General features: G+C 35.1%; 6 protein-coding genes and 2 long non-coding RNA genes across 13 annotated transcripts; 7 read left to right on the top strand and 1 right to left on the bottom strand.

Annotated features, from left to right (window-relative positions):
- Positions 1-144: 144 nt before the first annotated feature.
- LOC142605881 (uncharacterized) lies at positions 145-1,967 on the bottom strand. Its single transcript, XM_075777307.1, has 2 exons — positions 1,948-1,967; positions 145-1,582 (listed from the first exon to the last, which is right to left on the bottom strand). The coding sequence occupies exons 1-2, from the start codon at positions 1,965-1,967 to the stop codon at positions 145-147; spliced, it is 1,458 nt and encodes a 485-aa protein (XP_075633422.1).
- An 11,315-nt stretch (positions 1,968-13,282) lies between these two features.
- On the top strand, positions 13,283-16,302 carry LOC142605880 (uncharacterized). Its single transcript, XM_075777306.1, has 6 exons — positions 13,283-13,589; positions 13,749-13,899; positions 14,004-14,125; positions 14,780-14,979; positions 15,427-15,503; positions 16,011-16,302. The coding sequence occupies exons 1-6, from the start codon at positions 13,283-13,285 to the stop codon at positions 16,300-16,302; spliced, it is 1,149 nt and encodes a 382-aa protein (XP_075633421.1).
- Positions 16,303-34,692: 18,390 nt separating this feature from the next.
- LOC142607768 (uncharacterized) lies at positions 34,693-58,603 on the top strand. Its single transcript, XM_075779390.1, has 3 exons — positions 34,693-35,043; positions 49,716-49,985; positions 58,319-58,603. The coding sequence occupies exons 1-3, from the start codon at positions 34,821-34,823 to the stop codon at positions 58,372-58,374; spliced, it is 549 nt and encodes a 182-aa protein (XP_075635505.1). The 5' UTR covers positions 34,693-34,820; the 3' UTR covers positions 58,375-58,603.
- Positions 58,604-59,737: 1,134 nt separating this feature from the next.
- Positions 59,738-68,907, top strand: LOC142607087 (uncharacterized). 6 transcript variants are annotated; one of them, XR_012839235.1, is made up of 7 exons: positions 59,738-59,982; positions 60,098-60,159; positions 61,315-61,396; positions 62,297-62,368; positions 65,328-65,403; positions 67,886-67,951; positions 68,779-68,907. It is a non-coding gene; the product is annotated as an uncharacterized LOC142607087 (long non-coding RNA). The 6 variants fall into 6 exon arrangements; XR_012839234.1 differs by lacking the exons at positions 67,886-67,951; positions 68,779-68,907 and adding an exon at positions 66,389-66,539 and having other exon boundaries at positions 59,739-59,982; XR_012839237.1 differs by lacking the exons at positions 65,328-65,403; positions 67,886-67,951; positions 68,779-68,907 and adding an exon at positions 66,389-66,539 and having other exon boundaries at positions 59,743-59,982.
- Positions 68,908-71,712: 2,805 nt separating this feature from the next.
- Positions 71,713-79,049, top strand: LOC142605879 (uncharacterized). The gene is made up of 3 exons (XM_075777305.1): positions 71,713-71,851; positions 77,875-78,425; positions 78,510-79,049. The coding sequence occupies exons 1-3, from the start codon at positions 71,713-71,715 to the stop codon at positions 79,047-79,049; spliced, it is 1,230 nt and encodes a 409-aa protein (XP_075633420.1).
- Positions 79,050-79,220: 171 nt separating this feature from the next.
- LOC142605877 (uncharacterized) lies at positions 79,221-81,063 on the top strand. Its single transcript, XM_075777304.1, has 4 exons — positions 79,221-79,377; positions 79,459-79,590; positions 79,675-80,315; positions 80,896-81,063. The coding sequence occupies exons 1-4, from the start codon at positions 79,221-79,223 to the stop codon at positions 81,061-81,063; spliced, it is 1,098 nt and encodes a 365-aa protein (XP_075633419.1).
- A 1,611-nt stretch (positions 81,064-82,674) lies between these two features.
- LOC142607301 (uncharacterized) lies at positions 82,675-83,347 on the top strand. The gene is made up of 3 exons (XR_012839290.1): positions 82,675-82,911; positions 83,029-83,125; positions 83,228-83,347. It is a non-coding gene; the product is annotated as an uncharacterized LOC142607301 (long non-coding RNA).
- Positions 83,348-83,756: 409 nt separating this feature from the next.
- LOC142606855 (uncharacterized) lies at positions 83,757-85,373 on the top strand. The gene is made up of 4 exons (XM_075778213.1): positions 83,757-84,033; positions 84,118-84,238; positions 84,716-84,886; positions 85,094-85,373. Exons 2-4 carry the CDS (start codon positions 84,227-84,229, stop codon positions 85,316-85,318), a joined length of 408 nt encoding a protein of 135 aa, XP_075634328.1. The 5' UTR covers positions 83,757-84,033; positions 84,118-84,226; the 3' UTR covers positions 85,319-85,373.
- The last annotated feature ends 58,806 nt before the right edge of the window (positions 85,374-144,179 follow it).

Genomic DNA, 144,179 nt, shown 5'->3' with positions numbered 1-144,179 from the left:
AGGTTCACTTAAGCACAGTCATCATCCTTATGTGGTTGTTTAGCCACATGAAATATGTTTAGCTCCAAAATCATGGAACCAAAAGTGAGTTGCATCCTTCCATTCCCGCAATTAATTAAAGCATTAGTTGTGACAAGAAAAGGTCTACCCAAAATAATAGGGATATGAATTAGGATGTAAAACAAGTTGGTAATCTAGAACAATAAAATCAACAGGATAATAAAATTGTTCAATTTTCACCAACACATCCTCAACAATGCCTCTCGGCTCCCTTACAAAGCGAGTAGCCAACTGTAAAGTTATTGAAGTAGGTTTCAACTCACCAAGTCCAAGTTTTTGATATACACTGAAAGGGATCAAATTAACACTTGCCCCAAGATCAAGCAATGCATGCTCCATGATGTAATCTCCAATAATACAAGAGATTGTTGGACAACTTGGATCCTTATACTTTGGTGGGGTCTTATGTTGGATAATTGTACTTACCTGTTCTGTTAGGAATGCGGTCTTCTTCACATGATGCTTTCTCTTGATGGTGCATAAGTCCTTAATTACCTTGGCATATGCAGGCACTTGCTTGATAACATGCAATAATGACAAATTTATCTTGATTTGATGCAAATGCTCTAATATCTCAGATGTGGTGTCCAATTTCTTAGGTAATTTTAAGGCTTGTGGAAATGGTGGAGGGATTAGGCATTTTTCAATGTCATCAAGCCCAAGTGACTCAGTTTCATCCTTCTCTTCTTCAACTGGGGTCTCCTTAGATTTCTTAGTTATTAAAGGAGCAATTTTATTAATCTCTTTACCACTCCTCAAAATGGTCACAGCTTTTACTTCCTCATGTTTATCCTTAGAGCCAATTTTTAGATTTTGATTGATGGGATTGGGTTGAGTTTGGGAAGGAAGCTTCCCTCTCTCTATCCCACTCAATGAATTTGTAAGCCTAGTTATATGACTCTTGGTCTCTCTTACCTCTTCATCTAGCCTAGTGAGTATGGATTCAAACTTTTGATTTTGCTCACTTTGCCTTTGAATGAAAGTAATAAGTGCATCCTCCAAGGAAGGTCTAGATGATGATGATGCATGTGGTGAATTAAAATTCCTTGGAGCAGGAGGATTCAACACATTGTCCCTCTTATAACTCAAATACGGATGGTTTCGCATATTTGGGTTATAATTGTTAGAATATGAAGAATTATTTGGCCAATATGAATTAAATGCATGTACTTGTTCTTCTGGCACATTTAAGAATGATGAAAGTGATGCACATTCATTTGTTACATGGTTTATCACATGACAAATTTTACACACCTCCATTGGGTCCTCTTTGAAGGTAGCACTAATACACTTACTTCCTTTCATTTTGAGTGCCTCAATTTCTTTATTTAACATGCTGAATTCTGCACTCATGTTATCATCTTCCCTCAACTTGAAAACACTTCCACTAGAAGTGGTAGTGTTAGTTCTAGTCCTATCAGTGGAGTCCATAGGGCTAGGTCCAGTCCATGTGTTTGAGTTTTCAGCTATCTCATCAAGATAATCAATTGCATCTTCAGGTTCTTTTTGTAAAAAGTCCCCTCTGCATGAGAGTTGAACAAACTGTCAGTCCCTAGGTGTAAGTCCTTCATAAAAATAGCTAACCAACCTCCAATTTTCATACCCATGAGATTTGTAGAAATTGAAAAGATCTTTGTACCTTTCCTAAACTTGGTATAAGGTCTCATTTTCTCCTTGGACAAAACTAGCTATCCTTCTTTATACTTGCTAGACTTTGTGGGGAGGAAAATGTTTCTTAAAAAACTCTTGGGCCATCTCCCCCCAACTACCTATAGACCTAGGTTTCAAGGTGTAAAGCCAACTTCTTGTCTTATCCTTAAGTGAAAAAGGAAAGAAACGTAACTTAGCAGTCTCAATAACATTTTGTGCATAGAAACTACTAATTACCTCTTCAAAAGCTCTAACATGGACATAAGGATTTTCATTTTCTTGTCCCCTAAAGTCAAGAAGTATTGCTAATAAAACTTGTTTCAATTCTACATGTGGTGCATTAGGTGGAAACATGATGCGTGAAGGAACAGAATTTTATGTGGGATGCAACAATTCATACATAGTTCTTCTATTCTCGTCATGATTATTACGTGTTTCATCACTTATGATTGATGAAGAAGGTGAAGGCAAAGGTGTGTCAAAAAGATTACTAAAGTAAGTTTCAAAATCTTCTAATCTACCTCTCTCGTTTCTAACCCAAATAATCATGCAACAATGAATATACAATCAAATAAAATAAAATAAAAACAAACAGAAAAAATAAAAACAGAATAAGGGGAAAAAATGGAACAAAGTTACCAATAGAAGAATTTTCACCAGTTGTGCATTGCACCCCAAAATTGCCTCTGAACAAGTAGCAGCTCCCCGGTAACAGCGCCAAAATTGCTTACTCACTCCCAAGTGCAGGAGATCGTAACAATATAATTCTCAGAGTACCGAGGTCGAACCACAAGGAGCAAGGTAAATTCAAATACAATATATTAAACAACAATTTGGGTGAAGAAGAAAAGTACTTTTGCTTGGTGATTGTTAACAAAAATAATAATAATAATTGATTTAAATCAATAATGTATATACTAGGGCATCGGGATGTTTCCCTATATCGATACGAGATTCTTTGTGATCTAAGAAAATATATATTTCATAATTGATTGTTCAAATATAATTAAAAACTTATGATTCGGTTGAACTGAAACAATTCAAGAACGCATGGTAACCTCGATTAATAATGCGGTTAAAAAAGTTTTCAGAAAAACCCATTCACTTTAAAATCTGATTTCTACTTGAAACTCTTAGACATTCATCTAAACAATAAGAAAAACATGATTGAACTTATTGAAAGTATGGAAGAACTAATACATCAAAAGAAATCTAATTCAACAATCAAATATGTCGTTGATAAAATCCTAGAAAGAATCACATTGAATATTCATACCGTATAGAAGAAACATAAACCCTAGCCCTAGCAAAGAGTTTAGGCTGCCATTAGAGAAAGAAAAATACAAGGTTTTCTCTACCAAAATTTGTTCTACAAAGCCTCCCTTCAAAACCCTAATGTAAAAGTGTCCAAAGAAAATAAAACTTTTACTATTTTAATTTTCGTTCAAGTTTACAGCAATAACCTGTGAGTTAATTTTGGCTTTCAAAAATTGAGAATTTCGAAAAACTCAAAACTGAAAAATTGTAGATATTTAAGTTACAGTTCCAACCCATATAGCCTTGTGTCAATTAGATTTTTGAGGAGATAGATACGCCCAAAATACTGATCCATGCTCAGATCAGATTTTTCCTTTTTAGATTCTGTCTCTTTGATTTCTTTCCTTATTTGAAGCTTCCAATCATGGTAGATGATCTAAGCACTCTAGCTGCACCTCCTTACACATTTAAGCCTGGTCCTTTAGCTCCACTTAATTCTAGTTTGGCTTCCCTTCTCTCACAAATTCCTGTAAACTCATATTTCTTACATGATTTCTTGAAAGTAGAACGTTACACACAATGAATGGCATCTTATTTATATATAATAGGGACTAATGCAAATCATGACTTAATTATACAAATTAAGCATAGTAATAAGGAGATAAGGCCTACATAAATATATAACAAATATATATTTTAAGGCGTTATCAATGCTAAGATATAGCACTTGGCCATTTCATTAGATTTCTGCCAACGATCGTATTGCTGTTTTTCCTCAAAAGGAGCATCTAATGATGGAAAGTTAGAACAAGGTTGACTAAGCACATACTTATGCTCTTCAACAATTAGAACAATGTTCAAATTTCTTTTTCAGTCAACATAGTTGAATCCAGTCAGTTTGTTTTGATTAAGAATAGCAACAAGTGGGCTAAAAATGCCATGATTTAAATCTAAAAATAACAAACATGAATATGATAAGTAAAATGGACATTATCAATTTAGCATATAAACATATAGTATGGAACCTTAATAAAACTATAATATAAAATATGTAACGACAACCCAATGTCATGTCTATAATTCCTTGGTAGCAAGTATATTATAAATACTATGATTGATTGAGAACTATTCTCATTATTAGTGCCATCATGATAACTCTTATCAAATACTAATAATATGTCGTATTAACTTTGGACTCTAAGTACATAATGACATAGCTCCTTTGGGAGGTTAATATTACACTTAGTCTAGTATACACCATTATCTAGAATCATGTGTAGCCACATTTCATCTCCAATATAGTGTTTAAACTTGTAGTACCATGAAACAAAACACCCTCCTTTGGGATCGTGAGGCATATACGCCAAGACAAGGTGCTTGTTCACACTATTTTAACCGGGTAAGTTCAATCTTGTAGTACTATAAAGTAAATACCCTCTTTTGGGATTGCAAGGCATATACGCCAAGACGAGGTGCTTACCCACACTACTATGAACCAATAATAGAGGCCATGAGATCCAACCCTTGTATCTCTCTCCCACTAGACATTTGAAAATAAAGGTTTTTAATTAGAAATCATGTGTAATCCCATCACACATAGCCTTGCACTTTTAGAAATCATGAGATCCAACCCTTGTATCTTTCTCCCACTAGTATTAGTTATATTTAATACCACTATATAAATATAATTGTACTCTAGGCCTTATTAATAAATTATATCCCAAGACATTATTATATATGCAACCCCTTCGTAAAATATTCATAGTAATACAAAGTCATGAATGTACACTACCACTTTGAAGATTACTACATCTTAATTCTTGAGTACTCGGTTTAATCCTTTAAGTTATTCATCATATATTTATGAAATCCAATTTCATAAATATTTACTTTAGTAACTCTTTACTAAAGTGGTTAGGCCTAACATTTTGAATAACCAAACCCATTAAATTTATCTCAAGGGAATATTTTATATCTCCGTTAAAAGATTATGAATTCCATCTTGAGAATATATGTCCCATCAACACTAAATGCAGTTGTCCAACATACTAAGATTTTGATCGTGACTTTAGATCTCACTCCTGATATATCAAAGTAACCTACACTTCATGATCAGGTCCATTATTCTCTCAGGATTAAGAGTTGATGTAAATTGAAGTTGTGAAATTTATTATTCATTTAACAGTCATTAGGAGAATAATAAATCTCACAGCGGTCCAGTTCAATATGTCTTAACTCTTGTAACATATCAACATATAAACTAGAAGTCTCCACTTTCATAATCAAAACAAATCATCTTAGTTAATATATTATAGTATTCGCAGATGAAATGCCCAATTTCATCACCAAATACGAACTAATATTCTGAATTTATAAAGAACTTGTGATTTATATCTTCTGTGTCTAAATCACATACTATGCATCTCATGGACTATATGATAATGTCCAAGTACTTATGTTACCATTATTTTAGATAATAAAAAAAATTATTAATCACAAAATTAAGTCATACATAATGTCATACATAGCATCATACAATAAGATTTAAAGGGCACATATCCTAACATCTTGTCCTTAGAAGATCTGTTTTTTGGTCATGGCCCTGGGGTGGTATATTGTGGCCCTGATCTTGTCCTTGTGGGGGCTGATTTTCATTCTCAGTTCAGGGACCTCCCTGACTATAACCAGAGGAGTTTTGTCCTCCTCTTACAACTATTTGTTGCAACATACACATCACTTCTAACATTTGCTCTTTCAAAAGAGTAATTTCCTGAGCATTTTCCTCGTGGGGAGAAGTACCACTAGTAGACATCTCTCTTGCGTGATACCTAGTGACGATTAGATTACGATGTGGTGGTAGCTTAGACTGTTTCCTTTTAGCAATCTTTTGACCCTTGGAAAGAATAGGAGATGAAAGAAATGGAGTGCATTTGACAATGTGGAAATACAACACCAAAATCAAGTTTGTTTATGCCTTTACTATTTAACATGCATCTACCATTTTCAGAAAAATTTGGCTTTGCACCCTTGATTGGTTATTTATCATGGTGAGTTTCTACTATGATGCAAAATTAATGCACGAGATTGGCAAGTAACCGAAACTTTCATGACATGTTGGACAATGCGGGAAGGACCCTTCTTTTGATTACATGCTTGTACAAGATTTGCTTTTTCAATGTTGGGTTCATCGGCTCCAATAGTGGGCCTTTTACAATACAAGGAAATGCAATTGTGAGGAAAAGTTCGACTTCTGACAATGTGGACTTCTCGGGGAAGCTCTTGGACACTTGGATCTCTTGGTAACTTGGACAGCATAGATCTCTTGGACCTTTGGATCTCTTGAAAAGGCCCTTGGACTCTTGACATCTTGGCAGTTTGGATCTCCTAGCAGTTTGGGTCTCTTTAATGATTAGGATCTCTCTTGGGAGAATTCCTGAGCTCATGATGTCTTAGGATTCTTGATAGTTTTTCGGCAACATTTCCTTCTAAACGAAGTTTCGGTTACTTGCCACAAATTTTATCTTTGCACAATTAGGTGACGGAACAATTTAGTGTATGCACGAGTGCCCTTGTAGGATTGTAAACCCTTAGGGATGGGGTATGATCTAGCACGTAGAAGCAACGGGGTTGCTTTCCCTAGGGGTTTAATCATAGATGATGTGCAAGCAGGATAGAAAGAACCTAGGGTAGAGCACAATTTCTTTAGCGCAAGCAGAAAGGGCGTACCTGTTACAAAACACTTTCCCTTGACCTCTAGTCCTACAAGGGTGTCCTTCCCTAAGCTTGGATGTTCGCTCTTTTGGGCTTTCCCTAGTTCTCATAGGCTCTAGGCTTGATCTAGTCCTCACAAGTTTAACATAACTAGGCCAACTATATGCAAAGGCTTTAACTGGTGGGTTGTTCCTAGCCTAGTGGGACTCAATCGCCATACCTCTCCCTTTATGGAAGTTATGGGGCAAGAAGGATCGAGAGGGCCTTTTTAGCTACTCCTGTCTACTTATGGACCCAGAAGTGCCTATAAAGTCAGCCCCAGATCTAACTATGGGTAACACTGTTGATGTTTGTGTCTGGGCATTTGCAGATGGGGTGATGAAATTCCCAAAGAGATGTGACTATGCCAGCAGTGCGGAGCTCAGGTTCGGCTCAAAAGGGGTGTATTTGTCATGCAATCCTTAATGAAGGGGAAAGACTTTTTCCAAACACAGCAGATAGCAAATAAATGGGTAGCGGAAATTAAATTTTGCTACCCTATGTTTGCATGTGAAGGAAAGTTGTAAAGCATGTGAGGAAAGCAGTAAAGCATGTGAGGAAAGCGGTAAAACCCCATGTGAAAATACCTCAAAGCCACCCTTTTTAGGAAAAGGATTTTGGAAAAAGATTTTTTTGCTCTTTTGAAAAAAGTCTACAAGGACATAGTAGAAGCCCTTTTTCAAAAGGAAAGCCCCAAAGGCTAATGCCAATTTCTGTGTTTTTGAAAGCCAATGTCCAAAGATCATGGTTTTATCGAAAGCTCTAAGGCTAAACTCCCATGTATCCCTAGCAGAATCGTCAGTTTGTCGATGCCTAGCCTCAAATGACTGGAAAACCTGTTATCGGGCCTTCGTCCGACCACTCGCTATGGCGACGATCCCACACGATCAGGGCCTGTTGAAGGCCCCTCTCGATAGTTGTGTGGTTCGCATAGAGCTTCGGGCGCTCTCTCTCTCTCTCGGTGGAGAAAAGGTATTTGTCTACCTTCGGAGGTGTGGCAGGAATCTTGGCCAAATTTTACGGTAATTACCAAAGGTAAGTGAAATCGCCACCAATCATTGGGTTTTTCTAAGGTGTGATTGGTCACCTGTTTCTAGTTGATTTTATTACCAATCCTATGCTAAGAAAAATGTCATTTTTCCTATTCTAATATGGATGGAAAAAAAATTTTGATTCTTGAGTTTGGAAGTTTGGTTACATGTGGGGAATGTATTAGGCACCCCACAACGCCTGTCTAAGGACAGTCCTTTGTTTTTTATAAAACCTTAATTTTCGGAGATTGGCAGTAAAAAACATGATTTTGGCATTGGCTTTCGGGGCTTTGCATGCATAGGGGGCTTTGAGGTTTGGCTTTTGAATGGGTATGGTCCCAATCTATGCTTTCCTAAGGCATCTGGATAGAGTGCTAGATTTCCATGGCGAAAATCTGGCAACGTGTCACCTTACTTTCGCGACGAAAATTAGGCATTGCTTTGCCTTAGGTGACATGGACTATGACAATCACACCGGAAGGGGTGAGTAGGTATATATATACATACATCATTCACAATGCTAGCACACAAAGCGGGAAAGTAAATGCCTACATCCCTAGAGCCTAGCCCAAAATATAGGTGCAGGAAAGTAGACTAGGGTCACTATACTTTAGAGATAAGGACGAATGGAAGGAATAGATGCATAGATAATGCGCAATGGGAATAAAGCAAACAAGCATACAAGCGAAGCAAGCATAGCATGTGGCAGGAGGCATGATAAGCAACAAGGTAAGCAAATGAACTAAAAGGCAAAACAAGTAAGGAAGCAAATAAAAAGGTGGTGTCCGTGAGGAAAAAATGTTGGTTTGGATCGAATGTCCATAACTTTATTGGGTTGAAGCATGGACGACACATTAGCAAGTAAGACTCATGCATGGAAATGTAAGCAAGCGTGTAAAGATGCATAGAAAGCTAACGAGTGGCACAAACAAGCATGGTAAACATAGCATCATGCGGAGCAAAAAAGGGAAGGGTATGCATGGAGCAACCTGGCATCCGGAGATGTCTCCCAAATGGTTACATACGAACAAGGCCTCATGGGCATCGGATGTAACCAAACAAGAACAAGCCCGCATAGGGTGTCAAGCATTGCAAAGCCTAGAACAAGAGAGTCTAGCACAAGCAAAAAGCATAGAAGCAAGCAAGCATAGACATGCAAATAAAATTATCCAAGCCCTTCAATATGGGCCTTGGTGTATGGATGATGACAAAGACCATAGGGTCCAGATCGGGTCTTAACCATTAGACCAAAACATAAGAAAATGTGATAAAAGGAACAAAATGGCTACAATAGCACATGGCATGACAAACAAGGTCTAGGCCTAAGCACATAAGCATGGCGTGAAGCACACAAGCACATAAAGGATGGCATAAAGCATATAGAGAACATCAATCTACGCATGAAAACACATTGATCTACACGTATAAGCATGGAAAAGCGCGTGAAGGCATATGAATATACATCTAAGCATGTGGATGTAAGCATAAAAGCATGGAAGAACACCAAATCCAAGCATACAAGCATGTGAAAACATGGATCTAGACATATAGGCATAGAAACATGCATGTAAACATGTAGATCTAAGCAAGACATAGCCAAAGTCATGACATCAAGCATATGAGCATGTAACCCCAACATCAACATAGAACAAAAAGAGGAACAAAGCATGGGAAAACATGGCATAAAGAATAAAACATGTAGATCAAGACAAATAACATATAAACAAGCAAGGAAGAACATGGATCTAAACTAAGAACATGCTAGGAGCAAGATAAAGCAAGAAACATGCTAAGGAAAGTAATAAATCATATTACAAAGGCAAAAAGAGCAAGATAAATGCTAGAAAAAGATTTAGAGGGTTATGGGTGTGGATGTAGCTTTAGTAACTAAAAAGCTACATCCACTCCCCTAAACCCCAAATCCGAAGTGTAGAAGCAAGGAGAAGAAGATTGGGTATAAGAACAATACCTTGTGTTTTTGGTGAAAAAGGAAGAACTAAGAGGTTTTGATGTGGCTTTTGTATGTTTTTTGTGTGCCTTTTGTGTTTGGAAGAAAGGAAAAACATGTAAACAGTGTGCGAGCAGAGATTAAAACTCAGAAAATCTCTCCTTTTTGGTCTGGGGTGCTTAGGGCCTTTTATAGCCCTAGTGCATTTTTTGAGGTCGCGGCCCTTGAAATAGATTCTAATCAGGGTTGATCTTGACTTTCTGTTTCTAAAAAGGTATGGAACTTGAAAATCCAATGATTGGATTAGAAGTTATGGCTCCTGGAAGTTAGCGATGCATCAATCGGTGCGTTAGCCCGGTTTTCCTGATATCTCGGCCATTCTAACTTCGATTTCAACCCATAAATAGTCGTTGGACTGAGAATTTAATAATCTTCGCAATGGCATTGGTTTCAGCCCGTTCTAACGGCCAAATCAACATTGGGGTTTCTAGGCCTACTAGGGGTCAACTCCAGGTCAAACTTGGTCAAAGTTGCTGAAAATCTCCAAGAAGCTCGGGTTTGATGTAAAACCATGAAAATGTTGTTTTGTGGGGATTTTGGCTTTGTTTGACTTTCAGTCAGCCCTTAAAAAAAAAGGGTCAGATTTTTGGAGTTCACACGTGCCTCCCAACTACCCCACCTACCCCACTTCCCACAACTCATTTTTTCAATTATCTCTTACTCTCTTTAACCGGCTCACCTCTCCTTCTATTTTCTTTATTTTCTTCTTTTTCATTTTTGGTAGAACAAACACACTCACTCCCTCAAGCTCTCCCGCCAGTACCTCCAAACCACACCATCTCACCATCATTTTTCTAGCAAGATCACCGGAAAAATACTTAGGAACCCCCCTAAGCATCTTCATCCTTTTATTTGAGGTAAAATTTTCTAATCTTTTTTGTGCGTTTTACACTTTTGCTTGAGGTTATTTTTATCTAAGCTTGAATAATAATACCCATGTGATTTATGAGCATTGGAAGTGATATTTATGTGTTTTTATGTATGGGTTTTGTATTGGTGGAATTATTTGATGAGTGGGTATATAATTTGTGCTAAAAAAGGCTACTTAAGGTTTATGTATGGTGAAAAATTTAGGAGTTTTAAGTTATAATGTGTGATGGTTGGTAAATTTAATTTTTCCATTGCCATTGGGTTATTTGGAGTTAGTTGAAGTTTTAAATTTCTTGTCTTGAAGGATATTTTGATTTTGCTTTCATGGGTCTCTTAATGATGTAGTGTAAATTTATGGAAGCTAGTCATAATGTTGGAGATGATATTGAATGGGTTAACTTTATAAATTGGAGTCTATGCCTTGTGAATTCATTTGTTGAGAAACTTTGGAAGAGGAATATGTTATTGATGAGGTTAAATATTAGGCTTGCCTAATTAAGTGCTTATTTGGAAATTCCTAAATTGTAGCTAAATACAATTTTAAGCTTTATGCTTATTGTGTTAGGTTTGCTTGATATTGTTGAGATTCTAGCTAATCTCCTTTGGAGCTTGGAAAATTAGGTTTTTTGCGGGTTGCGAGGTAAGTAGCTTCTTAATGGGATATTTTTAGAAAATAACCATGTTTCATAAATGATGTTTTCGGGTCAAACACATTTTGGAAAATTATATATGGATATATGTTTTATTAAAAGTGTTGTGTTGTGACCCTATTATATATTATTATATATGAAAATGCATCATATTTGGTATTGCATTTGAGGAAATGCATGAATTGTTGACATGAAAAATATGAGCATCTTTTATTTAATCTTTGATAAGGAAATTATGGATTCTATGGTTTATTAGAAAATCAAAAGATGCTTATCTTGTCTTGTTATTGGGAAATTGATATAAAATCTTTTTGACAAGAATGAAGTTGAAAACCTTACAAACCTTGTGGAAGTTAGATTTTTTAAGGTTTTCCTGAAATTACCTAGATATAAACTATGTATTTCAATGTAATGTAACCTGTGAGCTTTATGTGGTTTTAACACCATGCAATGTGTGATTTCCTGATGATCACTCGATTTGGTTTTCGTAGTCTTTGTGACAACGGAATCAAATCCAGGTCAATGCCCTTTCACTTTGGATGACGCGATCTCCCCTACTGCCAATGGGGGAAGCGGTTCCTTGATTGTGTGTGGGTGAGGCCGCTGTCCATGGGGCCAAGAGACCACATGCAAGAGAGGTCCTATTTGACGCGCGCTCTCTGCTGCCCATGGGGAAAGAGAAAAACCTTAAGGGTATAGGTGAGGCCGCTATCCATGGGGCCAAGAGTCTGCATACCAGAGAGAACAATATCATGTCAGTTGTGAATGGGTGGATCCCCTGACCAGTCTATGTGGTAGTGTGGTATATTTGTGATAATTTACCGTATGTTAGATTTTATGGCTTTGAAAATTATATTGTTAGTGCTCACAGATTGTAGATTATGGTATATAGTTTCAAGGTATTTACTTTGAGAAACTTTGTGTTTCATTACTTAATCATTCTTGTCATATTATTATATTGAAGATGAAACTTGCATTTCCCCCACCCCCATTAATTATGCTACTTACTAAGCTTTAGCTCATCCCACCCTCTTACAGTTTTTCAGAGTAATTAGCTATACCTTGGATATGAAGCTTACTTTGTTGGTGATGATAGAAGTGTTATGTTAAATTTGGAGACTTTTGCTGTAAATGGTTGGTGACTCGATTTTGCTATGTTCAACGAGACCTTAATTAATTTTATTGGAGATGGGTCACTTGAGGTTTGTTAGCCTTTGGCGTGGTAGGCCTAGACTCGATGTTAAGGTCCTTATTCTTGATAAGATTGTGACTTTGTGTAATTTAATCAGAGTATTATGATATATTCATGTATTATGTGGAGGCACATGATTTTAGTTATTATTCGTAAATGTATTATAGAGCTTTGACTTGTAATGTGGAGATTTATTGTTATATATTCTTATCATGTGCAAATGAAAGGAAAATAAAAATCTCCTATAGTTTGGTTTTCCAAAAAAGGAAAAATCTATAGGTACCTTTGAGATGTTTCTCATGTTTGGCCCCTTTTGGGTTCGGGGCATGACAGATATGGTATCAGAGCATAGGTTATGATTCTGTAGACTTTTGGAAATAGGTATTGATTTTGATCTAAGTCAGAGCATTAGGGGTTGATGAATCCTTTATTCTTTTCATTTGTTTCAGCTTCCACCTGCTTTTCCTTCATTCTTATCTATCTTTTCTATGCTAACCTTCTATGTTGCCTTGTGATTTACTTGCTTGTTTCTTGGGTATGGGTATAAGTACCTTTGTACACTATACCTCCTAAAAAGAAAGCACATAAAGTAAGGCATGTAGATGAGGTTGCAGCTCTAGAGCATGGCCTTAGGCAATGCCAAGAGCGTGAGAGATTTGTCATTCCTGTTGGTGGTGAGATTGATGAGGTGGCAGACATGATCTATGCTAGGATTGCTAGATCAGTCTAGGGTGGTGAGTGTAGGTAGGAGGGTTGTTCTTTTGGGGAGTTCCATAAGCAAAATCCTCAAACTTTTAATGGTGAACCTGAACCAATGGCAGCAGAGAATTGGTTGCTAAAGATAGAAAAGTTATCGAGCGCCCTGAACAACTTGATTTTGGAATTATTGGTTTCTACCCCTGTTAGTGATACTTTAATGACTAATCTTGTGCTTAAGTATCGTATTCTTTGTATTGAGAGTAGAGAGTTATTGGCTGATTTGGTGTTGTTAGATATGCATGATTTTCATGTCATTTTGGGCATGGATTGGTTGGCTTCTTACCATGCTAGTGTGCATTGTTTTGAGATAGAGGTGATGTTTAGGCCTCCAGGTGAATCAGAATTTCTGTTCAAGGCCTCATGTTTGCCTTTTATGCCTCGTGTGATATCTTGCATACAAGCAAACTGCTTGCTTCGAAAAGGATGCCAAGGATTCCTTGCTAGTGTAGTGGATTTACAAAGCTAAGAATTGGAGATAGGAGACATTCCCATTGTGAGGGAATTTCTGGATGTTTTTCTAGGTGATCTACCTGGGTTGCCCTCAGATCATGAGATCGAGTTCTCTATTGACCTCCTTCCTGGTACTGCATATATTTCTAAGGCACCATGTAGGATGGCACCCACAGAGTCAAAGGAACTTAAAGAGCAATTGGAAGAATCGCTAGACAAGAGGTTTATTTGCCCTAGTGCCTCGCTTTGGGGAGCTTCAGTTTTATTTGTTTTGAGAAAAAGGATGGGTCTATGAGGTTATGTATTGATTATCGTGAGCTTAATAGAGTCACCATTAAGAATAAATATCTTTTGCCTCGTATTGATGACCTATTTGATCAGTTGCAAGGAGCACAAGTCTTTTCTAAGATTGATCTTCGTTCTGGTTACCACCAGTTGAAGATTAAGGGTGAGGATATACCAAAGACGGCCTTTCGGACTAGATATGGTCATTATGAATTTTTTTGATGATGTCGTTTGGATTAACTAATGCCCCTGCTACTTTCATGGATTTTATGAATAAGGTATTTCATGAGTACTTGGATCGATTTTTCAGTGTGTTCATTGATGATTTTTTGATTTATTCTAAGAGTTAAGAAGAGCATGAAGAACACTTGAGGGTTTTTTTATAGATCCTAAGGGAAAGGAAGAATGTGAGAAAAGCTTCCAAGAGCTAAAGTGGGGATTGGTCACAGCTCCAGCATTAACTATCCCTTCAGGTACGGGGGGTTTTGTCATTTATAATGATGCTTCTCATAAGAGACTTGGTTGTGTGTTGAAGCAAAATGGGGATGTTGTGGCTTATGCCTCTTGTCAACTGAAAAAAAAAATTATGAGAAAAATTACCCCACTCATGACTTGGAGTTAGCTGCAGTTGTTTTTGCTCTGAAAATTTGGAGACATTATTTGTATGGGGAAAGATGCGAGATTTTCACCGATCATAAAAGTTTAAAGTATTTCTTTACCCAAAAGGAGTTAAATATAAGGCATTGGAGATGGTTAGAATTAGTTAAGGATTATGATTGCTCTATTAACTATTATCCTAATAAGGCTAATGTTGTAGCTGATGCCTTTAGTAGAAAGCCTTCTGCTTTGCTAACCACTCAAAAGGAAATTATTCTTAATCTTGAAAGGATGGAGATTGAGGTTGTTATAGGCCATTCTGAGGCCTACCTGGCTAGTTTGAGCATTCAACCAACTTTGGTAGAAAGAATTAAATTGTCACAGGCCAATGACTCGCATTTAAAGAAAATCATGGATGAGGTGTGTAGTGGAAAGAAATATAAATTTTTATTTTTGAGGATGGTGTTTTGAGATTTGGGAGTAGACTTTGTGTTCCAAATGATCTATTGATCAAAAAAAGGAGATTCTAGAGGAGGCTCCCTATTCCCCATATACAATACATCTAGGTAGTACAAAGATATACCATGATCTTCATGAAAACTTTTGATGGAATAATATGAAAAGGGAGATTGCCCACTTTGTAGAGCAATGTTTGACTTGTCAATAGGTTAAGGTGTTGCACCAACGACCCTCAGGTTTGTTGCAACCACTTCCTATTCTCCAATGGAAGTGGGAGAAAATTTCTATGGATTTCTTTCAGGAATGCCGAGATCTCCAAAGGGTCATAATGCTATTTGGGTGATTGTTGATAGAATGACAAAATCAGCTCATTTTCTCCCTATTTGGATGAACTACTCCCTTAATCAGTTAGCTCAGCTCTATGTTGATGAGATTGTGAGACTTCATGGAGTACCTACTTCTATTGTTTCAGATAGAGATCCAAGGTTTACTTCTCATTTTTGGGGTGGTGTGCAAAAGGCCTTGGGTACTAGATTTGATTTTAGCACAGCTTTCCACCCTTAAACAGATGGACAGTTTGAAAGGACTATTCAAACTTTAGAAAATATGTTGAGAGCATGTGTTTGGGATTTTAAAGGGAGTTGGGCTAGTCACTTACCTTTGGTGGAGTTTGCTTACAATAATAGTTACCATTCAAGTATTAGAGCAACACCTTATGAGGCTTTGTATGGGAAAAAGTGTAGATCCCAATTTGTTAGGATGATGTTGGAGAATGAAAAATCTTGGGGCCAAAGATTATTCAGAGGACTTGTGAAAAGGTGAATATGATTCGTGATCGACTACGAGAAGCCCAAAGTAGACAAAAGAGCTATTATGACATTAAAAGGAAGGCTTTGGAACTTGAAGCTGGAGATAAAGTTTTCCTACGGGTTACACCTATGAAAGGAGTAATGAGATTTGGTAAAATGGTAAGTTAAGCTCTAGGTTTGTAGGGCCTTTGAGGTCTTGGAAAGAGTGGACGAAGTTGCATATAGAATTGCACTACCACCGGCCTTGTCAGGAATTCATAATGTTTTTCATGAGTCTATGTTGAGGAAATACATTCCTGACCCTTCACATGTTTTGAGCTATAAGCCGATTCAGATTAGAGATGACTTGTCATATGAAGAATTTCTAGTAGAGATTTTGGACCGTAAGGAGCAAGTGTTACGCAATAGAACAATATCATGGGTAAAGGTGCTTTGGAAGAATCACTCAGTGAAAGAGGCATCTTGGGAGCGTTAAGATGATATGTTCTCAAGATACCTAAGCCTTTTTTAGGATCAAGGTACGTAAATTTTCGAGGACAAAATTTTTATAAGAGGGGAAGAATGTAACGTCCCAGTCAGCCCCTAAAAAAAAAAAACAAAAAAGGGGTTAGATTTTTTGAGTTCACACGTGCCTCCCAACTAACCCACCTACGCCACTTCCCACCACTCATTTTTTCACTTATCTCTTACTCTCTTTTACCGGCTCACCTCTCATTCTCTTTTCTTTCTTTTCTTCTTTTTCATTTTCAGTAGACCACACACACTCACTCCCTCAAGCTTTCTTGTCAGTACCTCCAAACCACACCATCTCACCATCATTTTTTCGGCAAGATCATTGGAAAAATACTTAGGAATCCCCCCTAAGCATCTTCATCCTTTTATTTGAGGTAAAAGTTTCTCATATTTTTGGTGGGTTTTACACTTTTGCTTGAGGTCATTTTTATCTAAGCTTGAATAATGATATCCATGTGATTTATGAGCATTGGAAGTGATATTTATGTGTTTTTATGTATGGGTTTTGTATTGGTGGAATTATTTGATGAGTGGGTATATAATTTATGCTAAAAAATGGCTACTTAAGGTTTATGTATGGTGAAAAATTTAGGGGTTTTAAGTTATAATGTGTGATGGTTGGTAAATTTAATTTTTCCATTGCCATTGAGTTATTTGGAGTTAGTTGAAATTTTAAATTTCTTGTCTTGGAGGATATTTTGATTTTGCTTTCATAGGTCTCTTAATGATGTAGTGTAAATTTATGGAAGCTAGTCATAATGTTGGAGACGATATTGAATGGGTTAACTTTATAAATTGGAGTCTATGCCTTGTGAATTCATTTGTTGAGAAACTTTGGAAGAGGAATATGTTGTTGATGAGGTTAAATATTAGGCTTGCCTAATTAAGTGCTTATTTGGCAATTCCTAAATTGTAGCTAAATACAATTTTAAGCTTTATGCTTATTGTGTTAGGTTTGCTTGATATTGTTGAGGTTTTAGCTAATCTCCATTGGAGCTTGGAGAATTAGGCTTTTTGCGGGTTACGAGGTAAGTAGCTTCTTAATGGGATATTTTTGGAAAATAACCATGTTTCATAAATGATATTTTTGGGTCAAACACATTTTGGAAAATTATATATGGATATATGTTTTATTAAAAGTGTTGTGTTGTGACCCTATTATATATTATTATATATGAAAATGCATCATATTTGGTATTGCATTTGGGGAAATGCATGAATTGTTGACATGAAAAATATGAGCATCTTTTATTTAATCTTTGATAAGGAAATTATGGATTCTATGGTTTATTAGAAAATCAAAAGATGCTTATCTTGTCTTGTTATTGGGAAATTGATATAAAATCTTTTTGACAAGAACGAAGTTGAAAACCTTACAAACCTTGTGGAAGTTAGATTATTTAAGGTTTTCCTGAAATTACCTAGATATAAACTATGTATTTCAAAGTAATGTAACCTGTGAGCTTTATATAGTTTTAACACCATGCCATGTGTGATTTCCCGGTGATCACTCGATTTGGTTTCCGTAGTCTTTGTGACAACGGAATCAAATCTAGGTCAGTACCCTTTCACTTTGGATGACGCGTTCTTCCCTGCTGCCCATGAGGGGAAGAGGTTCCTTGATTGTGTGTGGGTAGGGCTGCTGTCCATAGGGCCAAGAGACCACATGCAAAAGATGTCCTATCTGACGCGCTCTCTCTGCTACCCATGGGGAGAGAGAAAAACTTTAAGGGTATGGGTGAAGCTGCTATCCATGGGGCCAAGAGTCTGCATACCAGAGAGGACAATATCATGCCAGTTGTGAAAGGATGGATCCCCTGACCGGTCTATGTGGTAGTGTGGTATATTTGTGATAATTTACCGTATGTTAGATTTTATGGCTTTGAAAATTATATTGTTAGTGCTCACAGATTGTAGATTATGGTATATAGTTTCAAGGTATTTACTTTGAGAAACTTTGTGTTTCATTACTTAATGATTCTTTTCATATTATTATTATTGAAGATGAAACTTGCATTTCCCCCACCCCCCATTAATTATGCTACTTACTGGGTTTTAGCTCATCCCACCCTCAAATAGTTTTTCAGAGTAATTAGCTATACCTTGGATATGAAGCTTACTTCATTGGTGATGATAGAAGTGCTATGTTAAATTTGGAGACTTTTGCTGTAAATGGTTGGTGACTCAATTTTGATATGTTCAACGAGACCTTAATTAATTCTATTGGAAATAGGTCGCTCGAGGTTTGTTAGCCTTTGGCGTGGTAGGCCTAGACTCGATGTTAAGGTCCTTATTCTTGATAAGATTGTGACTTTGTGTTATTTAATCAGAGTTTTCTGAAATATTCATGTATTATGTGAAGGCACATGATTTTAGTTATTGTTCGTAAATGTGTTATAGAGCTCTGACTTGTAATGTGGAGATTTATGGTTAGATATTCTTAACCTGTGCAAATGAAAGGAAAATAAAAATCTCCTATAGCTTGGTTTTCCAAAAAGGGAAAAATCTATAGGTACCTTTGAGATGTTTCTCAGGTTTGGCTCCTTTTGGGTTCGGGGCATGACAGTTGACTAGGGGCATTTTGGTCATTTTAGTTGAAAAGGCATTTTATGTGCTTCGGTGTTCGAAAGGATTGCATCATGTCATTCTGGATGTTCACGCAGCCCCATGGAGAGAAAATGACATTTTCAGGTTTTTCGAGGTCTAACACGCAAATCGAGGGCGGACAAAATATGGTATCAACACACGACAAGTTAGATTTCACGAGTCACTCGCAACTTAGGCCATGTCGCGAGTGATCCACGAAACTCACTACTTGATTGCTTTTTGAGTGTGACTTTTCTCATTCTTTTCCAGTACTATACAAACCCTTATTACCCATGAAATGTAAGAAGAAGAAGGAGTCTTTACAAGAAACATTTGAGAAAGAAAGCCCTAACCAAACATGTGAGAGTTAGAAATTGTTTGCTCACAATATTCTACATCATTTCTCTAGAGTTTCCATTTACTCCTACCTCTCCATCTACACATCTTTGAGAGGTTCTTAACCCAAACACTAACCTCACATATTCTGAATGTTGAGAGAAGTTTTGGTGCTTATAGGAAGTATTGGAAGAAGTCATTGAGTGGCAAATGCAATCGGGCAGAATTGCGGGATCCGGATAACTAGTAAAGACAAGACTCCGAGAAGTTTGTTGGTGGCAAGTGTTGGGGTTTATGCCCTAAAACCCAATTTATTGGCATGTATATAATAATTAAATTGTTTAATTATATGAGACTATCTATAAATGAACTAAGACATTATCATAGTCCATGAGATGCATTGTATGTGATTTATGTGAAAAGTCACAGAAGATATAAATCACAAGTTCTTTGTAAACTCAGAAGTTTAGTTCATAGTCAGTGATGAAATTGGGTGTTTTATCTGCGAAAACTATAACATATCAACTAAGATGATTTGTCTTGATTATGGAAGTGGAGACTTCTAGTTGGTATGTTGATATGTTTTAAGAGTTAAGACATATTGAATTGGACCGCTGTGAGATTTATTATTCTCCTAACGACTGTCAAATGAATAATAAATCTCACGACTTCTATTTACGTCAACTCTAAATCTTGAGAGAATAATGGACCTGATTATGAGATGTATGTTGCTTTGATATATCAGGAGTGAGATCTATTAGTTACGGTCAAAACCTCAGTATGTTGGGCATCCGCATTTAGTGTTGATGGAACATATATTCTCAAGATGGAATTCATAGTCTCTTAATGAAGATACAAAATATTCCCTTGAGATAAGTTTAATGGATTTAGTTATTCAGAGTGTTGGGCCCAACCACTTTAGTAAGGAGTTACTAAAGTATATATTTATGAAATTGGATTTCATAAATATATGACGAATAACATAAAGGATTAAACCGGGTACTCAAGGATTAAGATGTAGTAATCTTCAAAGTGGCAGTCTATATTCATGACTTTGGATTAATACGAATATTTAAATGAATGGGTTGCATGCATAATAAAGTCTTGGGATATAATTTATTAATAAGGCCTAGAGTGTAATTATATTTATATAGTGGTATTAAATATAATTAATGGTAACTTTGGGCTTGTCAAGAGTTGACGGAAAAGCCCAAAGCCCATTGGAGCTAGTGTCTTATTGGTCCCTTTTGGTCCCACTCCAAGCCACACACTAAAGCCCAATTGGAAAGGCCTAATAGGCCAGCCCAATTAGATAATCAGTTACTAATAAAGGGAAAAACATACAGAATTTTTATTAGTGAAAAATAAGAAACGGTGTGTGAGAGAGTGTGAGACACACTTTCATTCTCCCTTTGAAAACTGATTGAGAGACCACACATCTTGGGCATAAAGTGGAATTGGAGTGAAGATTAAAAGTGTTCCCAAGTGCTTCTAATATTTGTTTTGAATTTCTCCACACCAAGGTACGCTATCTTGTTCTTAAATTCTGAAATTTACATAGTGCATGTTATCAATCATGAATGAAATAGATCCTTGTTTGTTGCTTCCGCTTTGGGTTTTGCATGAGATGCAAAACCAGAATTTTTTCCTTCACACGAGTCACTCGCAACTTAGGCCATGTCGCGAGTGATCCACGAAACTCACTACTTGATTGCTTTTTGAGTGTGACTTTTCTCATTCTTTTCCCGTACTATACAAACCCTTATTACCCATGAAATGTAAGAAGAAGAAGGAGTATTTACAAGAAACATTTGAGAAAGAAAGCCCTAACCAAACATGTGAGAGTTAGAAATTGTTTGCTCACAATATTCTATATCATTTTTCTAGAGTTTCCATTTACTCCTACCTCTCCATCTACGCATCTTTGAGAGGTTCTTAACCCAAACACTAACCTCACCTATTCTAAATGTTGAGAGAAGTTTTGGTGCTTATAGGAAGTATTGGAAGAAGTCATTGAGTGGCAAATGCAATCGGGCAGAATTGCGGGATCCAGATAACTAGTGAAGACAAGACTCCGAGAAGTTTGTTGATGGCAAGTGTTGGGGTTTATGCTCTAAAACCCAATTTATTGGCATGTATATAATAATTAAATTGTTTAATTATATGAGACTATCTATAAATGAACTAAGACATTATCATAGTCCATGAGATGCATTATATGTGATTTATGTGAAAAGTCACAGAAGATATAAATCACAAGTTCTTTGTAAACTCAGAAGTTTAGTTCGTAGTCGGTGATGAAATTAGGCGTTTCATCTGCGAAGACTACAACATATCAACTAAGATGATTTGTCTTGATCTTGGAAGTGGAGACTTCTAGTTGGTATGTTGATATGTTTTAAGAGTTAAGACATATTGAACTGGACCGCTGTGAGATTTATTATTCTCCTAACAACTGTCAAATGAATAATAAATCTCACGACTTCTATTTACATCAATTCTAAATTCTGAGAGAATAATGGACCTGATCATGAGATGTAGGTTATTTTGATATATCAGGAGTGAGATCTATTAGTTATGGTCAAAACCTCAGTATGTTGGGCATCCGTATTTAGTGTTGATGGAACATATATTCTCAAGATGGAATTCATAGTCTCTTAACGGAGATAGAAAATATTCCCTTGAGATAAGTTTAATAGGTTTAGGTATTCAGAGTGTTGGGCCCAACTACTTTAGTAAGGAGTTACTAAAGTATATATTTATGAAATTGGATTTCATAAATATATGATGAATAACATAAAAAATTAAACCGGGTACTCAAGGATTAAGATGTAGTAATCTTCAAATTGGCAGTCTATATTCATGACTTTGGATTACTACGAATATTTTAATGAAGGGGTTGCATGCATAATAAAGTCTGAGGATATAATTTATTAATAAGGCCTAGAGTGCAATTATATTTATATAGTGGTATTAAATATAATTAATGGTAACTTTGGACTTGTTAAGAGCTGACGGAAAAGCCCAAGGCCCATTGGAGCTAGTGTCTTATTGGTCCCTTTTGGTCACACTCCAAGCCACACACTAAAGCTCAATTGGAAAGGCCTAATAGGCCAACCCAATTTCAGTTACTTATAAAGGGAAAAACATACAGAATTTTTATTAGTGAAATAAGAAACGGTGTGTAAGAGAGTGTGAGACACACTTTCATTCTCCCTTTGAAAACTGATTGAGAGACCACACATCTTGGGCATAAAGTGGAATTGGAGTGAAGATTAAAAGTGTTCCCAAGTGCTTCTAATATTTGTTTTGAATTTCTCCACACCAAGGTACGCTATCTTGTTCTGAAATTCTGAAATTTACATAGTGCATGTTATTAATCATGAATGAAATAGATCCTTGTTTGTTGCTTCCGCTGTGGGTTTTGCATGAGATGGAAAACCAGAATTTTTCCTTCAATCGGTATCAGAGCCAGGTTTTCATATCATGATTGTATAGCGTGTGATTGAATTTTAGAATTTGAGAAAATCATTATCTTTGTGTTTTCAATTTACTGCATAAAGTTATTGTTACCAATGATATATTGTTATTTAATTGGTATTGAAATAACTGTCATGTTTCATATTACTATTCAAAGATAATGGTGCCGACTTGCAATGTTAATATGGGATTGAATATAACTATTGCATTTAAATGTCCTGTGCTTGTATGATGCTAAGAAGATCAAGTGAATAGTGACGTGGTTTTATGGTTGCATAGATACAGTTATTATTTAATGAAGTAACTGTTTTGTAACCGTTAAATGTATGCACTATTTGGACTTTTTCTTGTACCGTTTGGCATTTATTGCATGACTTGGAATTTAATTGCATGGTTTGAATGTTCTTTCACGGCTTGGACTTAATGCATTGCTTGAGTTTGTTGCACTACTTGGTTTAGAATAAGACAGAATGGTGGCCCACGGTTGAATTGATTTTTGTCCAAATGCATTGGTTTTGTATGCAAATGCTTTATGGCCATGAATAAATAGAATTCGTATATGGAGAATTCCACCATCTGATAGCACTATATATAATATAATATAATTATCATATATTATATATTGTACTTGGAATTGATGCATGGCTTCATCATTTGTCTTGCATGGATATAGTCCACTTGCATGCATATAGATTTAGGATTCTATTTGCTTATAGAATCCATACATTGTTGTTCTTGATGGCCATAAATTATATATATATATATATATATATATATATAATGTAATAAATATATATTACATATATTAATTTGTATATTATATTATATATAATATAATATGGATTTTTATATGTAATAAAGGTTTTTATTACGTTATATATATTTATATACGTTAATGCTAGTTTAATGAAATTTATTCCTAATGAAATTAGGATTATATTTTTCACGTGTCTAGCATTATTATGGTTCTTGATCTGTAAATCTTCGTTGATAAAATCAAAAAGTGTTTTTGATGGGAGAACAATGAAGATGCCAAAAACGGTTACCTGAAAATTCTGAAAAAAATTCAGTTTTGCGAGTCTCAATCGATCGAGAATTCCTTTCGACCGATCGAAGGCACTGAATTTTGAATTTTCACTTGTTTTTGACTAAGTGTTAAAACTTTAATAAAAGCAAGGCTATGTGATTAATTTTATAGTCCTTAAAAGTTAAGGATATTTATTAATCATTATCTAACTAAAAGATCTAATGAGATCAAAGATGTTAATTAAATAGAACTCTTAGTCCTAAATTGTTTTATGATTAAAAGTCCTTAATTTATTTTAATTAGAGAGTTTTAATGAGATTAAAATTCTAATTAAAAACTTATATAGTTTCTAATGAGATTAGAATCTTTTATTTAGTAAATTAAGGAGAGAGTTCTATATAACTAATTTTTGATTCATTAGTGTTTAAGGAATCCTCAATAGTTTAGGACTTCCATTTTAGTTAGTGATTCTAATGAGATTAGAGTCTTGAACAAGTGCAAGGTTATTAGTTGTGATGGGATCACAATTATTTAAGAAAAACCCAAATAACGAGTGGGAGTGCTTAAATAACCCTTTTGTTAAGTTTATTGTAATGTGAATAAATACCTTATCTTGACTTCGAGTCTTGCATTCCATGCGGAGGGTATTTACTTCACGGATTACAAGATTAAACTTCTTTGTGATTAAGCGAATGTTCGTTACACTAAAGTGACGTGACTTAGTAACATCACATCGAATTTAAACAATTAAACACATTTGATGTGTAGGGTTAAATTTGTGATTAGATCACAATGTTTTTAGGACAATCCACTTGTTTTAAAATTTCTAGTGGGAGAGAGATACAAGGGTTGGATCTCACAGCCTCCATTGTTAGTTCATAGTAGTGTGAAATATATACTTTGTCTTTGCTTCGAGCTTAGCATTCCATGTGGAGAGTATTTATTTCATGGTACTACAGGATTGAATTTCTTGGTTTATAGTAGTTTGATCAAACACCTTGTCTTAGCCTCGAGCTTTGCATTCCATGCGGATGGTGTTTTGTATCATGGCACTACATAATAAACCTGTTTAAGGGGATGAAATGTGGCTACACATGATTCTAGGAAATGGTGTACACTAGACTAAGTTTGATAGTATCCTCTATGCTAAGTTCTTGCTATTATCACTTAGAGGCCAAAGAAATAGCGGCAAATTATTTTGTTTGGTAAGAGTTACCATGATAGCATTAATAATGAGAGTAATTCTCGCCTGATCGTAGTGGTTGGTATTCACTCTATGCTGAGGAATATTAATTGCGGGATTAGGTTGTCGTTGCACCTAGTATAGTATGTTTTTCGGGTTTTATACTATATAGTTATGGATGCAAAATATAATATCCCTGTAATTATGCTCATAATCTCGAATTGAAGTTGCCATAAATTTTTGTTCTCTAACTATTTTTTTTTATTGAATCACATTAATTAAGATATAATTTTGGACATGGTGCTTAAGGAGCTGAAGTACATATATATGTTTCAATTCAGCATTATCATAATTTCCTATGCATGATGCATTGATGGAAGATGGCTTATGATATGATCATAATCTCCATTGAAATGCAAATATGTTACATTGGCTTTTAGTACTAGACTTAGACTTTGTATTAAGTCTAAATGAGATGTTTGGTATGAAATATCGTGCTACTAGACGATATTTAATATAAGTCATATTGAGTGCCAAGAAAAGCTTAAGTAGTTCCAATTCTATATCTTTTTATGAAAATATTTTTATTTTAAAATGAATTGGAATTCTTGGATGTAGAGATTAAATGTTAATCTCATATGGATATGATCCATAAGTCCAAATCATTTGACCAATTCAGATTGTTTTGAAAATAAATTTCTTTTATATTATCTGAATTGATGAGTGAGTTCTACACAACGGAAGACATCCTAAAAGCTAAGGCTATGATCAATATGATTTAATTCAAATTCTTAGCCTAGACCGAAAGGAAAAGGTGGTAAGAAGAGGAATTAAAATACCAAACAGTTGGGCAAGCTATTTGCCCTAGTAGTTGCCAAAAGGAAATTAGACTCAAAAGTATGACCAAAAGGAAAGTGTTTCCGTTTTGGTAAAACTAAGTTTTGTCCATGATTGTTTTCTAGATGGAGATTTACATGTTTTACTTTTAAAAGAGAAAGTTTTCATCCTTTGGTATTGTATGTTTTGGCACTTATGTCTAGATCTTATTAATCTAAATGATATTCAAGATTGGTGAAAGATGGGCTTTTAGAACCATTATTTGTTGAATTTTAAATCTATGAATTCTATTTAGAAGATAATATGATCTAGGGTTCCTTTATTGTAAAGGAATATAATATCAATGACTTCTTTAAGTCAGTGCATACATAAAGGAGGAATAAGACTCTTTTAGAAATAGTAAAGTACATGATAAGTATTTCCATTTCCTTATTTCTTTTGAAGATATACTCTATGTATTACTATACATTTTCTAAAATTGATTTCAAAAGTTTGTTCTTAAGACATTTGTCAAATTGTGGATTAGGTAAAAACCTAGTATATGATACTTCCACTTTTGGGGATGTCCAGCACTTGTGCTAGAAAGGAAGTCTAATAAAATGAAATCAAAAGGTAGAAAAATGTGTGTTTATGTTGGGTATCCAAAAGGAATTTCAAAAGATTGTTTTGGTAGTCATAAAGAAGATAAGATGTTTGTAAAGTACAAATACAAAGTTCTTGATGATGACTATGTGAATAATCTTAAAGCTATACATAGAATCGTTCTAGAAGAAAAATGTCAGAATTTGTTGTAAGACAACTATGAAATACATTTAGAAATGAGATGGTTGTATTAGATACATCACAAGGAATTATTCTAGATATATAGCTAATACACCAATACAATTTCGTAGTGGGAGGATTATCAATTATCAAATAAATTCATACTTTTGGAATAAACTTTTGAAGTCATTCTACAAGGATATGAATTTGATCATCGGTTCTACGTTGAGGCAATAGATGATATAAATATGGATTACTGGATCAAGGTTATGTAAATAGAATTAGATTCTATTTAAAGTCTAGAACTTGTAGAGGAGCCTAATGGCATTGAGCCTAATGGCATTAAGCCTATTGTTCTCAAATAGGTCTACAAGAAAAATTGAGATTGATAGATTTGAAGGTGCAAACCTTCAAAGTCAAGACTAATGGTGAAAATATTTATTCAGAACGAAATGGTTCGACTATGAAAAGATTTTTTCACCAACAGTCAAGTTTGACTTTATCTAGATTCTCTTATCCATTATATTTCATTTGGATGAAATATGATAATGGATATCAAGAAAGCTTCTTTTAGTAGTAATCTTGAGGAAGACATCTATATGATGTAACTAGACTTGTACATAGCAAAGAAACGGTAGTATTTAAATTGCAAGTTCCTTAAATGGAATTTAAGGATTAAAGCAAACATCTAAATCATAAAATATTATCTTTGATCAAGAAATCAAATTGTTTGATTTTGATCAAATATTAAAAGGCCTTATGTGTGTATAGCTATATAGAATAATAAATTTCTTAATGTATGTTGATGACATTCTAATCATTTAGAATGATGTTGATTTATTGTCATCAATGTGTTTTTGGTTGTCTAGTCCTGTTTGATATAAAGTACTTGGGAAAGACTGGTCACATTCTAAGAATTAAACTTTGTTATAATTCAGAAATTTGGATATTGGGTCTATCTCAAACTGCTTAAATAGATTAGATTCTAGCCAAGTATAGCATATAATACTTCAAGAAAGGATTCTTTCCTTTTAAGTTTGAAGTTCCTTTATATAGGATTGTGGTCCTAAGACATATAAAAGGAAGAGCATATTAAGACGGTTCCTTATATCAAATAGATAGGAAGTCTTTATGCTATGCTACATGCTAGGCTAAATATCTATTTTACGGTGGGCATAATAAACAAATATCAATTGAATCAAAGATCACTTAAGTTAGTGGGAGTAAAGCATATACTCAAATATCTTATGGGAATGAGGTGTTATATGCTTGTCCACAGAAGTGAAGTTTTGATTATTACTGGATGTGCAAATACTGATTTGTAGTTTGATTGTGATTCATGAAGTTGGACTTCAAGATATGTGTTCATCCTTGGTGGTGAAGATACACATTATGAAATTGAACTTCAAAATATGTGTTCACTCTAGGTGGTGAAGATACACATTAAGTGTAAATGATATCTTCTCATTAGAGAGATATGAGTACATGAGAAATAGTAGTAGTAGAAAAGATAATTTATGCAATAAATTTGGCTGTAACTTATTTCCAAGCCTTGCCTTAGAGTGATTATGAATTACTCTAAAGGGAAATAAGTGTCAGATATATGATAAATTGTCTTTGAGGGCAAGTGGGAGATTGTTGGGGTTTATGCCCTAAAACCCAATTTATTGGCATGTATATAATAATTAAATTGTTTAATTATATGAGACTATCTATAAATAAACTAAGACATTATCATAGTCCATGAGATGCATTGTATGTGATTTATGTGAAAAGTCACAGAAGATATAAATCACAAGTTCTTTGTAAACTCAGAAGTTTAGTTCGTAGTCGGTGATGAAATTAGGCGTTTCATCTGCGAAGACTACAACATATCAACTAAGAAGATTTGTCTTGGTCATGGAAGTGGAGACTTTTAGTTGGTATGTTGATATGTTTTAAAAGTTAAGACATATTGAACTGGACCGCTGTGAGATTTATTATTCTCCTAACGATTGTCAAATGAATAATAAATCTCACGACTTCTATTTACATCAATTCTAAATCCTGAGAGAATAATGGACCTGATCATGAGATGTAGGTTGTTTTGATATATCAGGAGTGAGATCTATTAGTTACGGTCAAAACCTCAGTATGTTGGGCATCCGCATTTAGTGTTGATAGAACATATATTCTCAAGATGGAATTCATAGTCTCTTAACGGAGATAGAAAATATTCCCTTGAGATAAATTTAATAGGTATAGTTATTCAGAGTGTTAGGCTCAACCACTTTAGTAAGGAGTTACTAAAGTATATATTTATGAAATTGGATTTCATAAATATATGATGAATAACATAAAGGATTAAACCGGGTACTCAAGGATTAAGATGTAGTAATCTTCAAAGTGGCAGTCTATATTCATGACTTTGGATTACTACGAATATTTTAATGAAGGGGTTGCATGCATAATAAAGTCTTGGGATATAATTTATTAATAAGGCCTAGAGTGCAATTATATTTATATAGTGGTATTAAATATAATTAATGGTAACTTTGGACTTGTCAAGAGTTGACAGAAAAGCCCAAGGCCCATTGGAGCTAATGTCTTATTGGTCCCTTTTGGTCCCACTCCAAACCACACACTAAAACCCAATTGGAAAGGCCTAATAGGCCAGCCCAATTAGATAATCAATTACTTATAAAGGGAAAACCATACAGAATTTTTATTAGTAAAATAAGAAACGGTGTGTGAGAGAGTGTGAGACACACTTTCATTCTCCCTTTGAAGACTGATTGAGAGACCACACATCTTGGACATAAAGTGGAATTGGAGTGAAGATTAAAAGTGTTCCCAAGTGCTTCTAATATTTGTTTTGAATCTCTCCACACTAAGGTACGCTATCTTGTTCTTAAATTCTGAAATTTACATAGTACATGTTATCAATCATGAATGAAATAGATCCTTGTTCGTTACTTCCGCTGTGGGTTTTGCATGAGATGCAAAACCAGAATTTTTCCTTCAGCAAGGGCTCAAGTACATTGAGTCAATTAGGCTTGGATAAAATTTAATTACAAAAACATGTGCGTAGAGTATTATATATATGGATAGCATGTGGATATTAGCTACTATAAGTAAACAAACTACAACACAGAAAAGAAAGAAATAGAAAAAGAGAGGGTTGGAAGAGTACTACCTTGTTGTCAACCACAATTTTCTCATTTTATCATGCAAAAAAGATGACAAATGAAACTTATTAGTGCCAAGAAATGATAGGGACAATGTAAGCCTATAGGGTGTTCAAAAACTCAAGAGAAGTGAGTCATGAACACAAATCCGTAACTACAACTATTCTAAGAAAAAACTTAAAATTTAAAAATATGAAGAAAATTACAACATCAACTTTTATTAGTTTAGAAAAGGAAATTTTTTAGAAAAGATTTTATTGGATAGTTTTGAGAAAAGCATTTTTTTAAAAGACCCTTATTTATTTTTTTTAAAGAAATCCAACGTGGTAAAAGAACCATCATTATTTTTTTAGAACACAATTTTCAGATTTACAAAAAAGATGATTTTTGAAACATTTCCTTTACAAACATTTTTTTTAATGTGGTAAAAACACTTTTTCTTTGAAAGATTATTTTTTTGGATTTTTAAAAGGAAGGGAGAAAGCATTTATTTGAAGGGAAATTTGACATGGTAAAACACTTTTTTTTTTTTTTCTAAAAGCATAGATTTTTTTTTTTTTGAAGAAACATTCTTTTGAAATATTTTTTTTTGGTATGTAGGAAAGATGTTTTTGAATTTTATTTTTTTTGGAAACATAACAATTTCTGATTTCCCTTTTTTTAAAAAGAATTTTTTTTTGAAAACTCCTTAAAAATAAAGCCTTTTTTTTTTTTTAGAAAAGCATTTTAAGAAAAACTCCCTTTTTGATTTGAAAGACTTCATTTTTTAAGAAAGAGGTTGAAAAAGATTTTGAAAAGTATTTCCTTAGAATAGTGTGTAGAGGAGTTGTTTTACCCAAGCATATTTATTTTATGAGTTTTTCATCATAAAGAAATGGGAGTTCTAGGCCATCATTCATTCTTATGAGACATACCCATATCATGCTTTATTCGAGGATTAAAAACCATTTAAGAAGGAAGAAATAGAAAATCTTTTTTTTATTTAGGTGTCTAGGTATAGTATAGTATAGTGTGTACATACATACATACATACATACATACATATATATATATATATAAGTGCAATAAAGTAAAGGGGGAGAGGGATTGTGCCAGAAATTAAAGGGATGACATAAATTAAAAGGGGAGAGGGATTGCTTGGAAAATATAATGGATGACATAAATTAAAAGGGGGAAGGGGATTGTTTGGAAAATATAAGGGATGACATAAATTAAAAGGGGAAGGGGATTGCTTGGAAAGTAAAAAAGGATGACATAAATTAAAAGCAAGAATAGTAAAAATCTCTAGATCCCTAAGTGGGATGAGATTTCTTCCCCCTAAGGGTACTTCCCATACAAGTCCTAGGTGATGGTCCAATACGCATCTAGGGAAACAAGCACAATAACACAAACAAACAACAATAATATGAACATAAAGATAAAGAGAGAAATACATACATAAAAGCATAGGAATATAAAGAACTATGAACAATAAACAAGATAAAGAGAATGATTTTATATATGGAAAAGATGTTTACAAGATAATAAGAGAGGATGGGATGGGTGTAGTTTTTTAAGAACTTACCCATCCCTACAAGCTTACCACAAAAATAAACAACAATGGATGAGATTTTGTTTTTTGCGTGGGTTTCCTAGAGGGAGAGAGAGAGAATTTTTTTATTATTTTTTTTATAGAATTTCTTGGACTATTTTTCTAAAATTTTCTTACTTTTTTCTGACTTTCCTCACTTTTTCTCCCTATTTCTCTATTTTTCATTCAGAAAAAGTTCATATTTTTTTACAAAAAATAAGGGGGTATTTATAGGGGATTGAGTAAATGGGAGGCTAGGGCGGCTAACTCAGGTGTAACATGTTACACCTAAGCTAGCCTCCCATTTTTGCCACCTCATCAGCCTATTTTGTCTTTTTCTAATTTTTGGCCTGTTCTTTGCATAGCTATTTGGAGGCCTTTATGAGCTTTGTTTTCTTCAAACTCTATATGCTTGGAAAGGTCTAAATGTCTAGTTTCCAATGGTCTTGGTCTTGCTTGATTTGAAACTATGGTCTTTGAGATATCATGCTCGAAAGGAAGGTGACACAGTGTAGAAAAATTCTGTGACGTTTTTTCCTTAAAAAAAATAATATCTTCTAATCCAGAACAGTTGGGTAAAAAACTGTTAGTTCTTCATTAAAAAAGAAGAAGAGGATTTTATTAGGGTTTTTAGTGTTTTAGTGATATCTTAGCTATTTTAACTCCAATTTTGGCCCGTAAACTATTGTTTCGAAAGGAAAAATATGTCTTACAAGATAATCCAAAATTCAACACGTTTTTATGGTCAAATTAAAAGGTCAACTTTTTGACCATACTTGGTTAGGGTTTTGGTCTTAATTGCTGTAAAAAAGGTTTTCAAATATAGTGACCTTTTGTGATTTTTCACATTTTTTTGTCTTTTTTTATTTTTTGGTCTTTGCTTTGACGTGTGAATCAAGGCTAGACAAAATACAGATTGACAGGGTCAAAAAGGGCGGGTTTGGGTTGGGTCAGGTCATCAAATTTTTGCCTATTTTGCCATGTCTAATTACACCTTGTTGGGTTGGACCTTCTAGCCTTTTTGGTCTATTTTCTTCTTCTTCATTGGATTCTGTTGGGCACCATTAGTTGGGCTTTATCTTATTCCTTCATTTTGGGGCTTTTTTAGGACCCATTTTACTCCTTAAGAAGGGCCATTTTATTATGGCTACTTCCTGTGCATCACCCTTCTCTTAAAGAGGGCTTGTGGGCCCACTTTGGGCTATATTTTCTATTTTCGAGAGATACTTTTCCTTTTGGGCCCATTGCTTGGGCCATGTTTGTGTGTTTGCTTCCTTTTTAGGCTCTTGAAGTACGACCCAATTGCCTTTTCTTTAACCATGACTTAACTCATTTCTTGGTCGACTTGGGCTTTTTTCCTCATTAGGCCCTTGGGCATGGGTTAGCAAAAATGGGCATCAACAAAGGGTAAAATATAGTTTACACTCTTAAGGTTTGGACTAATGCTATCCAGGTCCAAAATTTTTCAAAATTGATCAATTTGGCCCATAAATCCAACTCGGCCAGTAAAGTTAGTCAGTTTTGAAAAGTGTTTTTTTTTTATAAAAGTTTTGAAAAATCTTAAACCCCAACTAACTTACTTCTATACTATTATTTAAGGGGCTTCTCCTGTTTGGACCGGATTTTTTTATATTCTAAAATACCCCTACACCCCTAGGTTTAAGTAGAGACAGAACTAAATGATAGTTTGGTAAAAATATATGTCTAACTTGCACTAAAATATTGCCTACAAAATAGCAACACTCTTCCACTAACCCACTTCTTCAAAGCAACTATACGTTTTTTTATTTATTTTTTTAAATAGGAAAATAAGTTAAACACCTCACGTTTATCCAAAAATAAATCTAAATTTATATAAAAAAAAAATTAAAGGACAATCCCGATTTTTTTTTTGTTCTAAAATACCCTTACATTCCTATGTTTAAGTTAGAGGTGTGCAACATATCCGCTTAACCTGCCCGACCTGCACCCGACCCGCCCGCCCCGTGTGGGTCATTAAGTTAGGCAGTTTGGGTTGGGCGGGTTAGACCCCCAAAATTGCAGATTGGATTGGGTTATGGATTAAAAAATTGGCAACCCGCTACAACTCGACCCGCCCGCTTAATTATACATGCATAAAAAAAATATTAGTTTAGATTGTTAAGTATTTAAAGTTAATCAATTCATCTAATAAATTTTTACAACTAATCAATAATCAATTCCCTAAACAGAACTAGCCTTCAAAAAATTCTTTAAACAAAATCTAAAAAGTCAACATTGAAACCCTAAACACCTCTACCTACCACCCATCCCATTTACTTCAGCCGTATGTACAGTATACACTTTGTGGCTTTAGGTCTCACTTTTTCTTCTCGCCTTTCACTTTTGGCTTTCACCTTCAGCCATTGTCTTTCCCTTCATCTTTCTTCTTTAACCTTTTTGTAGCCTATTTCTTATCATTTCAATTTTTCACCGACAATCACAAAGGTACGTAATTGTGTTATTGTTTTCTACTGTTTAAATATTTTTTGTCTTTTTTTTAAATTTCGGTTTATGTCATTTGATCCGTTTATATATTATAAAATGTGATATAATATTACAAGTAAAGCCATTCTGGCAAGCAGGTTCATTGTATATGCAAGTAGTTAATTGTATATTCAAGTTAAATATGTTATATATTACATAAGAATACAGTTCATCTAATTCTTTATCTTTGTCTTTTTTTTTTTAATCATTGATGTGACTTTGGAAATGTTAAAACTTTGAGTTTGTTCATTTAATTTTTCTAAGTTGTAAGGCAAAGCCTATTGTTTTTAATTTCCTAAGTTGTAAGGCAGAGCCTACTTTACTAGAGATGATATATCTCTTTTTCATTGACACTATGTTTATGTTAGAATTGAGATTATTCAATGAAATCTACCTTTAGTTTTTTTTGTGCATTAGTTATATTTTGAGATTATTCAATAAAAAATTGTAGTTTGTGATAATTTTAAAAAAAATGTTGTTAATGCCAACCCACCGAGTTGAAACCATCAATATTTGTAACAAATCTACCGAATTTAAATTTTGGTGGGTTAGTAGCGGATTGAAATTTTCTCAATCCGCTAGTAGCGGATTGGATAGAAATATTAGCGTTTACTCGCCTAATTCGACCTACGTACACTCCTAATTTAAGTAGAGATAAAATTAAAGGACAATCTGGTAAAAATACAACCCTAACTTCCAGTAAAATATTGCTTAAAAAATAAGATCACTTTCCTATTGATTTTCAAATTTATTTATCTACTTATAAATTAAATTCTTAAAATAAAAATTATATATATAATCAAAAACATAATTTTTTTCCTACTATTAATAAAAAAAATAAAAAAAATTCACACGAACCCCATGTGATGAGACTAGTCCCTTTAATTAATGTCAATTTTACAAATGATTTGATAACCAATTGAGCTAAACTCCGATCAGTTGGTACCCCACGTGTAGAACAAACAAACCGCAAGCATTTTTGTGGCTCTCTTCCTCTCTAGAGTTCGGAGAAGTAGAGGAGGAAGGAATGATGTCTTGCGTACTTGGCTTTGAGACGACAGCAGCAATAGCATCATCCTTCCCCGTTAGTTCAGTGACCAAAACTACATCCACCAACACCCATTCTACACTCCTCCACTGCCCCACCCGCCCTCTTACATTTACTTCTTCTTCTTCTTCTTCTTCTTCTTCCAGAACCATCCTTAATGGCTCAAGCTCTACCAGGCTTGCCTCCATTCGTTGCTTCTCAGGTACTCGTTCATCCTTCTTTTTCTTCATTTCTGGTTTTTGTAATTCTGGATCCTGATGAGTTTTCTTTGATGGCTGTAATCTGATTTGAGTAAATAACCTTTAATTTTTAATGGGATGTGGTTTAAAATGCATGGTTTTATAATTGGCTTACAAAAATTTGAAGAAAAAGATTGATGGGTATCATCTATCATGGTTATCTATTTGTGTTAGTGATTTTGTGATGTTCAATTTTTCAACTTTTTTGAACTGGGTTTTAGGATTTGTCATTTCTTCCTCTGAGTTTTCTCTGATGGGTGTAAATGTGTAATCTGATTTGAGTAAATAACTTTTAATTAATGGGATATGGTTTTAGATGCATGGGTTATAGTGGGTTTACAAAAATTTGAAGAAAAGGTTGATGGGTATCAGCTATCATGGTGTCTAGTTGTGTTTATGAATTTTGTGATATTCAATTTCCAACTTTTTTGACTTGAGTTTTAGGATTTTTCAAGAGCCTAGTAATATTTCAATTCGCTTTAGAAGTAAATTTTTTCCCCTTATTATAGTTGATCTGAAGCTCTGTTGTTAACATCTACTCCTTGTTGATAATTATTCTGTTTCGAACATGTTATTCAACCTTTATAAAAAAAAATGTTATTCAACCTTGTAGTTTGATTTTTTGCGCATATTATTGAATTTCATTTAGTTTCACGTGGCACTTTGTGACCTTGTCTTCTGTATTTAAAAAATGTAGCGTATATTTCACTTATAAATTCAATCGTGATTTCATGGAGCTTGTATCTGCAATGCATTTAAGCCTAAAAAAAAAAAAAAGTTCCCTAGAGATGATTCTATCTTAGGACTTGTTTTCTCCAGTGTCTCTCGTTTATAAGTTTTGTGTACTTGGGCAATTCCCTCTCACATTCTTTTGATGGATCTATTATTAATTTAAAAGATAAAGCAAAACTGGAGTGGGAATCTAGGGTTGCTGTGCTTGGAATGACAAATTGTACTGTCAGTCCCATAGTTATAATGAAGGAAAATAGTACAGGTCTTTTTCTTTTTTTGATAAGTAAGAAGAGAATATTATTAATAAAAAAAAGCAAGAAAAATACAAGGAGTTCACGGTAGTGAACGAAGGAAAAAAAAGAAACAGAAATACAGAAGCAGCCTCTTATCTATTCTAATAGATGAAAGAAAATCCATAAGGGTAGAACAGTCCGAGAAACCCCGACAATGATACTAATCAAAGAGGGTCCGTTGGCAAAGCTCTAATAACTGAACCACAGTTTTTCCCTCATCCTCAAAAGACTGCCGATTCCGTTCGGTGCAAATGATCCACAATAAACAGCCTGGAACCAAATTCAAAATATCAGAACTATGCTTCCCAAGCCAATTATACCAACAAAATAATAGGTCCGCCACTGAACCTGGCATGACCCAATCGATCCCAAACAGCCGAAGCATATACATCCACAAAGAATGAGCTATCGGACAAAAAAGTAATAGGTGATCCATAGATTCCGCATTACAGCAGCACACACAACAACGATTCGCCAAAGAGCGACCATGAAGCATAAGGTTATCCAAGGTAAGAATCTAACCATGAGCTGCTGTCCATGTGAAAAAAGCCACCCTTTTAGGAACCTTAGCTTTCCAAATGCCCTTCCAAAGGAAAATGGAAGGAGCTGCATTTCAAATTTTATGATAAAAAGACCAAATATCGAATTTCCCACTTCCATTAAGATCCCAACAAAGCCTGTCACACCCTCCATTCCAAGGGATATGGGTTTGGATGAAATGAAGAAGGGAGTAGGAAGCCGCTAACTCCCAATCATTGAATTCCTATAAAATCTTAAACTCGACACTCTGTCATTATCACCCACTAGAGGGCTCAACACTTCAGAAATACAAGCCTCCTTATTGGCTGAGCACAAAAATAACTGAGGATAAAGAATTTTAAGAGGAAACTCCCCAGTCCACTTATCATGCCAAAAAAGAATACGAGAACCATCCCCCACCACAAAAGAGAAATGCTTTTTTTTTTTTGATAAGTAAGATGTTTATTGATATCAAAAAATGAAACACCCTAGTACACAGGGAGTGTACAAGGGTTAAACAGTCAAGAACAAAAATTACAAGAATCTAAGAAATCAAGAAAAGATAAAGATGATTGGTTCTGCAAAGCAGTCAACCAATCTCTAAGGGTTCTAAAGAAAAATAGCTTCAAGTCTGAAATTGATCTCTCCTTATCTTCAAAGCACCTGCTATTTCTCTCTCCAAAGACACCACAATAAGCAATGTGGAACAATCATCCATATATGTCCATTTCGATGACAACCAAATCTACCTTGCCAACATGCTAATAGCCCCACTACAGATTGCGGCATCACCCAGCTAACTCCAAACAATCTAAACACCATTGCCCACATATTCATTGCAACCGGACAATGGAGAAAAAGATGATCAACCGATTCACCATTGCACTTGCACATGTAACACCAATCTAATATCCAAATCTTCCTTTTTCGTAAATTGTCAATCGTTAAGCACTTCCCCAAAGCAGCAGTCCAAACAAAGAAAGCAACACGAGAAGGAATTTTCTGTTTCTAAATACTCTTCCAAGGAAAGCAACAATCATTGGAGCCCACTAAGAGACTATATTAATCCTTAACCATAAAACCCTTCCTTCTATCAAGTTTCCAGCACATCTTATCCTCCCCAAATCCTTTCACCGAAGCACCATAAATGGTATCCATAAAACCAGCCAATGCCTCTGATTCCCGAGCATGCACACCCCTAAAGAAACTTACATCCCAAAAGAGAACTTCATTATCAAGCTTCATAAGCTCAGCCACACTAGCCTCCTTGTCTCTGCAAAATCTATACAATTCCGGATAACTGACTGCAAGGGAAGTCTCACCACACCAATGGTCTTGCTAGAATTTCACTCTTGACCCATCCCCAACATCATATAGAATGTGGCGAGAAAAAGAAGGCCATCCCTGACGAATATTTTTCCACAAACCCACACCATATGGACCATTAACAGGCCTAGTACACTAGCCACCCCCTTCACAGCCATATTTTACCTCTATCACTTGCCTCCAAAAGGCAGTCCTCTCCATCCCAAATCTCCATAGCCACTTTCCAAGCAAAGCTTCATTAAAAAGTCTTATCTTCCTTATCCCAAGGCCCCCTGAAGCAATGGGACTGCATACAGTAGCCCATTTAACTAAATGGAATTTTGGTTCATCTCCAATGCCACCCCATAAGAAATTTCTCTGTAGTTTCTCAATTCGGTTAGCCACAGCAACAGGAATAGGGAATAGGGAATAGAGATAGGAAATAAGTAGGTAAATTAGATAGAGTGCTTTTAATTAAAGTGACTCTACCTCCCTTTGATAAGTACAGACGTTTCCATCTTGCTAATCTCCGTTCTATCTTTTCCAGAATTGGGTTCCAGATTGCCTTATCCTTGCATTTAGCTCCTAAAGGAAGACCCAAATACTTCATTGGAAGAGTACCTTGTTTACAGCCAAGAACAGTCAACAATAAGTCCAAATTATGCACCATACCAACAGGAACCAATTCTGACTTGCCCAAATTTATCTTTAGGCCAGAAACCACCTCGAACCAAATGAGGATCATACGGAGAAACAGAATCTGGTCCAAATCAGCACCACAAAAAATCAAAGTATCATCCGCAAAGAGAAGGTGAGACACCACCAATGATCTTCCCTTTACACAACCCACACTAAAGCCTGACATGTGACCATCATGGGCAGCCTTTTCCAACATCCTCCCAAGGACTTCCATAACCAATATAAATAACAAAGGGGATAATGGGTCTCCTTGTCGTAACTCCCTGGAACTCTCAAAAAACCCACAAGGAGAGCCATTTATCAGAATAGAGAAACGAACTGTAGATATACAAAAGAAAATCCACTGACGCCATTAAGCAGAGAAACCACCCTTTTCTAACAGCTGCATAAGAAATCTCCAGTTTACATGATCAAAGGCCTTCTCAACGTCTAATTTGCAAAGTAGTCCTGGCAAATCAGATTTCAATCTACTGTCAAGGCTCTCATTAGCAATAAGTACAGGGTCAAGAATCTGCCTGTTTCTCACAAAAGTATTTTGTGAGGCTGAAATTATATCTTCCATGACTGTGCGAAGCCTATTGGCTAAGACCTTAGCAATGATTTTATAAACCCCCCCAACAAGACTAATGGGGCGAAAATCCTTAACTTCAATTGCTGCATTTTTTTTAGGGATGAGAGTGATGAATGTTGCATTCAAACTCTTCTCAAACTGACCTTTAACATAAAAATGATTAAAAACAGCCATAAGATCAGGTTTGAAAATTCCCCAACAAGCTTGGAAGAAAGCCATAGGAAACCCATCTGGACCAGGTGATTTGTCACCATTAAAATTTTTTATGACCTCAAAAATTTCTGCCTCATCAAAGGGTCTATCTAACCAATCTGCATTATCACCGGATATCCTTGGAAATATCAATACTTCTGGAAATGGTCTATCAACTTGCTCCTCAGAGTATAGTTTCTTATAGAATTGAGTAATACAATTAGCAATCATGCCTTGATCGGAAGACAAATTTCCATCTACCATAAGGCTCTCAATGTCATTATTTCTTCTATGGGAATTAGCCATTCTATGGAAAAATTTGGTATTTGCGTCCCCCTCCCTCAATTGCAACATCCTAGACTTCTGCCTCCAACTAATCTCTTCTAAGAGAGTGAGCTTTTCAATATCCGTACAAAGATTATTTTGTTCTAATTTTTCCTCAGCTGTTAAAGGTTGAATCTCTTCTCTAACATCCAAATCATTTAATTTGTTCCATAGATGCTGTTTCTTGATAGTGACATTACCAAACTCCTCTTCGTTCCAGTTTTTTAGATCCAATTTCAAAGCTGCCAACTTCTTAGCTAGAATAAAACTTGGGTTGCCTTGGAACAAGTAAGATGCCCACCAAACCTTCACTTTATCAACAAAATTCTCCAGCTTCAACCACATATTCTCAAAACGAAAAGGGGTTTTACCTCTCCGATGACTTCCCCCCTCCAACAAAATTGGAAAATGATCTGAAAGTACTCTTGAAAGCCTTTTTTGGGAGAACAAAGTGAAGTGATCTGCCAAAAGTGGAGAGAAAAGAAATCGGTCTATTCTAGAAGCGGAGGAAGTATTGGACCAAGTATAAAGGCCCCCATCCATAGCTATATCCATCAACCCATGGAGAGAGATAAAATCTAAAAACTCATACATAGCCCGAGTACAGCTTTCAGCCCCTAATCTTTCCGAAGGGAAGCGGATTATATTGAAGTCGCCTCCTAGACACCATGGCACATCCCACAAACTAATCAGCCCTGCCAACTCCTCCCACATTTTCCTCCGCCTCTTGTTTAAATTAGGCCCATAGACACCTGTAAACGCCCATTCAAATTGATCCCCAACATTTTTAAATTTACACGAAACAGAAAAATGCCCCACTGCTTCCTCTACTTTTTCCACCACCCTTCGATCCCACATCAAAACAATACCCCCAGAAGCACCTTCAAACCCAGGTAAAGCCAATCAACATATGGGCAACCCCATATACCTCGAGCAATTCCTCTAGTGATCCACTCAAGTTTGGTCTCCTGCAAACATACTATATTAGCTCTCCATGATCGCAATAAATTACGAATCTGAAGCCTCTTCTCAACCCCATTCAATCCTCTGACATTCCAAGAAATTATCTTCAACTTCATTTAGAAACAGATAGTGCCCGCACCCTACTAGTACCATTCCGCCTAGAAGAAGTAGAACCATAATTAATTGAACTGAATAGACCTTTTAGCTCTCTGATACCTCTCACTCCTGAACTCTTCAAGTCACGTGCTTTAATCTCCAAAGCAGCCCTACGTTGCAATTCAGCCTCAACAGCTAGCAAGAAATTTGTTGCTTGATTTTCCAACCCTTTTAATGATACGCCCAGGAAATTATCAAACCCATTGAATTTACTTTGAAACCAGTCAGAGTAAGATTCCTTCTTTATTGGACTCTCCAGACCCACAATTTCCTTTCCTTCCATGCCCAATGGTAGAGAAAAGGCCAGCGGTTCCACCGCTATAGGTGACAAACCCCCTTCGTTAGGCAACTCAGCAACCTCCGAATATGTGTCCGAAACACAGTCCTCCACAAGTACTTCATCCCGTTCAAACTGAGCTGATGACACCTCCAAAGGGTCTGAACACTTCAATGGAACCAAAGCCAACTGTTTTTGCACTTCTAGAACCTCTGTGACTTCACTCGGTGGCAGAGAAATTTGTATCGGAACCGCCACTCTCCTTTTGTCTCTCAATTCAAGCACCCACTGATATGAATTCCCCCATTTCTTGATAACAATGCCGGAATGCTCCTGAAGTAACAATCGGATGTCTCGTTGCAAATTATATTCGCCATCAGAGGTGGTTGCTTGCTCATCGGCCTCATCGGAGCCAAGAGACTCAGTATCGGCCTCGTCGGAGCCAGGAATCCCAATATCGGCATCAATATCGACCAATGAAGCACGGGTGCGGGTGCGGGTGCGGGTACGGGTGCGGGCACGGGTGCGGGTGCGGGTGCGGGTGCGGGACTCGGCAATTTTTGAAAAAGGTGGGTGCGGGTGCGGCGGGACTCGGCAATTAAAAAATTATTAAAAATATTTTTATTTATATTTTCTATATATTTTTACTCTTAAAATATTCTTAAAAAACATATTATTATGCCTTGATTCACAAAACAAAGAAAGAAGAAAGCAAGAAACACAAAAGAAAACACAAAACTAAAAAGAAAACACAAAAGAAGCAACAAATATTCAAAATAAAATTGAGGAAGGATAGATTTAGCGTTTTTAGTCCTCATTCACAGCCTATTTCGGCTGTTCCGGCATGATTCGAGGCCAATTTCGGCCTGTTTCGGCCGTTTCGGTCGCCGGCCGATACTACCCGATACGGCCCGATTCTGGCCGAATTGGCCCGAATCGGCGCGAGTCGGCGCCAAGTCAGCGCTGTTCAGGCCGCGTCGGCGCAAGTCGGCTGAAAAAAAGAAGAAACCATGTGGCAGACGCGGCCCGACGCGGCATCGACGCGCGAGCAGCGGCGTCCCTCGCTCGTCGCCGCGTCGCGCCGCGTCGGACGCGGGTGCGGCACCTCCGGCGCCGCGTCCGTGCATCCTAAATATCGGCGTCATCGGCGAGCTTCAATGACTGGGCTATCGTCAGAGAGCTACAAGGATCAACTTGGGGGTGCGTCGGCTTCACAATCACTGCGATACTGCTTCGGGAATCTCTCTCATTACTTACCGAGACCGATGGTAAAGAACTCCCAGAGTGTTGGGTCTCGCCAGTTGATAAAGAACGAAAATGGGTTTGTATCGGTTTGGGCCGCCAGACTTGTATGGGTTTGGGCTTGGGCTTTGGTTTGAAGGGAGCTATAGGCTTCATTGATGGATTGGGCTTTACAACCTCCTGAACATTGGACCACTGAACCTGCCATCTACCATCCGGCCCACACTCCAATCCCATGGAAATCTCCAGCGATACAGCTCTGCCAGCTATATCTTGAATTTCAAACGGAAGTTTAGCCTCAGACCTCGCATGATCTTTTTCAGCATTCAATTCACGAGAATCGTGGGTATGATTGCGCAAGTTTGTTGTGTTTGAATTTTGAAAATTTGGCAGTAATGACTTTCCTTTCTTGCTACCACCATCCCCTCTCCGATCAGTCTCCGCCGTTGCCATCAAGAGAGACTTGGACTTCTCCACTGTCTGCTTCAAGACAGCTTGTGGTTGGGTGCTGATTTTCGACTCAGGAACAATGACTTTCCGCAAGTGTAGTCCAAACCTTTTCCACCCACTACCCAATTTACCTTCTGGCACCACGATAAAGCCTTTCTGCCGGCCATGGACAAGTTCCGAGATCATAAAAAATCTGCCATGGGAATTGGAACCTAATTGCAAGATAAATACCTTGTCACCCTCTCTAAAGGTTTGTGCAAAATTTCCAGTAGTTACATTAGACATGAGATCCTCCACAATAGTTAGCAAACGTTTTGCACCCTCTTTGCCCATGAAAACTGATCGGAGAGAATCTCGGTTTCTCTCAAAAATGCGTAACATAAAATAAGTTCCTCCCTCCTCAACAGAGAACTCAAAGGTCTTGGACTCCACGAAAAAGAAAATGGAACCTCCCATATCAACAGAGTAAAAACCACAATTTTGTGACTAATCCGAGGTAGCCAGGCCTCAAATTTTGTGACATTCAATCCATTCTCCTTCACTAATACTCCGCCATAACCCACAACCATGAGCCCTTCTACTAGCTCTAGTGCACCAACCCCCTTTTCCCTCCCCATATTTCATGGCTATGACCCTTCGCCACAGATGGGTGGTTTCATGACCAAACCTCAAGAGCCATTTCCCAAGTAGGGCCTGATTAAAAGACGCCAAATTTCGAATTCCCATCCCACCCAACTCGCGCGATAGGCAAACCTTTTCCCAAGCCACCAAAGGATATTTGAAACACTCAATTGACGAACCCCAGAAGAAGTTCCTCTGAATGCGTTCCAATTTAGTAGCCATAGCTTTAGGGATAGTAAAAAGGGAAAGGTAATAAGTCGGAAGGCTTGAAAGGGTACTTTTCAGCAAAGTGAGTCTACCACCCTTAGACAAATAAAGCCGCTTCCAGCTAGAAAGCTTCTTTTCCATCCTCTCAAGGATCGGATTTCAAATAGAGGCTATTTTATACAAGGTTCCCAATGGCATACCCAAGTAAAGCATAGGCAAACTGCCCACCTTGCATTGAAGAATATTTGCCAAAGTCTGAATGTTACTCACCTTCCCAATAGGGACAATTTCACTTTTCCCCACATTCACCTTCAAACCAATAAAAGCTTGAAAACAAGTCAAAACTAGCCTAATAGAAAGAATCTGCTCTCTAGAGGCATCACAGAAAAGAATGATATCATCAGCAAATAATAGATGAGAAAAATGGATACCATTGGAAATAGTAGGACTCGCATGAAAACCCTGAATGAAACCTCCTTCCTCCGTTTTCTTCAGGATACGACTTAAAACCTCCATGATCAAAAGAAAGAGAAGGGGAGACAAATGATCGCCTTGTCTAAGACCTTTAGAGCTACCAAAGAAACCAACCGGAGATCCATTAACCAAAACTGAGAAACGAACAGTAGTGACACGTCTTTAACCATCTCCTCCATCTACCCTCAAAGCCCATCCTTTTCAACAGATAAAACAAAGTGTCCCAATTCACATGATCATATACTTTCTCAATGTCTAACTTACACACCACCCCCGAAGTGCAACATTTCAGTCTACTGTCTATGCATTCATTAGCAATAAGTACAGAATCCAAAATCTGTCTGCCACCAACAAAAGAATTCTGTGACTCCGAAATAGGTTTATCTAGCACCCGCCTCAATCTATTTGCCAAAACCTTAGACAAAAGCTTATACACACTACCCACTAAGTTGATAGGCCTAAAATCTTTGATATTCAAAGCATTATTTTTCTTGGGAATCAAAGATAGAAATGAAGCATTCAGAGACCGATCAAACTCTGAACTTCTATGGAAATGATCAAAAAAGGCCATGACGTCTGTTTCCACTACACTCCAACATTTTTGAAAAAATGCCATAGTGAAACCATCAGGACCTGGGGCTTTATCACCCTCCATCTCTTGAAGAACCTTTACCACTTCCTCCTTAGAAAACTCCCTCTTTAGATCAAGCTGCTCATCCTCCTCAATACTAGCAAACTCTAATCCATCCATAGAGGGGCGCCAAGTATCTGACTCAGTTTATAAACTCTGGTAAAAATGGATCACCTTGGCCTGCACCTCTTCCTCATCCTCATAGAGGACACCATCCACCTCTATACCCCGGAAATGATTAGTTCTTCTATGGGAGTTAGCTACTCAATGGAAGAAGCGAGTATTATTGTCCCCCTCCTTCACAAATAAGATCCGGGACTTTTGTCTCCAAGAAATCTCCTCCAAAGAGGCAAGATGTGCAATCTCGCGTTTAATCTGAATATGACAAGTTTGATCCTCTTGTGAAAGACCTAACAAGTCCTCCCTAGCATCCAAACCCAACAATTTAGATAAAAGGCATTTCTTCCTAAAGGTCAGATCCCCAAAATCCTCCTTATTCCACTTTTTCAGGTCATCTTTATGAGCTTTTAATTTACGAGCCAGAATAAAGCTTGGAGACCCCGAAAAGCAATACCCATTCCACCATTGTCAAACCCTCTCTACAAAGCCCTCTTCTTTCAACCGCATATTCTCAAACTTAAAGGTGCTCCGACCTTTATTAACATTACCCGCCACCACCAGAAGTGGGCAATGATCAGAAACTACACGAGGGAGTACCCTTTGAGACACAATTCCTAAGTGATCAACCCAAACCACCGATGCCAAGGTTCTATCTATTCTTGACATACAATCTCTCCCCTCATCTCTAAACCAAGTAAACGAAGCCCATTCAAGAGGTAAATCCACAAGGTAATTAGCCTCAATGAAGTCTAAAAAAGTAAACATAGTCGGACTAAAAGCCTCCCAACCAAATCTCTCACTTGGAAAGCGAGTAGTATTAAAATCCCCAAACACACACCATGCCGTATTCCACCTCGAGTGCATCCTTGTAAGCTCCTCCCATAGAGCACCCTGCTGACTATCATCATTAGGCCCATACACTCTTGAACAAGCCCATACAAAATCATCTACAACCCCCTTCAGTAAAACATTAACAAAAAAGAGACTCACAACACAATTAACTTTTTCAAAAACTCTCTTGTCTTAAACCAATAGCACCCCCCCTGCAGTATTCATTGCATCTAGAGCAACCCAATCTAGGTACGGACTACCCCAAAGGCTTCGAACAACTAGAGAGTCTAAAGAAGACAGCTTAGTTTCTGAAAGCAAACTACATCACACTTCCACTCCTTGAGAAGATTTCTACATACCTCCCGCTTCTGCAGATTGTTTAATCCTCTAACATTCCAAGATAGCAGCCTTAAACTTATTTAAAACTGGTGATCACCCTCGAACCTTTGGAGAAATCTTTGTTCCTCCCCTTAGAAGCTACCCCATCATAATTAATTGAAGAAAACAAACCTTTAAGTTCCCTCAGCCCTTTCTGCTTTGAGTTCACAATTCCTTTAGAAGTCCCAACACCCACAACATCACAATAGTCTTGTTCAAGAAGACGAAACAAAGCCAGACATTGAGCTTCGTGCTTGACAATAGGAAAACCCACAATTCTATAGAAATTTTTCATCAGGCTACATACCCATTTCGAATTTTTTACCGCTGATCCCCGAACTTCACCCTCATCAACTTCCTAGATCACCTCCAACTCCTTTTGTTCATTAGGATCCCATTTAGATAGAGGAGAGCACTCCAAGAATCCAATTTCTTCCTCTCCGTGAATAACACCACTAGGATTAACTTCAATGTGCTTCCACTGAAGCATAAGTTGCTCAGACTGTTTTTGTAACAGCTCAACCCCATCCACAAGTAGCTCGGTGACACTGGGTCAGGACTAAGATTACTCCATTTTTCTCCCTTCTCACCTGGAACCACCGTGGAGTTATCACTCACTCCAAAACAGAGACCCATCTCACTACCCAGGTTCGACAAAGGAGAAAAATGGTTAAGAACATCACCCTGATGCCGAAGAGTAGAAAAAGCATCAATCCCAGGTCCCATCGGCCTCGCCGTCGTCCCTACACCCAAAATACTGGTCATTGGAGTATGGGTCACGTCCCATAACCTCCGATTGGACACCCCCTTACCGGGAAACCCAAGTTTCACCGAGGTGACTTGAAGAGAAGCTTCAGATTCCGACACCGTTGCAGTCACCGGCGACACAAAATAGCCCCTCGTTCCTCCTCTCAAACACTCGCCTCTTACCCACTTAGAGCAACCACATCAGTCTAGTTAAAATCTTCTAAAACACAAAAAACTACCAATTTTACACATTTTGAGCCAAAAAACACACATCAGTGGGTGTAAAAATTTGCAAAATTGTGCAAATCCATCCCCGAGCTACAGTAACCGTGTATATTTCCACGGTTACTGTAGTTCGTTTATAGATTATTTTATTAATTTTCATTTGCTCGTTTTTTTCTCTCTTCTCCGTGCTCAACAAAATGTTAACTGCTCATCTTCTTCTTTTTCCTCAGATGCACATAAACCCATCCACACAGACAAATCAACACAACACAGAGATACACTTGCTCAAAAAAAAAAAAAAAAAAAAAAACAGAGATACACAAACAAGATCGGTGCTTGATCGGTGCTTGACTGGATTGGGGATCGTGGATCGTGGATCGGAGTTCGTGGCTCGTGGATCGGAGCTCGGAGCTTGTGGAACGGAGCGGATCGGAGCTTGGATGGGAGCTTGGAGCTTGTGGAACGGAGTGGATGGGAGCTTGGAGCTTGTGGAACGGAGTGGATGGGAGCTTGGATCGGAGCTCGGAGTTTGGATCGGAGCTCGGAGCTTGTCAAACGGAGCAGATCGAAGCTTGGATCGGAGCTCGGAGCTTGGAGCTTGTGAAATGGAGTGGATCGGAGCTTGGATCGGAGCTCGGAGCTATGGAGTTGATCGAGAGGGAGAGTTTTTCAGGGGAGAGGGAGAGTTGATTCGGAGGGAGAGTTTTTCAGGGAGAGGGTGGGTATAGAGAGAGAGAGCAACACAGAAATGGGTAGAGAGAGAGAGGCGCGTATATATATAACGGTAGTTAGAGAAATAATAAAAAAATGTGAGGAAATTGATTATTTAATTAAAATATGTGTAGAATAGATGAACTGATGTGGGTGATTTGTAAAATTGAGTGTGTAAAATAGAAAAAGTAGGCTTTTAGTGTAAAAGTGGATGTGTAAAATGAAGGAACTGATGTGGTTGCTCTTAGTTTGACCAGCTGGAAGTCCTTTAAAAGGCTTGGGTTTGACCGAAATATCTTCACTTAGTGACGATACTGTAGCCTCGGGTTGGGCTTTAACAAGCCCACTAGTAAGTTCTGTAGTTTCAGGCCCACCACTTAAAACCTTGGGCCATTTAATTTCAGTAGCAACCAGACAAGTCACCACCCATTTCCCACCCTCAGGTTTGCACACTCTCAAAGCCAAAACAGCTGGAGTCAACTTAAACTTAAAAGCCCGCGTGAGTCTGCCATACTTGACTGACATATTACCGCTTATAACTGAAACATTATCTGAAAGGTCTCCATGAAACCCGTTCAGCCCCAATATAGTTCCAAAATTTTCAAAATTCCTGCTTTTTTGCTGATTGCCAAAAACAGATAAAAATTTCCAGTTACTCTTCCCACTCTGGCCACCACCAGCAAGCTGACCACCTCCACCACCATTATTCAATGGAACTTTGGCCAGAGTAGCCGGTTTAGCACCAGAGCAAAAATTCCTGAGCTCTTTTTGAAACAAAGACCAACCAGCCCTATTAGAGCTTGCTGGTATCATTATACATCCTCTCCTAGACCCTCCAAAATATACTGCAATAACAACAAACAGACCGGCTTTGTTAGATCTCCCACAGAACTCTAACAACTTCCCATTTTCCCTGAATCTCTTACAAAGTAAACCAAGGCCAGGCACCCAATCTCGTATATCTTTGAGACAAGTAAGTATCCACTCCATGCCCCTACGTCCAACGCAACTAGAGCTCTTGATATTCCGACGTGTCTCATGTATAGCATACGAATCAGACCGCCCCCCATCAAAAGAAAAAGAAAAAAGTTTTGCATCAATATGAAACGACCTCTTGCTGCCCCCAAGGACAGAGGATAGAGGTTTAGGAGGGATGTTTTGAGAGGTTTCTATGGAGGGAGAACTTGGTATGGTTAAAGGTGCAGGTACAAGGGTAGGCTGTTTAGGCAAAGCTTGGTTAGACCCTTGAGGTGGTGGGGAAGGGGAAGGCAGAGGCAGTGGTGGAGGAGAGGGATATGGATATGGGAAAAACCCAAACTGTGGAGGAAAGCATATGGGGGAGGGAGAAGGAAAAAGTGAGGGTGGCGAAAAAGGAAAGAAAGAAGGTGATGGTTGAGGGAGAGGGAGAGGGAGAGGGAGAGGGAGAGGGTGGGATGGAGGAGGAGGGTGGAGAGGGTGAGGATGGGGCGGGGCGGAGCAGGAGTCATCTCTCATAAATTAGTACAGGTCTTCCAAGTGGTAATCATATGTGAAAGGATTGCCTTATTCCTTGGGTTCATTAGTGTCTTGAGTGTACCAACTATGGCCTCCCTTAGCAAGAAGTGTCCTGGCAGATAGAAAAGAAATCTCCATGGCTCTTAGCAAAAACTAAAATACTTGGGTTGAGCTTTTGCACACTTGACTTTGATAAAAAAATCTTTAAGTGTCTTTGTTACTGAAAGAGAAGAAAATCTTGACATGGTCTTTTCATTTTGTGCAACTTGTATTATGATATTGAAAGATCAAGTAGATATGGTCATTATCTTAAAATCCCTTTATTTTTTCTTTATATAAACAAAAAATAATTTCCAAAGAAAAAAGATACATGTGCAATTAATTCTTTTGTGCAGTTCTAACATCTTGCTTTGAGACGTTAAGATGCTGAAAATCCTTTCCTTATCTTTCTTTATTTCTGTGTGTGTTTGCAGCATTAACTCCTGAGCTGAAGACTACATTGGATAAAGTTGTTACTTCACACAAAGTGGTTCTTTTTATGAAAGGAACTAAGGATTTTCCACAATGTGGATTTTCGAACACTGTTGTGCAGATATTGAGGTCTTTTAATGTACCTTTTGAAACAATCAACATTCTAGAAAATGAAATACTACGTCAAGGATTAAAACAGTATTCCAATTGGCCTACCTTTCCTCAACTTTACATTGAAGGAGAGTTTTTTGGTGGCTGTGACATCACTGTTGGTAAGTTTATCTATATTTTAGAAGGTTGGATTTGTTTAAAATTAGTAAACTCCATATCCCATTATTACTTTTATAATAGTGCACAGCCATTAAAATTTGTTGAAGTTTTTGCAAGAATAGATACCTAAATGAGTGCTGACTTAGTGACCTGTTCCTCTGAAGATTCTAAATGTCAATAAGTTGTAATTATTTTAAAATTTATGGGACTTGGTTAAATGAAATCCAACAAGCATGATAGAAAAAAAAAAGGTATAAATCAAACAAGCGTGATAGAAAATAATCAATGTTTCTAGTAGATCTTTGTCTGTAATGAGTTTTGTCTAGGATTGGGCACTTGTGGTTATGTTTTGCTATGATGGATAATAAGGTGCACATACTTTCTCTTTTTGAGTGGACGTCAATTTCTAATCCTTTTAAGTCTAATACTTTTATTGAATTCCTAGCTGATATGAAATTTAGATATATATATATATATATATAATTTTTTTTTTTGTATTTTTTGGGTTCTTTCTTGTATTCTCCTATGTACTAGGGTTGTGCCCCTTTTTGCATAGTTTACTTACAGAAAAATTTAATCAATATGTGCAGATACCTATAATGTGGAATATTCATAATAAAAAGAATTAATATAATTGGTACATCTCTGTATGTAATCAATTTTGTTTGTGATTGGGAACTTGTGGTTATGTTTTGCTTATGATGGTTCGCAAGTGCATGTATCCCATATTTTGTAGAAGTATATTAATATTAAATTGCTAGCTTATAAGTTTAATTAATTAGTTGATGTACCTCCAAAAGTGTGGAAAAATGCCTAATTTCCGGCCAACTCTACTCTATTCCCTCTCAATCCAAATTGGCCTTTAGGTGGGATTATATTTTATTTTTGTGAGGATGTCAAGGAAGCACGGGTGCGCTGATTTGGCCGGTGCACTTGAGTTGGATTCAGGTGGACGTGGCTGCATGCGTGTCCGTGGATGATTTTTTCTTACGACGTGGCCTAATTATGTCTGATTCTGTCTGATATGGTCCGATTCGATCCGAAACAGGACCCGATTCGGACCGATATGGGCTGATACGGTCCGACTCGGTCTGATATAGGCCAAAATACTTGTTAAAAAAAAAAAGTAAAAGATTAGATCAAAACACACCAGATCAGAGCACATTGTTTTGTTGGCAGACTTTAAAGGAAACAATCCTAAAATCATCTCAATTCTCACTTTATTATCTATTTTTGCTCTTAAATTAATATATTTTTTAGGCTGCATTGGCACGCCATTTTTGGCAAACTATTGGTGTCCGAGCGGTTTGTTTTTTTTTGTTATTTTTTTCCGCTTCTCCGACATGGCGTGGACACGCTAGCTATGAAAAAAAAAAAAACAAAAAACAAAAATTCACAGATAAAACCAGTGTAGTTAAAGGCATTTCAGGCGAGCGCCTAGGTGCTCAGGCGAGGCGAGGCGGCGTAAAAGTTCCTCAAGGTCACTGAGGTGAGGTGCCTTTACTGAGGCGAGTGCCTCTGTTGACTAGTTGCTCGCTTTGAACGGTTTTTTCAGGCGTTAGGTGAGAGCCTCCGTCGCCTTTGTTTTCTTTCTGTCGCTTTTGTTTTCTTCTGGTGCAGAGGACTTGGTTTCGTTAAAACCAAGATGACTGCCTTTTTTTTTGTTTTTTTAATAACTCAATTTTGTCTTTTAGTAACATTACTGGGGTTTGAGTTGGCAACCACTAATGTTTAATAAAAAGCACATCAAACTTCAACTTTTTAGAACCACTAATGTTGAGACCTAAACAGAGGCTTAGGCTTAAGAGCCTTTCCCTCCACTTTTTGGTTTTTTTTTTGTGTGTGTAAAGGAATGTACACCGATTTGTCTTTTGAGATAAAACACACAATAAGCACAAAATCGGGTACCACAACATGATTGTATCAAATGTTTTCATCATTTTTAACACTCGGTTCAGCAATCAAACACTTGGCATGCATCTTAAGAGATTCATTTTCACATTTTAGCTCATCAACTAGTTTGTTAGACAAAACAAGTTTAGCATCCAAGTCCATATTCAAACATTCAAGCTCTTTCAGCTTTTCAAGAGAATTTTCAGAAAGCTTCTTATACTTTTCAATCAATTTATTAGATTCATTGAGCTTAGCAATCAAATCATTATTTTCACACATAAACTTGTTCAAATTCTCATGAACCTTCTTAGCCTTTTTCTTCAAGAGTTTGACATTTGGAATATCAACAACATCCATAGATTCATGTGGCATGCTACAATCAACATCCATAGAAGCATACAAAACACTATCCATGGCAAAACACACAAATGGGTCAAGGATCACACTTAGGTAATGAAACCAAAACAAGTGTACCCGCTCTGATACCAAGTGTATCCTCAATTAAAAAATTACGGCTAGATTACTTTTACTCTTACTTAATCAAAGTGCGGAAACAAGAGTAAATGTGCGCAATGAACCGATACTACTCTAGTGCATAAATATGAACAACAAACAATAAAAGTAAAGCGCAAGAGTAAGGGAAGAAGGATGCAAATACAAGATAACACGTCGATGTGTTATTGAAGAGGAAACCGAAGAATTCGGAGAAAAACCTCTCCGCCGCCTTCCAAGCGGTAATCGATCCACTAGAGAATAAAGTTGGAGTACATGAATAACAAAAGACCCTCCAAGCCTAGTTTACCCAATGTACTTGAGCCCTCCAAGTTCCTGCTACCAACGGACTTCACGGAGTCATGTCTTCTCTAACTTTTCGGATCCCGCAATAAGCCCAATTGCATCCGCCAAGCCTCACCGGCTTCTTTTGGCAAATCTCCAAAGCTTCCCAAATTCCAAAACATTCTCTACACTCTGAATATGTGTGGGTTGTGTTTGGGTATAAATCTTCTCTCAAGATATGATAATGGGAGAGGGAAGGAGAAGAGGCTACAATGATTTTTCTCTAAGGATGAGTAGCTCTCTCTCTAAAAGATGGGTGTGTGTGTTGTAGAAAACCCATTTAAGGTTTTTCTCTTTGAATGGCCTCTCATACTTTTGTGGGTAATGAGGGTGTATATAGTATGTGTGAAGGGTAAGAGAGTTGCACTTAAAAATCCTCCAGGCAGAGAGTTTCGCGGGTATCTCGCGAGAAGACCTTACCTGTGAAATACTCGCGAAATTGACAGCCCGATACAACTCTTCAGCTTTCAGTCGTGCTTCTCACATGCCCTTTTCGCGGGAACCCTTCTCGCGAACTTCTCGCGAGCCAGTCATGAAATGCACTGATCTTCAATTAAGCTTGAGTCTTCACCAACTTAATACTAAACCCAATATAATAAAATCCCACAAAAATACAAGGAAACAAATTTATGCAATTGCAACACTTTTTGCCATGGAATAAAGCCAACATAAAACATAGTTGTAAATCACAACTTTACACTCTGTGTGAAAGTGATATCTGTGAATTTTGAGCAAGATGTAGGGGAATTAACAAGTTCCCCTTACTCTAAATATGTGGCCTCTTCTTCTTTGTTCCCATTTGGTTCCACGTGATCTTGAGACATAACACCATGACCTCTATTCCATTCTGCTGCAAGCCCCCAAGACTCATGAGAGCCACCGTTGAGGTGAAAGTTGAGACTTCACCGAACCCAACTGTGACACCAAGCTCAACCCAATCCCGTGAGGTAACTCGTAAATAGCCTATGTTAAAATCCCAGCACACTTCTCTTTGCAATACTCAATCCATATGAGCGCATGTGATACATAACTTGTGCCTGACCCATTAACCCAAGCATAAACCCTTTTAAAAAAAAAAAAATTATTTACCTGACCCAATTTTCCCTTTAAAAGTCCACCCATTAGCCCCATTTCCTAACAAATTCAAGCCTAAACCTATTGTTTGACCTAGTACTATACTGAACCATAAAACCTTGCCTGACCAAAAATAGAAAGTCTGAAAATTGAGTTTTAGTTTCTGTGTTATGTGCTTCTAAGTTGGAGTTGCAAAATGACTTCCTTTGATAGAGAACTTAAGAAGCAGCGTAAGGATATAGAGAATTTGAGAAGTAGATTAAGGAGGAGGCTGGGAATAGACTCCTTAACACTCCTTCCTCCATTGATGATCTTCTCACTCTTCTTGATAAAGTTGAGAATTTGTTAGCATATGTGGAGCAAGAACCATCCAAATCAATGCGAGATGCACTTTTACCCTCAGTGAAGGCATTGATCACTAATAAACTTTTGAGACATGTTGAAATGAATGTGAAGGTTTCAATTGTATCTTGCATTATTGAGATTATAAGGATAACAGCGCCAGATTCCCCATATAAGGACAAGCAAATGAAAGAAAATATTTCAGTTGATTGTGGCAACATTTGAAAATATGTCTCATGTGTCTACTCGCTCTTATAAGAAGGTGATTTCAATTCTTGATACCATTTCAAAGGTCAAGTTATATTTGGTGATGATGGATCTTAAGTGTGATGCATTGGTTGCTGAGATGTTTCAAAGTTTCTTAAGGATAATTAGGTCCAACCATCCACCTGTACTTTCAGCCATGGAAACAATTATGAATCTGGTCAAAGATGAAAGTGAAGACATTTCCTTGGATCTTCTTAGTTCACTTTTTGCTAGTGTAAGAAAGGAAAATCAAAATGTTTCATTTATGTCGTGGTAATTGGGGGGAACAAATAATCACTAGGATTAATGCCCAGCTAGAAAAGATAATGGCACCTACTCAAAAACAATGCAGCAAGCTTGAGGGTACACATGATGTGAAAGTTGAAGTGGTTGAATGTGCTTTTGATCAACCCTCCATAGTGCTTGAAGATCTACATCTTGGTGAAGTCGAAGAGGTTAAAACCACACTGTTTCCTATGGTTCATAAGGTTCAAGATGAGATTATACCGATTCCACACATTGATTTTGTTATTCCAAATGAGTTTGATGTGGTGGAATTTAAGGTTTTTCTTTTCCCTATGCTCCCTAAGGTCATTCTAGACTTGTAGTGTTACTTGTCAGCATCCTAATCCTTCAATACTTTAAAACTGTAGGTCGAGTTTTCTATAATCAGAGGAGAATGATGTGGGAGACGCAAGAATATTTTTATTTAGTATTATTTATGTTTGCAAGTCTATTGTATTTTTATATTTTAGGTCCTTGTAGTTTATTAGTCTATTAGTATTTTAATTTGGAAGCAAGGTTATTTTTGTAATAAGGCAATTAAGGTTTCCTAGCCAATTAGAACTAGGGTTTAGCAATCCCTTATAAGCAATCTATTGTACTCCTTGAGGAGATAGTTGATATTTTGATGAATGAAAAAATGGCCGTATGGTCTCTCTTTAGTCTAGTGCTGGCTCCAGGTCCACCTTAGGTGCTGACTCCTTGTGGTTTCTCCGCTTGGTGCCGACTCCAAGCCAAGCTTAGGTGCTGACTCCTAGGTCATATCCATTTATTTATATATTGTTTAGTTTTGTTTCGGTTGTCCTGCATCACTATTAGTTTCCCATCTTTTATCTTAAAAGAAGGGAGGAAAAAAGATGGAAAAAGGATCAAAGGAAATTTGCAAGCAATGGAGGTAGTAAAGACGGGAATGATTATTGTGATTAATGAAAGCAAAAGTTTGGGGATCTTCCATATACGTGCACTGTGTAGTTGGTGTGGTGGGGCGCAAGAGGTGTGCTTACCTTCTCCTTGTTGCCATGCCATCAATTGTGACATTCCTAGTCTTTCAGCTTCTGTTGTTAGAAATGTTGGGGGTGGGGAAATGGGGAGGTTTAATTGGGGCTTGGATAAGCTTGGTGTGGTTGTTACTCTATGAGGTGGTGGTGGAGGGATGTCTACAAATCATCTGGTTGTTTGCTCTGATTCCTCTAAATAGTGGCATATAAATTTTGAGATAAAAAGAACTGTTTGTATGGAAAATGGCTCCCTTCCGATTAGGGCTATAAACGAGCCCAATTTTGTCGAGTAGTGAATGTTCAAGTTCGGCTTGACAAAAAAAAGTAGAACATTCAAGCTTGGTTTGAGCTTGAATCAAGTTTACAAATAATGTTCGAGCTTGAGCTCATTATAAAGTATAAAAACTTAAGCTCAGCTTGGCTTTTCTTGATTCATTAGTCAAGTCAAGCTCGAGCTCTAGATCATGCTTTCAAACTTGAGATCTAACACAAGTATATTATCAAGCCCATATCAAGCTTATTATCTAGCCTATTTGGTTTGGATGAGTGATCTCAATTCCTAATTAATTAAAGTCTTAGAAAAATATGAGTTTATTTGTAAGTTCACATTAATCTTATTATCAAACCCATAAATAAGTCTATGTTCAACTTGTTTTGTATCAAGCCATAATGTTCACAAGCTTGTTCATGAACAATTTTTTTTTTTTACTTGGGCTTAGCTTCTTTATTAAACAAGCCTAAACTAAAGTTTAAATTTGGCTTGTTTATAAACAAACAAACATAAACAAGTATTTTATCGAGCCAAACCCAAAGTTGTTTATGAATGGCTTTGTTAAGTTACATCCCTACTTTTGATTCATGAAGACCACTTGGACAGAATGTTGTAGTCATGATTTTGTGAACTCTCTGAATGAGATTGAATCTATTTTTCTTCATAGCTAATCTTCTATTTAAGCCTCCAATCCTCTGTTCAACCATTTTCATATTTTCTTATGAAATTATTTGTCTCATCAAATCCGGTATTTTTCTTTTCTTTGGAATTTTTTATCTTATAAAATTCAGTAATACTTCCCATCTACTTAGTGATGCCTGTTTGTCTTTCTATATTTTCACAGCCTTTGAACTGTCAACCAATCAAGTGATTTATCTGTCTCCAGGAATCTTTATGCGTTGACTAGTCCAGTTGTGTGGCCTAATCTTTTGTTGATGTACTATGGTATAGAGCTTCTAGAGTCGATTGTAGACAATTTTTTGATAATTTGATATTTAGGGGAGGGGGGATATGAACCTTGAACATATCAGTTGGACTTGAACCCATAATCTCATTCTCCACCAGCCACTTACAAAAGGAGGAGGTGCTAGTTAAGCTAGAGCTCATTGGTTGAGTGAAGTTATGCCCCCGTGTTTTTTTTATTTATTATTTTATTAATATTGATGAGTCATATTTATCTTGTCTAAAATGATGGGAAACAACAAAATGAACCCCCCCCCCCCCATTTTTTGGGGACATAATTGGTTGATGTTAAAAATGAAGAACCTCACTACTTCTTGTAACAATTGAATTATCAAAAAAAAAAAAAATGATGTGGTGTTGTGCAAAAAATATCGTATGATAGAGCTGAATTATGGGTGTCAATGAGCTTTGATTTTAAATGGCATTTCCTCCTTCCACAAGCATGTAGGGAGGGTGAGGTTGTGGGTTCAACACCCACTTGGTGCATGTGTAATTTACCAATAAAAAAATAGAGCTGAATTATGTCTTATGCATCATATGCTAAAAAAACAATGTGGGTGGTCAAACAGGCAGGACAGAAAGTGACCCATTACTGAATCAACAGGTTCGCATAGGAAATCGCTTCATCCAAATAAAATGTAATAAAGTTTTAAACCGTATTCAAAATTTTGGAATATCCCTATAAATAGAAAACTAGCAAGAAGCAATGTTTGTTACTTGTGACCTCACATCCTCGGTTCAGGTTGTTGGCTTAGAAACCTGCATGGATCAAATTTTGTTCTGAAATGGATGAATGCCATCAAATTACCAAAGCTTTGGAGTTGAGTAGTTGCTAGTGGCACTTTGGTGATGTCTATCAAGCTATCAAGGAATGAATGTCCAGTCTTCTCTTACAGATATATCAGCTGAGTTTTGTTGTGTAGACCTAGATTCTATGAGCTGATGTCAGGAGTGAAATGAAGGTTATAGTTAATTTGGCGTAAGAGTTTTTGTAGGTGGCTGTGGTTTCCATGTCCTTCAGGATGCCTAGCCTTGTCATCACCAGATTGATTCGGTCAAACCTCTTCAAGTCTTTGTTTGGTTCCAACTCTGTTCTCAGTGCAATTTTTTTTCTTCCTTCCGCTTTTCAGGAAGTTTATACTTGGAATAGCTTTAGCAGCAGCAGCAGCGTAGTAATATATAATACACGTGCACACACTTGTACTATTAAAAAATAAACGCAAAGTTTTTACCCTATACATGCAATGCTATTCACAGTTCCAGTATGAACAATTTTTAAAAATAATTTGGCCCTAAAAATTCAAGTAAAACTTCAGACATGTCTGCCTTCATACAATTTATTGATCTCTTTAATATTAAAAGATACTGTATGTTTGTTAATTTGTGAGTAGTTGTAAAATTCTTTTAATAAAATATATTTTTGCTGCAGAGGCATACAAGAACGGTCAATTGCAGGAAACACTGGAGAAGGCAATGTGTTCTTGAAGCTTTTCAGCTGGGCAATGTTATAGTAATTGCATTCTTGACTTGCTTGGTGATTGAAAAGTGTATTGTATAATTCATCATTCCTTAAAATTTGTTTGATTACTGCTCAAAACATGTATATTGTATTCGACTACAAAATAGAAATCTCTATTTGGCAACGACAGCCTACTATTTGTTGCATGTTAATCACCTGCGAATCAATAGTATTATATATGTTTTGTTACAGATACAGGTTTGGGTCAGAAAGATGAAGACTAATGGCAATGGGCTCATTTTGTGTGCGCGTGTTCCCATGTATATGTGGGAAACCTTACCCTACATGGCTGCCAACTTTGATTGTAGACATTAGCACTTAGCATTCTCAAAGTTTTGGACCAATTTAATTCCTTAGCACTCTCTAGGTCTATCTACACTTTCTTTCTCTACGATCTCAATCTGACCACAGTGCCTCACATACAGAATTCAATTTCAATTGCAAAATTGTTTTATAGATCATGTAACATTACTTAAAAGAGAATGCTTGAAGATTTTGGAAAAACTAGGACGATTATAGAGATGATTCTTACACTGCAAAACCAATAGTTGAAACCTCTTGCCAAGATTTGGCCTTGACAGAATGATATTAGAGCAACTTCAACGTGACGGGATGGTGGGTAGGTCTCATGGTGACATGTGGCCCTTTGAAGGGTAGATTGTGGGGATCCAAAAGGCTGAAAGGCATCTTGAGTGAGGTGAGGGAAAATCAAATCTTGACTAAGTTCTACATTTCCTAGGTAGGGAGAGGTCTTAAACTTTATATGGACGGCTTTGGACTCTTAACTATATAGTAAGAGGCCTTTTCAAAACCTTGAGGGATGAGACAATGTGTCACTCTCAAAAAGGATAATATTTTACTAATGAAGAGTCGTTGCGTGACAAAAATCACTAGGTTGTGATGTTAGAAGGAAAAAAAAAAAAAAAAACCCTAGCATAAGGTACGCATGGGAAATTAATCTCCAAATGACCCGCTTTGGCACAAACCTCACATTCCAAGCTGGGTTTTCTAGATAAAATCATTTGATCCCACAATAAACAAGAGACATATCAAGCTAAATAGGTATACATGATCTTGACACAAAGCAATGGGTCAAATAGGAATGATTTAACAACAGAATATGGCAGACTTTATGCACGAAAATTCTATATTCACAATATCTAATCTATATATTACTAAAAACTGAAGCGTAGCATTTAATGTTGCTACGCTCACTCTACTTCAAAGTCCATTTCTTATGCATTTAAATCCACTATAAAGCCCAAGCCCACACTCAAAGCCTTTTCAACTAACTCCCTTTGTCAAACCTGATTGTCTTTCACGGTTACAACTTATGCTATTCCCTTGCCTTCTGTTACAACTTATACAACTTATGCTTTAAGTTTTCACGGTTACAACTTATTCATTGTTTCAGGTTTGGTTTCTTCCCCTTCCCCACCTTTTGATTCTCATGGTTTCATCTTCCCATTCTACGGTTTCAGCTTCTGTTTTGGATTCTAACGGCAGCCTCTCTGTCTTCCTTCCTCTCCTCACATCTATATAAAAACTAATGTAAGCTGGGTGGTTCAGTTGAGGTATCCCTACATCCCAATTTCTTGCTCTATTATTTTGCTTCATGGTTTCTTTTTTCCTTTCTACGTTTGTTTCTGCCTATTTCATATGTGGTGTGGCTGGTTTCATTTTTGTTAGGGTGTTGAATTTGTTACTGTTGGATTACTGCTGGGTTACTTTCTATTACGTTACATGCCTAGGTATCCCTACATCCCAATTTCTTGCTCTATTATTTTGCTTGATGGTTTCCTTCTTGTAAAAATATATATTCTTTACTTTCTTTTATTTTCTCCCCTGCCCTTGAGTCCTCTAGAAAACTGCCTACTTCTCTCTCTTTACATCTTCTTATATCCTTTAAATTTTGCTTTTCTTAGATGCACGCCAATTGTTTGATAAAATAGCTGAGTGTTGCAATTGTTTATTTATTATATATTCAAACTCAACAGATTTAGTATGATTATATGCTGCAGTTTTATTTTAAGATGGGTTGGTAGATTGTTTCCTAATTCTTAAGCATCTTATTGCGAAAGTATATATTCTCTGTTGTCCCAACACCCAAATTGGATTATGCAACTAAGCTTATAAATTTAATATCCATTGATATTTCAAAACCAATGGTAGCTAAACTTGATATTTAGATGAACCCCATGATGTGGCTTGGTGACAAATGGGCATAGGCACAACTAACAATACAATACAATACAATTTGATGAACAAGTACTTCACCATTACTAGATGCAAAACAAATCAGGAGTTTGAATTAATTGTAAAATTTGAAATTTCTCTGTTGGGACTGTATGATTCTGGGTGTTGGTTTTTTTTTTTTTTTTTTTTAAACATGTTGCAATACCATTGGACTAATATTCAAATTTTGAGATAATGTCAGATGAGATTGTAATATGTTCAGAGATTAGATATTTTTTATTGAAAAACATTACTGGAGCAAAATATCACATAATTTTTATCTATATTTTGCAGCTACAATGCTTAATAAAAGGTATTTATATTTTCATTAAATTAAATTGAGCAGTTTTATGCTCCAATGCAAAAAAATAGAAACTATAAATTCAACTTGGGGTTTTCCTTATTAAATGTTAAAAATGGTTTTGTATTTTCTTAATATAATGAAAGGTGCATAATGAGCATATGTGCATATAAAATAAATTTAAATGTAAATGTAAATATACCTTAGAGGGTATCAATATTTTAGTAATGATCTACATGTCAAATTAAGTAGCATTTTTTTGTAAATCATCTACAACATTGGTGGTTCACTTTAGGGTTAGCAATCAAGATTCATGAGTAACCTTGCAAACCTTTTTATGGACTAAATGTTTTTTGAAATGTCTTTAAAGGAAATTCAAATCCAGGTTTAGGACCATGAATGATGGGAATATTTGGCGTTGGGAGAGAAAACGACATAATGCACATTTGAAGGTTTGTCTTTTAATCCCTTACAAAATTGGACTATTAACTCCATATGCATGTTTTTTTTCAAAGCAAATTTGCATCATTGTAGTTTCCTCTCTTGGTGTATTTTACCCCACACCATTTATGAGGCCCTAGGTTCCCAAAATGATTTGGTAGGTGAAGGAGATTCCCTTTTGATGTAGCTTTAATGAACCAAACACACGTCTAAGATTTGGTGATTTGGTTCAATTTGGTTTGGTTAACGTGTGGGGAAGTTCTAGGCAGGGATAAGCCAAAAATAGTGTGACAATTATTTAGAGCAAAATCAGGCAATATTGTAGCAGCTTAAGAAAATTTTCTGATACAGCATTTATACTTGTAAACTTTCATTCGAACCATTGTCTCTTGTCACAAGCTGTGATGCAAGAACCACATCATCACCTTCCATAGTATCCCATATGCCTTTTGAGATATGATTTTGTAGATTTTCATTTGTAACGCACAATAAATAACCGAAGTACATCAGCCATGTGCCTCCTTGGTCCACAAGTGTCATAGATAGATCCAAAGCCATTACCACTATGGAGGCAGAGGTAGCAGTCTATCTGGATAAAAAACAAATATGCGTGCAGTCAGAGCTTGATACAGTTGCACATAGTCAGAACATGTTACTTCTACTTTTTTGCAGTGTATTGTTTAATAAATTCCATTGTAAATAAAGCTGGAATGTTTCTTCAAGTATGTCCAACACTCAATTATAAATAAATTGAAAAGGCTATGCTAAAATATTTTTATATTATCTTTTGGTTGTGTAGGGTGTTCAGTTCAAAAGCTGGATTGTTTCTTCAAGTATTTGTAACTTTTAATTATAAATAAAATGAAAAGGCTATGCTAAAATATTTTTTATATTTTCTTTTGGTTGTGTAGGTTCATATTTATACCAGTTGATTACGGATTATCTATTAAATTGCAAGTTCAACAGCTGAATTTTTTCGTAAAGTATGTCAAACTCTCAATTAATGAAAAGGCTATTATAGAATTGAGATTATATTATCTTTTGGTGTGCTAAACTAATTTTTATATTATCTTTTGGTTTCCACCAAATTATAATGGATTATCTTGGGGGAATTTTATAAATAAAAAATTTTCCAAATACTTTAGAACCACGTGATATTTAAATTTTGAGATAACCGTCAAATGAGATTGTAAAATAATTTAGTAAAAATTCCAAATTCTTTAGAACCACATGATGTTCAGATTTTGAGATAATCGTCAGATGAGATTGTAAAATGTTTATAGATTAGATATTTTCTATTGAAAAACATGACTGGTGCAAAAATATCACATAAAAGGTCTTGGTGTTGAATGATGTGGACACCTGTCATCATTTTGATTACTATTTTAACCACCAGTTGCTCACAAGTTACCAATTAATTTACACATTTATAAGCTGGATTGTTTCTTCAAGTATTTGTAACTTTTAATTATAAATAAAATGAAAAGGCTATGTTAAAATATTTTTTTAATTTTTATTTGGTTGTGTAGGTTGTTCATATTTTCTACTAGTTGATTATAGAATATCTATTAAATTGCAAGTTGAACAGCTATAAAATGAAAAAGGCTATGGTAAGATAATTTTTATATTTTGTTTTGTAGGATTAAACATGGTTTGTATCTCATACAAAACATACGTAGCGGAAATTTAACGGATCTACTTCATTCACAATCGATAACATGCACTATGTAAGTTTCAGAATTCAAGAATAAGAGAGCGTACTTTGGAGTGATGAAATTCAAAACCAAAGATCAGAAGTTCTCAGGAACACTTTCAATCTCCACTCCAATTCTACTAACGCCCAAGATGTGTGGTCTCTCAATCAGTTTTCAAGGAAGAATGTTAGAGTGTCTCACTCACACACACACCATTTCACAATAGTGTTCTCTTACAAAAAAATTCATTTAGAAAATTTTGTATGTTTCTTCCTTTGTATGTAACTAATTATCTAATTGAGCTGGTCTTTTAGGCTTTTCCAGTTGGGCTTAAGTGTGTGGCTTGGAGTGGGACCAAAAGGGACTAATAAGACAGTAGCTACAATGGGCTTTAGACTTTTTTGTTAACTCTCGACAAGTCCAAAACTATCATTAATTATATTTAATACCACTATATAAATATAATTGCACTCTAAGTCTTATTTATAAATTATATCTCAAGACTTTATTGTACATGCAACCCATTCATAAAATATTCATAGTAATACAAAGTTATGAATGTAGACTGTCACTTTGTAGATTACTACATCTAAATTCCTTAAGTACCCGGTTTAATCCTTTAAAGTTATTCATTATATATTTATGAAATCCAATTCCATAAATATATACTTTAGTAAATCCTTACTAAAGTGGTTAGGCTTAACTCTCTGAATAACTGAACCCATTAAACTTATCTCAAGGGAATATTTTATATCTCCGTTAAGAGACTATGAATTCCATCTTGAGAATATATGTTCTATCAACACTAAATGTAATTGCCCAACATACTGAGGTTTTGATCGTTAGGATAGATCTCACTTCTGATATATCAAAGCAACCTACGCTTCATGATCAGGTCCATTATTCTCTTAGGATTAAGAGTTCATGTAAATAAAAGTCGTGAGATTTATTATTCATTTGACAGTCATTAGGAGAATAATAAATCTTACAGCGGTCCAGTTCAATATGTCTTAACTCTTAAAACATATCAACACATCAACTAGAAGTCTCCACTTCCATGATCAAGACAAATCATCTTAGTTGATATGTTATAGCCTTCGTAGATGAAGCGCCCAATTTCATCACCGACTACGAACTAAAATTCTGAATACAAAGAACTTGTGATTTATATCTTTTGTGACCAAATCACATAAATCACATACTATGCATCTCATGGACTATATGATAATGTCTGAATATTCATGTTACCATTATTTTAAATTATAATAAAAAAACTTTATTAATCACAACATTAAGTCATACATCACACATAATAACATACATAGCATCATACAATAGGATTTAAGGGCACTAATCCTAACATTGTTTTGGTTGTGTAGGTTTTTCATATTTTCTACTAGTTGATTACGGATTATCTATTAAATTGTAAGTTCAACAGCTGGATTGTTTCGTAAAGAATGTCCAATTCTCAATTAATGATGTTATCTTTTGGTGTGCTAAAATAATTTCTATATTATCTTTTGGTTTCTACCAAATTTTAATGGATTATCTATTAAATTGCAAGTTCACACAAGTTGGAATATTTCTTCTAGTCTGTCCAAAATGAAATGCCTTGCTAAAATAGTCCTCATATTATTGGTAGGGTGTTCATGTTATCCACCAGTTATTTGAAATTATACTATAATGACGGTTAGTAAATGATGGTTGGTAGGTACTGTGGAGTCACGTCAGCAGCTAGGGTGTCTATCTTTCAATATGAAATTTTACTGAATTACATTCCAATGGTACAAAAAAATATAGAACCCAGACCAGTAGGGAAAATGGGGGAATTTTATAAATAAAAAAAATTTCCAAATACTTTAGAACCACATGATATTCAAATTTTGAGATAACCGTAAGATGAGATTGTAAAATAATTCAGTAAAAATTCCAAATTTTTTAGAACCACATGATGTTCAGATTTTGAGATAACCGTCAGATGAGGTTGTAATATGTTTAGAGATTAGATATTTTCTATTGAAAAACATGATTGGTGCAAAAATATCACGTAAAAGGTCTTGGTGTTGAATGATGTGGATACCTGTCATCGTTTTGATTACTATTTTAACCACCAGTTGCTCACAAGTTACCTGTTAATTTACACGTTTTTAAGTTGGATTGTTTCTTCAAGTATTTGTAACTTTGAATTATAAATAAAATGAAAAGGCTATGCTAAAATATTTTTTATTTTTATTTTTTTGTTGTGTAGGTGGTTCATATTTTCTACTAGTTGATTACGGATTATCTATTAAATTGCAAGTTCAAGAGCTGGATTGTTTTGTAAAGTATGTCCAACTCTCAATTAATGAAATTTTACTATGGTATCTATTTTTCAATATGAAATTTTACTGAATTACATTCTCACGATACAAAATAATATAAAACCCAGACAAGTTGGGAAAATGGGGGAATTTTATAAATTAAAAAAATTTCCAAATACTTTAAAACCACATGATATTCAAATTTTGAGATAACTGTCAGATGAGATTGTAAAATAATTTAGTAAAAAATCCAAATTTTTTAGAACCACATGATGTTCAGATTTTGAGATAACCATCAGATGAGATTGTAATATGTTCATATATTAGATATTTTCTATTGAAAAACATGACTGGTGCAAAAACATCACATAATTTTTATTTATGTTTTGTAGCCACAATGCTTAATATTTTATTTATATTTACATTTTGAATGCAATTGCATAAAGGCAGGAATCTCCAAATAGTCTTAGAAAAATGCCCTTCATATTACATGTGTGAACTTACTTACCAACTAGGAAGACACTATAAATAGATGACAGTAAAATGAATGCACCCCTAAAAAGAAGGCTAAAATATTTTTTATATTATCTTTTGGTTGTATAGGTTGTTCATATTTTCTACCAGTTGATTACGGATTTTCTATTAAATGTTCAAAAGCTCGATTGTTTTGTCAAGTATGTCCAACTCTCAATTATAAATATAATAAAAAAGCTATGGTAAAATATTTTTATATTCTGTTTCGGTATGCTAAAATCATTTTTATATTATTTTTTGGTTGTGTAGGCTATTCATATTGTTTACCAAATTATTACGGATTATCTATCAAATTACAAGTGCAAAAGCTAGAAGTTTTCTTCATGTATGTCTAAATGTCAATTGTAACTAAAATGAAATGTTTTTCTAATATTGTCCTCATATTATTTTTGGTAGTGTAGGTTTTTCATATTATCGACCAATTATTTGAAATTATTTTTTACTATAATGATAGTTAGTAACTGATGGTTTGTAGGTACTATGGAGTCGTGAATGCCCTTATCCATATGGAAATGAAGAATTACATGTAACATGCAAAATGTGCTCAATTGACTTGGAAATGTACAAATTAGCCAACCGAGTTTAGTAGAAAATATGTTTGCAAAAAACATAATACAATAAAATTTCCTCATCCTATTTATAATACTAATCTCTATCTTCAAAGGAATAGATCTTTTTTTATTATTATATTTATTTAAAAAGACTTGCAAGAACTTAATTTCAGTCCTCTAAAGTTTTCACCTAGCATGACGCTAACTTGAAATTTATAAAATCATTTCTATCTAATTTTAAGTTAATTAAATTTTACTAACTTGGGAAGACGGTTGATCAACTCTAGACTAACTACAAGGCCAAGTATAGTTGTATCCTTTCCACATCTAATTTCAAGATCAATACCTTCTATCATCATGAATCCTACAATATATTGTTCATACATATATAATGCAACTTAAGTAGTAATACATTCAAAAATATTCAAAATAATAACATGATCATAAAAAAAAATTATCACGCGTAACACATGGGTCCGCGACTAGTACTATACATAAAAGTAGAAGTCTTTTGATACAATTAAGGAGGTGTTGACACGTAAGCAAAAAAACGCCGCACGGTGCGTCTGGAGACTCACTTTCATTAAACGTTTTTCGCTCGCTTTCATTAAACGTTTATTTATTAAAAAAAAAAAACCGCAAGCCCTAAGGCACAAACCCTATTTTTCACTCTAACTTCCGCCTCTTCTTTGTTACTCCATTGCCGCACAGACCAGACTCTAATTTTAACCTCTTCGCTGCAACTTCATAGCGACACAGATCCGGATACCGTGTTCCAGACCAACAAACATACGAAAAAAGAAAATCGAAAAGGAAGCGAAAAAAAAAGACTATGTTCGTCTTCTACAGCAGTGAAAACTGAAAGACTTAGTTCATCCTTTGCAAAAATAGGCTCTTCGAAAGTGATTCAGAAGATAATTCAGAAAGTAGGCACGTTTTTTTTCCCCCTTTTTTTGTTTTCTATTCAATTACCGTGTCTAGGGTGTTGAAGATTACTATAGAGTGTAGATTAATTAACGATTTCTCTCAAATTGAAATCGATTTGGTGCTGAAGAACATACATTTCTTTTTTACCATTGTTGTTAAGGTTTTTGCAGTATATATTTAAATTTTTTCGTTTGTAGTTGCTCTGATTTGGATTGATTTTTATTTAGGTATTTATGTAACTTTAGGTTTTGATTTGATTTATTGAAATTTGGGGTTATATATGATTTAGGTTTGGAGAGGGCAAAAACAGAGAAATAAGAGAGAAGGAGAGAGTTCTTCATTCCCATTTATTTTTTCAATTTCTTGGGTTTTGTTTTGTCGATTATTGTTTTTTTTGTTAGAATTTTGTTCCTGTTTGGCAGTTTTTTTTTTCCTTCGTTTGCCACTGAAATTAATTTCTGAATTGTTTTTTTTTCTTCTGTTTCTCCCTCCAGTTGCAAAATACTGTTTCCCTGTGCCAGATAAAGACATTGGGACTTTTGAAGTAAGAGAATTAAAAGGTACAATTAGATTTTAATTTCTTTGGTTCTTGCTAGAATCAAGATCCTTAATGAATGCAAATATTGAAGTGTTCTCTTTACATATGAACTCACATGATTCAATTTGGATTGTGACTTATCATGTTTAAATAAGAAAAAATAAATTTTGAATTGTAATGTAATTAATATTTGCATTCATTGTTACCATTTGTCTTTTACTATATGTTTGTTTGATGTTTTTGAGTTACTTTCAAATTCCTGAGTGAATATTTGTGGTCCATTGGTATGTTGTTGAGACCCAACAGTTGTGATTTTTAAAGCAAGAGGAATTGAATAACACAATCCAAAAAAATTGAGAAGAGTCATGAAATTTGGTACTAAAGACACAGAAAAAAAGGAAAATCGAAATGGTTTGTGGTTTATAGCATTTCTATTTTTACTGATTGTGTGTTTCCCTGTACCCATTTTTTAAATTTTGGTTTGTGTTGTCTTTCATTTCACTTTTTGGTATTTGTAGATTTCTCTGTTTTTTGCTAGCTTTGAATCAATATTTTGCCAGATTTGGATCCATAGTACTAGACTTACTATTAGTTACTTAAAGTTCAGTGGTGTATAAAAGTACACGCATTTTAAACTTTTGATTATATAAGTAAAAGAACATGAGTGTTGCCTAAGAAGGGTAAGCAAGAAAAATGATAATCATGTCAGTTGAATAATCTCAGTTATTTTGTGGTAAACCTCATTGATAAATGGGTTTTCAGAACAGATAAAAATTGTTCATGTGTGTTTCATTAGATTTATGGAAAAAATGAAAGTAGTGACATGTAATCTGTCTCTATCGTTGTTAGGCATGGAAAACACAGATTGACTAGCTTCCAACGATCTCCGCTTTCACTGGTACCTTCAACCTCTCTCTCTTAAGGATTTGGTGATGAAGAACATCCATTTATGTGTTGTCAAAAAAATAAAGTTCTGTCATTTTATTTATGTTGTTTAATTTTCACCTCTTTTTTACCATTGTTGTTAAGGTTTTTACAATATATATTTAAAGTTTTTTGTTTGTAGTTGCTCTAATTTGAAAAAAATGAAACCCTAGAACATAGAGAATAAGAAGGTATTGAACATTAAAATGCCTTTCTTCCTCCACTGATACCAATCTAGTGATCGACACACAATACATAAATCTTCCACAAAGTTGAACTCGAATTCTTTTGTTTTTTTTAGAAGCACAAAGTTGGACTCTTTCATTCAATATATAATTTTATATGCAAAGATTATTTATTTACCTTTCTGTATTGAAGAAAGATATCATTAATAAAGAAAATTTACCTTTGTTCATTGGGCTTTAGCCTTTAATGTACCATCATTTATTGGCAATAAATCTCATCCAAAATATTTCCCAAAAAAAAAAAAACTGATATAAATGTATAGGTCCGAATATTTGTGTAATGGTGTGTGTGAGATTTGTAACCAGGTATAGTAAAGTTATTGTGTATGTATAAGTGTACGATGTAAAGGTCAGATTATATGGTTGCTGTGGTGAAAGAGTTACTTCCCATGTGTTTGCCTTTCTTGCTGCTATTCTCCATTTGTATTTGTCTCCACTATCTTTACTCTTGACTTTCTGCTATGCTGTGATGAAAGATTTTTGTTCATTTGATTTAGATTCTTTAATTTCTGATTTATTTTTACAATTTCTTGAGTTCTGTTTGTTCGATTGTTGTATTGATTAAATTTTGTTTTTGTTTGATAGTTTTTTGTCATGTTTGTGCTTTTTTTTGTTCAACCCAAAATTTGAATTAATTTATGCTCTGTGCAGATCTATGTTTTGTTGATTTTCTTTATTATTTCTTTATTGATATACGTCTCTATTGATATAAATTTTTATCCCTTTTTTTTTAATAGAAAGTAGGAATTGCTTTAATATTTTTTGCCCTATTTCTAGCAGCCTTATAGAAGGTTGGAAATCTCTTCAAATTTTTGTACACTATGCTTTCTAATCAATTTCACTTATTTGTGTTTGTGTTTGTTGGTTTTTGAGACATTTTAGTTTGTAATAGTGAGGGCTGTATAATTGGTAATTTCAATTTCAAGCCAGTTTTGTATATTTAGTTTGTGGTCCCTAGCATAAAGTGTTTCGTGTACAGTAGCGGTTGATTTTTATAATTATATTTTCTTTACAGAAATTACAACAACAAAAGAAAATAGTTTTGGTTTTTCACTGTGAAGAAACGTAGTTTAAACATTTGTATACGTAACTAATCTTGAAGGTCTTTTTGGGATCCTATTAGAATAGGATTTAACGTTTTGCTGCTATATATCTTTTGTTTCCAATTTTATTTTAGGCTATTTGTTTGTTTGTGGAGATTTAGTTTTGATATTCTGTTTTGTTATGGATATACTTATGTATAGAGGATTCCCTCTTTGCGGTCATGGAAGAATGAATGGGCCATTTTGGGGAAGGTTGATATGGTAGATGTGGGTGAGGTTATTTTACGGGTTTATTTATTAATTCTTTTATATGGATATAGAATTTTCTTATATGTGCTTGCTTGGTATTTAATTGCTTAGTTACATTATTTAAAAAATTTCTTTTACACCAATATAATAAAATTTAATAGACTTATTATAATCATTAATAATGGCATGTATGGGAAATATTGGTAGTTGTTTCACAAATTAGATGAATGATTATCTATAATAGACATCTTGAAAACCACTGGTCCAGATTGAAATTGATGTGAGTTTATCCCACAAATGTTTAGGTGAGTTGATGCAATTATAAACTCATAATTTCTGTAAATGGGTATATAGAGATCAATAGATTTCCGATTATTATGACTTTCTGATTATAAATTAAAAACAGTGACTAATTGGAAAATAATTACTCATTGACAAATTACCACTCACATTATATCACCAAATTATCAATCACCAAATTTCCTAATATTAAGAGAATACCACTATTTGTTCAGTATGTTAACCCATCAAGCCATAAACTGTTTAATAATAATTTTATTCATTTATTAGCCAAGTTTGTTAATCATCATGAGTTACTAGTAGTATCTGTTAATTATAATTACTCATTATTCATCTAATGGCCACCCATCTAAGTACCATGGATGATCTCATCTAATTATCCGGTGAGCTATTATTATTCATAACATAAACTAGGAATGGTAACGGGTCGGGTTCGGGCCGGGTTTTTTCATATCCGGATCCGACCCGCAAGTCTACCCTAAAAACTTGGACCGGCCCATTTATTAAACGGATTTTTTCTTCTTAACCCCAAACTCGGCCAGTTAGGCACCTATGGGCCCGCTGGCATGTCACGATTTGGGCCTAAACAGTGGCCCAATCCCAAAATTTATTTTTTTGCCTGAAGCCTTCAACCTTCATACGTGGCCCAATAATTAAAAAAAAAAAAAAGTTTGCCCAGATCTGTGTCCCTATTCTCACTCCTCTCTAATCTCTAATTTCTTTCTTTCTTACTTATAACAGAGTGAAAAACTAAAAATCCTATAAAAAAAAAAAACAGAGTGAAATTTAATCTAATTCATCTTTATTATTATTAGTAGAGTGTCGGTGGTGATTTCACAGATTTGAGTGGAGTGGGAAAAATGAAGGTAATAGAGAAGATCTGGGAGGTAGGGGAAGAAAAAGTGGTGTTCGAGAGGATGGAGTGTATGGTGGCTCACAACACTGCATTCTGCGACATCACTTGGGGAGCCGATGGTTCCATCGCCGATCTCACTCTCGACGTCGCCAACAGGATGTAGTACATGATCTGCTTTGAGTCCATGATGCATCTCACCTACAACAACGTGCCTATTGAGAAGATCAGCCACGCTCTTCAAACCATCAAGGTTAATGGTCTCCAGAAAGTTCTCGCTCTCCGCGGTGACAGATCGGGGGTTGGGGGTGAGTGAGAGGGAGTGACCGAGAGAGGGGGAGAGGGGAAAGAGACATGTGGCTGAGGAGTGAAATGAGAACATGGGGGTTAGGATTTTTTAAGTTTTTTATATATATATATATATATATATAGGGGTATTTTAGTATTTTTAACTTATATATAAACGGGTCCAGGTCAGGGTTCAGGCCGGATTTTTGCAAAAACCCGGACTCGCTTCGGGTTTTTTTTTTTTTAAACCCATACCCGACCCTTATAATTTATCGAGCTGGGTAAAATCCAACCGATTAGGGTCGAGCCGGACCGGGTATCTGCGGGTCGAAAATAAATTGCCATCCTTAACATAAACCTATCTATGTTATATTATATAGACTAATAAGGTCTTCCCCATTAAATAATGAACAAACTGTGCTTAATGATGGTCATCAGCTTTAAATGTAGATTACCTATGCACCGTCTAAATTACATAAGACTCATTGAAAATGAGTAATCCATTGAAATATGTGTTGGTACTTAATTTATATGATACTAAGGTCAGATTTGTTGATCAATAATGGGTACAGGCAAATCTTCATAGTTTTCTAACCAAATTCTTTTCACAATTTTTTTAATGGCACGACAATTAAAATGTTGATTGTTTGTTTATTTTTATAAAACTCAATTCCTTCGGCATACCAGGTCTTACTCAAGTTATCCTTTTATAACATTTGGTCTGATTGGCTTATGATGATACTATGATAGTAACGTGAGAATTTAATAGTGAATTGTTGTCTTGATGCTAAGCAAAAAAGTGAAGTTACTAGATCTGATTTTTATTTTATATAAATTGATAGAGTTTATGTTTGATTGAACTTGGATCAGCTGAAGGTTTTTTCACTAATTCAGTTTGTTGTGTATGTGCTATACTCAATTTTCTTTACTAAATTTAATGTGAAAAAAATGTTCTCTTTCTTTGACATTGATTTGATTTAATTTAGATTCAATTTATTTTCCATTTTTTAAATTACGCAATCTTTGTTGTGAAGTATCATATTGTCTGGGTTTTTATTCCCATCAAATTACATTTCAAAGTTTGTTGTGGCTTGAGCCGCATATTTTAAGGAAGTCGACACTTCGGTGAGAGTTCTTTTGTGTGTGTCCTTAGTATGTTTAATTCTTTGGTTGATTTATTAATTCTTTCCCTTGATGTGCTATATCATAATAGGTTGTTGGTTGTTGCATCTTCATCATGATCACAAGGTGAAGATAGAGATTACTCTCACCAATAGCTATTTGTCTTCGTTATTATCAGAAAATGAAGATAAACTTCTTTTGTTTTGCCAAACCTCATCTTCCCTGACAAACCTCACATTTTTCTATTTATCAGACAGATTCTTTGAATGACATGCATGGTTTATGTGAAGGGAACATTTCCCTGAAATGGCATTCTTCATATCTGTTTGATTTTTTAACTTGCTTCTTCAGCTATTTTTTATTATTATTATTATAGTTAGGGACTCTAATTGTAGTACACGTTTGACAGTTTTTTCATTGTTATAAACTTTAGTATGCATATAACTAACTTCATTGTATTTTTTGGTTCCTAAGTTATTTGGTCTCATTTCTATTTTCTTTTTAAAAATTTAAATATGCAATGTATCCCTTGTTCAACTTCTTTACATTTATTTTCCTCAACTTTTTGTTCCTAAATTCTATAATCAATTATTTGACTTTTATCCCCTTCTGAGTCTAAATGGCATTTTGTACTAAAAAGAAGGCAGCTTCCAGTGTCTACTTGCTTTTTTGAATCTATAGTTTTTTTTTGTCTCTGTTTCTCCATTACTTTCTTTGGGGCTTGATTTAATATTTATTTGATTTAAAGTTTGGATGAGTGGATTGTTAGGATGTGAGTTGCACTACAACATAATACTTACCAATTTAAACTTTGTTCCTGCAATATGCTTTAATGGGTTTCTTTTATTTTTTTTAGTAGAATTACATCATGCTTCCTGAATCTCATATGAAGAAATTTATTGAGTAATTGATCTTACTTGGAATTGATTTACTTAATATAAGATTTCTTCATTTTGAAATTTGTATGGTTTTTATTGTAGACTTGGTTTAATTGGTGTAGGATATTTGTGGCTGTAACTACATGAGGTGAAATTAGCCAAATAAGCAGTTCGCTTAGCTACATGTTATTTTTTCCCATAAACTACTCTTTAGAATACCATTTAGAGAAAAGAAAAACAGAGTTCTCCTTCCATTAGAGAGAAACAGGGAGATTGAAGAAGTTTGATATTTTTAATTTTATTTTGATTGTCAATTTGTCACTGCTACAATTATTGTTTCTTTATGTCTTATTGTTATTTCCTTTTATGTATGTTTTGATCTCATATTGGGTTAAAATTATATGAAAAAAATAATTGTCTTACCTGTGTTCTTAATATTTTCTACTGTATATGACTAATTGTTAACAATATTCTATTCAATTTTTATGTATTTTAGGTTAGTTTTATGCCATTTTGTATGTTGTTTCTGAAATGATTTCAAATTGTAGAGTGAATATATGTGGAGTAAATTTGAAATTATTTTCTAGGATGTTTAAATTCTCATTGTGATTCTGTTTTTAAAAAATAATTCCCTCAAACGAATTTCTGAGCAAAATAAAAACTGAAAACATCATTTTTTAAAATGATCTTTCACAATTTTTTGAACTATTTAACTGCACTTTCTTTAAAGAACAGAATATTAAAAAAAATAATGCATTTACGTTTCCTATAAGAGAAATCCAAAGATGAGCATGTGAATGAAAAAAAAAATTGTTATAAATTTTATTTCTTGAAACCTTTTTGTATAATTGATACCTACATTTGTAATTAGTGTTACACATTTATAGTCTTTCAATTGCTATTAAAACTATGAGGAAAATTATAAAAATATAACAAAATGCTAACTTTTGTTTTTTGCTTGACTTTGTGATTCATTAGATTGATTAGAAAAGCTTTGACAAATTAAAAAACTTATTTTTTTGGTTTTTGAAGTGGCGCTTCAGCTTTATTTGTGTCTACATAAGTTCAAAATCATATATGGAATTGAACTTGGTATTGTCATTGCAATTCTATCATGTTCTATCATGATTGATACTTTGTACCTGTTGGATGAATATTTTGTGAGTTTGGATGGTTGTTTATGTTGTAATGTAAAGAAATTACCCCATATTAGATTTTAATCTTAGCATTAAAATTCGATTTTTAAATTTTAATTCAGATTTCAAGCTTTAGAGAATATACTTGAATTAATTCTATCTTTACACCAAATTTCATGATTTTTAACGTATTTAGCACACTCACTCCTATTCTTGCCTTTGTTTTTTCTGGACTTGGTATCTATTAGTTTTTGTACTACTCAGCCTATTAGGTTCAGTTTATTGTCAGTGTTTTTAAATATGCTATTATTGTTGTTGTTAGCTTTGCTTATTTTGGTATTCATTTGTTTTTCAGTAAACTGATAGTTTTTTTGCTGTTTACTTCAAATAAACCTGCCATGTTTTGTATTTTGAATGACATTTTCATTCTCACGTACTATTGTAGGTTTATCATCTCTGCTTTAGCTTTTAAAACCGTTTGTGCTATTCAAAAAGAGCTGCTGAATTAAATTGAGAGGTCAGTACAGCCTAATTTCCCCTTTGTTACTTTTATTTAGATTTGTGTCTTTATCATTTGTTGATGTTTGATTAAAAAATATCTGAACAAAAGTAGTTTTGAAAAGATTATTAAATATGTACTCTTTGACTCTTAAAACATATGCTAATTTTTTTGTCACTACTCCATCTTATAATAGTAAAAGAGAAAATGGAAAATGCAAGATTAGAACGACAAAAAAGACGGACGATAATGTTTGAAAAGCAATCCAAAAGATAACAGTATGAAAGACAAAATTCTTTACAAAATAAAGTCATTGCTGAAAAGAAAAAGAAAAAGGAGAGACAACTCATTAGATATTGATGTTAACATTGTTCATTCCTTTGGAGAAAATGAATCGAACATAAGTAATGTTATTGAACCTTGGAATTTTGGCCCACCTTCTTATGTATGTAACCATTGTGGTGCGGTGTTATAGTATGAAGAAAGAAGCGTAAAATCTAAGAGGCCTAGAAATCCAAAATTTTCTTTGTGCTGTATGGAGGGTAAGGTGAAGTTGCCTTTGCTTAAAAAACCACCTCCTCTTCTTAATGAGTTGTTAGATCCTCTTGGTGGACAACGATCTAAAACATTCAGAACTCAAATAAGGAGTTATAACGCAATGTTTGCAATGACATCCATGGGTGGCAAGGTGGATAATCGAGTTAACGATGGTAGAGGTCCTTACATTTTCAGACTTAATGGCCAAACCCACCATAGGATTGGAACACTGCTTCCTAATAATGGTGAGGACCCACAATTTGCATAGCTATATTTCTATGATACTGAAAATGAAGTCCAACATAGAATGAATGCTTTTAGTAGTAGTCCAGTTAATAAAGACCTTGATCCATCTATCGTTGATGCATTGATCCAAATGTTTAATGAGTCAAACAATTTGGTGAAAATATTTCGTATGTCTAGAGATCATTTCCTAGAACGTGATATTCATCGTTTAAGATTACGCCTTATTGGTTCACGAACTACAGATGGAAGATAGTACAATCTTCCTACATGTTCTGAAATTGCTGCAATCATTGTTGGCGATATTGGTTTTGATAATGCATATCATGATATTATTGTGGAATTAAAAGGAGGGTTACATAGGATCAATGAGTTGCCTCCATGTACATGGCATTGCAATATCCTCTTTTATTTCCATATGGTGAGGATGGCTTTAGGCTTGGCATTCTGTGCAGAAATATAAATGAAATCAGATCTGACACAAATGACTTCGTTACTATGAGAGAGTATTATGCATTCAGATTGCAAGAGCGGGATGATGAGGGACATACATTGATATCTGGTGGTCGATTAATCAACAACTTGATGTAGATGCCTATACATGTTGATGAAGCCAAAAAAATCACCAGTAAGTTGCAAGCACTCCTCTCACCAAAGCAACACCTGCAAAAGATGAAAAAAGAGGACCTAAAAGAGAGCACCGGTGTGGTGCCGGCCAAAAACCCTCCGAAGGTCAAGTTAGAGCTTTTATTCTTCAACCCTAGAATGCCAGAGTTGAGATAATCGTGCGTACCTTGATATCTAGGGTTTCTGGGGTATTTATATTGGGTCGAATTGCCCTTCCTTTTAGGATACAACTTCCTTCTTGAGTTCTTTTCCATATAGGAGTCTTCTCAAACGTGTGATGCAAGAAGTTCAAGTGTGCACGCTGGCGTGGAGATAAAGCAAAAGTCGACTTAAACATATCAAGTGACACACAACCTAGAATCTGCAATTAATTCATATATGACAGATACTCAGTAAATTCAACCGTCCTACTCGCGTCACCTATGGTGTCGATCCGTCTTCATACTCTCCGTCCCTTCAAATTCAAAGGAAATGTCCGTCTCTTATTTTTAACCCCTTCACATGTATTAAGGCAATAAGACTTATGTGGGTGAAAAATAACCAAGAAAAGTTGAGGATTAAACTGTATAATGGATTGAAGGATGTGGTTATGAGAGGTGATACAACCCCCGCATCTACTGGAAAAAGAATTGTTTTACCTTCAAGTTTCATAGGAAGTCCAAGGTATATGATTGAAAATTACCAAGATGCAATGGCGATCTGTAGATGGGCTAGCTATCCAGATCTGTTTATTACCTTCACATGCAATGCAAAATGGCCGAAATTGAGCTTTTCCTATCTAGGAGACCATGGCAGAAAATAGAAGACCGACTTGATGTGATTGCAAGAGTATTTAGGATTAAACTTGATTAGCTTTTAAACGATTTAAAGCATGGTCGACACTTTGGAAGAGTGATTGCAGGTACACTAAACTACACCTTTAATATATATTTTTCCCTTATTCCTTTTGGTGTTCATAATTAATCTAAATTAATATAATTAACTTGCTATTTTGTTTCTAGTTGTCTACACCGTTGAATATCAAAAGAGAGGCCTACCTCATGCACACATATTGCTATTTCTACATAATGATGACAAGCATCCTACAATAGCAGAAATTGACAAGATAATCTCAGCAGAAATTCCAGATTTGAATAAGGAACCCCTAGCTTATGATGCTGTCAAACAATACATGGTCCATGGTCCTTGCGGATCTATAAATTCAAGGGCAAGTTGTATGATTGAGAACAAATGTGTGAAACACTTTCCTAAGAAATTTTGTTCTCAAACCACTGTTGATAATGATGGTTTCCCAATATATAGGAGGAATAATGGAACATATGCTGAAAGAAACGGAGTTAAACTCGATAATCGATTTATAGTTCCTCACAATATTGAATTATTGGTGAAATTTCAAGCTCACATAAATGTCGAGTGGTGTAATCGTTCAAGGTCTATCAAATACTTATTCAAGTATATTACTAAGGGACCTAATCGTGCAACTTTAATTCTTGAAGAAAATTTACATGTTGATGCTTCTATTGGAATGCAAAATATGACAGACACGGATGAAGTTAAAGGATACTTAAATTGTAGATATGTGTCTGCCATAGAGACATGTTGGAGGATATTTGAGTTTGAAATCCACTATCGATAGCCTGCTGTTCAAAGACTTAGTTTCCATATTGAAAATCAGCAGCCAGATGTTTTTAAAGATAGTGAGTATTTAGATGATGTCATTGATAGACCAGAAATCAGAAAAAGTAAATTTACAGAATGGATGAAGGCAAATGAATTGTATGAAGAAGCAAGGGAATTGACTTATTCTGAATTTCCAACAAAATGGGTTTGGCATAAAAGAGACAAGGAATGGAGATTGAGGAAGTCTAGAAGATGTATAGGGCGTATATACTATGCTTATCCTGCAAGTGGAGAGCGTTTTTATTTACGGATGCTATTAAATGTTGTTAAAGGAGCTCGATCCTTTAAAGAAGTAAGAACTATAAATAATGTAGTATATTCAGATTTCAGATCAGCATGTTATGCGCTTGGTTTGCTTGATGATGATAAAGAGTGGCATAAAGCTTTAAATCATGCCTCACATTGGGCTTCAGGAAAACAACTTCGTGAGCTTTTCGCCACAATGCTGATTTTTTGTGAAGTTTCAGACCCCTATAAATTACGGATTTCAAATTAGCGGTTATTATTTGAAGACATTCTTTATCATCATAGAGTAGTTTTACACTATGACAATCTACATCTTGATGACTTCCAATTGCAGAACTATGCACTTAGTGATATAGAACAAATTATGATAAGAAATGGAAGGTCTTTGTGAGAATTTGAAACAATACCATATCCAAACACAATGCTGTTGAGACAATGTAACAACAGAATATTACAAGAAGAATTGGATTATGATAGAGATTCTTTGGCAGTGGAACATATTGAACTTTTTAATGGTCTTAATTTTGATCAAAGGAATATATATGATGTAGTAATTGATTCTGTTTTGAGAAATAAAGGTGACTTCTTATTTGTATATGGACATGGAGGAACTGGGAAGACTTATCTTTGGTAAACCATTATATGCCGATTGCGTTCAGAAGGAAAGATTGTCATTGCGGTTGCATCATCTGGAATTGCTGCATTATTGTTGCCGGGAGGAAGAACGGCTCATTCGAGATTTCAAATACCAATAATTGTAATAGGCAGTTCAACTTGTGGAATTAAACAAGGTTCACAAATTGCAGAACTTATGACAAAAGCAAGTCTTATAATTTGGGATGAAGCTTCTATGGCACACTGAAACTGTTTTGAAGCTGTTGATCATTCATTAAGAGATATTTTACGTTTTACTGGCAGCGACAGTGCAAATAAACCTTTTGGAGGAAAAACAGTTGTTCTTGGTGGTGATTTTAGACAAATATTACCGGTCGTAGCTAAAGGACGTAGAGAACAAATAGTTGAAGCATCGATTAACAAGTCTTCATTATGGAACAATTGTAGAGTTTTCATTTTGACAAAAAATATGAGGCTGACCCAAAATCCAGGTGATATTGCTGCAAGAGAATTTTCTGAATGGATATTGAAAGTTGGTGATGGTGAACTTAATAATAGTGAAAGCGAAGCATTGATTGAAATACCACACGACTTACTAATTCAACCTGGTAGTCATCCTTTCAATGATATCATGAATGCTACCTATCCTGATTTTCATACTAAATTCAATGATTCGAAGTATTTAGAAGAGAGGGAAATTTTAGCTCCAAGAAATGAAGTTGTTGAAGACATAAATGATTACATGATTGACCTTATTAATGTTGATGAAGAAACATATCTTAGTGCAGATTCAATATGTAAAGCTTCAACCAACATTCTAAATCAAGATGTCATGTATCCAACAGAGTTTCTCAATTCATTGAAGGTCCCTGGTATTCCAAACCATAAACTTAGGTTGAAAGTAGGATTGCTAATAATGCTACTTTGAAATTTAAACCAAAGTGCTGGACTTTGTAATGGTACCAGACTTTTAGTCACTCAGTTATCAAAATGGGTTTTAGAAGCTCAAATAATATTAGGATCTCATGTTGGAGATACAGTATTTATTCCAAGAATAGTTCTTTCCCCTTCTGAATCTAAATGGCCATTTGTACTAAAGAGAAGACAGTTTCCAGTATCAGTATGCTTTGCTATGACAATTAATAAGAGCCAAGGTCAATCTTTGAAATGTGTTGGACTTTATTTAGACAAACCAGTTTTCTGTCATGGACAGTTATATGTTGCCGTATCTAGAGTTACAAGCAGAAATGGCCTTAGGGTACTTATTGCAGAAAACGATAATGATGATCACTTTCACACAAAAAATATTGTATATAAAGAAATATTCAATGATTTACCTAGAGGTAATACATATTATTTATTAAAATTATTTTGAAGCTGTTGATAATGTAAGTTAGATTATCACTTATGTCACAAACAGTAGATTTTACTCCATAATTAATTAAAATTTTACTGATGTTCAAATTGTGCAAATATTACAGTTTCATATGAATATGGAGTACACAACTTTGAAGGAGATTTCGAGGGATAAAGAGAACTTGAAAGTGAAAGTTAGAGTTTTGCGAATGTGGGATGCAGTTAATAGAGCAAATGACCATGACCTAATCAGTCTTGATATGATATTGGTTGACAAAGAGGTAAATTCATAACTGATTTTCTTTTAGAATAAATTTTTACTAATATGCTGTCTTTAAAGTTTCTTTTCCAAACTATATTCATCAATAAAGCCTATTGTACTATATACATTAATCTAAGTTGACCATCTGAAACAACATTCACAAAAAAAAAAAAAAAATTATATTCCGTTTCCTGATGTTAGTAATGCATAGCTGTCAAATAGGATCTGCATTTGAATGTGCTGATTTAGCATTTCATAATGTTCAAGAATGTCATGTACATTTTTTTTAAGTATCAGAGTTTAGAATGTTTAGAACTTTCGCTTGGTGACAATTACAATATATGCTCTCTACTAGGAGGTTGCAGGTCTGAAGAGGAGGTCGCTGTAAGAACAGTTTTTAGAAATCTTTTCACAACAGTAAGAATTTTATGAAAAAGATAATAAGTGCATGGGTGTGTGCAATGTGTCCTAATTAACATATAATTAAGCTCCTTTTTTCAGGTAAGAATTCAATTTATTACTCCCAAATATATACTTGCTATAACCATGTCATATCTATGCAATGCCACATCGTGTTCATATCTTCTTCTTTTTTTTCACTACAGTCTATATGTTTAAATTGATGCTATATTTTATAAAAATCAATAAAGTGTTGTACTTTTCATGTTTAATTTGTGGATATCAGTTGCATACATTGTGCAAATTAGTATCTTTTGTCCTGTTTTTGGAGAATGGATTTGATTATACACTTATGTAATTTCAATGTTTTATATATGTAACATGCACCTTCCTCAAAATTACATTCATACACAATTGGATCTGCTGGTCACAACAGAATTTTTAAATGAGATCAATGCTGCATGATCTCAAATAATCAAATAATTGATCAACATTTTAGGGAAAATAGGATTTGGGTATATGCTTTTTGCGTAGTAGACTAACAGTGAAGTACTTTGGGTGTCTATTATAAATGAGGTCAGTCATAATTTCTACTTTTGTTAAAGTTGGAGAAACTATTGCTGCATCCACTGCTGCGTTAAGTGGTAATTCAAACTTTAAACCTCTCTACAAAACAGTTCAGTTTTTCACAGATTGTTTGAATTACACAATTAAAGGAATTCAAGGGAATTATTTTGTTAGGCTCCATTTCTGTCCATTCTCCTTTAGGAATTACAATGTAAATGAGTCTACTTTTGATATTGTGGCAAATGGACTAAAATTGGTCTCAACATAAAAGGATCATTAGAGTTCATAAATGCCATTCAGATTGTTGCTATTGTAGTTAAGTTTTTTGCAGACTCAATTACTAGAGTGGCTGACAATAGTGTGAATTTGAGTAACCATGTATGGATTGAATGTAGGAGGTGCTGATTTTAAATCCACTCAATGAGCTAAGGAGTCCATTTCCAATAGCAACACCAAATTGCAACTGCTAAATACTCCCTAAATGCTGATTAATTTTGTTGCATTTTATTGATCATCGTTGATGTTATTAGAGGGCTTTCAGACTATTCCTTTGATGCTTAATGTTATTTTCCTCTTTAGTTAATTATAAATGATTAAGATGGTTTGCATCAAAGGCTAATTCATTTGAAATGTTTGTGGGGAACATTAATACATGCAAGCATCAGAAAGAATCTGGCTCAAAGTTACCGTCCGCAACTAAATGAAGGGAGTGTATATGCAATTGCAAATTTCTTAGTTGAGGAAAATAAAGGGAACTACTGTCCAATACATAACAATTTCAAAATTCTTTTCAACTCAACAACTTCAGTTTCAAAAATCAGCGGGCTTGATCATTCAATACCTCAATTACAATTTGAAATTGCTGATTATGAAACAATAGCTTCCCATTGTTGTGAGACTACTTACTTGACTGGTAATTTTATTTGTTTTACAAGTTAGTTTACATATACCATTTATATATTATTAGTTAATAACTCACTGTTTGGTAATTATCTAACTCTTATCTAAAATAATAATATGTTCTTACCAGATGTGATAGGCATATTGGACTACATCGGAGCCATTGAGGAGATCATCACAAGAGGGTGTCTGACAAAGCTTAGAAACATTCGACTGTTGTTAGAAGAGTAAGATATATATATATATATATATATATATATATATACATTTTTAAAAACTCATGTGTTATAAATTTTTATTACCTCAAACTTACATATAAACAATTTCAGAAAAAAATCAGTTCAAACAACTTTGTGGGGAAATACTGCAAAACAAATGGATGATGATTTCTACAATACAAATAAAGGGCCATTTATTATAATAGTCACTTCAACTATTGTGAAAACTTACAGAGGTAACAATTGACTAAACCATTTATCAAGTACACAACATTTATCTATCAACAATCCTTATAAAGTTTTACAACTTTTTTGTAGGTGACTATCAATTATCATCCACTTTTGCAACAAAGTTGTATGTCAATCTAGACATTCCAGAAGTTGCAGAAATTAAAGACAAGTAACTACTGCTACACTTTTTTTTTTGGATGGCTACTTTGCAATACTTCTTAATTTGTACGATTATGATAAAAAATTGAATATTCAGGAAACAAATATAAATTAATGTTAATGTTGATGTATAGGTTGAACACCACCATGGGTATAAACGTAAAAGAAATTATGCCAAAATGACTACCTAAAGTGCAAGATGGAGAACTTGCCTTACATAATAGAAAAACAGTTGCTGAAATAAAGGATTTGGAATGGAACTCAGAAACAAATGTATCAACTGTACTTTTACAATATAAATTTATTGTAATTATTTATGTGTTTAATAATAAGATATAACATTAAAAATTAACTAAACTTTTATTATAGAACTTTCTGGTAACATGCAATGCCAAAATCATTAATGTCAACAACAAATATGGATGGTATTATATTGCATGTCTTATATGCAAGACGAAGGTGAAACAAATCAAAGGAGTTCTATGGTGCGACCGTTGTAAAAATGAGCCAAAATTTGCAGTCCCAAGGTAAATAAAAAAAATGATTTGTAACTTCACAAAAACACACAAAATATATGTAATATTCTACTAACAACTTTGTATCTGAAATAGCTATAGAATACAACTCCAAGTACAAGATGAGACCGGTTCAACAACATTAGCTTTGCTTGATAAAGGAGTTGAGAAAATCATATCTAAGACTGCAAAATAACTTGTAGAGATGCAAGAAGAGGTAATTTCATATATAAATGTCAACTCTATGTCTTTATTATCTGAAAATTGAAGTTTTAACACTTCCTTACAAATGCTGTAATCTTAGATGATACTTTATAATTTGAAACTGTCATTGTACTGGATAGAATGACTCATTTGTGGAAATTTTCTGAAATGTCACCCCTTTATATGATACTTGGTCTATGTTTGTTTTCTAATATATTTTTCTAATAGTTTTAAATTTTATAAAAAAGCATGAATTGAGAGACAACCGTACAACATTAGTCCTAAAATTACTGTCAAATATATATATATATATTTTTTTGACTTAGGCTAGATGCCTTGGCACTTCTGCCCCCCATAAAAAACGCACACACAGCAGAGTGGATATTAAGAAAACCGGAAAGTAAGTGCAGAATGATATAATTCTTTGAATACTGCATCATTCTCTAATTTATGTGTTAATTGCTAATTGTATGACTCTTTGTTTATACAGAAATTGAAATTGGATGACAATGTCCTGCCAAGAGAGATTCAAAGGATAATTGGCAATGAATATTTCTTTGAACTGCATCTTGATGAATATAATTTGAAATATGGAAGAGAAAATTATACCGTTTCAAAGATTTTGGAAACGGAAATCTCACATAAAGTTGAAAGAGATCAGGTAATAATAAAGTTGAAATCTATTTCCAGTATATTTATTCATTTAAATTGAAGCATACACTCCACCTTGCTTGTTATATGATTTTAAATTTTGTATGACACCATCAAAGTCAATATAGTACAATGAAAGCACTTTAAATTTTAAGTAACATGCATATATTCTTTCATTATTTCAAATAGCATTTAATAAAAGTACAAATTATTGCAGGACACAATAGAGGAAATCGTGAGGAAATCAAGGAAGGGCAAGTCAATCGCCAATCAAAAAATAGAAATAGGACAAACATCTGTTGAAAGGCCTCAATTAATCGCTGCTGTAACTACAAAAGTTGAAGAAACTGATGATAAAAGTGTGCCACTCCAAATGCTACAAAAACATCAAAAGGGTACTAAACAGATTGCATCAAAGAAGAAAAAAAAATTTGAAGTCTAATGATCTCAGTGTATTTTATAAATAACATACTCTTACAAGCAAGATAAAAAAATTGACGTACTAGATTACTCTTTTTTTTTTTTTTTGAGAAGAGTAAACTAAATATATTGTTAAGTTATTGTGTGTCATTTACTTTGTACATATTGCAATGAATTTTAGTGAAAGATTATGATTGTGTATCATTGCAGCTTTTTTTGAATTGTGGATTTGAGATGCATTACAGCTTTTTAATGGTATCATCTTAATATCTTTTGGTTAATTTTTTGTTTATAGTTTGTGAAATTTCTGTTACTATGGTAGCCTTGCAGCTATTCTTTGATAATATTAACATAGCATGGTAATGCTCCTCTGTCACCATTGACCCACATTCCTGAACCTGTATGTTCCCATATTCATAACAATTTAATGTATATAGTTTTAGGTATTGCACACTATATACTTAAATATACTAAATTATTAAATTATTAGATGCAAAGTTCATTAATATGTAAAACGATCCCGCACATTGCGCAGGTTAAATACTAGTTTTTGTAATGAGAAATGATATGTCCACAATATTTTTACAACATTTTTACAACAGATCCTAAGTGGCAGGATGTTACTGGTTGTTATTGTTAGGGCAAAAAAGTAATCTTAGTATTAGGTTCAAATTTGAACCAATAACAACTAACCACTTATGATTTGTTGTAAAAATGTTGTAAAAATATTGTGGACGTAACACCTCTCTTTTATAATAATTTAATAACAATAAACTCTATATGGTAAGTTACTAGTTTTAATTTGAGCCCACTATTGAAATCATTTTTTTGCTCATCAATAATAGTTAATAACAAATTACCACCTAAAATTTGTTGTTAAATTATTTTAGACAACATTGATGTTCTCCGACCCAAAAAGTACAGTTTGAAAGGGGAAATGACAAAAGCCAGTTACATAGAGTTGAAATTATGAAGTAATTTCTTGTATCGTAGTATTCATATAATAGTATATTAGGAAGGAAAATTACACCAATTATATAGGTGTCCACTTGTGCCACTGCCATCATTTTAAGAAATTAAAGTACACATGTTTGTATTTGTTATTATTATTGTATGGGGTAAAAATTTGAGGCCCAATATATGATTGGGATTGGATCAAGGCCCACTACAATTAATTTGTAGATATGGGTATGCGGACCAACACTTTGACTCCTAAATGATAAACTGTATCAAAGAAAAAAAAATAAAGGCAGCAAGATTAGGTTTAATCAAGTTGATTAAGGATAAAAAGTTAAATTTATCTTTCCTCGGAATGGTTGAGGAGCCTTTTACACTTGATGGGATACAAAGGTAAATGTTTATTCTTTCTAGTATTGGGTTTCGATCCCTGTTCACTAAGAATCTCCTCATTTTCCTTCGCATGGAGGATCGTTGATCCCCCTCCAAGATACTTGTCCTATCCTTCCTTTTGAGGCTATATGTTGTGTTGGCACTGTTTAAGTGTCATCCAGCCATTAATGTGGTTGGCATGGTTGGTGTAGTGTATTCAATGCGGAGATGATGGATGTTTCTCTAGGAAATCCCTTCCCCCTTTTCCACACTAGTCACTGTTGCCTTCCTCGGCTCCCATATTTTGGCTTTGGGTTTTCATCTCACCCTCCTCGTGCATTCCTTATTTAGGGTCTTCAGGCTCTCTAGCCCTTCGGCAACAAAGCTCTTCTTTAAGGTCATTTAGGCTCACTTGGATCAAGCTGATTATTGGTTTGGTCTTCATATTCCTCGGACTTGACCCAACAACACTAGTACTTTTAGCTCCCCACAATTATTATTATTATTATTATTATTATTATTCTTCATCATTTGTTTTTAAGTGGTGAGGTAATAGAAGTTGCTGACTCTTCTTTGTTTGAGCAGCTCCCACACACACACACACCAGAAGATCCTAGTTGTCCTAGACTAGACAAGCAAATGGTAGATAATTATTTAAAAAATCAACAATCTAATAACTTGTTTATAGAGTGATTGTATGTAGATACTTAATTTTGTACCTATAATTTAATCTTAGAAGACGACTAAAATGATCACTCTGAACACCCAAAAATCATAACTGCATTTCATGTATTAAAACATTCATCATATGTTGTAAAAATGATCTTGAGACTCTAACGATCGCGATGATGCCTGATTCCCAAATCGGACCGTCGGATTGAAAGATATCACAAGATTAAGTTTTCACAGTCTGTATACATTTTGTATGGGTAAAGCTGATCATGTGTGATTAATTGAAATTAATTCTGATTGGTCAAAAATTAAGATTAATTAAGTAATTTATGTGATTGGCTGATGGATTTGATAAAAAATAAGCTTGATTGCATAGAAATAAAGTGGATAATCAGATAATAAGGGAGTTGTGGATAACTGAGTTTTTTTTTTTAATAATTATCTTTCAGATAATTATTATTTTAAGGACCTGATTATTTTGGAATAAAATTTTAAAATACGTCCAAGTGCAATTCATGACTTAGAAAACCCCTAAAAAAAGGGTCCAAATCAAACCAAAAGAGAAGAATGAGTCTAGCACTCAAGAGTGCCAATCGGCACTCTAGGAGTGTTGATTGGCACATGGCAAGTGCTGATCGGCACTTCCACAGTGCTGATTGGCACAACCTTGTGGCTTGGCCCAAAAACTTTTTAGATTAGACTAAAACACATTAGATTTGATTTTTTAGGGATAAAATTAAACCTAATTGGGTCTGTCGATTCCCTAGGCAACCCTAGCTTGTTTTTTTTAAGCATAAGACCTTTATAATTACAGAATTAAAATAAGAATTCAGGACCCATTTGGTCTTAACGTAAAAGAAATTCTGGAAGTTCAACTTTAGGACTTCTTTTTTGTTACATACAATCTCTTTAGGATTTAGAGGGACTCACCCTCTCTCTAACTTTAAAGTGATTTCCCCATTCCCTTGTAAAATTCATTGACGCATTGATGCAGGTAAGTTTCCATCTTTTTATTTACATGTTCATGAAACTAATTTAGTTCTCCATGTCTTTTCTAACATGTTATTTATTTTGATTGTTTTGATATTTCTTTCTAGAGATTATATGATGAATGTTTGGTTATGTGCATGTGTTTTGTTCATGTAGTTATGTAATGTATATGATTAAATCCTAGATTTATTGCTTTATGTAAAACAAAAATTAGATCTGAATTTTTTTTTTCAAAAACCATATTCTGTTGTTTTCTATATCAAAAACCAGATCTGAAGTTTAAATCAAAACTCTATTGTTTTCTATATCAAAAATCAAATCTGAATTTATTTTTCACAATCTCCATTTTTCCTAGAACAAAAATCAAATCCGAATTAATTTTCAAAAACCTTATTCTTTTCCTGAACCAAAAAATCGAATCTGAATTTATTTTTAAAATCTCTTCTATTTTCTAAACACAAAAAATCAGATCTGAAATTTTATTTTAAAAAACTTATTCTTCCTTATTCTGAAAAATTAGATCTGCAATTTCTTTTAAAACCCATTCTGTTTCTTAATTAAATAATTAGATTTGAATTTTCTTCTTGGAGGTTCTTTTTGTTTTTTAATTAAGGGATCAGATTTGTTAACTCTTTTTAAAAATCCATTCCTTGTTATTTTAAAAAATCAGATCTGAATTTTTTTTATCAAAAAATTCATTTTGCATGATTTGAAACTTCTCTTAAAAATCCTTTTATTTTAAATAAAATTTGGATGTGATTTCTCCTTACATAATTGCAACAGATCTAGGATTTTACATATTAGCCAACCATAGATCTAGGAATATTGACACAACAATTTGCATGTAATTTTTTAATGGGTATTTAATAGGTCATTTGAAAGTACAGAAGACCAAACTCTGTTTGGGCAAGGTGGGTGCCTGACACCTTCTCATCTTGTAACCTAGCCCCCGAACTTGAGATCTTAGGTTCGTAGAAGAGTGTCTTATTTTCTTTTGATAGATTGTAACTAGCAAACAAGGCATTGTAAATTCTTTTCTACTAGATTATAACTAGGAAACAACGCCATGTATAGTTCTTTCTATCAAGTTGTACTTATTTGAATTAATGTGTATTATTCAAGACATGTTGTAATATTTTGTATAGTTTTCTTATTTTACTTATAAAATAAGTGGCGACTCCATATAATCTTGAAAAGTGGAGGTGCTGATGCCTAAACCCTTTTTTTTTAGGGCTGAGTTTCTCTATCACTCACGGTGGTGACTCCATTGGGGATGGCGAGGGCTAAACTTCACATTAGACTTTAAATAACCAATAAAATATCCTTGTGTTTGTATGATATCTTTTATTTGTATGATATTACTTATGATGGAAATATCAGAGTGCGCAGTGGAAAAAATAACAGATCTATTTCATACATAAAAGTTAACATGTACTATATAAGTTTCAGAATTTGAAAATAAGAGAGTGTACCTTGGAGTAGTGAATTTCAAAAATTGAAGATCAAAATTGCTTAGGAACACTTTCAATTTTCACTCCAATTCCATTAACGCCCAAGATGTGTGGTCTCTCAATCAGTTTTCATCAAAGAGAGAATAGGAGAGTGTCCAACACTCACATACAAACCATTTCATTCCTTGTATGAAAAACCCTTATGAAAAGGTCTCATGAAAACCTACTTTTTAAATTCTTTATGCTTCTCTCCTTATATATAACTGATTATCTAATTGGGCTAGCTTTTTGGGCCATTCCAATTGGGCTCTTGTGTGTGGCTTGGAGTGGGACCAAAAGGGACCAATAAGACACTAGCTCCAATGGGCCTTGGGCTTTTCTGTCAACTCTTGACAAGTTCAAAGTTACCATTAACTATATTTAATACTACTATATAAATATAGTTGCACTCTAGGCCTTATCTATAAATTATATCCCAAGACTTTATTATACATGCAACCCCTTCATAAAATATTTGTAGTAATACAAAGTCATGGATGTAGATTGCCACTTTGTAAATCACTACATTTTAATCCTTGAGTACCCGGTTTAATCCTTTAAGTTATTCATTATATATTTATAAAATCCAATTCCATACATATATACTTTAGTAACTTCTTACTAAAGTGGTTGGGCCCAACTCTCTGAATAACCAAACCCATTAAACTTATCTCAAGGGAATATTTTGTATCTCCGTTAAGAGATTATGAATTCCATCTTGAGAATACATGTTCCATCAACACTAAATGTGGTTGCCCAACATACTGAGGTTTTGACCTTGACTAATAGATCTCACTCCTGATATATCAAAGCAACCTACATCTCATGATCAGGTCCATTATTCTCTCAGGATTAAGAGTTGATGTAAATAGAAGTCGTGAGATTTATTATTCATTTGACAGTCGTTAGGAGAATAATAAATCTCATAGTGGTCTAGTTCAATATGTTTTAACTCTTAAAACATATCAACATACCAACTAGAAATCTTCATTTCCATGATCAAGACAAATCATCTTAGTTGATATATTATAGTCTTCGTAGATAAAACGCCCAATTTCATCACCGACTACGAACTAAACTTCTGAGTTTACAAAGAACTTGTGATTTATATCTTCTGTGACTAAAATCACATAAATCACATACAATGCATCTCATGGACTAAGATAATGTCCCATTAGTTCATTTATAAATAGTCTCATATAATTAAACAATTTTAATTATTTATGACATGCCAATAAATTGGATTTTAGGACATAAACCCCAACATCTTATGTTTGTATATTGTTTGTATGATATTGTATGGAATATTGTTTGAAATGCCATGTTGGTTGTTTATAGCTTTCCCTAACAACCAATGTGTATGCCATGAAACAATAACTATGCATGAACCCATTTCAAAATTTGGTGGTAGTAACCATGGATCACCGGTCTTCATTAGATTCAGGGGTACCCAATGGTGAACTCACCAACTTATAGCCCAAAGTCACTAAATCATTTCTTGTTGACTGAAAATGATAAACCATGCCATTTGGACCAACGTAACATTCATTACGTTACAAGTTAGGAGGTGTAATGTCCTAGCTATGAGAAACAATAAAACAACAAACCCACCCTATAATGTAATGACTTAGAACCTATCCTTATGTTAAAATTGTGTTGCATCTTGCGTTAGGATTAGTGCCCTTAAATCCTATTGTATGATGCTATGTATGATATTATGTATGACATTATGTATTACTTAATATTGTGATTAATAAAGTTGTTTTATTATTATCTAAAATAATTGTAACATGAATATTTGGACATTATCATATAGTCCATGAGATGCATAGTATGTGATTTATGTGAAAAATCATAGAAGATATAAATCACAAGTTCTTTGTAAACTCAAAATTTATAGTTCGTAGTCGGTGATGAAATTGGGCATTTCATCTGCGAAGACTATAACGTATCAACTAAGATGATTTGTCTTGGTTATGGAAGTGGGGACTTCTAATTGATATGTTGATATGTTTTAAGAGGTAAAATATATTGAACTGGACCGCTGTGAGATTTATTATTCTCCTAACGACTGTCAAATGAATAATAAATCTCACGACTTCTATTTGCATGAACTCTTAATCTTGAGAGAATAATGGACCTGATCATGAGGTGTAGGTTGCTTTGATATATCAGGAGTGAGATCTAAAGTAACGGTCAAAACCTCAGTATGTTGGGCAGCCACATTTAGTGTTGATGGAACATATTTTCTCAAGATGGAATTCATAATCTCTTAATGGAGATACAAAATATTCCCTTGAGATAAGTTTAACGAGTTTGTTATTCAGAGAGTTAGGCCTAACCACTTTGGTAAGAAATTACTAAAGTATATATATTTATGAAATTGGATTTCATAAATATATAATGAATAATTTTAAAGGATTAAACTGGGTACTCAAGGATAAGATGTAGTAATTTTCAAAGTGGCAGTCTATATTTATGACTTTGTATTACTACAAATATTTTATGAAGGGGTTGCATGTATAATAAAGTCTTGGGATATAATTTATTAATAAGGCCTAGAGTGCAATTATATTTATATAGTGGTCTTAAATATAATTAATGGTAACTTTGGACTTGTCAAGAGTTGATGGAAAAGCCCAAGGCCCATTGGAGCTAGTGTCTTATTGGTCCCTTTTGGTCCCACTCCAAGCCACACACTAAAGCCCAATTGGAAAGGCCCAATAGACCAGCCTAATTAGATAATCAGTTAGTTATAAAGGGAGAAACATACATAATTTTTATTTGTGATATAAGAAATGGTGTGTATGTGAGAGTGAGACATACTTTCATTCTCCCTTTGAAAACTGATTGAGAGACCACACATCTTGGGCATAAAGTGGAATTGGAGTGAAGATTAAAAAGTATTCCCGAGTACTTCAATCTTTGATTTTGAATTTCACCACATCAAGGTACGCTATCTTGTTCTTAAATTATAAAATTTACATAGTGCACGTTATTAATCATGAATGAAATAGATCCTTGTTTGTTGCTTCCGCCATGTATTTTGTATGAGATACAACACCAGTTTTTCCTTCATCTTGTGTGTGTTTGTTTTGATTGATTGGATTGAAATAGATGGGGATCTAGCCTTGATGGAGCCAACCTACCTTTTCTTAGGGAAAATCTGGTCAAGATAAGAAGGAAGACTCTAAAGAGAGCTGAAGAGTGATAGCAAGCAAGTTCTAGTTCCAAGCCCATCACAATATGGAAACCCTTGTGCATAGAAGGCACCCCACAGTTACAACACCACAACCTAGTGTTTGATTTACAAGGTAGCCCAAGCCACAAGAGATCTAAGGACTTTGTCACCATGGTAAAAGGAGAAGAACACCAAAATGTTGAAGAATAGATAAGTACTTAAGAGCTACTAAACACAATGGTGGCTAGCCAAATCCAACTGAGGGAAGGCATGAATCTCATGGTGCAATAGTTCTAGAAGATTAATGAGAGTGATGATCAAGAGGGCACAAATGATGGATGATCTCATGGATTATCAATTACTCTCTCTTTTCCCAGACGTAAGCCTACCTCCAAAGTTCAAGATGCTAGTCTTGGACAAATTTGATGGCATGGGTTGCCCTAAGTCTCACTTGAAGATGTACATGAGGGCTATGTAGCCTTTGGGAGCAACTGAAGAGATGTCAGCATAGATATTCCAAAATACCTTGACCAGAGCCACCTTTAGATGGTTCCTTAACATGGAAAACACTAGAGCTTGGAATTGGGAGGACATATGAATGGAATTCCACAACCAATACAAGTACAACATAGAGGTACATGTGACAAGAAGGGACTTGGAGATTACCAAGCAAGAGCCTAATGAGTCCTTTTCAGCCTTTATAACTAAATGGAGGTCCAAAGTTGCCCAGATAATGAATAGACCTAATGAAGAGGAACAATTGACAATGGTTGTGTTTGTTCTGTTTAGACCCCCTAAAGCAGATTTTTTAACTTAATATATTAGCCAAGAATTCACTATTACCACTACAAGCGGGTACAAGTAAAGGAATCCCAGTACCTTATACCAACCTATAGTTGAACCTTTACCCCAATACCCAATTGGACTTGTTTTGTAGTCACAATCTCTCCTTTTAATGCACAACTCCCATTATGTGACTAACCAATAGATGCACGGATCCCAGTACGCGACTTAATCACCAACTTGAGAAAGATGTTGGCTGCAAAGTTTTTAGTTCATCACACGACGAATATCATAAAGCTCCATGGTCACAAAACCCAACAGTGTACAAACATAGTAGCTTCTTCAAAAGAAAGAAGAACTAGGGCAAATTAGGTTTCCAGACACAATTTGCATGAACAACTCTTTGCTTCACACTCGTGCAACTGTGCAACCTATGATGACCCTTAAAACAATCCTTATATATGTTTAGAGTTGTGAGAAAAAAAAGCCCAAAAATCTATTCATGGATTGGATGAAAATCAGAACTGAAAATCTGTTTTTCATAAATCTTGATAGATACCCTATCTATCGAGCAGCTATCAAGCATCGGGCTGGAACAACTTCTTAAACCTCGATAGATACTAGCTATCGAGATTTTAAAACCAGCACTTCTTCACTTGTTCCTTGGACAGATTTGCATGGATTCAACACTTGAACTTGAAACCTTGTTCCTTGAAGTATTACACATCCTAGATCTACCCAATTACAAGTAAAGTGTGTTTTGTAAAAGGATTAACCAATACATAATGACATATGTTCCTAACATGAATCACATATGTCCTAACAATCTCCCCCTTTGGCGTTCCGTGACAAAACCACAACAAACAAATGAACATATGAGAGAAGTCATAAATCACTCAACTCATACTCACTTGTTGAATACAATAAAATCTATCCTAACATAAATTCTTGAAAAACTTTGCAAGAAGAGAGTTCATGGCAAGAAGACTTTGACAACCTGTATTTCTGAAACACTTTAAACAAAACTTATTAAGGCATCTTAGTGTGAAACAAATAACAGATTGTATACAATATATAAGAAGCATGTGCATAAAGAGAGAAAAGAAACAACACATGTAGAGATAGGTGAAAGAACTGTAATAACAACCTCATCATATATATATCATCAATAAGTACAAGGTTTGCTATTTCAAAGTGGTCACAAGACCAAAGGTACATGAACAAAGTATCTAAAAGATAAAGAAAAGAAAAGATACATAAGTCCTTACTACATCCCTCAAAGTATAAACTCTCCCCCCTACAAAAATCTCCTATACTAACTCTCCCCTTAAATACATGACTACTCTCATATCCCAAAACTACTCCTCTTTTTTGTCATGGATGACAAATGGCAAGTAACTCAAGCAGTCATCTCATCATCGCTGAAAAAGCCAGCACCATCATCCTTATCACCACCGCCATTAGAGCCACCATTGTCGTCCTCATCCTCAGATTTTTTTGGAGAATGAGTGGGAGACTCAATGAAGCCACCAAGGCGAGCTTGTCTTCATGCAATACAATCGACACGGGTGTTCACCTAACACAACTCATCACTGAGGGTGTCAAGGTGAGCATCCATGCGCTGAAGCTGCGCCATAATTGCCTCGAGAGTAAAACCATTTGTGGAAGAAGAAGGACCGGATGTGGTTGGAGCTGAAGAAGCTGGAGGTGTTGTCGTCTCAGTCTGTAGCCACTACAATCGAAGTCAGGCCTCACTCCGTCTGACAGTTGCCTCATCAATGGCACACATGACAGGGAAATGATTGGAAACTGGTAAAAAGATAGAAAAATGGCGAAGGATCCTCGTGATAGCGGAAGGGAAGATAAGCTTATCATAGGTCGCCGTATTCTTATAGACATCTATAAGGGAGAGGATGAAATAAGAAGGGAAGCAATAGAGAGGATCTCTAGGAGGGACAATAAAAATTGAGCACGAGGCTCTGTGATAGAGTTATATTGAGACAAAGGATAGAGAACAAAAGTCATCACCATGTTTAGAAATCTTGGACCTTTAGCAAAGGTCGAGCAACAAGTGTTCTGAAGATCACCCCAAGAAGAAGGAGTCTCATAGAACAGAGACATGAACTTGTCTTTGGACATAGTCCTAGGACAATCACAACCGGTGTAGTCAGCATGCGCTACCCTCTAGACATGGAGCACCTTGAATACAATATCCATAGTGACCACAATGTGCGTACCTCGAACGCGAGTAGAAAAATGAGGTACTAAAGAATCGAATCTGTGCATATTGGTGTTAGGGTTTATGCCCTAAAATCCAATTTATTGGCATGTCATTAATAATTAAATTGTTTAATTATATGAGACTGTCTATAAATGAACTAATGGGACATTATTTTAGTCCATGAGATGCATAGTATGTGATTTATGTGAAAAGTCACAGAAGATATAAATCACAAATTCTTTGTAAATTCAGAAGTTTAGTTCATAGTCGGTGATGAAATTGAGCGTTTCAACTAAGATGATTTGTCTTGATCATGGAAATGGAGATTTCTAGTTGGTATGTTGATATGTTTTAAGAGTTAAAACATATTGAATTGGACCGCTCTGAGATTTATTATTCTTCTAACGACTGTCAAATGAATAATAAATCTCATGACTTTTATTTACATGAACTCTTAATCCTGAGAGAATAGTAAACCTGATCATGAGATGTAGGTTGCTTTGATATATCAAGAGTGAGATCTATTAGTTACGGTCAAAAATTCAGTATATTGGGCAGCTACATTTAGTGTTGATGGAACATATATTCTCAAGATGGAATTCATAATCTCTTAACGGAGATACAAAATATTCCTTTGAGATAAGTTTAATGGGTTTGGTTATTCAAAGAGTTGGGTCCAACCACTTTAGTAAGAAGTTACTAAAGTATATATTTATGGAATTGGATTTCATAAATATATAATGAATAACTTAAAGGATTAAACCAGGTACTCAAGGATAAGATATAGTAATTTACAAAGTGGCAGTCTGCATTCATGACTTTGTATTACTACGAATATTTTATGAAGGGATTGCATGTACAATAAAGTCTTGGGATATAATTTATAGATAAGGCCTAGAGTGCAACTATATTTATATAGTGGTATTAAATATAGTTAATGGTAATTTTGGATTTGTCAAGAGTTGACAGAAAAGCCTAAGGCCCATTGGAGCTAGTGTCTTATTGATCCCTTTTGGTCCTACTCCAAGCCACACACAAGAGCCCAATTGGAATGACCCAAAAGGCTAGCCCAATTAGATAATCAGTTATATATATAAGGAGAGAAACATACAGAATTTCATTAACTTTTTCAAGAGGGTTTTTCATGAGACCTTTTCATAAGTGTTTTTCATACAAGGAATGAAATTGTTTGGATGTGAGTGTTGGACACTCTCCTATTCTCTCCTTGGAAACTGATTGAGAGACCACACATCTTGAGCATTAAGTGGAATTGGAGTGAAGATTGAAAGTCTTCCCAAGTGCTTCTGATTTTCGGTTTTGAATTTCACCGCACCAAGGTACGCTTTTCTTGTTCTCTAATTCTGAAACTTACATAGTACATGTTATCAATTGCGAATGAAGTAGATCCATTAATTTTTCCGTTGCGCATGTTTTGTATGAGATACAAACAAGTATTTCCATGCAATTTTCCAACAATTGGAGTAAAACACCTGTATAATCACAGAAGGATAGGTGACCGGGTCGCCACACAGTGACTCCCAACCCCTACTGTAGATGACAGTGGGAAGGTCAGTATTGGAGATATCTAATAAAATGACTTGGCATTCATAATGAATACCTTGTCGAGAGAAGTTCTTCGAAAAGTCCTTACGGGCTTTCTCATCACGGAAATGAAGATGAGAAGGAGAAGGATCAGAGGATGATGCCCCAGAATGAAGAGGATTTTGGGACGGAGTGGATTTACATTTAGGTGCCATGATGCAGACTGAAAGAGGGAGAGAGGGGGAGACAAGCAGAAGAGCACCAAACAATTCAATATAAGAATATAATGAAATGAAGGTACATATGCATGAAAAATGCATGAACATGTGACATGCAAATTTAAAAGCATCATGGGCTTAGCCTAATCCAAACCTACCAGTACACAAATTTGCAACAAAGTAAACACACATCTAAAATGCATGAAATATTGTTATAATGCAAATGTGATGCAATGCATGATCATTTATGATCAATTATACAAAACCCATCCCAAAATTTGCAAAAACTTCATCAATCTTGAAAAACCCCAAATTTTTTTCAAAAACCTTGGTCTAATGCATGAAATGCATGAAGAATGAAGGATTACAGATCCTTACTAGAGAAGAAAAACTTTATCTAGGCCGAAAATTTACTGGGAATGAAGTTTGGAGTGAGAGAGAGGTGTTTGGGAAGGTGAGAGGTCAGAATGGATCGAGTGAGATTGAGAAAAGTGAAGCAAAAATCGCGCTGACCTTTTATATAGAAAGCCATAATTCTTGACAGATCGAGAGGTATCGAGAGGTGTCGAGCTTTAAAGTTTAATAGATACAGCTATCGAGAAGCTATCCAAAGGTGTCCAAAGCAAAAGGGGCTTGATGGATCGAGAAGCTATCGAGGAGGCATAAACTTTCTCGATGGATCAAGAAGCTATCGAGATTGCGATGAAAAGAAGCTAAAGAGCTTGATAGATAGCCTAGATGTCGAGAGGTATTGAGAAGCTGTCAAGATTGCTTAAAACAGTTTTTCAAAGAAGAGAAAAACACAAACATGAATGCAGTCAAGCATCCTACTCAATCAAAGAACCAAAACAACATTTTAAGCTCTCAAAAACATCTCTCAATAAGAAAAATGTCAAGAATTTAGATCCAAAACACACACACACACACACACACACACACACACACACACACACACACACTAAACAAGTCTAACCAGTTTTATATTTCAAAAATAAGTAAAGACAATTTAGTGAGCATACATTAACATAAGTATTCCTTGTGATGGCCAAATTACATTGTACCTACACATGTATCAAAAGTAGCAAAGAATATTGCGTGTTGCGTGTGAAAAATATCGCAAGATTGTATAAGTGTCTACGTGTTATGAAGATTTGAGATATGAGCAAATCAAATTAACTCACACATGATCATAACTACTTGATGGGGACTATCATCTTCGAGGTACGTCCTATAACTCCCACATCTACTAGAAGACACGCTTGCAATCATATTTAAAGTATTTTGATTCTTTTTCTTTAATTTTTCTTTGCATATTTTCTTTTATTAAGCATATCATGCATGGGCATATAAGAGAGAGAAAAGAAATACCTAATTATGTTTAGCTTTTGACATTACACTTTTGCTACGCCGAAGCATACATATGTCATTTCATCATTAGCGGGCAACAATGGTGAGATGGTTATTTATGCCTTTCTATTAGGATTTTCTAGTCCTTTCCGTCAAAAAGAGTAATACGAGTGTTAAGTACAAGAGATTACTTAATCTTACTCATCACAAACACGAGCCACAAAGCTCACTTGCTTAGTTGTGCATAGAAATGCTCATCTAAGCTACAAGAGATACAAAGTTTAGAAAACTTTTTTTCATTGGCCATTCAAGGTAAACAAGTACTAATGTACACAAACACACACTATTTTTGTATTTTTCTGGTTTTTCATTTTTTTATAAAAAAGAATAAAGAAAAAATGAAAAAAAACAAACAAAAACATGTTGAGTAAAGCAATGCATAAAGACTAGACTGACTTAAAACAATAAAGCAAAACACACAAGTAATGGAAACACAAAAATAGAGGGAGAGAGAGATAAGTGACTAAATCACTTAGAGCCTTTTTCCTTCCACACTTTGGAAGAACCTTTTCTTTTAGCGAACCCTTGACCTGGCAGTGAGGGGGAAGAATTGCAACCATTCAAGTTTGAAACAAACATGAGGGTTTTGATAAGATCTCCAAGAGGAGCAAGAGAGGATGAAAACTGACTCTAGTTTCTCGATGAGATCATACTATTGCTCTGTTGAGTGGCTAGCCACTTATAGCAATTTGGTCGAGTATGTTTGGTTGCACCACAGTGATGGCAGAGATGCTGCTTATTCTGTTTAGGCTTTTGAGTATTACCCTTCTTAGTCCTAGGGTTTTTAGTTTCTTTCTTAGCGAGCTTAGGTGTTTCTCCAAAGATAGATTTACCCTTGTCTATGTTCTCACTAGCTAACATAATTTTGACATTGTTGTTCTCAGATTCAACGTTATTAGTAGGAGAAACAAAAACAGTAGTACTGGAGGAAGCTGTATTAGGAGAAGAGAAATCATACTCTAAACCAGTTTGATCAGAAGCAGATTTCTGAAGGTTGCGCATCTCATCAAGCTTTGCACTTGAAGTCCTCTCCAGCTGAGCTCTGACTTGAAACAACTCTGCCTCAAGCTTCTTGGTCTTCTCAGCCAAGAAATTATTCTCAAATCACAGTGCTTCAATAGTCTGATTGGCTTCATCAAACTTTGTGGAGATTTCTTCTCGTTCAAGCTCCACATCACTGACCTTCTTGGTGGCCAACCTATACAACTTCTCATGCTTTTCAGAGACCTAGTATAACTTTGCATAGGCTGTGTGGATGTCATCTTGTTCATCCATCTTCTTAAACTTTGACTCCACCAAGTCCTCTTCTTCATCCACATCTTCTACAACCCCCTTAGTAGGATTAATAGTGGCGGTGAAGACATTTAGGATTCCATCATCCTCATTTTGGAATCTTCCTCAGATTCAGTGTCACTCAAAGTAGCTGCAAATGCCTTACTCTTCCCGATGGACTTGAGATGAGTAGGGCACTCTTGTTTCATGTAACTAAAGCCTTGACACCCCGAAACACTTGGGTCCTGAGGGAATAGTGTACTAACCGCCATCCCTAGCATCTTTCTTCCCTTTGTCTTAGGTCTTAGACAGAGAAAAATTAGATAGCCTACGATCCTTGTTGAAGCCCTTCGCATTGGCATTCTTTATGAACTTCTTGAATTGACTTGTGATGTAGGAATTCATTTTAGAATCTTCATCTTCTGAAGACTCATCTGTGTCACTGCTCATGGCCTTTAGTGCCATGCTCTTACCAATACTTGATTCCCAATCCGTGTCAAACCTAACTTATAGGTCTGTAGATTACCAACCAGTTTAGTCAAAGGAATTTTGTCAATGTCCTTTGATTCTTCAATAGCGATGATCTTGGCGTGAAATATCTCGAGTAGGGATTTGAGCTTTCTCACAATCTTGGGTTCGGGAATGGTTTCCCTAAGATTAAAAGCTGAGTCCACTATGTCCTTGAGCTTGGCATAGAACTCATCAAATGACTCAATCTCCTCCATCTTGATTTCTTCAAAGCTTGTAGTGAGCCTTTGAAGTTTTGAATCTTTGACAACCTTGGTTCCTTCAGAGGTTGTTTGGAGGATGGTCCATGCTTCCTTCACAATTTCAGTAGAGGATATCTTCTTGAACTCCTTATTTGTGATCGCACTGAATAAAGCATTCAATGCCCTGGTGTTGAAGTTTGCCACCTTGATCTTAGAATCATCCTAATCGGCCGGCACTTCCTTCGGTTTGGTCCAACCTATCTCTATAGTTTGCCACGTTCTCTCATCTAAAGACTGAAAGCAAGCTCTCATGCGTACTTTCCAGTATGCATAGTTAGTACCATTAAATAAAGGAGGAATAATGAGTGACTGTCCTCTATCCATGACAAATAAGGGTCAATGGATCACACAACAAAGATTAAAACCTAATCAGACTGTGCCTGCTCTGATACCACTTAATAGGCTAAGAATAAATTGACCCCTTGTGATGAATTAACTAATTAATTGGCCAAGTTGATCAATTAATCAGATTAACATACAATATACGTGGCAGCACAAACAATTCAACAACTAAAATAAAATGCAACGGAAAATAAAGTTGACATGATAATTTGTTTATGAATGGGAAAAACCTCCAAGGAAAAAAGCCCTTCAGGTGATTTTAAGGTCACCACTCCCAAGAATTCACTATTATCACAACAAGTGGTTACAAGTAAAGGAATCCCAGTACCTTATACCAACCTACAGTTGAACCCTTACCCCAATACCTAATTGGACTTGTTCTGTAATGACAATCTCTCTTTTTAATACATAGCTCCCAGTACATGACTAACCAATAGATGCGCGTGTTAGGACATATGTGGTTCAATTGTTAAGAACATATGTCATTATTTTATTTAATTAGCTAATCTTTTGACAAAATGCACTTTACTTGTAATTGGGTAGATCTAGGATGTTTTTGATACTTCAAGAAACAAGGTTTCAAGATCAAGTGTTAAAGCCATACAAGTCTATGCAAGAAACAAGCTGAGAAGTAATCTTCATTAAAGCTCGACAGCTGTCTTCACAGCTGCATCTATCGAGCTTTAAGAAGCTGTTCTAGCCCCGTGGCTCGACAGCTGCTCGACAGCACCTCGACACCTCTAGTTGTTGAGATTATGGAAAAAAGTTTTTCAGTACTGTTTTGATTATGATCCTTGGACATGTCTTTGGGCCTTCTTTTCTCATAACCCTAGACATATAAAAGAATTATTTTACGGGCCGTCAAAGTAAGCACAAGTTGCACAAGCATTGAACAAAGTCTGTTCAAGAAATTTGTGACCGGAGACAAAGTTTGCCCTAGTTCATCTCTTTGTGAAGAAGCTGCTGTGTCTTTACACCATAGGGTTTTGTAACCAATCATCTTCTCGTTCTTCATTTGTAAGGATGAACTGAAGAACTTTGCAGCCAACATCTTTCTCAAGTTGGTGATTGAAGTCGTGTACTGGGATCTGCGCAATTGGTTAGTCACGTACTAGGAGCCGTGCATTGAAAAGGAGAGATTGTCACTACAAAACAAGTCCAATTGGGTATTGGGGTAAGGGTTCAACTGTAGGTTGGTATAAGGTACTGAGATTCTTTTACTTGTAACCGCTTGTTGTGATAATAGTGGATTCTCGAGAGTGGTGACTTTAAAATCACCCGGTGAGGTTTTTGCCTTAAAGGTTTTCCCCATTCGTAAACAAATCACCGTGTCAATTTATTTTCTGCTGCACTTTAGTTTATTGGTAATTTGTTTGTGCTACTATGCGTTTGCTTGTTAATTTGATTAATTAATTAACTTGGCTAATTAATCAACTTAATCCATCACAAGGGGTCAAAATGTTTGGCCTATCAAGTGGTATCAGAGCAGGCACACTCTGATTAGGGTTTTATCCTTGTGTGTGATCCATTAAACCCTGTTGTCATGGATAGAGGAAAATCTCTTATTATCCCTCGTTTATTTGACGGGACTAACTATGCATACTAGAAAGTACGCATGAGAGCTTTCTTGCAGTCTCTAGATGAGAAGGTGTGGCAAGCTGTAGAGATTGGCTGGACCAAGCCAAAGGAAGCGTCGGCCGATTAGGATGAGGCAAAGATCAAGGAGGCAAACTTCAATAGCAGAGCATTAAATGCTTTGTTCAGTGCAGTCACAAATGAGGAATTCAAGAAGATATCCTCCACTGAAACTGAAAAGGAAGCATGGACCATTCTCTAGACAACCTATGAGGGAACAAAGGCTGTCAAGGATTCAAAGCTGCAGAGGCTCACTACAAGCTTCGAAGAGATATGATGGAGGAGGATGAGTCATTTGATGAGTTCTATGCTAAACTTAAGGACATAGTGAACTCTACTTTTAATCTTGGAGAAACTATCCCAGAACCCAAGATTGTGAGAAAAGTGCTCAAATATCTGCCAGAAAGATTTCATGCCAAGATCACTACAATTGAGGAATCGAAGGATATTGATAAAATTCCTTTGACAGAGCTGGTTGGAAATCTACAGACCTACGAGTTGGGTTTGTCTAGAATCGAAAAAACGAGCAAAAGCAAGAATATGGCACTGAAGGCCAAGAGCAGTGAGACGGAAGAGTCTTCAGATGATGAAGATTCTAAGATGAAGTCCTACATCACCAAGCAATTCAAGAAGTTCATGAAGAATGACAATGGGAAAGGCTTTGACAAGGACCGTAGGCAATCCAATTCTTCTCAGTTCAAGGGTCAAGACAAAGGGAAGAAGGATGTAAGGGATGGTGGTCAGTACACTGTTCCTACAGGACCTAAGTGCTTTGGGTGTCAAGGCTTTGGACACATGAAACAAGAATGCCCAACATATCTCAAGACGATTGGGAAAAGTAAGGCACTTGCTGTTACACTAAGTGACACCGAGCTTAAAGATGATTCAGACAATGAGGATGACAGAATTTTAAATGCCTTCACTGCCACAGTTAATCCTACTGAGGGGATTGTTGAAGATGTGGATGAAGAAGAGGAATTGGTGGAAGCCAAGTTTGAGAAGATGGATGATCAAGATGACATTCACACAGCCTATGCAAAATTATATAAGGTCTCAGAAAAGCACGAGAAACTGTATAGGTTGACCACCAAGAAGCTTAGTGATGTGGAGCTTGAACATGAAGAGCTTTCCACAAAGTTTGATGAAGCAAATCAAACTATTGGAGCACTGTGGTTTGAAAATAACTTCTTGGCTAAGAAGACTAAGAAGCTTGAGGCAGAACTATTCCAAGTCAGAGCTCAACTGGAGAGAACTTCAAGTGCTAAGCTCGATGTGATGCTCGGTTTTCAAAAATCTGCTTTAGATCGAACAGGTTTAAGGTATTGATAGGCTAAAAACGTATTGATCCCTTGTGATGGATTCAGTTGATTAATTAGCCAAGTTATTAATTAATCAAGTTAACATGCAAAGCGTGGTAGCACAAACAAATCACCAATTAAACTAAGTATGTAGCAGAAAATAAATGACACGGTGATTTGTTTACGAATGGGAAAAACCTACACGGCAAAAACCCCACAGGGTGATTTTAAGGTCACCACTTTCAAAATTCCACTATTATCACAACAAGCGGTTACAAGTAAAGAAAACCCAAGTACCTTACCAACCTACAGTTGAACCCTTACCCCAATCCCCAATTGGACTTGTTCTGTAGTGACAATCTCTCCTTTTGAATGCACGGCTCCTAGTACGCGGCTTACTCCTTTGCACGAATCTCAGTACGTGACTAACTCCACAGCAACCCTTTGATTGTTGTAGTTGATTTGCAGCAGCTTTACATAGAAACACCAATAAGATCTTCAATGTTGGTGCGAGAGACTTTGCTTGGTTACAAAACCCAAAGGCGTACAAGAAACGCAACAAGAATTCTTTCTTCTGTAGGAGGAGGCTAGGGTTTCGAAAAGAAAACCTTATGAAGCTCTCTAGGGTTAGGTTTTTCTTTTTCCACCTCCTTTAAATAGGAGCTTAATGGGCTCTCCTATTCCAAATAGGTTTACACAAATCTTGGGCTTTCCTAGTTCAATAAGAATTATACAAACCTATAAATAAATAGCCTTTTAGAGTAAAAACGTTGCTGGCTATAATCTAAAACCTCGTAAGCTCGATCGATCAGGACATTTGTCGAGCTTTAATGAATCTCGACAGATCAAGATTCTGTCAAGGAGGTATCAAGACCTGCAGTTTGCACTTTTCTTAAGAAGTTCTTGAGTAATCTTCATGTCTTTAATTTAACCACTTGTAATGATCATCTTGAACCTACTTAGATTTACCCAAATACAAGTAAAGTGCGTTTGGTCAAAGGATATGCCAATTACATAAAAATATGCCCCCAACAATCTCCCTCTTTGGCAATCCGTGACAAAACCACAAGAGTACATTGAATGTCCTAGAATACATTCTACTCAAGATTACAGAATAAATAAGCTTAGTCTAAAAGATCTGAACCTTGGAAGTTGCTGCAAGAAGAAGGTTTAGAATCTTGACTTGGCTTTAACTTGTCTTTCCTGAAAGGCACTAAACAAAAAACATCAAGGTACCATGTGGAAAACAATGACAAGTTAAATAAATAAGAAACATGTGTATAAAAAGAGAAAAGAAACAACACATGTGAGATAAAGAGTGAAGCACATACATCATCACATATACCACTTGATAAGCATCATGTATGTAAAAATGGTTACAAAACCAAAATATACACAACACAAAAATATATCAATATCAATGTGTATCAAACTAACTCTCCCCCTAAGTTAGTTACACCAAAAAACTTTCCTCCCTTTAACAAGAAGTTCTCCCCCTATGTCTATTACTCCCCTTGAGGAATGACATTCAATTCTCAAATTTCTCCCCCTTTTTGACACGATTGTCAAAGGGCATAAAAAGTCAAATGACTTGACCAGAGATAGACAGAAAATAGATATAGAAGGAACGAGGAGAACAAGGAACCATAGACCTATAAGAAAAAGAAAAACAAGATGCTATGGACACAAAGGAAGAAAAAATGCAAAAAAAAGAAAAAGAAATGCATGCAAGGGAATCTCGATGGATCGAGAGGTGTCAAGAAGCTATCAAGCCAACATCGATGGATCGAGAAAGTGTCAAGGATCTATCGAGCAGGCAGGAGATATCTCGATCGATCCACCTAGCTATCGAGAGGTGTCGAGATTGCGATAAGAAAAAACTAAGAAGCTCGACAGACAGCTAGGTATCAAGGAGGTGTCGAGAAGGTATCGAGATGGCTTAAAAACAATTTTTCAAAGAGGAGAAAAACACAAATATGAATGCAATCAAACATGCAACTCAGCCAATGACCCAACCAACATTTTAACCTCTCAAAACATCTCTCAATCAACAAAGAGTTAAGCATTTAGCTCCCAAAAACACACACACATACTAAACAAGTCTAACCAATTTTATATTTCAAAAACAAGTTAAGACAGTTTAGTGAGTATACATTAACACATGTAAACCTTGTGATGGCCGAATCACATTGTACCTGCACATGTATCAAGAGTAGCAAAGAATATTGCGTGTTGTGTGTGTAAAACATTGCAAGATTGCATAAGTGTTTCTATGTTATGGCGATTTGAGATATGAGAAAATCACTTTAACTTACACACAATCATAACTGTTTGATGGGGACTATCACCTTCGAGTTACATCTTATAACTCCCACATCTCCTAGAAAACACGCTTGCAATCATATTTAAAGCATTTTTGTTCTTTTTGCTTTTATTTCTTTGCATTTTTCTTTTTATTAAGCAAACCATTCATGGATATACAAAGGAGAGAAAAGAAATACCCAATTATGTTAAACTCTTGACATTGCACTTTTGCTATGCCGAAGCATACATATGTCATTGACATGATTGGCGGGTAACAGTGGTGAGATGGTTATTAATGCCTTTCTCTTAGGATTTTCTAGTCCTACCCGTAAAAAAGAGTGTTACGAGTATTAAGTACAAGAGATCACTTAACCTTACTCATCACAAACAAAGAGCCACAAAGCTCACTTGCTTAGTTGTGCATAGGAATGCTCATCTAAGCTACAAGAGATACAAAGTTTAGAAAACTCTGTTTCAATGGCCATTTTAAGGTTCATAAGAACTTGTGTACACAAACACACACTGTTTTTGTAATTTTTTGGATTTTTTTTTGTTATTTTGAAAATACAACAAAATAAAAACTAAACAACCAAACAAAAATAGAAAAACAATCATGAAAGCATGAAAGAAAGATGCATATGCATGAAAGCATGATAGAAAAATGCAGATGCATGAAAGCATGATTTCAAAAGGAGATAAGAAATCAAGCAAAGAGAGTCCTACTTTAGATAGAAAGAATTAAAGCAGAGGACAAATAGAAAAGCCAATTAAGTCTTAGGATCCTTCCTCACCCACACAGCACGAGTCTTTGGTCATGAAGATGAAAAGACACGTGTCCTAGTATGACTACTAAAGGACATAGAGGAATTAGAATTTTCCTGAAATTGAGTTAAAAAGCTCAAAGCTTTTAATAACTCACCAAGAATAGGTACAGAGCCTTTAGTCAAAGGATGAGACCTATTTGACACTCGCTTATGAGGAAACAACTTGAAACAATTAGGACGAGTGTGACCAGAAGCACCATAATGGTGACAAACATGAGTAGTTTTCGAACTACTATGCTTTCTAGAAGGAGGTCTAACCTTAGAGGTTGACAGAGACCTCACTTAGGACAATTTGGTCTAATATGACCAACAACATAACAATGATGACAAGTGGGGACAAATTCAAAATTTTTATTCAACCTAGGAGGAGTTTTAGACATAGGTTTAGAAACTTCAACGTTAACATCAGATTGTTTACCTTTGTCTATCCTAGCAATATTAGCCTTCAACTCTTTATTATTCCTTTTAAATGGGGGAATATAAAAATCTTTTTCTTTTGAGTTAGGCTCAACAACAAGTTTGGCACTAGTTAATTTTTCAACTTCGGTTTTAAATTCAACTAGTTGCTCTTCCAAAAACTTAATTTTGTCCACGTGAGATGAAATTTTATTTTTAAAATTCTCATTCAAATTATTGGCTTCATCCAATTTTGCAATCAAATCATCTTTTTCAAGTTTGACCTTTTTAAATTTAGCTTTTAATTTTGTAGAACATTCAAGAGATTTCATACAAAAATTATAAAGCTTGCAATAGGCAACTTGAATATCATCATCATCATTCAACATAGAATCATGCAAATCAAAACAATCAAGAGTTTCCATGACAACAAGGGTCAATGAATCACACAACAAAGATTAAACCCTAATCAGAGTGTGCTTGCTCTGATACCACTTGATAGGCCAAAAACGTATTGATCCCTTGTGATGGATTCAGTTGATTAATTAGCCAAGTTATTAATTAATCAAGTTAACATGCAAAGCGTGGTAGCACAAACAAATCATCAATTAAACTAAGTATGCAGCGAAAAATAAATGATACGGTGATTTGTTTACGAATGGGGAAAACCTACACGGCAAAAACCCCACCTGGTAATTTTAAGGTCACCACTCTTGAAATTCTACTATTATCACAACAAGCGGTTACAAGTAAAGGAATCTCAAGTATCTTACCAACCTACAGTTGAACCCTTAGCCCAATACCCAATTGGACTTGTTTTGTAGTGACAATCTCTCCTTTTGAATGCACGGCTCCTAGTACGCGGATTACTCCTTTGTACGAATCCCAGTACGTGACTAACTGTACAACAACCCTTTGATTGTTGTAGTTGATTTGCAGCAGCTTCACATAGAAACACCAATAAGATCTTCAATGTTGGTGCAAGAGACTTTGCTTGGTTACAAAACCCAAAGGCGTACAAGAAACACAGCAAGAACTCTTTCTTCTGTAGGAGGAGGCTAGGGTTTCGAAAAGAAAACCTTATGAAGCTCTCTAGGGTTAGGTTTTTCTTTTTCCACCTCCTTTAAATAGGAGCTTAATGGGCTCTCCTATTCCAAATAGGTTTACACAAATCTTGGGCTTTCCTAGTCTAATAAGAATTATACAAACCCATAAATTAATAGCCTTTTAGAGTAAAAACGTTGTTGGCTATATTCTGAAACCCGTAAGCTCGATCGATCGGGACATCTGTTGAGCTTTAATGAATCTCGACAGATCGAGATTCTATCGAGGAGGTATCGAGACCTACAGTTTGCACTTTTCTTGAGCAGTTCTTGAGTAATCTTCATGTCTTCAATTTAACCACTTGTAATGATCATCTTGAACCTACTTAGATTTATCCAAATACAAGTAAAGTGCGTTTTGTCAAAGGATATGCCAATTACATAAAAATATGTCCCCAACAGGTATGATTTCTCTTCCTCTAATATTTCTTCTGCTAGTACTAATGTCTTTGTTCCCCCTAGCAATAATGTTGAAATTGAGAACACTAATATTAAAACTGTATTATCTAGTGAGAACATAGACAATGGTAAATCTATCTTAGGAGCACCCCCTAAGTAGGATAAGAAGGAAGTTAAAAACCCTAAGGCTAAGAAGGCTATCTCTCAAAGACCTAAACAAAAGAAGCAGCATCTTTGTCATCACTATGAAGCAGCTGGTCATACTTGACCAAATTGCTATAAGTGGTTAGCCACTCAAAATAGCAACAACATGTTGGCGTCGGGAAACCAGAATCAGTTTCCGTCCTCGTTTGCTCCTCTTGGAGATCTTCTCAAAGCCCTCATATTCCTTTCAAGCTTGAATGGTATCAATTCTTCCCCCTCACCGCCGGTTCAAGGGTTTACGAAAAGGAAAGGTTCTTCCATGGTATGGAAGGAAAAGGGTTCCAAGTGATCTAATCACTTTTTCTCTCTCTTCTTCTGTTTTAGTTTTTGCATTACTTGTGTGTTTTGCTTTAATGTTTTGAGTCAGTCTAGTTTTTATGCATTGCTTTGTTTTAATTTGAAGGAAAAAATTCTGGTTTTGTATCTCATACAAAACACATAGCGGAAGCAACGAAAAAGGATCTATTTCATTCATGATTGATAACGTGCACTACATAAATTTCAGAATTTAAGGACAAGATAGTGTACCTTGGTGTGGAAAAATTCAGAACAAAGATTAGAAGCACTTGGGAACATTTTTAATCTTCACTCCAATTCCACTTTACGCCCAAGATGTGTGGTCTCTCAATCAGTTTTTCAAAGGGAGAATGAAAGTGTGTCTCACACTCTCTCACACACCGTTTCTTTTTCTTTTCTAAACTCTTCTAATAAAAAATTCTGTATGTTTCTCCCTTTATAACTAACTGATTATCTAATTGGGCTGGCCTATTGGGCCTTTCCAATTGGGCTTTAGTGTGTGACTTGGAGTGGGACCAAAGGGACCAATAAGACACTAGCTCCAATGGGCCTTGGGCTTTTCCGTCAACTCTTGACAAGTTCAAAGTTACCATTAATTATATTTAATACCACTATATAAATATAATTGCACTCTAGGCCTTATTAATAAATTATATCCCAAGACTTTATTATACACGTAACCCCTTCATAAAATATTCGTAGTAACACAAAGTCATAAATGTAGACTGCCACTTTGTAAATTACTACATCTTATCCTTGAGTACCCGGTTTAATTCTTTAAAGTTATTTATTATATATTTATGAAATCCAATTTCATAAATATATACTTTAGTAATTTCTTACTAAAGTTGTTAGGCCTGACTCTCTGAATAACTGAACCATTAAACTTATCTCAAGGGAATATTTTATATCTCCATCAAGAGACTATGAATTCCATCTTGAGAATATGTGTTCCATCAACACTAAATGTGGCTGCCCAACATACTGAGGTTTTGACCGTCACTTCAGATCTCACTCCTGATATATCAAAGCAACCAACACTTCATGATCAGGTCCATTATTCTCTCAGGATTAAGAGTTCATGCAAATAGAAGTCGTGAGATTTATTATTCATTTGACAGTCGTTAGAAGAATAATAAATCTCACAGCGGTCCAGTTCAATATTTTTCAACTCTTAAAATATATCAACATATCAACTAGAAGTTTCAACTTCCATGATCAAGACAAATCATCTTAGTTGACATGTTATAGTCTTCGCAGATGAAATGCCAAATTTCATCACCGACTACGAACTATAAATTCTGAGTTTACAAAGAACTTGTGATTTACATCTTCTGTGACTTTTCACATAAATCACATACAATGCATCTTATGGATTATATGATAATGTCCCATATTCATGTTACTATTATTTTAGATAATAATAAAATAACTTTATCAAACACAATATTAAGTCATACATCATGTCATACATAATGTCATACATAGCATCATACAATAGGATTTAAGGGCACTAATCCTAACATAATTTACATGTTTTTGGTTATTAGTTTTTCAGTTTTAGTTATTTTGTTTTGCTTAAATAAAATAAAATAATTTTTGAAAAATTTAGAAAAATACAAAAACAGTGTGTGTTTGTGTACATTAGTTCTTGTGAACATTAAAATGGCTTTTGAAACAGAGTTTTCTAAATTTTGCATCTCTTGTAGCTTAGATGAGCATCCTTATGCACAACTAAGCAAGTGAGCTTTGTAGCTCTTTGTTTGTGATGAGTAAGGTTAAGTGATCTCTTGTACTTAAAACTCGTATCACTCTTTTTGACGGGAAGGACTAGAAAATCCAAAGAGAAAGGCATAAATAACCATCTCACCACTGTTTCCCGCCAATCATGATATGACATCTGTATGCTTCGGCATAGCAAAAGTGCAATGTCAATGACATCTGTATGCTTCGGCATAGCAAAAGTGCAATGTCTAAAAGCTTAACATAATTGGGTATTTATTCTCTCTCCTTTGCATACCCATGCATGGTTTGCTTAATAAAAAGAAAATATGCAAAGAAAATAAAAGCAAAAAGAACAAAAATACTTTAAATATGATTGCAAGCATGTTTTCTAGGAGATGTGGGAGTTATAGGATGTACCTCAAAGGTGATAGTCCCCATCAAACAGTTATGATTGTGTGTGAGTTAAAGTGATTTTCTTATATCTCAAATCATCATAACCTTGAGACACTCATGCAATCTTGTGATGTTTTTCACACACAAAACGCAATATTCTTTGCTACTCTTGATACATATGCAGGTACAATGTGATTTGGCCATCATAAGGTTTCCATGTGTTAATGTATGTTCACTAAACTGTCCTAACTTGTTTTTGAAATATAAAATTGGTTAGACTTGTTTAGTGTGTGTGTGTGTGTTTTTGGGAGCTAAATGCTTAACTCTTTGTTAATTGAGAGATGTTTTGAGAGGTTAAAATGTTGGTTGGGTCATTGGCTAAGTTGCATGCTTAATTGCATTCATATCTATGTTTTTCTTCTCTTTGAAAAACTGTTTTTAAGCCTTCTCGATACCTTCTCGACACCTTTCGATACCTGGCTTATCTGTCAAGATTTTCAGTTGCATCTTATCGCAATCTTGACACCTCCTTGATAGCTTCTGGATTGATCGAGAAACCTTCTGACCTCTCGATAGCTCCTTGATAGCTTCTGGATCGATCGAGAAACCTCCTAACCTCTCGATAGATTCCCGACAGCTGGTGGATCGGTCGAGCTCCTTACTCTTGTCTGATGTTTGGTTCCTCGACACCTCCTCGATAACTGCATCTGTCGACGTCTTATTCTCAACACCTACCTCGACACCTACCTCGACACCTCTATCTATCGAGATTTACTGAGGTTCTTTAAATAGGTTCTATGCAATCCAGACTTCATTTCTCTCGATCTCTTTCTCGATAGCTTCTTTTCTCTCCTCCCTTTTTCACTTTCTCTCACTCATACACTCTCCTCAAGGTTTCTTCAAGCTTTTTCAAGTTTTTCTTCTCTTGGTAAGCCTCTTATCTTTCATTATACATGCATTTCATGTTTTGAAACCTAGGATTTTGAGTTTTGAAAATTTTTGGGGTTTTCAAAATTGTTGAGTTTTTGTGAAAATTTGGGATGGGCTTTTGCCTAAATGAGTTTCAAATCTCATACATAGCATCTCATAAGCATAATAATTGTATCATCATGCATTTAGATGTGTGCATTTTGATTGTGTGTTGGTAGGATTGGATTGGACGGAGCCCATGATGTCTTCTATATGGCATATCACATGTTCATACATTTTTCATGCATACGTTCTTTCCTTTCAATATACCTGCTATATTTGAATTATGTTGGAACTTTTCTGAGTGTTTCTTTCTTCCCCCTCTTTCTCTTGTTTACGCTAGTGCGTCAATGGCACCAAAACGTAAGTCTGCTCCTATCCAGAACCCTCTGTGTTCTAGAGCCTCTTCGTCTTTTGATCCTACTCCCTCCTCTGTCCGGTTCTGTGATGAGAAAGCCCAAAAGGACGTCTCGAAGAAATTCTCTAAACGAGGTGTTCATTCGGAATGCCAAGTTGTCTTGTCGGATTTTGTCGACACTGACCTTCCCAATGTCATTCACAGACGGGAATTGGAGTCACTTTGTGACATCCCAGTCACATGTCCTTCCGTGCTAATATAAGAGTTTTACTCCAACATGCATGGAATTGATCTTTCAGTATCTCTATTTCATACTCGCGTTTGAGGAACGCGCATTGTCGTCACACTAGAATTGGTATTCGATGTGCTTCATGTTCTAAGGGTTGCACATCCTGATTACCCCGGTTGTGACCGTCTACGGACTGTGTCCAAAGACGAGATGATCTCTGCTTTCTGTGAGCGTCCAGCTGATTGGGGTGAGCATCAGTTTACATCATGTCGACCTTTTGTTAAAGGTCCTAGATTCTTGAACATGGTGATGACTTTTGTGTTGTATCCTCTCTCTCACTACAACTCCATTACAGAGTCTCGTTCTCATTTTCTGTTGTCTTTTCTTGAGGATCTTTCCATAGACTTTCCTTCACATTTTATCATTTCTATCATAGATATTTATAGGGATATGGCTACCCGTGATAAGGTCATCTTTCCTTCTGCTGTCAAACGGAGCTTACGCCACTTCTCTGTTCCTTTTCCTTAATCCGACCACTTCTCCTTTATGTGTTCCATTGACTACGCTATCGTTAAATGGAGCGAGGCGCAGTTTTGTATGAGGCGGTCTGGTTCGACAGCTCCTCCCACTCTTTCGGCTCCTTCTACCTCTGCTCCCTCTTCTTCAGCGGGAGGTGTGACTTTGGATACAATCGTGGCGCAGCTTTAGTGCATGGATGCTTGTCTTGATACACTTTCTACGGAGTTGTATCAGGTGAACACCTGTGTTGGCCGCATTGCTAGACGGCAAGCTTGCCTTGGTGGTTTTATGGAGTCTCCCTCTTCTCCTCCCGAGGCATCCAAGACACCTGATGATGGTTTCGGCGATGATGATGATGAGGATGGAGATGCTAGCTCTTCCAGTTCTGACGAGATGTCTACTTGACACTCTTACCCTTTGTCACTCTTGACAAAAAGGGGGAGTAGTTTTGGATATGAGAGTAATCACTCTTAAGGGGAGGGTTAGGAGATTTTTGTTAAGGGGAGAGTTTGTTTTTGAGGGACGTAGTAAGGATTACATATATTTTTTTCTTTTCTTTCTTGTTAGAGATACATTGTTCTTGTACCTAGGTCTTGTGACCATTTTTACATACATGATGTTTCTCAAGTGGTATATATATATATATGATGATGTATGTTTTATTCACCTATCTCTACATGTGTTGTTTCTTTTCTCTCTTTATACACATGATTCTTCTATTTGTATGCAATCTCTTATTTCTGCTTCGCACAAAGATGTCTTGATGTGTTTTGTTTAAAGTGTTTCAGAAATACAGGTTGTCAAAGTCTACTTGTCATGAACTCTCTTCTTACAAATTTTTTCAAGAGTTTATGTTAGGATAGATTTTATTGTATTCAACAAGTGAGTATGAGTTGAGTGATTTATGACTTCTCTCATATGTTCATTTGATTGTTGTGGTTTTGTCACGGATTGCCAAAGGGGGAGATTGTTAGGACATGTGTGGTTCAATTGTTAAGAACATATGTCATTATTTTATGTAATTGGCTAATCCTTTGACAAAACGCACTTTACTTGTAATTGGATAGATCTAGGATGTTTTTGATACTTCAAAAAACAAGGTTTCAAGATCAAGTGTTAAAGCCATGCAAGTCTGTTCAAGAAACAAGCTAAGAAGTGCTCTTCATTAAAGCTCGATAACTGTCTTGACAACTGCATCTATTGAGCTTTAAGAAGCTGTTCTAGCCCCGTGGCTCGACAGCTGCTCGACAGCACCTCAACACCTCTAGTTGTCGAGATTAAGGAAAAACACTTTTTTAGTACTGTTTTGATTATGATCCGTGGACATGTCTTTGGGCCTTCTTTTCTCATAACCCTAGACATATAAAAAGATTATTTTAAGGGCCGTTAAAGTAAGCACAAGTTGCACAAGCATTGAGCAAAGTCTGTTCAAGCAATTTGTGACCGGAGACAAAGTTTGCCCTAGTTCATCTCTTTATGAAGAAGCTGCTGTATCTTTGCATCATAGGGTTTTGTAACCAAGCATCTTCTCGTTCTTCATTTGTGAGGATGAACTAAAGAATTTTTCAGCCAACATCTTTCTCAAGTTGGTGATTAAAGTCGCGTACTGGGATCCGCGGAATTGGTTAGTCACGTACTGGGAGCCGTGTATTGAAAAAGAGAGATTGTCACTACAGAACAAGTCCAATTGGGTATTGGGGTAAGGGTTCAACTGTAGGTTGGTATAAGGTACTGGGATTCCTTTACTTGTAATCGCTTGTTATGATAATAGTGGATTCTCTGGAGTGGTGACCTTAAAATCACTCGGTGGGGTTTTTGCCTTGGAGGTTTTTCCCATTCGTAAACAAATCACCATGTCAATTTATTTTCCGCTACACTTTAGTTTATTAGTGATTTTTTTGTGCTACCACGCGTTTGCATGTTAATTTGATTAATTAATAAACTTGTCTAATTAATCAACTTAATCCATCACAAAGGGTCAATACGTTTGGCCTATCAGCGCAGATTTCAGTACACGACTTAATTACCAACTTGAGAAAGATGTTGGCTGCAAAGTTCTTCAGTTCATCACACGATGAATGTCACAAAGCTCCTTGGTCTCAATAGATACCCTATCTATCAAGCAGCTGTCGAGCATCGGGCTAGAACAGCTTCTTAAATCTCAATAGATACTAGTTGTTGAGCTAGTTGTCAAGATTTAAAAACCAGCACTTCTTCACTTGTTCCTTGGATAGATTTGCATGTCTTTAACACTTGAACTTGAAACCTTGTTCCTTGAAGTATTAAACACATCCTAGATCTACCCAATTATAAGTAAAGTGCGTTTTGTCAAAGGTTTAGCCAATACATGATAACATATGTTACTAACATGAATCACATATGTCCAAACACTTTAGAACCTAATAATCTCCCCCTTTGGCAATATGTGACAAAACACACGTACAAAATGAATTGCTTAAATCAAACACCACCGCAACATACAAAGTATTGCCCTAATACAATTCTAACACAACTATTAACTATTAGTTGCTAGTATAGACAGCAGTTGTTGAAAGAATTAAACTGTAAATTCCTAAAACACTGAAAACAAACCATAAACACCTATGGAAAATACAGCAGAAATCCAGTAAATAAAAACTGAACTTGAATTCACAACGCTTAAAAGATAAGTAGAGTATCAAATGAATAAACATCAAATATACTATCATAGTCAATTAAGCATCAATGTTTGTGAAACAAGAACAATAGAACTAAAAAAAAAAAAAAAAATATATATATATATATATATATACATGAAAATAAAGAAAATACATAAAAAAATATCATCAGCTCAAAAAAAACTCCCTCTAAGTACAAAAACTCTCTACTCCCCCTAAATACAAGAACTCTCAAAGCCTTAAAACCTACTCCCCCTTTTTGTTACGAATTGCCAAAGGCAACCATCAAGCATCAGAGGGCGGAGGAGGCCGAAAAACACTCCTATACTCAGCAAAATTAGCTCTCAAGGCTGCCACCTCAGTTTGTAACTCATCAAGAAGCTATCCATGAGTTGCCTGAGTAGTCATGAAAGACTCCATCATGGCATGGAGTGAGATGATGGTTAAATATATGTTTGTATCGCATATAAAACATACGCAATGGAAAATCAACGGATCTATTCATTCGCAATTGTTAACATGTTCTATGCAAATTTCAGAATTCAAGAGGAATAGAGCGTACCTTGGTGCGGTGATATTCAAAACAAAAAACAGAAGTACTCGAGAACACTTTTAATCTTCACTCCAATTCCACTTCACGCCCAAGAAGTGTGGTCTCTCAATCAGTTTTCAAAGGGTAAATAAGAGAGTGTCTCACACTCATATACACACCATTTCATGTTCTTGTCTCTCATTAAAAGTTCTGTATGTTTCTCTCTTTATAACTAATTATTTAATTGGGCTAGCCTTTTGGGCCTTTCCAATTGGGTTTTAGTGTGTGGCTTGAAGTGGGACCAAAAGGGAACAAATAAGACACTAGCTCCAATGGGCCTTGGGCTTTTTTGTCAACTCTTGACAAGTCCAAAGTTACCATTAACTATATTTAATACCACAATATAAATATAGTTGCACTCTAGGACTTATTTATATATTATATATCCCAAGACTTTATTGTACATGCAACCCCTTCATAAAATATTCGTAGTAATACAAAGTCATTAATGTAGACTGTCACTTTGTAGATTACTACATCTTAATCCTTGAATACCCAGTTTAATCCTTTAAAGTTATTCATCATATATTTATGAAATCCAATTTCATAAATATATACTTTAGTAATTTCTTACCAAAGTGGTTAGGCCTAACTCTCTAAATAACTGAACCCATTAAACTTATCTCAAGAGAATATTTTATATCTCTGTTAAGAGACTATGAATTCCATCTTGAGAATATATGTTCCATCAACACTAAATGTGGCTGCCCAACATACTGAGGTTTTGACCGTTACTTTAGATCTCACTCCTGATATATCAAAGTAACATACACTTCATGATCAGGTCCATTATCCTCTCAGGATTAAGAGTTCATGTAAATAGAAGTCGTGAGATATATTATTCATTTGACAGTCATTAGGAGAATAATAAATCTCACAGCTGTCCAGCCTAATATGTTTTAACTCTTAAAGCATATCAACGCTTCAACTGGAAGTCTCCACTTCCATGATTAAGAAAAATTATCTTAGTTGATATGTTATAATCTTCGCAGATGAAATGCCCAATTTCATCACCGATTACGAACCAAATTTTGTATTTACAAAAAACTTGTAATTTATATCTTCTGTAACTTTTCACATAAATCACATACTATGCGTCTCATGGACTTTATGATAATGTCCAAATATTCATGTTACTATTATATCATACATAATGTCATACATAATATCATACATAGCATCATACAATAGGATTTGAGGGCACTAATCCTAACAATCTCCCACTTGCCCTAAAGACTGTTGTGCACTAATCTAACTCCCATTCCTTCTAAATGTGACTTGAAAGTACTTTGAGGCAAGACTTTGGTAAAGGGGTTTGCTAGATTATTTGCACTTTCAATCTTTGCTACTACTACATCTCCACGAGCAACAATGTCTCAAATGATGTGGTACTTTCTCTCAATGTGCTTTCCTTTCTTGTGATTTCTTGGATCTTTAGATTGTGCAACCGCTCCACTATTGTCACAAAACAATGTGATAGGAACTTGCTCCATTCTCACAACACCAAGATCAGAAAGGAATTTCTTAAGCCAAATAGCTTCTTTTGTCGCCTCACAAGCAGCTGAAGGAAATATGCAAGTGCGCAGCCGAAAAAATAACGGATCTACTTCATTCATAAAAGTTAACATGTACTAAATAAGTTTCAGAACTTAAGAACAAGAGAGTGTATCTTGGAGCGGTGAATTTCAAAATTGAAAATCAAAATTGCTTGGGAACACTTTCAATCTTCACTCCAATTCCACTAATACCCAAGATGTGTGGTCTCTCAATCAGTTCCAAAGAGAGAAATGCTAAAGTGTCTAACACTTATATGCAATACTTCACAATAGTTTTTACGAAAATTTCTTCAGAAAATTCTGTATGTTTCTCCTTTTGTGTCTAACCGATTATCTAATTGGGCTGGCCTTTTGGGCCTTTCCAATTGGGCTTAAGTGTGTGGCTTGGAGTGGGACCAAAAGGGACCAATAAGACACTAGCTTTAATGGGCCTTGGGCTTTTCTGTCAACTCTTAACAAGTCCAAAGTTACCATTAACTATATTTAATACCACTATATAAATATAGTTGCACTCTAAGCCTTATCTATAAATTATATCCCAAGACTTTATTGTATATGCAACCCCTTCATAAAATATTCGTAATAATACAAAGTCATGAAAGAAAACTGTCACTTTATAGATTACTACATCTTAATTCTTTGAGTACCTGGTTTAATCATTTAAAGTTATTCATTATATATATTTATGAAATCCAATTCCATAAATGTATATACTTTAGTAACTCCTTACTAAAGTGGTTAGGCCTAACTCTCTGAGTAACAATCCCATTAATCTTATCTCAAGGGAATATTTTGTATCTCCGTTTAGAGACTATGAATTTCGTCTTGAGAATATATGTTCCATCAACACTAAATGTGGTTGCCTAACATACTGAGGTTTTGACTGTTACTCTAGATCTCACTCTTGATATATCAAAGCAACCTACACCTCATGATCAAGTCAATTATTCTCTCAGGATAAAGAGTTCATGCAAATATAAGTCGTGAGTTTATTATTCACATAACAGTCTTTGGAAGAATAATAAATCTCACATGGTCCAATTCAATATGTTTTAACTCTTAAAACATATCAACATATCAACTAGAAATCTCCATTTCCATGATCAAGACAAATCATCTTAGTTGATATGTTATAGTTTTCGCAGATGAAATGCCCAATTTTCATCACCGACTACGAACAACATTTTGAGTTTACAAGGAACTTGTGATTTACGTTTTCTGTAACTAAATCACATAAATCATATACAATGCATCTCATGACCTATATGATAATGTCACAATATTCACGTTACCATTATTTTTAGATAATAATAAAATAACTTTATTAAACACAACATTAAGTCATACATAATAAAATACATAGCATCATACAATAGGATTTAAGGGCAAACATCCTAACAATCTCCCACTTGCACTAAAGACTATTGTGCACTAATCTAACTCCCATCTCCTCCAAATGTCACTCGAAAGTCCTTTAGGGCAAGGCTTTGGTAAAGGGATCCGCTAGATTCTTTGCACCATCAATATTTGCTACAACCACATCTCCATGAGTAACAATGTCTCGAATGATGTGATACTTTCTCTCTATGTGCTTTTCTTTCTTGTGATTCCTTGGATCCTTGGATTGTGCAACCACTCCACTATTGTCGCAGAACAATGTAATGGGAACTTGCTCAATTCTCACAACACCAAGATCAGAAAAGAATTTCTTGAGCCAAACAGCCTCTTTTGCTGCTTCACAAGCAGCAACATATTCGGCTTCACAAGCAGCAACATATTCGGCTTCCATGGTAGAGTCCACAATACAAGATTGCTTAACACTCCTCCAACTTATGGCTCCACCTCCCAAGGTGAAAACACATCCCGACATGGATTTTCTGAAATCTAGATCTAACTGAAAATCCGAATCTGTATAGCCAATGGGAATCAAATCCTCACAGCGGTAAACAATCATATAATCTCTCGTTCTCCGTAGATACTTGAGAATATGCTTTACAGCTTGCCAATGTTTTGGTCCTGGATTTGATTGATATCGACTGACCATGCCAACTGAATAACAAATATCTGGTCTAGTACAAAGCATGGCATACATGAGACTTCCCACAGCAGAAGTATAGGGAACTTGTCTCATCATGTTTTCTTCCTCTTGAGTCTTAGGCCTTTGTTCATCAGACAGAGGAATTCCATGTTTAAAAGGAAGTAATCCTTTCTTGGAGTTTTGCATGCTAAACCGTTCTAGAACCTTATCTATATATCCAGCTTGTGATAAACCTAACATCCTATTCTTTCGATCTCGCCAAAGCTTGATCCCTAGAATATAGTTAGCTTTGCCCAAGTCCTTCATATCAAATTGGCTTGACAATCAAACTTTAACCGATGACATTACCCCTACATCATTTCCAATGAGTAGAATGTCATCTACATAAAGCACTAGGAACATTACTACTTTATCTTGATGTCTTTTATACACACATGGTTCATCAAGATTTTGTTCAAAACCAAATGATTTGATTGCCTAATCAAATCTGATGTTCCATGACCTAGATGCTTGTTTAAGTCCATAAATGGACATTTTCAACTTGCGTACCATATGTTTTTGGGTCTTTGCTATGAAACCTTCCGGTTGCAACATGTAGATTTCTTCTTCAAGATTGCCATTAAGAAATGCAGTCTTGACATCCATTTGCCAAATATCATAATCATAATGAGCAGCAATGGATAAGAGAATTCTGATAGACTTAAGCATGGCTACTGGCGGAAAAGTTTCATCATAATCAATACCTTCTTTTTGTGTATACCCTTTCGCCACTAGTCTTGCTTTAAAGGTTTCAACCTTTCCATCTATCCATCTCTTCCTCTTGTAAACCCATTTGCAACCAACAGGTTTAATGCCATTAGGCGCCTTTACAAGATCCCAAACTTAATTGGAATACATCGAATCTAATTCAGATTTCATAGCTTGGACCCAATGATGTGCATCTGTATCATTCATTGCTTCATCATAAGTGTAAGGATCCGATTCAGCCTCTTCAGAAATAGCTTCATAAGTTTCTCCCAAACCTATGAATCTCACAGGAGCCCGAACAATTCACCCACTACGATGAGGCACCTGTGTACTAGACATCTCATGAATAGTATCTTGTGGTGTATCCAATACATCCACATCATTTCTAGTTTCATCCATTGGTTGTTCAACTACAGTTTCATCTATTTCACCAAAAACAACTTTACTCCCAGGATTAAAATTATTCACATAATCATCTTTCAAAAATTTGGCATGAGTGCTAACAAACACTTTGTTATCCTTATGATTATAGAATAAATAACCCTTGGTTTTCTTTGAATACCCTAAAAACATGCACACTTCCATTTTAGATTCTAACTTATCAGACTTCCCTTTCAACACATGTGCTAGACATCCCCAAATGTGGAGACACTTCATACTAGGCTTGTGCTCACTCCACAATTCCTTGGGTGTGTTAGGAACAGATTTTGATGGAACTAAATTCAAAATATGCATAGCAGTTTTTAGTTCATATCCCCAAAAGGAAATCGGTAAAGTTGAAGAACTCATCATGGACCTAACCATTTCCAAAAGAGTCTTATTCCTTCTTTCCGCCACACCATTTTGTTGAGGAGTTCCAGGTGCAGTCAATTGGGATACAATCCCATTTTGAATTAGGTAATCCTTGAAATCCCCAAGAAGGTATTTGCCACCTCGATCAGATCGAATGGCCTTTATGTGTTTACCTAATTGATTCTCAACTTCAGCCCTAAACTCTTTGAGCTTTTCAAAAGCTTCGGACTTCCATCTCATTAGGTACACAAAACCATATCTTGAGTAATCATCCGTGAAAGTGATGAAATACTCATAACCTCCTTTTGCTTAGGTTGACATAGGACCACATACATCTGTATGAACTAATTCAAGCAACTCTTGAGCTCTTCTACCTTTTGCATTATAAGGTCGTTTGGTCATTTTACCTTCCAAACAAGATTCACAGACAGGAAATTCATCAAAGTCCATGGGCTGTAAAAGTCCATCTTTGATTAGTCCTTGAATCCTACTTGAATTAATATGACCCAAACGCAAGTGCCAAAGATATGCATCACTAGTAGAAGGAAACTTTCTCTTTAATGATTTTACATGAGAGCTACTATCTAATTTAGAATTGTATAATTCATGCTTGTCAGGAGTTAAAATATAAAGACCATCTACAATATTGCCAGAACAGATAAACATTTTATCATTTTTTATTACAACATTGTCTTTCAGGATAATACAATACCCATGTTTACCTAAATAAGTTGCAGAAATTAAATTCCTACGAACATTAGGTACATACAGACAGTCTTCCAATATTAAAACCCTAAAACTGAAACACAAATTAAGCACTCCAACAGATACAACTGGAACTCTACTCCCATCCGCTAAGGTAAGAAAAAATTCACCTTCATTCAGCTTTCTGGTCTCTTGGAACCCCTGCAAAGAATTGCAGATATGATTAGTACAACCTGAATCCACACATCAGGAATCCGTGGGATTCTATACCAACAGGTTTAATGCCGTTAGGCACTTTTACAAGATCCCAAACTTGATTGGAATACATGGAATCTAATTTAGATTTCATAGCATTGACCCAATGATGTGCATCTATATCATTTATTGCTTCATCATAAATGTAAGGATCCAATTCAGCCTCTTCAGAGATAGCTTCATAAGTTTCTCCCAAACCTATAAATCTTATAGGAGGCCGAACAATTCTTCCACTAGGACGAGGCACCTGTGTGCTAGACATCTCATGAGTAATATCTTGTGGTGTATCCAATACAGCCACATCATCTCTAGTTTTATCCAACGATTGTTAATTTACAGATTCATTCATTTCAGCCAATACAACTCTACTCCTAGGAGTAAAATTATTCATATAGTCATTTTCCAAAAATTTAGCATTTGTACTAACAAAAACTTTGTTATCATTTCAACTATAGAATAAATAACCCGTAGTTTCTTTTGGATAACCCACAAGCAAACATACTTCTGATTTTGGTTCCAACTTATCAGGCTTCCCCTTTAGCACATGTGCTGGACAACCCCAAATGTGGAGATATCTCATACTAGGCTTACACCCACTCCACAATTCCATGGGTGTTTTGGAAACATATTTTGATGAAACTAAATATAAAAGATGTATTGTTGTATCTAAGGCATACCCCCAAAAAGAAATTGGTAAAGTTGAGTAACTCATCATGGACCTAACAATTTCCAAAAGAATCCTATTGCTTCTTTCTGCTACACCATTTTGTTGAGGAGTTCCAGGTGCAGTCAATTGGGATACAATCCCATTCTGAATTAGATAATCCTTGAAATCTCCAATATGGTATTCGCCACCTCGATCAGATCGAATGGCCTTTATGCGTTTACCTAATTGATTCTCAAATTTCAGCCCTAAACTCTTTGAACTTTTCAAAGGCTTCGGACTTTTGTCTCATTAGGTATACATAACCATATCTTGAATAATCATCCGTCAAAGTGATGAAGTACTCATAACCTCCTTTTGCTTGGGTTGACATAGGACTACATACATCTGTATAAATTATTCAAGCAACTCTTGGGCTTTTCTACCTTTTGCATTAAAAGGTCGTTTGGTCATTTTACCTTCCAAACAAGATTCGCAAACAGGAAATTCATCAAAGTCCATGGGTTGTAAAAGTCCATCTTTGATTAGTCTTTGAATCCTATTTGAATTAATGTGACCCAAACGCAAGTGCCAAAAATATGCATCATTAGTAGAAGGAAATTTTGTCTTTAATGATTTTACGTGAGAGTCATTATCTAATTCATAATTATGTAATTTATGCTTATCAGGAGTTAAAATATAAATATCATCCTCAATATTTCCAAAACAGATAAACATTTTATCCTTCTTTATTACAACATTGTCCTTTAGGATAACACAATATCCATGTTTAGCTAAATAAGTTGCAGAAATTAAATTCCTACAAACATTAGGTACAAATAGACAGTCTTCCAATATTAAAACCCTAGACTCAAAGTATAAATTAACAACTCCAACAACTACAATTGGAATCCTGCTCCCATCAGCCAAAGTAAGAAATAATTCTCCTTCATTCAGCTTTCTGGTCTCCTGAAACCCCTGCAAAGAATTGCAGATATGATTAGTAAAACTTGAATCCACATGCTAGGAATCCATGGGATTCTATACCAAACATATTTTTAAGAAGAAAGTAACTTTTCATACCCTTATTCTTGGCAGTTTTGAACTTTGGACAATTCCTCTTCCAATGTCCTTTCTCACCACAATGGAAACACTTTCCTTTAGTTTTCTTTCCTTTGTCAACAACCCCTAAGGCAATTTGTTTACCCTCTTGCTTAGTGAAGTCCTTCTTCTTCTTCGTCTTACGAAGAATAAATCTTTTTGTTCATGTTATAATTAAGTCTAAATTCCTTGAATGATTCTGGTAGTGACTAGAGTATCATATCCATTTGGGATTCTCCATCAATGTCGGCACCTAAAACTTCAATGTATTCAGATTAGAGATCATTGTAAGACAATGCTCTCTCACTGAACTACCCTTAGCCATTTTGATATTATAAATTTGCCTCATGGTTTCTCGCCTTGCTAAATGACCTTACTCACCAAACATCTCCTTTAGACTTAGCACAATGTCCGAAGCTAGTTCTACATCCTGCATTTGATGCTGTAGAACATTTGAGATGGATGCTAGGATATAGCACTTGGTCATTTCATTAGATTTCTGCCAACGATCATATCGCTGTTTTTCCTTAGGAGGAGCATCTAATGAAGGAAAGCTAGGACAAGGTTGAGTAATCACATATTTGTGCTCTTTAGCTATAAGAACAATGTCCAAATTTCTTTTCCAATCAACATAGTTAAATCTAGTCAGTTTGTTTTGATTAAGAATAGTAATAAGTGGGCTAAATGATGCCATGTTCAAATCTTAAAATAATAAACATGAATATAATAAGTAAACTAGACATTATCAGTTTAGCATATAATATGGAACCTTAATAAAACCATAAAATAATATATGCAATGACAACCTAATCCCATGTTTAAAATTCCTTGGAAGCAAGTAAATTATAAACACTATGATTGATTGAGAACTATTCTCATTATTAGTGCTATCATGATAGCTCTTATCAAACACTAATAATATGCCGTTTTTCCTTTAGCCTCTAAGTAATAATGACATAGCTCCGAAAGGAGGTTAACATTAAACTTAGTCTAGTGTACACCATTGACTTTATTCTATATGAGTCATTAAGTAACTTCATGGTAGGGTGGTCGTTCTTAATGTAAAAACACATATTATCCATCATTAAGAAGTTTAATCTATAATACCATGAATTAAACACCCTCCGAAGGGAGCAAGGCATATACGCCAAGGCAAGGTGTTTAATCACACTACTATAAACTGACAATGGAGGCCGTGAGATCCAACCTTTGTATCTCTCTCCCACTAGATGTTTTAAATTAAAAGTTTTTAATTAGTAAATATGTGTAATCTAATCACACACAGACTTGCACTTTATACATTTGAAAACACTTAGAAAAAGTTCAAAATTTCCTTCAGTGACATTTTCGACAGTATGTCGCGACTAAGCTCTTCCCGCAAAAATGAATTATGGCAAAAAATGAAAACACAAAATTCAGATAGAGACTTTCGCGACTGTCTCACGACTGTTTTGCGAGTAAAGATTACCCGCGAAATATTTTGTGAAAACACAAAATTCAGACAGAAGCTTTCGCGACTGTCTTGCGACTATTTTGCGAGTAACGCTTACCTGCGAAAAAACCCGTGTTTTTAGTTTTTAAAGGGAACATTTGAACAGTTTTCAACTGTTTTCCATGAACAAACAACCACCATATGAACATAATAGATGGGATTTGATATCAAAACTAAATTCTATTGATGCTATAGCCTTAAAGATCAATTAAACATACTTAAATTCAAATTTAAATAACATCATAACATCAATATCCGTTTTTATCAAATCACAGTTTCAACAACCATGCAGAAAATTAAATACATATACAATATTCTAACATCATTGAACTATTAACTTTAATTCTAAAACTCACAAAAACATGTTATACAGATTCGAATTAAAGACCGCTCTAATACAACTTGATGGAAAATGACATGTTTATATCACATATAAAACATACACAGCGAAAAATTAACGGATCTACTTCATTCGTAATTGATAACATGAACTATGTAAATTTCAGAATATAGAATCAAGAAAGAAAGTGTACCTTGGTGTAATGAATTTCAAAACCAAAGATCATAAGTCCTTAAGAACACTTTTAATCTTCACTCCAATTCCACTAATGCCCAAGATGTGTGGTCTCTCAATTAGTTTTTGTTCAAAGTAGAATGAGAGACTGTCCAACACTCACATACCCACCATTTCACAATGATGTTATTAAAATTTTGTATGTTTCTCTCCTTATAACTGATTATCTAATTGGGCTAGCCTTTTGGACCTTTCCAATTGGGTTTTAGTATGTGGCTTGGAGTGGGAACAAAAGGGACCAATAAAACACTAGCTCCAATAGGCCTTGGGCTTTTCTGTCAACTCTTGACAAGTCCAAAGTTACCATTAATTATATTTAATACCGCTATATATATATAGTTTCACTCTAGGCCTTATTTATAAATTATATCCCAAGATTTTATTATATATGCAGCCCTTTCATAAAATATTTATAGTAATACAAAGTCATGAATGTAGACTACCACTTTGTAAATTACTGCATCTTATCCTTGAGTACTCAGTTTAATTCTTTAAAGTTATTCATTATATATTTATGAAATCCAATTTCATAAATATATACTTTAGTAACATCTTACCAAAGTGGTTAGGCCAAACTCTCTGAATAACTAAACCCATTAAACTTATCTCAAGGGAATATTTTATATCTCCAGGGAATATTTTATATCTCCGTTAAGAGGCTATGAATTCCATCTTGAGAATATGTTCCATTAAAACTAAATGTGGGTGCCCAATATACTGAGATTTTGACCGTTACTTTAGATCTCACTCGTGATATATCAAAGCAACCTACACTTCATGATCAGGTGCATTATCCTCTCAAGATTAAGAGTTCATGCAAATAGAAGTCGTGCGATTTATTATTCATTTGACAGTCGTTAGGAGAATAATAAATCTCACAGTGATCTAGTTCAATATATCTTAACTCTTAAAACATATCAACATATCAACTAGAAGTCTACACTTCCATGATCAAGAAAAATCATCTTATTTGATATATTATAGTCTTCGCAGATGAAATGCCCAATTTCATTACCGACTACGAACTATAATTTTGAGTTTCCAAAGAACTTGTGATTTATATCTTCTATGACTTTCACATAAATCACATACTATGCATCTCATGGACTATATGATAATATCCCATATTCATGTTACCATTATTTTAGATAAAAATAAAATAACTTTATCAATCACAATATTAAGTCATACATCATGTCATACATAATATCATACATAGCATTATACAATAGGATTTAAGGACACTAATCTTAACAATATGGAGCTTATTGCGGGATCTGGATGTTAGGATTTGTGCCCTTAAATCCTATTGTATGATGCTATGTATGACATTATGCATGACTTAATGTTGTGTTTAATAAAATTGTTTTATTATTATCCAAAACAATGGTTCATATTTGGACATTATCATATAGTCCATGAGATGCATAGTATGTGATTTAGTCACAGAAGATATAAATTATAAGTTCTTTGTAATTTCGTAGTCGGTGATAAAATTGGGCATTTCATCTACGAAGATATAACGTATCAACTAAGATGATTTGTCTTGATCATGGAAGTGCAGACTTCTAGTTGATATGTTGATATGTTTTAACAGTTAAGACATATTGAACTGGGCCGCTGTGAGATTTATTATTCTCCTAACGACTGTCAAATGAACAATAAATCTCACGACTTCTATTTGCACAAACTCTTAATCCTGAGAGAATAATGGACCTGATCATGAGATGTAGGTTGCTTTGATATATTCGGAGTGAGATCTAAAGTAACGATCAAAATCTCAGTATGTTGGGCAGCCACATTTAGTATTGATGAAACATATATTCTCAAGATGGAATTCATAATCTCTTAACTGAGATATAAAATATTCTCATGAGATAAGTTTAATGGGTTTGGTTATTAAGAGTGTTAGGCTTAACCACTTTAGTAAGAAGTTACTAAAGTATATATTTATGAAATTAGATTTCATAAATATATGATGAATAATCTTAAAGGATTAAACCGGGTACTCAAGGATTAAGATGTAGTAATTTACAAAGTGGCAGTCTACATTTATGACTTTGTGTTACTACGAATATTTTATGAAGGGGTTGCATGTACAATAAAGTCTTAGGATATAATTTATTAATAAGGCCTAGAGTGCAATTATATTTATATAGTGGTATTAAATATAATTAATAGTAACTTTGGACTTGTCAAGAGTTGACAGAAAAGCCCAAGGCCCATTGGAGCTAGTGTCTTATTGGTCCCTTTTGGTCCCACTCCAAGCCACACACTAAATCCTAATTGGAAAGGCCTAACAGGCCAGCCCAATTAGATAATTAGTTAGTTATAAAGGGAGAAACATACAAAATTTTTATTTGTGAGATAAGAAATGGTGTGTATGTGGGAGTGAGACACTCTTTCATTCTCCCTTTGAAAACTGATTGAGAGACCACACATCTTGGGCGTAAAGTGGAATTGGGGTGAAGATTAAAAGTGTTCTCAAGTGCTTCTAATCTTTGTTGAATTTCTCCACACCAAGGTATGCTATTTTTTTCTTAAATTCTGAAATTTACATAGTGCATGTTATCAATCATGAATGAAATATATCCTTATTTGTTGCTTCCGCTGTGTGTTTTGTATGAGATACAAAACCAGAATTTTCCAACACTAGAAAGCTAGAGAAGACACGGTTCAATGTAACCTTGTTGGAGCAAGAAGCTTGGAGGGCTTAGGTGCATTGGGTAGACTAGGCTTGGAGGGTCTATTGCTATTCATGTATCCCAACTAATTTTTTCAGTGGATCATTACCTGCTTGGAGGGCGACGGAAAGGTTTTTTGCTAAGTTCTTCAGTTTCCTCTCCGATAACACGTGCCGATGTTATCTTGTGTTTGCATCTCTCTTTCCCTTACTCTTTACTTTTGATTACTGTTGTGTTATGTTTAAAATATGACTTAGAGTAGTTTGATTATTTGGGTATTGCTTATAGTTCATTTTCCACACATATATTGTTTGAATATAAGCTTGCTTTGTAATTTTGTAATTGGGGATCTAAACATTCATAAGTGTTTTACACACTAATTGAGCATTCACACTTAGTATCAGGTTTTGTTGTGTGCAAAGTTGAGAGGTTATAGCTAAATTCAAGTGGGGTTATTGAATTAAATTCATATTTGATATGGTCTTTTGTTGAGTGAATAATTGTAGGTGGAGTCATGGATTCAGTATTCCATTTTATGCTTATTATGCCATGTAATTATAATTATAGTTGTATGATCAGTTTTGTGTGGTGTTTTCATCTTTTGTGTGTTTGTAATTACTTTTACAGTCGATCATTGTGTAATTTTTTTCTCACTTTACAGTAAGTGCCGTCCCTTTTAGTGGGAATAGGATCCTCTCCATTGAGAGTCCATTTCACAATTAAGATTTAATTTCTTGTATAATGTGGTACTAAATACACCTTTAGATTTATAATATTTAATCAAAACTATGGAACTGATCAATCTACAATGGATAGGATTTTTCCCCGTGTGAGTGTATTGGATATATGGACATCACATGGACATTGGTGTTTTCTCAGGCATTTGATATGAAATATATGAGAATCAAGAAAATATTATGTTATGGCAATATTACTGTATTTAGTAGAATTTGCAGTTAATGAAACTAGCATAAATAGAACATTAGATTGTAGTAGATATATTTAGGTGGGACATAGGATTGAAGCTCAGTAGGAGTCTAGATTCTGTGTGATAGTCTGTAGGCCAATAATTTGGAATAATTAAATCTTAAATTTTCTACTTTTGTAGAAAGAAACTGAAATAAAATGGTGGAAGGTACAAGTAAGAAATAAAATGATTCCGGTTCGTTTTTTTCCTTAAGGAAGCAATGTATCTTGCCATCTGTTCCAAATATGGTTTATGAGCATGTATCCTATTTCAAACCAAGTATAACGGAGGATTTATAGAGTTTTATGCTTAAAGAGTTTTATACTTAACTAAATTACACTTTTTTGGATGTCTTAGGGAAATTGCAAAATATCTTTTTCTCTCACCAGTAAAGTTGTACTACAACATGCTTGCTGATGATGCTATCAAGGCTACTGTTAAAGATTATGAAGCAAAACGTGCCAAATCAAATGGTAGTGCAATAGCAGCACCTGCATTGAAGGCTGCTAAGGCTTGAAGATGTTTGTGGATAAGGCCTTTGATGCATGGGATTCTTGTTTATGTACATTAATGATGAAAATTATCGAGAGTGGATTTCTACACACTGATTATCTAGTAGAAATGTTATAATGGAATGTAAGAATAGCTCGAGAACACATGTCTTGAATTTTAAGTTGTACCCATTGAATAAATTGGATATTTTAAAGTGTGCTCCTACCCATCCACCCCTCCCCCCCATCATTTCCTCGGGGATGTGAAGGAGGTTTGATTTTGTTGTATTGTGTGACCATATATGGATTGTTGGAAAAATACATGGAAAATACGTGTTTGTATCTCATACAAAACATGTGCAGCAAAAGATTAACGGATCTACTTTATTCGCAATTGATAACATGTATTATGTCAGTTTCAGAATTTAAGAACAAGAAAGTGTACCTTGGTGCAGTGAAATTGAAAACTAAAGATTAGAAGTACTTAGGAACACTTTTAATCTTCACTCCAATTCCACTTAATGCCCAAGAAGTGTGGTCTCTCAATCAGTTTCCAATGAGAGAATAGGAGAGTGTCCAACACTCACATACAAACCATTTCACTCCTTGTATGTTCTCTTAATGAAAACACTTATGAAAAGGACTTATGAAATTTTGTATGTTTCTCTCCTTATATATAACTAATCATCTAATTGGGCTAGCCTTTTGGGCTATTCCAATTGGGCTCTTGTGTGTGGCTTGGAGTGGGACCAAAAGGGACCAATAAGGCACTAGCTCCAACGGGCCTTGGGCTTTTTTGTCAACTCTTGACAAGTTCAAAGTTACCATTAACTATATTTAGTACCACTATATAAATATAGTTGCACTCTAGGCCTTATCTATAAATTATATCCCAAGACTTTATTGTACATGTAACCCCTTCATAAAATATTCGTAGTAATACAAAGTCATGGATGTAGACTGCCACTTTAAAGATTACTACATCTTAATCCTTGAGTATCCGATTTAATCTTTTAAGTTATTCATCATATATTTATGAAATCCAATTCCATAAATATATACTTTAGTAACTCCTTACTAAAGTGGTTGCGCCCAACTCTCTAAATAACCAAACCCATTAAACTTATCTCAAGGGAATATTTGTATCTCCATTAAGAGACTATGAATTCTATCTTGAGAATATATGTTCCATCAATACTAATAGATCTCACTCCTGATATATCAATGCAACCTACATCTCATGATCAGGTACATTATTCTCTCAGGATTAAGAGTTCATGTAAATAGAAGTCGTGAGTTTATTATTCATTTGACAGTCGTTAGGAGAATAATAAATCTCACAGCAGTCCAATTCAATATGTCTTAACTCTTAAAACATATCAACATACCAACTAGAAGTCTCCACTTTCATGATCAAGACAAATCATCTTAGTTGATATGTTATAGTCTTCGCAGATAAAACGCCCAATTTCATCACCGACTACGAACTACATTTTGAGTTTACAAGGAACTTGTGATTTACATTTTCTGTAACTAAATCACATAAACCACATACAATGCATCTCATGGACTAAGATAATGTCCCATTAGTTCATTTATAAATAGTCTCATATAATTAAACAATTTAATTATTTATGACATGGCAATAAATTGAATTTTAGGGCATAAACCCCAACATGGATACCTGCTAACACATATCAAATTTTTTTTGATCTATTTTATAGTATGAGATCAGTACCCTAAAACTCTTATGTGTTGAAATTTAAAAATTTAGAATGATCAATTTTGTTTTTTGCTCCCAGAGCTTTAAACTTTAAAAATGTGGGATGGCGTGGTTATATCGTTACAGTAAGCTCAACCAGTAAAGTTTAATGTCATCAAGTATAAAATCTAAAATTTGAATCTAGTCTATATTAAAAAATAATTGGTGTTTTGCCCTGATAATAATGCTTTGTTTGTTTCAATAGAAAACATTGTGTAAATATAGTTTTCATGTTTTCTAGTATTTGGTAGTATAAAAAAAAAAGAATTGTTAGGTTCTAAGACTTTAGGTTTTAATGTATTAGAACTTCATTTTGTAATGTTGGAAAACCATGATCAAAACATTTAGTTTTGTTTTTAGACTTGCTCAAAGTATGTTTATGTGTAAAGTTGGAATCGAGTGCACTGTAGGATTTACTGTGTAAATCTGCCTGGCTCGATCGATCAAATATTAGACTCGATCAATTGAAGCTCGTGCAGATTGTTTTTCTACAAAAATTTTCCAACTCAGCCCAAACCCGGTTTGACATGTAGGGTTTTATGTTTTGCCTTAGGTATAAAAGGGAAAACCCTAGTCACATTTTTTTAAGGTTGTTACAGTTGTTGTTTATGCTATGTATATGAATCTCTTGTGAGATCTAGAGGTGTTTGCCTTCACATATACTTAAGGTTATCAAGAATCAAGATTATGTCAAGAACTTGATAATCATTCAGTTGCAACATCAAGAGCTTAAAGATACACAAGCGGGAGTGCCTGTACTTGCTATGAATCTGAGAAAGAAGTAGTCCGTGGACTCGGAGCTGTCACGTGGTCGTGGTAGTATGTTTCCTACTCGAGGTAGCAATAGGATGTTAGTGGTCTAAGTCATTATTGTGTAAACTTCAATTCTTTTATAGTGGATTCGTTTTACCTTGAGGATAGCTAGGTTAAATCCTCCCCAGGTTTTTTACCGGTTTAGTTTTCCTGGGTTATCATATCGTTGTGTTATTTATTTTCTGCATTGTTTCAATGATATGATTTATATTTGTGTTTAAAGGGTCTGAAAACATACAAGTGGTATCAGAACGGGTTAGCTCTTGTGTTTAGATCCTTTGATCTAAGAGTTGATCCTTGATCCCTGTTATCATGGATAATTTTAAGTGTCTTACTGTTTTTGATTATGATGATTTGAATAAAAAGGACATTGTTGTTTCTGTTGATCTTAATGATGCCTGTGAAACTCTCCGTAAGGAATTATTGAAATCTATGAAAATTGCTAAGAAATTCAAGGAGGAGTTAAAATTGGCTAATCTTGAAAAAGAGGATTTGGTTGTTAGATTAGATGAATCTAATAAAAAGAATGAGTTTTTTGAGAAATCAAATTTCCTCTCAAGATGAGAAGATGAAAAGCTTGGAACAAGAGTTAGTTGAATCTAAGGCCAAAATTGAAAATCTGACTAGTACCAAGCCTGCTATTGATAATAGAAATGTTTCTATCTCTCTTAAACCTAAAACTGAAAAAGTTTATATCACTCCTTTCAAGAGGAATAATAAAGAAAAAGCTTATTTTGCTAGGTTAGACAAATGTAAAAGTTCTAATATAGACGCTGAAGTTTCTAAACCTATGTCTAAACCTACTGTTAAAGAGCATAATAAATGTGTTTTGTGCCTACTTGTCACCTTTGTGGTGTTTTTGGTCATATTAGACCAAATTGTTCTTTGTTGAGGTGAAAACCAAAATCTGAGACTAGATTTGCTGTTAGGAATACTGATATTCCTAAATTTGTTCCTGTTTGTTACTTTTGTGGTGTCTCTGGTCGCATTTGTACGAATTGTCATAAATTGAAATTTAAACATTCTGTATTTTAATTTAGGATATGTGATGATATTTCTCCTGCTATAAGTCCATATAAATTTTTTCATATGCTTTTGAAAAATTTAAGCTTGTTGGCTTGTGAAAGGAATTTGCAGGATTTTAGTCTTTCTCAGAAGATTGGTGTAATCCCTCAAATACACTCTGCTTCTCATAGATTTTCACCTACAAAGCCGTAGACTCATGCTATATGGGTGAAAAAAGATTCTCTAAGGTGAGTGTTATTTACTTGTCCTTGATTTAATTCTTTCAATTAATTGTGGACATGCTTTCTTTTAGTTTTTGCTTGTTTTACTTTCTTAGGTTGTTTTGTTTTGTTTTTTTTTAAATGCAAAAACATTGAAAAATTTCAAAAAGACAAAAATATTTTATTTTGTGTCATTTTTTATTTTTTTTTGAGGATTACATGAATTATAATATCTCTCTCTTGATTTAGAACAAGCTTGACATTGTGGAGAAACTTGAATAGTATGTATTATATAAGTGCTAAGCTATTTATGATTTTGTATAAGTATGTACTAGTTTGTACATATACTCATGGGTTAATTAAGATATTGATATTTCTTGTTTGTGTACCCTCTATAGCTTAGTTAAGCACCATCATGCATAGCTTTGCATTGTTTTTTTAGCATAATGTGTGCTTTTTGTTTTTGGTCATAAAATTTTTTTTAAACCAAAAAGATTTTTGTGTTTTGTATTACATATCATGTATTTGTAATCAAGGTTGGCCATATTATCTTTACATAACTTGTTTATGTACTTTGTTTAGCTTCGATGAGCTTATTTTATTGTACTTCACTAGTTTGAGTTTTGTAGTGCATTTTGTGTGGGAGATGTTTATAGTTTTTGATCATTTGATCTTAATCTTGAAGTCACATACTTTTGACTGTTGGACTTGAACTTAATGAGAAATGCATAAATAACCATCTCAACACTGTTTACTAGCCAATCATGAATAACTTAGTGCATATCATAAGATTTTGTGCTTGAGAAAGTGTAGCACATGCACAAAAAGAACATAAGGTGTAGCCTCAGTTTAAATGCTAAAATTGGTGTGTACATTATTGGAATATAATTAACTCAAACAAATAAAATTGGTGTGTACATTATGAGGCAAATTCAAGAAACTTACATGATTGCAAGCTTTTATTCTAGGAGATGTTGGAGTTATATGATGTAACTCTTTAAGTGATAGTCTCTTTCAAATTTATGTGATAATTTTTGTAGAAATTTTGATTAATTACTATCTACTTATCACCTCACATATATCTCAAGCTCTTGCTAGTTGCACACACTTCATAAGTTATTCTTTGCTAAGCTTTGTACATGGAATTGTGTGTGAATCTAGTTTGGCCATCCAAGATTATGTTTTACATGGTGTTTGAGGCAAAATATGTTTAAGGGTTGGTAAAAATTATGTTTTAGATGATAAAAACTTTGTTTTGAAGTTCTAGGTTGAAAACTCATGTTTTTGAAAGATTTTTAAACTCATTCTCATGCATTTCATCCATGAAATAGCTTGGTTTGAGTGATTTCTGCAAAATCTTCTGCTATTTTTTTTTTCGAAAATTTTGTTTTCCAAAATTTCGATTGATCGAATGTGTTTTTCGACCGATCAAAAATCCCTTGATTTTTAATCATTGCTTTCTGCCTAACTCAATTGGTATTTGATCGATGCTCGATCGATCGAAACTTAAAAAGTTTCAGTTAAATTTCTGACCAAATTGTTTTTTTTCATGCATCATTTGTGTTTAGGATTTACATGCATTGCATTGTTTTTTGTATCCATCTTGCAGTTTTGTGGTTATATCTCTCATTGTTTTCACACATAACATGCATACACTTTGCTAAATTGGGTACTCAACTTGATTTAAAAATTGTTTGATTAATTTTTGAGTCATTTGTACATTTTAGTATATGCTATTTTTTATGTGTGAACTACTAAAAATATTTTTCTTAACAGATATGATGGATAATCAATGTGCAAATAACTGTTTATGGGTCACATAGTGTCAAGTTTGCATTTATTGAAAGAGAGATTTTTCTTCAAGTGAATCCTCAATTTTTTTTTTTTTAAAGTTAGGTTTGTGTGTTTTTAGTTTTCCTCACCTCCTATATTTTCCCCAAATTTTTTTTTCTCAAAACTTGTTTTGTTTTTCCTATTTTTATAGGGGGAGAAGCTTGTTTTTAACCTTTGTTGCTCTTCATAGGGGGAGTTGCCTCTATTCTTTATAGAGCTAGATTTATTTGTTTCCTTAAATCTCTATTTTCTCTGTTTTCTCTTTACTCTTTGATTGTGTTGTCTTTGTCAATACGTGACAAAAAAGGGAAGAAATAAATAACTTAGGGGGAGATGAAATTTTTTTTGAAAGGGGGAGACAATAAAACTTTTTGATGTATCTAACTTAGGGGGAGAGTTAGTTTACTTTTGTTTTTTATACTGTGTTTTATTTTGTTTTACTTGTATTTTCCACACATGCGTTTATGTGTTTGTTAAGTGTTATAGGAATATACAGGTTGATTCAGTCATGCTGCTTTCTACACTTGCAACTGATAGATAGTAGTTACACTGAATTTGTTTTTGTTGTGTTAGGACATATGTGTTTCACTTGTTAAGAACATATGTCATTCATTTATGTAATTGGTTAATCCTTTGACAAAACGCACTTTACTTGTAATTGGATAGATTTAGGATGAGTTTTATACTTTAAGAAACTGTGTTTCAAGATCAAGTGTTGAAGTCATCAAGTCTGTCCAAGAAACAAGCTGAAAAGTGCACATTCATTAAAGCTCAACAGCTAGCGTGTGTCAAGGTTCAAAGAGCTGTTCCAGCTTCGTCACTCGACAGCTGCTCGACAGCATCTCGATACCTCTATCTGTCAAGGTTTAAGAAAAACAGATTCTAAGTTTTGTTTTGATTCCAATCCGTGGATATGTCTTTAGGCCTTCTTTTCTCCTAACCCTAGACATATAAAAAGATTATTTTAAGGGCCGTCAAATGTACACAAGTTGCACAAGTATTGAAAAATCCTTGTTCATGCAAATTGTGACTTGAGAAAAAGTTCTTGCCCTAATTCATCTCTCTTATGAAGAAGTTACTGTGTCTTTGCACCATAGGGTTTTGTAACCAAGCATCTTCTTAATCTTTATCGTGTGGATGAATTGAAGTACTTTGCAGCCAACAATCTTCTCTAGTTGGTGATTGAAGTCGCATACTAGAATCCGCGCAATTGGTTAGTCGCGTACTTGGGAGCCGTGCATTGAAAGGAGAAATTGTCACTACAAAACAAGTCCAATTGAGTATTGGGGTAAGGATTCAACTGTAGGTTGGTAAGGTACTTGGGATTCCTTTACTTATAACCGCTTGTTGTGATAATAGTAGAATTTCGGGAGTGGTGACCTTAAAATCACTCGGTTGGGTTTTTGCCTTGTAGGTTTTCCCCATTCGTAAACAAATCACCGTGTCATTTATTTTCCACTGCATACTTAGTTTAATTGGTGATTTGTTTGTGCTACCACGCTTTGCATGTTAATTTGATTAATTAATAACTTGGCTAATTAATCAACTTAATTCATCACAAGGGGTCAATACGTTTTTGCCTATCATGTTGGAAAATGTTTTGTAATGGGCTGTATTTGTAACTTTGAGCACTTTGTTTAGTTTCTGTTTTGTCATGGATTGCCAAAAGGGGAATTTGTTGGATTCTAAGACTTTAGGTTTAAATGTATTAGAATTTCATTTTGTAATGTTGGCAAACCTTGATCAAAACGTTTAGTCTTGTTTTTAGACTTGCTCAAAGTATGTTTATGTATAAATTTGGAATCAAGTGCACTGCAGGATTTACTGTGTAAATCTGCCTAGCTCGCTCGATCGATCGGTCGAAGCTCATGTAGATTATTTTTCTGCAGAATTTTTTCAACTCAACCCAAGCTCAGGGTTTTATGTTTTGCCCTAGATATAAAAGGGAAAACCCTAGCCACATTTTTTTAAGGTTGTTGCAATTGTTGTTTATGTTGTGTATGTGAATCTCTTGTGAGATCTAAATGTGTTTGCCTTCACATATACTTAGGGTTATCAAGAATCAAGATTATGTCAAGAGTATAAAACCTTTGTCCCTAGACTCTATAATCCCCATAGATGAACTTACAGCAAAAACCTTCTACTGCTTCAGAACCTCTGAACTCTTCAATATATGAATGCCACCATTTCGATGCACGGATCCCAGTACATGACTAACTTCTTTGCACAAATCCCAGTACGTTACTCACTCACCAACTTGAGGAAGAAGAATATTGGCTGCAAAGTTCTTCTGTTCATCACACAATGAAGATCAAGAAGTACTTGGTTACAAAACCCTAAGGCGCAAAGACGCAGTAGCTTCTTTCAGAGAGAATAAGGCATCAGTCACCTTTTGCATATGTTCTCTATGTATTCTACTATGTGACGACCTTTAAAATAAGCCTTATATATGTCTAGGGTTGTGAGAAAAGAAACCCTACACATACATGTCAGCATGGGCCGAAAATCAGATCTGAAAATTTTGATTTCGTAATTCTCGATAGATAGCTATTTGTCAAGTAGCTGTCGAGACCTTGATAAATAGCTATCTGTCGGCAGCTGTCGAGCTATCTGTCCAGCTTTAATGAACAGCTTCTCTTCACTTTTTTTTTGGTCCAATCTTCATGGCTTTAATACTAGACTTGAACAACATGTTTCTTGAAGTACTAAATCCATCCTATATCTACCCAATTACAAGTAAAGTGCGTTTTGTCAAAGGATTAGCCAATTACATAAAATATGTCCTTAATAATCTCTCCCTTTGGTAATCCGTGACAAAACCACAACGAACAAGTGAACATATGAGAGAAGTCATAAATTACTCAACTCATACTCACTTGTTGAATACAATAAAATCTATCCTAACACAAGCTCTTGAAAAAATTTGCAAGAAGAGAGTTCATGGCAAAAGAGACTTTGACAACCTGTATTTCTGAAACACTTTAAACAAAACTCATCAAGGCATCTTAGTGTGAGACAAAAATAAAAGATTACATACTAGAAAGAAACATGTGTATAAAGATAGAAAAGAAACAACACATGTAGAGATAGGTGATAAAGAACATACATCATCATAAATATATATCAAAGATAAGCACAATGTATATAAACATGGTCACAAGACCGGTGTACAAGAACAAGGAGGTAAACACTCCCCCTAACAAGATGAAATACAACTCCCCCTTACAAGGGCATGTATTTCTCCCCTTAACTTGTAGAATTTTAAAAAATAAACCACAAATTCCCCATAATTTCTCCCCCTTTTTGTCATGATTGACAAAGGGTACAAGAAGCTAGAAAGCTTCACCCAAGAAACAAAAAGATGATCAAAGATGATCAAGGGGGCACAAGGAATCCATATAAATGCATGAATGTAATGAAACAAGATGCTATGGATGACAAGATAAAGGAAAAATGCAAAACATGTGAAAAACAATGCATGCAAAAGGATCTCTGTAACACCCCAACTCTTCTTTTTAAGCAATTTTTCCAAAGAGAATAATAACTAAATTGGACTTTATTTTTTAATTAGTGTGGTTAATTATTTTGTGGAGGACTTATGAATACTTAAGTGATTTATGGGGCTAGATGAAATATGGGAGGAACCTTAAGGGTGGAGTGGTAATTAAACTCAAGATATTTTTGGGGCACAATGGTAATTAAGCTTTTCAACTTAAGTCAGCCCCCCCCGTCCCCTTTTCTTCCTCATTTCACGTTAAAATCTCTCTCCCTCTTGACTGGCTGCCCCTTCTCTCTATTTCTCTAGCCTTCTATATCACCCACCTACTGAAACACACACAAACACACTCTAGCTCCCATCTCCTTCATCATTTCTTTCCCCTCTCTAGTTGAAATCTCTCCATTAGGAAGGATTATCACTCCATTTGTTTCAATGGAAAACCTTGTGTAAAGATAGTTTTCCTTGTTTTCCAGTGTTTGGTAGCATAAAAAAATATGAGTCAAAGGAAAACTATCTTTGGTCAACATAAAAAATATGGCTTATTTTTGGAGATTGTTTTCCATTAAATTTTTTTGGAAAACAACTTTATCTCACAGTAAGCTAAATAAGGAAAGTTAGGAGGTTTTTTTTCAACTCATTTAAAGTTGCTACCAAACATTGGAAAATGAGATAGTTTTATAGAAAATGCTATTTAGAAAATAACTCATTTTCTAGAAAACATCATTGTTGAAACAAACAGAGCGTATGTCTCTATTGGTTTTCCTAGTAGCTAAAACTCCATGAGATTTTGAAGTGGATTAAACCCAAGGTAAAAATCTAAGCTTTTATCTCAATTTCTTCTATGAAATTCTTTTGGTTTTGCTATTTAATGATTATTATGGTGAATACTTGATGGGTTTTGGTGAATAATGGAAGATTAGAGGGTTAAGATGATTTGGGTAGCAATTGTTTTGTTTAAATCTGAAAATTTCAATTCATTGGTGGGTTTTTGCTTTAATGGGATGATTTTGTTTTACTATGGGTATTTATCCTATTTTGTTTGTATTGCTCTTTGATGTTGTGGGTTTTGTTTTGGGGGTTGTTTTATTGAGTTGTTGAGACATTTAAGACTTTATTTGAAGGCTATTAATTTAATGAGGTGAATTGGATGTTTTGTTTGGAAACCATGTGAGTTGGGTTTCTTCAGAAATCTTATAGTTTTTTTTTTTTTGTCGAGGATTGGGATTTATTTTTGAAAGTGAGTTCTTTGCATCTTGAGAAAGATTTTGGAATTAGGTGATATTTGATGGTATTGGCTATGAAATTGTTTGATTGATATGTGCATTATGCTTGTTGCGTGCCAAGTGTTTGATAAATTGCCTATATGAGTTATAGGGTTGAATTTCTTGACTTGTGTTGTGATGGTTATCATATTAGGTTATTGGTTGTAATCCTAGTTGTTTATATGAGATTTTGGGTTTAATTCCTTATTTTTAATATGCTTTAAATCTGGTGGTTTTAATGTGAGTAAATTCTCAAATAATTTGGGCTAGTCTTACAACTATAGCAATTTTCTAAAGCTGTCATGACAGATTTGAGTCAGCCGCAATGCGTGATTTTTAATAAATTATAGAAACATCATTTTGAGCTGAATTTATGGTGGTACATACTATACATATAAAGGCTTTTCCCTATTTAATTTCAAGATTTTTGGATAACAATAAGTGGACCAAACGAACTTTATAATAAGGGCTGACCTGTTGGCAGTTATTTGAAAGTGTGATTAGGATGATGAGACTTTAAGGAATTAACTCCAAGCTTTTGTGGTGTGGTTTAGCTTGTAAGTCCATTTGTGCTTTCATTGACAAGTGTTTTACTTTGGCTAATTTTATCATGGGTTTGTAGTGACATACGTTGTATCAAGTTGGTAAATGCACATTGTTTGCGAAAGGGAAATTAAAGGTGTTGGTTGTGTTGTAGTCCTATGAGTTTCTTGTATGCTTGTTTGGTTCCCTTTTGGGTAGGAATACTTGTCTTGGGCTGGTCAAGCTAGGCTTTAGGGCCTTAGGTTTGATTTTTGAGGGACTCCTTTCCGATTTATGGAGACGAATTTGATAGCGTAATTTTTGTAGTCGGCCTTGTTATTAATAGGCTTGATACTTGTGTTTCTAGGTTCCAAGGTACTTGGTGATGGAACTAGTAACTTGATTGGTTGAATGCGGTGCTTGGTTAAGGTAAATTTGGAATGGACTGCAGAGGTAAGTAGCTTTTTAATGGGATTTTTGGAAACTAACCATGTTTCATAAACGTTGTTTTTGGGTCAAACACATTTTGCAAAATTATATATGGATATATGTTTTCTTAAAAGTGTTGTGTTGTGACCTATCATATATTATTATGTATGAAAAGTGCATCATATTTGATATTGCATTTGGGGAAATGCATGAATTGTTGATATGGAAAATATGAGCATCTTTGATTTAATCTTTGATAAGGAATTCATTGATTTTATGTTATATTAAAAAATTTAAAGATGCTTATCTTGTCTTGTTATTTGAGAAAAAGATAGAAAATCTTTTTGACAAGAATGAAGTTGCAAACCTTACAAACTTTGTGGAAGTTAGATTATTTAAGGTTTTTCTGAAATTACCTAGACATAAACTATGTGTTTCAAAGTATATGTAACCTATGAGCTTTATGTGGTTTTAACACCATGCCATGTGTGATTTCCTGGTGATCACCCGATTTGGTTTTTGTAGTCTCTATGACAATGGAATCAAATCCAAGTCAGTGCCCTTTCGCTTTGAATGATGTGTTCTTCCATGCTGCCCATGGGGGGAAGAGGTTCCTTGATTGTGGGTGGGTGAGGCTGCTGCGCATGGGGCCAAGAGACCACATGCAAGAGAGGTCCCATTTGACGCGCTCTCTCTACTGCCCATGGGGAGAGAAAAAAACCTTGAGGGTATGGGTGAGGCTGCTGTCCATAGGGCCAAGAGTTTGCATACCAGAGAGGACAATATCATGCCAATTGTGAATGGGTGGATCCCCTGACTGGTCTATGTGGTAGTATGATATATTTGTGATAAAATTATCGTATGTTAGATTTTATGGCTTTGGAAATTATATTGTTAGTGTTCACAGATTTTAATATATAGTTTCATGCTATTATTATGAGAAACTTTATGTTTCATCATTTAATCATTCTTATTACATTATTATTGAAAAAAATCTTGTAGTATTCAGTTAGTAATTTCCCAAACTAAAACATGTTTTGCAAATTGTTTATAATCATGAAACTTGCATTTCCCCCACCCCCATTAATTATGCTACTTACTGGGCTTTAGCTCATTCCACTCTCCAATAGTTTTTCAGATAAATTTGCTATACCTCGAGCATGGAGCTTGTTTCATTGGTGGTGATTGGAGCATTATGCTAATTGACAGATTTATGCTATGATTGGTTGGTGACTCAACTTTCTGAATTTATTGAGGCTATAGCTAATTCTATCGGACGTTGGGCTCTTGAGATTTGTTAGCCTTGGGCATGGTAGACATAGATTCTATCGTTGAGGTTGCCTATCCTAGGAAGGATTGCGATTTGATGTTGA

Source organism: Castanea sativa, chromosome 8 (genome assembly GCF_040712315.1).
Source record: "Castanea sativa cultivar Marrone di Chiusa Pesio chromosome 8, ASM4071231v1".
Classification (NCBI taxonomy): domain Eukaryota; kingdom Viridiplantae; phylum Streptophyta; class Magnoliopsida; order Fagales; family Fagaceae; genus Castanea; species Castanea sativa.
This window is presented reverse-complemented; position numbering and strand designations above follow the sequence as displayed.

Coding starts and splice junctions, on each gene's coding strand:
- LOC142605881 (XM_075777307.1), bottom strand. CDS start 1,967: ATGTTAGAGCTTTTGAAGAG. Junction 1,583..1,947: donor ATGTTAGAGCTTTTGAAGAG/GTAATTAGTAGT, acceptor ACTCTCATGCAG/AGGGGACTTTTTACAAAAAG.
- LOC142605880 (XM_075777306.1), top strand. CDS start 13,283: ATGGCAGCAGAGAATTGGTTGCTAAAGATAGAAAAGTTATCGAGCGCC. Junction 13,900..14,003: donor GAAGAATCGCTAGACAAGAG/GTTTATTTGCCC, acceptor TGAGCTTAATAG/AGTCACCATTAAGAATAAAT. Junction 14,980..15,426: donor TAAAGAAAATCATGGATGAG/GTGTGTAGTGGA, acceptor TCCCTTAATCAG/TTAGCTCAGCTCTATGTTGA.
- LOC142607768 (XM_075779390.1), top strand. CDS start 34,821: ATGATGTCTTGCGTACTTGGCTTTGAGACGACAGCAGCAATAGCATCA. Junction 35,044..49,715: donor CTCCATTCGTTGCTTCTCAG/GTACTCGTTCAT, acceptor GTGTGTTTGCAG/CATTAACTCCTGAGCTGAAG. Junction 49,986..58,318: donor TGGCTGTGACATCACTGTTG/GTAAGTTTATCT, acceptor TTTTTGCTGCAG/AGGCATACAAGAACGGTCAA.
- LOC142605879 (XM_075777305.1), top strand. CDS start 71,713: ATGATCTGCTTTGAGTCCATGATGCATCTCACCTACAACAACGTGCCT. Junction 71,852..77,874: donor TGACAGATCGGGGGTTGGGG/GTGAGTGAGAGG, acceptor TTTTGTTTCTAG/TTGTCTACACCGTTGAATAT. Junction 78,426..78,509: donor ATATGACAGACACGGATGAA/GTTAAAGGATAC, acceptor CACTATCGATAG/CCTGCTGTTCAAAGACTTAG.
- LOC142605877 (XM_075777304.1), top strand. CDS start 79,221: ATGCTGTTGAGACAATGTAACAACAGAATATTACAAGAAGAATTGGAT. Junction 79,378..79,458: donor TTCTGTTTTGAGAAATAAAG/GTGACTTCTTAT, acceptor GATTGCGTTCAG/AAGGAAAGATTGTCATTGCG. Junction 79,591..79,674: donor AACTTGTGGAATTAAACAAG/GTTCACAAATTG, acceptor ACTGTTTTGAAG/CTGTTGATCATTCATTAAGA.
- LOC142606855 (XM_075778213.1), top strand. Junction 84,887..85,093: donor ATAAAGTTGAAAGAGATCAG/GTAATAATAAAG, acceptor AAATTATTGCAG/GACACAATAGAGGAAATCGT.